Source organism: Dipteris shenzhenensis, chromosome 11, assembly GCF_047967505.1.
Source record: "Dipteris shenzhenensis isolate YYH24624 ecotype China chromosome 11, Dip_SZ_1.0, whole genome shotgun sequence".
Taxonomy (NCBI): Eukaryota; Viridiplantae; Streptophyta; class Polypodiopsida; order Gleicheniales; family Dipteridaceae; genus Dipteris; species Dipteris shenzhenensis.
The window spans coordinates 53,182,922-53,327,100 of record NC_141606.1 but is presented as its reverse complement, the minus strand read 5'-3'; the positions used below and the strand labels follow the sequence as shown (position 1 = coordinate 53,327,100).

The window sequence follows — 144,179 nt, the reverse complement described above, 5'->3', positions numbered from 1 at the left end:
CTCCCGCGTCCCCCTATCCATCTCCATCCCCCACTCCTACCTTCCAAACCCCATCCCCCCCTTCCCCTTCTTCTCCATCACCTCCTGCAGTTGCTCCTCCTGCTCCGACATTTAGCAGCCCAGCTCCTACCATCTACGGCAGCGGTGCGTCGCCTGCTTCTCCAGCCTCTACATCACCCGCAGCTCCTGCTTTTGCCCCTCCTACCACGTCCACCACTCCCACTACCGCTGCCCCAAGTGCCCCAGTCAGCAGCCCTGCTCCGGTGTTCCAGGCTCCATCCTATCCCTATTCTCCATAATTACATAAATCAGGTAAGAGCAGTTTTCTTGAAAGCTCCTCTGATTTTATCGGACTTATATTAAAACGGGATTTTCCATTGATATTTTCTCTCTAAAGCTCTGGATTTTGCTTATCTCTGCGCAGATAGCTCCCGAATAGTAAGCCGGACTTTTTTTTTCCCGGGAACATTTTTGCTCCAAAAACGCAGCTCACGACAGATCACGACTAACTGCATTCATATTCCTTTAGCTATATCATACATGCACCGTATATGTTAGCTATCTGTGAAATATATGCACTTTAAGACTAAATAACAGCGGAGCCTCTATTGATCGACTCTATGAGCTATGTAACAAGTGTACGGTGCATAAATTTTACGCTGGATTATTTCCTTAAAATTTTGGCCATAATATATTTTTCTCTTTATTGTCTTTTTAATGACTCATTATTGGCGGCAAAATGATTGCTCGGGGGGGTCACTCATCATATGTAACCCTATCACGTGAGTTCAACATAAGGATATTTTTTATTTCTAAAACTTACGAAAATAAATATACATAAGGGACTATTTAAAATAGTTTTGGAAAAAATTTATAGATTTGTATAGAAAAGGGGTACATTTTATTAATGAAAAAATTTACAGATAAAGGATTTTAAATACAGGCCTTGAACGCACGTGATATAGATGGTTTATACATAGTGACACCCTCGAGAATGATTGTTAAATAGAATAAGATAATTAAAGATATGCTTATGTGTAAGATATATTGATACGCACTCAACGTGTTTTAAAATAGCGCTATGAACTTGTAACTCGATACTCTTTTCAATAGGTTATGAAGTAAAAGTATTTTATACGTAAATGAGGTTATAAGTCTCAAACTCAATTACATGGAGCTTCAAAACAATACTTTTAGGGTCTCTAAAATGAGTCTAAGCTACTCCCATACTACTTTAAACTCCCTTTTAAAACAATACTTCTAGGGGCTCTTAAATGAAGCCATAAGTCTCAAGTCAATACAATATCATGCAACATGCTTTAAACTAGCTTTAAAACAATCTCAAAACAATACTTTAGGGGTCTATGAAATGAAGTCGTCCAACATAATATGCTTTAAAATAGGCCATGAAGTGTAAGGCTATGTCCTAATGCACACATCATGCTTTGGATGCAATGTTGCTCTTAACTTCCACTTCCCCAATCTGGGCACCCTCAAAAGCACAGTTTTGTTGGTATCACTGTTGAAATTGGATGCAATGTTGCTCTTAACCACTGCTTCCACCTTGCCATTGCTATTGAAATTAGATGCAATGTCACTACGTACTCCCTCTTAGTGGCGCCCTCGAAACAGCAGCTTTGTTGCCAAAGATACATGGATTTCTTTATCCTTGGTGGGGGATGCTCTCCATGTATGCAGCTAATTAAGTGGGTTAGGTTAACATCAATGATCTCATCACATATATAATCTTTGAGAGAGAATTAGAAGAAGCATGTCATGCGCCAGATGGTCATATGGAACATGCCAAACATGAACTGAGTATCCTGTTGACAATTGATCACTAGAATTAAAAGAAGCATGGCCATGTTGTGACAATGGATCAATTGATCACCAGAATTTATTGACAAACTTACATGCATACATTAAAGTAAAGAGTGTGTGTATATGAACCATGCCAAATAAGCACAAGGTAAGCACATGCATGAAAAGGGAAGAAGACTATATACTATTAAGAAAACCTCCATGTATAAGAGTGGCAAGCGATTTAAAGTAGTGGCCTTGAGTCACATTTCATTAACCCCCTTGTAGTTAGCCTCCACATGGCCCTATGCATGCAAGATATGCTGCATCTACACTCCTATGATTCATTGTATTTTGGAGGCTTAATCCTTGAAAGACCATGTCTTCTTCATGTCAAGTACATCTTCTTTTCTTCATTGAGGCTGCATCCCTTGAAGCTCTTTCTTAATTTCCATATATAAGAGTGGCAAGCGATTTAAGGTAGTGGCCTTGAGTCACATTTCATTAACCCCCTTGTAGTTAGCCTTCATATGGCCCTATGCACGCAAGATATGCTGCATCTACACTCCTATGATTCATGGTATTTTGGAGGCTTCATCCTTGGAAGACCATGTCTTCTTCATGTCAAGTACATCTTCTTTCCTTCATTGAGGCTGCATCCCTTGAAGCTCTGAGAAGCTCCTTACTTTCGCTCCTGAGGTTATGTATGAAATCAATAAGTTGCATGTCAAGGTGAATTCACCTTTTCTTCTTTGCAAAATAGCTGTTGACTTGAGTAGCTAGCAAATTTTAACTCATTTTTAGTGTTTAATATGCTTAAGCCTATTCAATGTTCATGTATTAATTATATGAGTTGCATTTGAGTAGCTAGCAAATTGTAATTGGTTTCTTTTCTATAGCGATGTTCTTGATTCATAAATACTTAAGCATCCTTCGTATATGGCAATTACAATAGTACCTATTGGTTTGGATCTTTAGCTTGAAGTAGCTGGTGGTAATAATCTAATAGTTGTGTTACCTAAGCCTTTAATATCAAAGGTGAGTTCCCTTTATCCCAATTTGACATCTTTGAGGTAATGAAAAAATGTTCCCTCACTTGATTAGCTTCTCATATTTTCTTATGAGTTTGTTATCCAATTATGGAGTCATTGTTGTCAATCCATCTTCATCTCTCAAATTTTCTCAGATATTTGGGGATGATGCAATGTTATTGTCCTTGCCATATATACCATGTCGATTCAAAATTATTCCCTTGGATACAACTCCTTGTAGGTTTGGTACAATGTGTATCTCTTATGTGTATCTCTTGTAATTATTTTGATAGATCTCATTTTCATGATTAAGGCATCACCACCTTTTTGTATAAAAGGTAGAATAAATCTTTTCCAATTATACATTCTTTTGACCATGGAGCATATTGTACCTTCCTTGCAGCCTCCAACTTGCCTCTCACATTTTCTTATCAAGTCATCCATCGACTCCATGTCCTTGTGTTTTAACTCTCTTGAGACTATCACAATAACAAAATGCATCCATAGATGCGTTTACTAAATTTTTTTAAAAAGTGACGAGTGCGTCTATTAGCATGTCTACAGACCTACATCTAAAGGAACATATATATAATAGAGAGACGCATGTAAAGATGCGCTATTAGATGCTCTATAGATTATTTTTTTAAAAAGAAAGACGTGCTTATAGACACTTTGCAAAAAATAATAATTTAAAAAAAGAATATTGCGTGGTTGAACAGAATGCTGTGTGGTTGCAGGAATTCCATTTCTACATTGTGCAATGCAATTCTTATAGTCAGCAGCATTTTAATTTGCATGATTCCATGCACGTCTATAGCTATTGGTAATTCGTTATATATTATTAAACGAGTTAAGGAATGAAGTACTAGAAGGAGTGCATATATTATTAAACGATCATATACAAGCCAACGATTATAATTCTGAATAAAAAATTACAACCCCTAAACATTTACATCACAAAGCATTCATTGATAAAACATTGCACAAGGAAATTGAATGCCAAAAAATAAGAGGAGTGTATATTAATTCATAGCCCAAAAAGTGCATGTATATACATATAGCACGAAGCCAAGCCACCTGTGGCTTCAAGTACAAAAAATAAGACGAGTGTATATTAATTCATAGCCCAAAGAGTACTTGTATATACATATAGCACAAAGCCAAGCCACCTGTGGATTCAAGTACAAAAAAGAATAGCTAGCACTACTTCTATGACTAATCAGAGGCATCCTCATCCTCACTTCCGTCTCATCAGAGGCTTCTTCATCGCCTTCTTCCTCCTCAATATCCCCAGGAGCCTATAAATGAGGGACAACATGTATCAATGTATGAAAAATCAAATCTTTATTTACAACATTGACATTTTTTAAGTACTTTTAGATACTTGCAAGGGTGCTCCAGTAGCCCGGATATACTGCTCCTCAGTAATCAATCCCTCATCATAGAAGTGCCACCAAATATGTCTCTTGTGATGTCCACAATGGTAGGCTATCTCAACAGGAGTAGGATATCTTCCCATGATATCAAGCTGCAAGATGACATAATTTACAGAGGGGTTAGTACAAAGGAACAACCTCCCAATAAACCACATAAACACAATATAATTTGAGATCAATACTTACAAATTGGGCCTCCCATGACACAATAGCCCTTGCTCCAAAATGCATGTTTCCAAATCGCTCCACCTAGATCCGTCGCGCCTCCACGTGCTGCAGATTGGGGTCTACTTTCGCTACCTTCATCGCTTTATTCCACTCATGCTTATGAGCGATGTGTGGCTAGTCCCTTGGTGGTTGTCCTCCCTCTCTCCCGGCAATCTTGGCTAGTGCTTGCCTCTTAACCAAAGATCTCTTATTGGCAAGGATAGTGGTAATCTTTGTCTTTTCCCATTTGTCAGTGAACTCAACACATTCTAGATTGGGATACCTCCTACGTATAGTCTTGATGATATCCTCAGCCAAAACTTTCTTTTTGCTCTTTGAATGGAATAAAGCAATCTCTGTTGGTTGTTATGAACTACAAAGCACATGAAGGAAATGACGTCCTTCCCCCGTTCATCCTGTAAGATGTCGCTCGTCTTAGTGATATCATAGTAGATTGTACCATCACCCTCTATCACGTCTGCATCTGAATCATCTCCGCCCCTAGTGCTACCCCTGCATCCTGTGCTAGAGCTCTCCCTGCTACTACACCTGCATCATGATGAGCTACTACGATGGGCACTCACCTCTGGAGGCTCTGTGATCTAAAAGGGACACCTGATTGCACGGGGGAAGGCTGGCGACTCTATGATCTAGAAGGGACTCTTGACCACAGAAGAGAAGGCTGGTGACTAGGCCACCTACTGGGCTATCGCAACTAAATATGATTAATCTTAGGTGGTGTGGGTGTGGGGTGGTTTGAAGTCTATACTCTCAAGTCATGAGGGGTGTTTTGAGTGCTTGTCATGTATGTATATAACTCCTGTGGAGTGGGAGGGTGCCCCAAAATGTTATATAATTACTGTACGAAGGCATCTCGAGGGTCAGGCGAAAGAGCGTCTTGGCCATATGCTGAACTGTAGAGAAGAAGACTAGAAGAGAAGAGAAGAAGGATTGAAGATAAGAAGAGTAGAGAAGAGAAGAGAAGAAAGAAAGAAAATAAGAACATAAGAAGAGCAAAGAAGAAAAGAGAAAAGAGAATAACGGAAAGAGAAGAGAATAAGAGTAATAAGAGAAAGAAGAGTAGAGAAGAAAAGAGAAGAAAGAAAGAAGATAGAAACATAAGGAGAGCAGAGAAGAAACAAGAAAAGAGAAATCCCTCATGCAATCCTTTATTTCCCTCTTTCCCTATCCCACCCTCATGCTTTATCCCAATTTCCCTCATGCAATCCCTTATTTCCATCATGCATGCCCTCTTTCCATATGCATATATAAAAGAGTTATGCATATGCATAAAAGGGTTATGCTGTATGAAACATATGCATCAAATTGATCCTATGCTTATCATCATGCAATCCCTTATTTCCATCATGCATGCCCTCTTTCCCTATAAATGCCCTCATGCTTTATCCCCATTTCTCTCATGCAATCCCGTGATTTCCCTCATGCAATCTCATGATTTCCATCATGCATGCCCTCTTTCCCTATCCCTCCCTCATGCTTTATCCCAATTTCCCTCATGCAATCCCTTATTTCCATCATGCATGCAATCCCTTATTTCCTTATGAATGCTTAAGGCATTGAAAATTCAACTCAAACATGCATGCAAGGGAAAGGAGAAGGAAAGGATCGAGAAAGAAGGAAAAGAAGAAGGAATGGGAAGGGAAATGAGAAATAGAAGGAAAAGAAGAAGGCATGAGAAGGGAAATGGGAAGTAGAAGGAGAAGGGAGATGGGAAGGGGAAGAATGAGAGGAAGAAGGAGAAAGAGAAAGAGATTGGAAGGAGAAGGGTTGAAGAGGGATAAAATTATCACAGCATGTCTATACACGCGTCTAACAGTGTGTCTATAGTGTCTATAGGCACGGATGCATAGTTCATAAGACAGTTAGATGCAATGTTAGATGTGACAAAATATGAAGAGGGGAGAGGACACAGCTAGAGAGCACACCACAAATGACTAACTGTACACTAGATTTAGTTGAAAAAATAGAATATATACAAACCCTTTTAGGGTTAGGGTTAACCCTTTCCTTTATAGCACTCTATAAGGTTAGTGCTATGATCACATGATGGTGCTATGCACACATGATCACATGATGTTGAGTGTGAACTCTCAACACCTTCCCTCAAGATCAACATCATGAAGTAGACCTTCCCTCAAGATGATGATTCTGGGGAATCGAAGAAGGACTGAGCATTACATTCCATCACACCCCTTTAATGGGAATGTCCTTCCTCTGCGTCAAACCAAGAGCTAGTCAGTGTTTCTCGAATAGCTTTTTACCGAGTGGTTTGGTAAAGATGTCTACAACATTTTCTTTGCTAGCATTGTGTGATGTCACCAAGTAACACTCTTTCTCTGATGAAATGCTCTCTGACATCAATGTGCTTCGTCTTGGAGTGATACAATGGATTTTTGACCAATGCTTGAGCTGATTGATTATCACAGTATATTGTTGTTAGCTTTGACTCATCAAAGTAATATGTTTTTGACAATAGTCTTCTGAGCCATATAGCCTCACATGCACTTGTAGTGAGTGCTCTATATTCTGCTTTAGTCGAAGACAAAGAAACAGTTGGTTGTTTGTTTGACAACCATGATATAGCACCTTGACCAAGGAAAAATGCATATCCCTATGTCGATCTCCGGCATAGTCACTATCATAGTATCCATGCAACCATGGATGACTTCCTCTGTATTCTATCCCAAACTGTCTTCTACCTCTGATGTATCTCAAGACTCTTTTAGCTGCATTCCAATGAGACTATTTTGGATTTGCCATAAACTGTGCTAGTGAGCTTACTTCATAACAAATATCGAGCCATGTGATTGTCAGATATATAAGAGATCCGATGAGCTGCCTATAGTATCTATTATTGACTGTAGGCTTTTTTGAATCTTTAGTAAGTTTCAAACTCTGTTCCATGGGAGTGGCTGCAATCTTGCAATCTGCCATATGGGACTTCTTCTGGAGACTGTCAACATACTTGAACTGACTCATGAATGTGCTATCTGAATCTCTCCAGAACTCAATTCCAAGACAATAGTGCATAAGTCCAAGATCTTTCATGTCAAACTCTGCAGATAAGTCTTGTTTTAGTTTTCTCACTTTGTAGTAGAGAGTATGATCTGCATTGGACTTCATGTATCCCAGATCAGCAAAATACTTGTCAATTCTATTGTACCAACTTCTGGGTGCTTGCTTTAAGCCATAGAGACTTTTCTTGAGATGGCAAATCTTTTTCTCCTTTCCTGGTTCAACATAACCTGCTGGTTGTTGCATGTAGACTTCCTCGTCTAGATAACCATTGAGAAATGCATTCTTGACATCGAGTTGATACACATTCCATTTACTGAGTGTCGCTAGTGATATCAAGAACCGTATGGAATCCATCTTTGCTACTGGAGCATAAGTCTCATCATAGTCTTTACCATATTGTTGTGCAAATCCCTTTGCAACTAATCTGGCTTTGTATCTCTGAATACTACCATCTGGATTGTACTTCACTTTGTATACCCATTTGTTGGCTATGGCCTTCTTTCCTGGTGGAAGGTCGCATAATTCCCAAGTATTATTCTTATACAAAGCATCCATTTCTTCATTCATAGTAGTTTACCATTTTGGCTTGTCTACTGCATCTTTGAAGTACACTGGCTCTTCTGTAGCTATGATGGTAGTCATAAGAGCATAGTTGGTGGTTTCCACCTGAATTGCTTTGCCTTTCTGAGCATATGTCAATCTGGCTGGTGATTTGCTTTCCCTAGTAGACTGTCTAGGCTGCTGTGGCTCTGCTTGGGGTGTTGCTGGCAATTCTTGCTCTTCTTCATCAACTTGTTCTATAGATGACTGTGAAGTCGATGCTTCTATCTCCTGTGTAGGTGAGGTTTTCCATTCTGATTCCTCATCAAAGATTGCATCTCTGGAGATAATGTGTTGCAGTTGATGGGATCATACAATTTGTATGCTTTGCTTTCTTCATTGTAGCCAACCATGATGCATTTACGTGACTTTGCATCCAATTTGCTGCAATGATCATCATGTATGTGGGCATATGCTATGCAACCAAATATGCGGAGATGCCCAATGTGTGGCTTGTGTCTAGTGAATGCTTCATAAGGAGTCATACCCTATATCGGTTCGGTAGTAAGCCGATTAAGCAAGTAGTTAGCTGTAGCTATTGCTTCTACCCAATACTGATTCTAAAGATGCTTTTCACTAAGCATTGCTCTAGCACTGTCTTCTAAAGTCCCATTCTTCCTTTCAGCTATTGCATTCTGCTGAGGAGTATCTACACATGTGAATTGTCTTCGTATGCTGTGATTTTTGCAAAAGTCCATGAATGCTGAAGACATGTATTCACCTCCTCTGTCTGATCTCATGACGTTGATCTTTCTGCTTGTCTGGTTTTCTATCATGGCTTTGAATTCTTGAAATCTGGAAAACACTTTAGATTTTTCTTTCAAAAAGTAGACCCAATAATATCTGTTGTAGTCGTCGATGAAGGTCAAGTAGTAAAGTGAACCATTGATGCTGCGGGTCTGGGCATAACCCCATACATCTATGTGAATCAAATCAAGAATACCTCGTGCACAAGAGGTACTTCTGACAAAGTTGGTTCGCTTTTGTTTGCCGAAACAGCATGCTTCGCAAACTTTTCCAAGAAACTATAGCTTCGGAATCCCAATTGCCATATTCTGATTCCTGAGATCTAACAAGTACTTGAAATTGACATGACCATATCTCTTGTGCCATTTTGCAGATATTGGCATCTATTGCATTTGAGTTTACATGGCATGCTTATTTGGTACTATAGCTAGCATTCTGTATAAACGTCCTTCCTTGACACCTTTTGCTACTAGCTGACATCTTTTGGATTTGTCTCTGATAGTGCATTCATCATCGTATGACTTTGTAGTTGTGTTCCATCATTTGACCTACTGACAAAAGGTTCTTGCTGAGCTTCGAAACATAGAGCACATCTTGACTAATCCTTTCGTACTAGTGAAATTGTTCATAGGGATAACACCTGTCCCTTGTACTGGATTCGGTGTATTGTCTGCTGTGTAGATGACATTTTTCTGACCTTCTAATGGTTTCATCTCTGTGAACCATTCCTGATGATTAGTCATATGAGATGATGCACCGCTATCGATGTACCAAGGATCCTATTCCACTTGGTCAACTTGATAGCTGAAATCCTCTTTGGGATTGAAATCAGTGTCTAGGTACACTTTGTCTAGGTACACTGTATCAGTTTTATGCAATTCCTTGCTTGCAAAAAACATATTTCCATGTTCATTTGCAAAATGACTGTGACTAGGATGTCCACAATAATGATTTCCTCTGCCTCGAGAATTCCCTCGATTACGGATTGACTGCCTTGGTTGTACTGCTTCTTGCGGCAATCTCTTTCATAGTGTCCAAACTTGTGACAGTAGTTGCACTGAATGTTTGACACATTGGTGGATGCATTCCCTCGTCCTTGAAATCTTCCTCGATTGGAATGATTTCCTCTTTGCTGACTCTGATGTTGCTGAGGATGATGTTGATGCTGATGTTGATTCTGACTTTGATTTTGTTGATGATGACCACTTTTCTGGTATGATCTACCTCTTCCTCTACCTCTGCCTCTGCTTCTATCTGAAGCTATGAATGCCTGATCATTAGAATAACCTTTACGTGCTTGAATGGCCTGAGTTCTGAGTTCTTCACTAAGTAGGACTGACTGAAGTTCTTCCAGTGTCAAAATTTGCCGTTGGATGGCAATACTCTGGACTAGATTCTCGTATCCCTCTCCTAGTCCATTCAGGATTACTTGAACCATTTCTGTGGGGTTCATAGTCTCTCTTGCTACTGCAAGTTGATTGTTGTAGTCTTCAATGTGGAGTACATGACCGGTTTCACTGCTGTTGCGAAAACTCTGGTTGATCTAATTTCTTAGGGTGAGAATCCTGGATGTGTTCTTGGACTTGTAGAGAGCTGCAAACATATCCCATGCTTATTTTGATGTTTTGATTGTGTTGAGTTGTCCTAGCATGACATCTTGCACATTCTGCTTGATCAGGTGATAGGCATACTTTTCTTTCTTATCCCATTCTGCTTGAGCTTGGGCAATGGCAGGATCTGCTACTCATGCGGAAACTGTTTGTATAGATGTAGATCCCGATGGAGATTCCGTTGTTGGTGCTGTGACAACAGATGGAGTAGAGCTAATGACCTCAATAAATGGCTGCAACGAGTCGTTTCTAATCTGCCACTACCAACAAGTGATGCAATCCCAAGCTCAGGAGCTCACTCCTATAACGAAGTCCTTACCGGCCATCTCCACAGGCACCCACAGTGCTCGACTCCAAAGATCTCCAAGTATCGCCCGTAGTCCATGAACTCAAGGATCTCCAAGTATCTCTGCAACTAGCCCACGCACTGGCAACAACCAACTCGATGCTAGACCTTGCAGCAATGCCCGTCGACAACAACAACGAACTCCCAACGATGGTCATCTACAAAGGCTCCATCAACGCATGCACTCCAAAACAAGCCGCGATTCTCGATGGACCTCCAACACGGGCAACGACCGACTCTCGACTCTGCATAGCCACCGGGACTGGAACACAATGGGTTACAAGACTCATTGCTATGCCTACCACAAGCACTCCTACAATGAAGTCAGGGCACTCTCCTATAGCGCTCCTACTCCAGCAAGCCTAAACGACGGACCAACGAGCAGCAGCATCAGCGATAGCTCCATCAACGACGAACCCGGAAGAAATTCGATGATAGAATCTTCATAGATTCCATCGATTCTCAATAGATTCTGTGAGATTGTCTAAGCGACATGTGGCAGATAGCCACTCGACACATGGCCACCCATAGACTCGGACCCTAGTCTACCATGTGGCAGACCTTATCTACCACATCATTGCCCTCGTTCAACGTGCCACATCATCACATTATCCTAACATGTGGCAGTCGACTGCCACATCATCATCTTATCCCCAACTGCCACGTCAGTATCCTAGCTCAGTTGACACATCATCAGTGCCACCAACGTAAGTAGGCGATGTCATCTTGCCACATTACCACTGTCACATCATCCTACCACGTCATCACTGCCACATCACCTCTGCCACCTCAACAGTGCCACCTCAGTAATCCAGTCAGCACTGACCTCTGCAGGCACACACAGTGCTTCATAGTCACTTCATGTGGCCACTCCTGCCACCTCAGCATAGGACTTCATAGGCACACCACTTGCTAGGCACAGTGCCACATCATTACTGCATGTGACTCACAGTGACACATCATCATTGAGCACATTTGCACTCCTTTTGCCCCTCCACCTAGATCAAGTCGTATCTCTTGATCCAAGAAGAATTTGAGGGCACTCCAAAAAGAAAAGTCGCTCGGTTTTTCGTGCTCTATGTGCTCGTCACATCACGCACACATTTTGGTGCAAGTTACACTCACATTTGAGCCTCGTCGACAAAACCACTTCCTTCATGCACATTTGCCTCTACATCGATGCATCTGACCCAGCACTTAAAAAGAACAAAAGAAAAGAAATTATTTGATGTTCTTTCATCGATCGACGGTTGGTTTGGATCTAGATTAGAGTAGACTAGATCGCCATAGAGGGGACGCTTTGAATTTCCCCAAGTTGCCAATCTAAGCCATGCTCGAAATTCTCAACTAGTACCTACTCGGAGTCCAGTCCATATGCTCACATACGGTTTCACATCATTACATTACTTGAAACCTTACATTCATCAGTTCAGTGAGTAGACTTCAGAGTTCAGAGGCATTGTAGATTGATTCAGTGGGCAGATAGCATTTGATTTCACACACACATGCCACCATTGTAAAGCCTATTCGGCTATCTCACGGCATCGTGCACATCATTTCAGCCTTGTAAAGCCTCTTGGCTATTCCCGACATCATTGCTACAAGCCTTGTAATACAAGTCAGATTTTATATACTGTAGTTCTATCTTCACCGATGATTCAAAGATTTCACTTGGCATATTCAGTGTATTTGCAGTTGATTCATACAGAGATTTTCACGACACTTTTGAGTATATTTCTTGCACCATGTCGACTAGCAACCTCAATCTGGAGGCATCTACTAAGTTAGACAACTCCAATTACGATACATGGAAATACCGAATGGAGACCATTCTTGTGCTTCAGGACAAATGGGAGTATGTCGATGGGTCTACACCTAAACCATTGGCCGATCCAGCCACCAGTAGCTATGATACCATGACAAAATATGAAGAGGGGAGAGGGCACAGCTAGAGAGCACACCACAAATGACTAACTATACACTAGATTTAGTTGAAAAAATAGAATATATACAAACCCTTTTAGGGTTAGGGTTAGGGGATCTAACCCTTTTATTTATAGCACTCTATAAGGTTAGTGCTATGCACATATGATCACATGATGGTGCTATGCACACATGATCACATGTTGTTGAGCGTGAACTCTCAACAAGATGTGTTGTTAGATGTGTATCCGATAAATAATCTTGATAAAAACTAACAAACAAATGTGCCCAAAAACATTCTTTCCTACGTGAGACCTGAAGAAAACAACTTTCCATAAGTACAAGAAGCATCATAGATTGAGAGAGAAGAGCAGCTGACAAGAGATTTACCTTGGATAGAGGTATCAAAAGCTTCTTCTCCTTCTTCTCTTATGGCTTCCTTCTTCACCCTCTTCTCTTGTATGCTTAGAGATGAATGTGTCATGCTTGGAAATGAGGTGTAAGCTATTTGGAGATGAGTTCCTCTTGGATATGGGTATACAACTTGAAAGGAATGCAAGTGCGGTGAAGTGAGGAAATGTAGGTTTAAAAACCAATTAGCATGTCTAAAAATGCATCTATTGGCACTTCTATACTATATATTAGACGTGCCTATAGACGCATTTCATAGTACAAATGTGCTAATAGATGCGCTACATAGTTTTGGGGTAAAAATTTCATGGGTTGGCTTCACTAACATTTTGGACTTTCATTTTGAGTTGTTATTAATTGTAGGATGTCTTCATCTTCAAGAAGTACCTCCAACGAGGATGAATCCCCTTGTATCCACCATCAAGAAATGTGGTTGGAGAAAAAAATCAAATGTGTGTGTGATCAATGTCGAGGGAACATGTATTGTGCACGTAGAATTACACTCAGTCACATCTCAAAGTATGGAGAATGGGATGCGATCATATCCATGATAAGTGTTAAAGCATTGAGGTTGATTGAGATACCTATAAGTGTTCAAGTGTTTGATATATGATCCTTTTCTAATTTGATACAGGATGCAGTGCCACACCCACATATATTGCCCTATACTCATCGTGAGGAGGAAAGCATCGATGATATGAGGTGGGATCTTCAAGAGGGACCGTTATGGATGCATGGAGTGATGGTGATAGTAGCCCTCCACCATTGCCTCATGAGGCTGTAGAGGAGGAGGTGTTCGATGATATGGTATAAGATTTATTTGCCCATCAATCCTCAGGTAGGGATGATGTTGAGAGTTCACGCTCAACATCATGTGATCATGTGTGCATAGCACCATCACGTGATCATATGTGCATAGCACTAACCTTATAGAGTGCTATAAAGGAAAGGGTTAGATCCCCTAACCCTAACCCTAAAAAGGTTTGTATATATTCTATTTTTTCAACTAAATCTAGTGTACAGTTAGTCATTTGTGGTGTGCTCTCTAGCTATGCCCTCTCTCCTCATCTCCACTCTTCTCCTCTCCCCTCTTCATAGTTTGTCATGGTATCAGAGCTCCCTTGCCTTCCACTGAGGCATTGCAATTCTTGAGAGAGTGAGAGAGATTGTGAGATTGAGAGTTCTCTTGAGTGATTGTGAGATTCTTCCATTCACTTCCGTAGAGTGAGAGAATTTCTATTCATTGGAATAGATTTCCGTCCATTTCCATTCATAGTTCTACTTCGAGTTCGAGAGAAAGAGAGTTCTACTTGTGGTCTTCTTTGTGAGATATTCTCCTTCTTCAGGTGAAAGATCTACTGAGAGGGAGAGAATATTGTTCTACTCCTATTTGCTTGCGAAAGAGATAGAGAGAAAGATTTCTCTCTTGAGGGATAGACAGAGAGCTCAAGCTCTCTTTACAAGAGCACACAGGCAACCAACGACCATCGACAGCTTTAGCATCAAGCGACTTCAACAAGGCAGCTTCTATCGATGCCCATGCTCCAGCCAACCTGCTCCAACAGCCCAACAACGATAGCCTCTATGCTAAGAAAAGCCTCCTACAACGACCGGTTGCTCTAACATTGCATGCATTATCGGCGACTCAGCACGCTCGAGAAGCTCGCAGCATCAGCCTCCCACCAGCCATCAGCACTGTAACATCAAGCACCATGGACGAGTAGCCAAGCCGCGCCAACCCACACGCCTCTAGCTACAAACTCTATAACCAACCGGACTGTGACTCCAAAAACAACCAACGGGCACTCGTGAGAGTGTTCAACCGGTGCATCTACAACCAGTAACGGCCAAGCCATAGTTCTCCGCACCGCTGCAAGCCTGAGAGGCCTTGCAAAGAACGAGCTCCTAGAGATGCACAATGACTAGCCTCCATCATCAATAGCTGCCCCAGACAGCACCTACGCAACAATGCATCCGCTTCAAGCGATAGGCTTCCATCAACACGGACGAAATCTTCAACCCTGCAACAAGGCTCCATAGAGCCTCTCAAAGCCGCCTCCAACAAGCTTCCACGACCTACAACAACGCTTCAACAATGACCCTCAGCCGACTCCGATGATCTCCAACCGCCCAAACAAATGGGCAAGGAGCTCTAAACTGGTTGTCGATTCTACAACAGAGCTGTCGGCCGTGCAACAGCTCTCATCTTCCAAGTGACTCTGCATCAAAACTCCTAGCTCTTGAAAGCTCCTCCGTGACGGCATCCGCATCTTCGACGGAATCTCCACTAGATTTCGGTGATCCAGAAATTGACACGTGGCAAGCAGCCACGCTAGCCTTATCCCTACTTAACACCTATGGTCACCTTTTCTACCACATGGCAGATAAGGCTATACCAAGGTTGGTTGGCCACAATTGGGTTAGGTAAGGTTAACCCTGGTCAACAACTGGACAGGGTTTGATAACCGTATCTATGGTTTAGTCATGGTCAACACTAATTTAACCATGGTCAAGTTCAACAAACCATGAGTTACAGTGGTTGGTTTCCCTTGTGACACATGGCACTCTTATCCACTAGACACGTCATCAGCTTATCCCATTGCCACATCGGTTGACACCTAACCACTGCCACATCATCAATGACTACCTCATCATCACTGATAGCCACGTCAACAGGCCACATCACCTGTGCCACATCATCAATCCACATCATCATTGCCACATCACCTCTGCCACCTCAGCTATCCAATCAGCATTGACCTCTGCAGGCACACACAATGCTTCACAGTCACTTCATGTGACCACTCCTGCCACCTCAACACAGAGCTTCACTGGCACACCTCTTGCTAAGCATAGTGCCACATCATCACTGCATGTGACTCACAGTGACACATCATCATTGAGCACCATTTGCACTCCTTTTGCCCCTCCACCTAGATCAAGTCATATCTCTTGATCCATGAAGAATTTGAGGGCGCTCCAAAAAGGAAAGTCGCTCTTTTTTCGTGCTCTACGTGCTTGTTACATCACGCGCACATTCCGATGCAAGTTACACTCACATTTGAGCCTCACTAACAAAACCACTTCCTTCACGCACATTTGCCTCTACATCGACGCATCTGACCCAGCACTTAAAAAGAACAAAAGAAAAGGAATTATTTGCTGTTCTTTCATCGATCGACGGTTAGTTTAGATCTAGATCAAAGTAGACTAGATCGCCATAGAGGGGATGCTTTGAATTCCCCAAGTTGCCAATCTAAGCCATGCCCGAAATTCTCGACTAGTACCTACTCGGAGTCAACCCATATGCTCACATACAGTTTCACGTCATTACATTACCTGAAACCTTACGTTCATCAGTTTAGTGAGCAGACTTTAGAGTTCAGAGGCATTGCAGATTGATTCAGTGGGCAGATAGCATTCAATTTCTCACACACATGCCACCATTGTAAAGCCTATTCGGCTATCTCACGGCATCGTGCACATCATTTTCAGCCTTGTAAATCCTCTTGGCTATTCCCGACATCATTTCCACAAGCCTTGTAATACAGATTAGATTTCATATACTGCAGTTCTATCTTCACCGACGGTTCAGAGATTTCACTTGGCATCTTCAGTGTATTTGTAGTTGATTCATACAGAGATTTTCACGACACTTTTGAGTACATTTCTTGCACCATGTCGACTAGCAACCTCAATCTGGAGGCATTTGCTAAGTTAGACAACTCCAATTACGGTACACGAAAATAGCGAATGGAGACCATTCTTGTGCTTCAGGACAAATGGAAGTATGTCGATGGGTCTACACCTAGACCATTGGCCAATCTAGCCACCAGTAGCTCTACTTCATCTGTTGTCACAACACTAGCAACGGAATCTACATCGGGATCTACATCTACACAAACAATTTCTGCACCAGTAGCAGATCCTGCCATTGCCCGAGCTCAAACAGAATGGGATAAGAAAGACAAGTATGCCTATCACTTGATGAAGCAGAATGTGCAAGATGTCATGCTAGGACAACTCAACACAGTCAAGACATCAAAAGAAGCATGGGATATGTTCGCCACTCTCTACGAGTCCAAGAACACATCTAGGATTCTCACCTTGAGAAACCAGATCAACTAGAGTTTTCGCAACAGCAGTGAAACCGGTCATGCTTATGTACTCCGCATTAAAGACTACAACAATCAACTTGCAGCAGCAGGAGAGACTATGAATCCCGCAGAAATGGTTCAAGTCATTCCGAATGGACTAGGAGAGGAATACGAGAATCTAGTCCAGAGTATTACCATCCAACAGTAAATTCCAACACTGGAAGAACTTCAGTCAGTTCTACTTGGTGAAGAACTGAGGACTCAGGCAATTCAAGCACGTAAAGTTCATTCTAATGATCAGGCATTCATAGCTTCAGATAGAAGCAGAGGCAAAGGCAGAAGCAGAGGTAGATCATACCAAAAAAGTGGTCATCATCATCAGCAACAAAATCAAAGTCAAAATCAACATCAGCATCAGCATCATCCTTAGCAACATCAGAATCAGCAAAGAGGAAATCATTCCAATTGAGGAAGATTCTAAGGACGAGGGAATGCATCCACCAATGTATCAAACATTTTGCAACTGCTGTCACAAGTTTGGACACTATGAAAGATATTGCTGCAAGAAGCAGTACGAGCAAGGCAGTCAATCCGAGGGAATTCTCGAGGAAGGGGAAATCATCGTGGTGGACATTCTAGTCACAGTCATTTTGCAAATGAACATGGAAATATGTTTCTTGCAAGCGAGGAATTGCATCAAATTGATACAATGCACCTAGACACTGATTTCAATCCCAAAGAGGATTATAGTTATCAAGTCGACCAAGTGGAACAGGATCCTTGGTACATCAACAGCGGTGCATCATCTCATATGACAAATCATCAGGAATGGTTCACAGAAATGAAACCATTAGAAGGTCAGAAGAATGTCATCTACACAGTAGACAATACATCGAATCCAATTCAAGGAACAGGTGTTCTCCCTATGAACAATTTCACTGGTACAAAAGGATTAGTCAAAGATGTGCTCTATGTTCCGAAGCTCAGTAAGAACCTTTTGTCAATAGGTCAAATGATGGAACACAACTACAAAGTCATCTTCGACGGTGATGAATGCACTATCACAGACAAATCCAAAAGATGTCAGCTAGTAGCAAAAGGTGTCAAGGAAGGACGCTTATACAAGATGCTAGCTATAGTACCAGATAAGCATGCCATGTCAGCTCAAATGCAACAGATGCCACTATCTGCAAAATGGCACAAGAGATATGGTCATGTCAACTTCAAGTACTTGTTAGATCTCAGGAATCAGAATATGGCAATTGGGATTCCGAAGCTACAGTTTCTTGGAAAAGTTCGTGAAGCATGCTGCTTCGGCAAACAAAAGCGAACCAACTTTGTCAGAATTACCTCTTGTGCATGAGGTATTCTTGATTTGATACATACAGATGTATGGCATTATGCCCAGACCCGCAGCATCAATGGTTCACTTTACTACTTGACCTTCATCGACGACTACAGCAGATATTGTTGGGTCTACTTTCTGAAAGAGAAATTTGAAGTGTTTTCCAGATTTCAAGAATTCAAAGCCATGGTAGAAGACCAGACAGGTAGAAAGATCAAGGTCATGAGATCAGACAAAGGAGGTGAATACATGTCTTCAGCATTCATGAACTTTTGCAAAAATCACGGCATATGAAGACAATTCACATGTGCAGATACTCCTCAGAAGAATGCAATAGCTGAAAGGAAGAATGGGACTTTAGCACACAGTGCTAGAGCAATGCTTAGTGAAAAGCATCTTCCAAATTAGTATTAGGTAGAAGCAATAGCTACAGCTAACTACTTGCTTAATCGGCTTCCTACCGAACCCATACAAGGTATGACTCATTATGAAGCATTCACTAGACACAAGCCACGCATTGGGCATCTCCGCATATTTGGTTGCATAGCATATGCCCACATACATGATGATCATTGCAGGAAATTGGATGCGAAGTCAGGTAAATGCATCATGCTTGGCTATAGTGAAGAAAGCAAAGCATACAAATTGTATGATCCCATCAACCACAAAGTCATTATCTCGAGAGATGTAATCTTTGATAAGGAATCAGCATGAAAACCTCACCTACACAGGAGATAGAAGCATCGACTTCATAGTCATTTACAGAACAGGATGAAAAAGAGCAAGAATTGCCAGCAACACCCCAAGCAACGCCACAGCAGCTCAGACGGTCTACTAGGGAAAGCAGACCACCAACCAAATTGACATATGCTCAGAAAGGCAAAGCAATTCAGGTGGAAACCACCAACTATGCTCTTATGACTACCATCATGGCTACAGAAGAGCCAGTGTACTTCGAAGATGCAGTAGATAAGCCAGAATGGCAAACTGCTATGAATGAAGAAATGGAAGCTTTGTATAAGAATAATACTTGGGAATTATGTGACCTTCTACCAGGAAAGAAGGCCATAGCAAACAAATGGGTATACAAAGTGAAGTACAATCCAGATGGCAGTATTCAGAGATACAAGGCCAAATTAGTTGCAAAAGGATTTGCACAATAGTATGGTCAAGACTATGATGAGACTTATGCTCTAGTAGCAAAGATGGATTCCATACGGTTCTTGATATCACTAGCGACACTCGGCAAATGGAATGTGTATCAACTCGATGTCAAGAATGCATTTCTCAATGGTTATCTAGACGAGGAAGTCTACATGCAACAACCTGCAGGTTATGTTGAACCAGGAAAGGAGAAAAAGGTTTGCCATCTCAAGAAAAGTCTCTACGGCTTAAAGCAAGCACCCAGAAGTTGGTACAATAGAATCGACAAGTATTTTGCTGATTTGGGATACATGAAATCCAATGCAGATCATACTCTCTACTACAAAGTTCAAGGGGAAGACATTACTATTGCACTTTTGTACGTAGATGATCTGATTGTGACAGGAAGCAAGGATAGCTTCATCAGAAAACTAAAACAAGACTTATCTACAAAGTTCGACATGAAAGATCTTGGACTTATGCACTATTGTCTTGGAATCGAGTTCTAGAGAGATTCAGATAGCACATTCATGAGTCAGCTCAAGTATGTTGACAGTCTCCTGAAGAAGTTTCATATGGCAGATTGCAAGATTGCATCCACTCCCATGGAACAGAGTTTGAAACTTACTAAAGATTCAAAAAAGCCTACAGTCAATGACAGATACTACAGGCAACTCATCGGATCTCTTATATATCTGACAATCACATAGCCAGATATTTGTTATGCAGTAAGCTCACTAGCATAGTTTATGGCAAATCCAAAATAGTCTCACTGGAATGCATCCAAAAGAGTATTGAGATACATTAGAGGAACAAGACAGTTTGGGATAGAATACAGAGGAAGTCATCCACGGTTGCATGGATACTGTGACAGTGACTATGCTGGAGATCATGAGACTAGGAGATCAACAGCGGGATATGCATTTTTCCTTGGTCAAGGTGCTATATCATGGTTGTCAACAAACAGCCAACTATTTCTTTGTCTTTGACTGAAGCAGAATATAGAGCACTCACTACAGGTGCATGTGAGGCTATATGGTTCAGAAGATTGAGAGAAGACTATTGTCAGAAACAGATTACTTTGATGAGTCAAAGCCAACAACAATATACTGTGATAATCAACTGGCTCAAGCATTGGCTAAAAATCTAGTATATCACTCCAGGACAAAGCACATTGATGTCAGAGAGCACTTCATCAGAGAAAGAGTGTTACTTGGTGACATCACACTGCAGCATTGTGATAGCAAAGAAAATGTTGCAAACATCTTTACCAAACCACTCGGTAAAGAGCTATTTGAGAAACACCGACTAGCTATTGGTTTGACATAGAGGAAGGACATTCCCATTAAAGGGGTGTGATGGAATGTAATGCTCAGTCCTTCTTCGATTCCCCAGAATCATCATCTTAAGGGAAGGCCTACTTCATGATGTTGATCTTGAGGGAAGGTGTTGAGAGTTCACGCTCAACATCATGTGATCATGTGTGCATAGCACCATCACGTGATCATATGTGCATAGCACTAACCTTATAGAGTTCTATAAAGGAAAGGGTTAGATCCCCTAACCCTAACCCTAACCCTAAAAGGGTTTGTATATATTCTATTTTTTCAACTAAATCTAGTGTACAATTAGTCATTTGTGGTGTGCTCTCTAGCTGTGCCCTCTCTCCTCATCTCCACTCTTCTCCTCTCCCCTCTTCATATTTTGTCAGATGATAGCATGAAGCCTGATGATCTTTTTATTGTAGCATCGACAACAGTGTTTGAGGGGTGCACATTCTCTGTTCTACATGCCTCCCTTGAGTTACTAAACTTGCATACCCTTTATGGATGGATAATGCAAGTTTGAATGCATTACTCAAGTGAGCTTTCTATTTTCCAAACATGGTGAATTATGCTAATGGATCAATTACTGGAATACTTTTTCTCATTTATAGTCTTCACATGCAAGCTATTGTCTAAAATGCTTCCAAGGGAGAATAAATTACCGACCTCAACAGATATGGCGAGGCAGCATGTGACATATCTTGGAGGGTTGGATTACAAGTGCATCCATGCATGCATCAATGATTGTGTTCTATTTTGTGGAGTGGCACAAGGAGGCTCGAGAGTATCATGCTTGTGGCAAGGTAAGATATAGATCAGATCTCAAAAATTTGGATGTGCCTCAAAAGGTTCTGTGACATTTTCCAATAATCCCTTGCATCCAACATATGTTCAAGTGAAAATCCATTGGAGAGCTCATGTCAAGGCATTCCTCCCATTGATCAACAAATGGCAAGTGGAGATCTCCCGCAGACAGTCCTGCATGGAAGCATATTGAAGACATATGGACAAACTTCAAGGAAGAACCTATCAACTTGAGACTTGAAGTGGGTATGGATGGTGTGTGAACCCATTTGGTCTCAAAAGCATGACCATGGACGTTATCAAAGAAAGAGATGGTCGTGGTGAAGCAGGCTATCACTACAATTTGTACTCCCACTGGATGCATGAGGTGTTTGAAGGGGACCCTCACAGAGAGCAAAAAAAGAGGTGTAGAGCAATTATATGGCTTGAAATCTCATGATTGGCACATGATGCTACAAGTAAGTATGACTTGGCATAATCTCTTTTTCCTTTCAAATTTGTGGGTGTAGAAGCAAATAATCAACCATGGATCTCGTGTGCCATACCCTGAGCATCTATGAGCACTTCCAAAGGATATTCATGTTCATTCGCTACTTGACGAAATGGAGAGAGTAGAGAGACACAAGAGGATGCATGTCACAATGGAAGAATGGGAGTATGCTAGAGGATGCATGCAAAAGGTCAGTACATAGAATGTTATGCATAAGTTAGGAGCTTTTAACAATTTAGATTGCTTATTCAATTGATTTTGTCTTGGTGTAGTGTAATATGTTCAATGATATACAGTGTGAGGGCAAGCATTTTTGGATACAACGGATTGATGAAAGAGAAACACACAAGTTTGCATCATCATTGCTAGCTTTGAGGGAGCCAATGGAGCCAAGGATGATTATTGTGGCATAATCCAAGATATTATTAAGCTTGACTTTTGGCACTTCTTTGTGTATGTTTTGGATGTCAAGTGGTTTAAGGATGTGGTAGAAAGCATCCCTAATGCAACAATCAAACGCCATGCAAGTGGCTTTGTAACTATTGACTCCACAAAGTTTTGGTAATGCAAGAAGGACACACTAGTACTACCGCAACAATGTGAACAGGTATTGTACACATATATAAAAATACTCACTTATTTATATTTGATACCTTCAATGCAAGGAAAATAACATGTTTGTATTTGTATTTGGATAGGTTGTCTATGAACCAATGGTGGGTAATAATAGATGGTGGCACATCATACCTATTATGCCATGTTCCAAAGTGATGTATAGTACATTTACTAATATGGACGTATGGAGGATTATCATGGCCATGGAGGTGATGATGATCATGATACAAAAGAGGAGGATGATCATGAGATAGGAGATACAAATATTCAAACCATTACCCATGAGGACGAGCCTGCCATTGGTGATGCTGATTTTGATGAGCAAGAGCACTAGTAGTGGGCTGAATGTATTTGTAGATCTCCATATTGGTTTGGATTGAAGTAGATCGTTTGGCAAGGGTTGATCTCATTGAGGATGAGATCAAACCGTATCCCATCATTGTATCATCCAAATTTCTTACATAGTGGCAAAACTATTTTATACATTATCTCATTCTCCTCACCTCACTTAATTTTTGTATATGTGCATTTGGCAAAAAATATATCATCGTGTGTGACATGTGCATAGCATTGATATTTTTATTAAATTATGTGCTTTGGTAATCATGGGAAATGTTTGGCAAGCAACGTTGCACATTCATTAGCCTGCATTGTAATTTCAAACTCTACTGTGTGTTTATAAATGCATTTAAATGCACGTCTATTTTACGGTATTACGTGCTATGATTCAATGCATGTATAACCACGCTGATAGACACATTAATAATCATGCTAATAGACACGCCTGTATTTTCATTAAGTTTATCAGTGCTTATAGATGCACCCTCTATTTTTCATGTCTATGGATGGATTGTGTTGTTGTGTGTGCTAAAAACCTTATCGATATCCTCATGTGTGTGCCCAACCAACAAAAACCCAACTTCAATCTCATTGAATATTTGATAAAGCGATTAGCATTGAGCAAAATGCAAAGAAGAGTACATTCTAGCAAGCGACCTTTTTGTCCATATACACCGTGAATTGCCTTCATAATAGATGTTACAACTTGATTGCTATCATGTAGATGCAAGGAATCAATCCATATATCTATAAAAAACTTAAATCCATGCACTAACACTCCACATAAATGTTCCTTTAAAAAGTAATTTTCTTGTAGCTTAGGTGGAGTGTTAACTAAGCAAGGTAATGTTGTATTCTGATCCATACCATCTACAATAATGCACATGTACTCGTGTGGATGAGAACCAGCTTGCTCCTTTCAAAATGCATATTTTAGTCTAGAATGTCGAGCAATTCCATGATGAGATTATCTCTCTTTTTTGTATGATTCTCTTTGTTCTAGATTTGCACTCTCACGTGCTTGCTTTAGATCATCACAGTCACTGCACTTTGACATTTTTTGCCTCTTTGGGATTTTAACATGTCCAAAGCTCTTCTTCCAAAGAGTATACCATAGTATGAAAAGATTTCAGAGCATGCCCTCTCTGTTTCTCCAATAGAATTAAATACTTATATTTTGTTAAACCTATTGGAAGATGCATTTCAGATAGATGGGGTTAAGGTAAAGCATTTTCATGAATGTAGTCTTTCAAAATTGATGTTACCACAACCTTGAGGATCTTGTTTTGGGCCTTCTTATGTTTACATGAATGCTAAATTTTGCTCCATTCTTTGCTTTGTTAGCCAAATCCCAATATGTGCCATGTGATAATCCTGTAATAATGTGATATGCATTATTGCAAACACTTTTTCCATTTATAAGAGGCTTTATCTTTTGTCCTAAACTTTACCTTTTCATGTCATTGTGTACTTATGCCTCTCAAATATCTTAGAATCCACTTTACAACCATCCAATGTTCTTTACTTGGATTGTTCATAAATATACTCACAACTCCCACTGTATGTGCAATATCTAACCTCAAGTACATACCATTGCATACATCAAGCTACCAATTGCTGATGCATATGGGACCCTTGACATATGGTTAATCTCCTCCTATGTCTTGGGACATATCTTTGCATAATCTGAAATAATTAGCCAAAGGTGTAGGAATAGGTTTTGCATTCTGCATTTCAAACCTTTCCAATACCTTTTCAATGTACTCACTTTGAGACAATGTCAATTTGCAAAAATTCATGTCTCTTGTTATTTTTTTGCCAAGGATTTTCTTTATGGCATCCAAGTCCTTCGTTGGAAATGTATTAGCCAACTTCCTCTTGAGCACATTTATATCTTGCATGTTAGAGCTAATAATAAGCATGTCGTTAACATATAATAACAATATCACATATCTACCATTGTCTAGTTTCTGAGAATAAACATAGTGGTCTGAATGACATCTCCTAAAACCTTGTTTTGCCATAAACCTGTCAAATTTCAAATACCACCATTTTGGAGCTTGCTTTATATCATACACAATTTTCTTCAACCTCCATACCAATTTCTCCTTTGCTTTGATGTTGTATCCCTGCGGTGGCTGCTGCATATGAATCACTTCATCCAAATACCCATGTAGAAAAGATGTCTTCACATCTAATTGTTCAAGACTCAAAATGAGCTCAAAATAGTTCTGATTAAAGTCATTTTAACAACAAGAGAGAATATTTGTCAAAGTCTATACCTTTTGTTTTGTGCAAACACCTTTACAACAAGCGTTGCCTTGTACCTCCTTTTTCCTCCATATTCTTCCTTGACCTTGTAAACCCATTTATTCTGCAATGTTGTTTTTCCCATAGGCAAGCAAACCAAATCCCAAGTCTATTTTTGTAGCAAAGATTTCATTTCCTCTTTCATGCCTTACTCCCACTCCTTTTTGGATTCTACCTACATTCTTCCTCATACATTTTTGGTTCACTAGAATCAGTCAACAACACATAATTGAAAGAAGGAAAAAATTGCTCTAGTGGTCTACTTACCCTCCTAGACCTCCGAAGTGCACCTGGAGGAATTTGAGGCTCTTGTTGATGCTGTTGTTGCTCATTCTCATTTCCTACAACCTTTGAAATTTAATCTACTGTGATTTTATCAATAGTTGTGTATTCTATGTTAGCATTTCATTTCTTCCTTTTCTGCAAGTGATCTTTATACATAGCAATTCATTGAATACAACATCTCTGCTCCTAATGATTTTGCTACTTTCATAATCCCAGAGAGGATAACTAAACTCACTACCTCCATATCCAATAAAGATGTAGTTCTTGGATTTTGCCTCAAGCTTTGTTCTCAATTCCTTATCAACACAGACAATATCTCCATAACCAAAAGCCTTTAGAAAAGAATAGTTAATCATTTTACCTCTCCATGGCTTTTCCAGAATGCTACCATCCAAGAAAGTTGAAGGAAATCTATTTATCAAGTAGACAATTGTATTCATTACATCAACCCAAAGCTATAAGGGCAACCCTGCATGTAGTTGCATGCTCCATGATTGTTCTATTCATCCTCTCTAACACGGGACTTTCTTATGGCATTCTTGGAGTTGTCTTGTCTCTATGAATTCCATTGTATGAGTAGTAACTATCAAACTCTTTGTTGTAGTATTCACCTTTTGATTATTTGATTTGAGACCCTTCAACTTCTTTCTTGCCTCATTCTCAGCCAAATATTTCCATCAAAGACATCTTATTTTCTTTGAATGCAATAAACCCAATTTTTTCTAGTTGCATCATCAATAAAACTAACGTAATGGTGAGAGCCACCAAGAGATGATACATCAACAGGACCCCATACATGTGTATGCACAAGCTCTAACTCTTCTTTTGCTTTCCAACTCTAAGAAATATGACTCTCTTTTGTTTTTCATAAATGAAATTCTCATAAAAGTCCAAATCAACCTACTTCAAACCTAGAAATTCTTGAGTGAAGAATTTGCATCCCGTTCTCACTAATGTGTCCAAGCCCATGATGCCATAGAGAGTATCTACTCCTATAGAATCTAAAGCAATAGAGGAGTAAGATTACTAGTACATAAATGCAACATACCTACCTCTGGTCCTTTTGCTATTACCATTGACCCTTAGTCACCTTCCACACAATTTCCAACAAATGTGGTTGTGTAGCCTTCTTCATCTAATTGTCCTACTAAAATTAATTTTCTTCTTAAACCAAGAACATGCCTTACGTCCAACCATTAGTTTCCATTCGACAATCTTATCAACAACCATTGGTTTCCATTTTAAAATTTTATCAACACCTTGCCATTTCCAACATCATTCAATGCTTCATCATCACCTAAATGACCTTGAATATAGTCTTGAAAATAATTCTTATGAGGTGTAGCATGAAATGAAGCCACTATCCATGCATCAGTGATAGACACTTGTGGGGAATAACATGGCTTGATGATTTCCAACCATGCAAATGGTACTTGATGTGCTTGATACTTTGGTTGTGCAAAGTATCATGCACATCGGTGTCATTTACATGGCTTGGAAAGAATATTTCCTTCTTCTTCAACATGCATCATGCATGAGCATTGAAAAACATGGATTGGTGTGCTTCTTGTTGTATGTGGAGCCTAATCTTTTTTTCGAGGTTGGTTTTTGGACACGCTTTGGACCCATGCATGTTTATACCCATTCTATGAAGGGGGGGTATAGGGGGGGAAATCCCCCTTAAGACTATCACTGTGGGTTCCAAGGGGGGGCAAAGATAGCTATTAGACCCCCTTGGTAGGGGTTCAAGTGTAGTGTCCCCAAAGGGTTCAAGTGCATGAAAATTGGTGCAAGATTTGTGTGGTCAAATTTGTAAGATAAGGGTGTGGCTCACATTACTCCAAATGCAATAAAACCTAGCATGAATCTTTGTACCATCATAATTTAAAGGCCTTCTAATTTTGGTCCCATTTCCACCATGGATGCCCAACACGCTCATGGGAAACCAACATCAAGGACCAAAGTATCTTAGTGCATGCCACATAGGGCTTTTCTAAAAAACATGGGCATGCAGAACTATTTTACACACAAGATTTGGTACAAATCTTTGACCCTTAATGACCTAGGTTCATAGCAAGTCTTGTTCCATTATGGGTCATGGAGCCATGGATTTAGCCTTACCCTATAAAAAATTCAATGATGCAAGGGTACAGACCATAAAAGAAGACCTCATGCTATTCCAAATGCAATAACACATAGCATGAATCTTTGTACCATCATGATTTAGAGGGCCACCATTTTTTGTCCCATTTCGACCATGGATTACCAACATGCCTGTGGAAACCAATGTCGTGGACCATCAAAGTCCCAATGCATGCCATGCAATATTTTTTAAAAAAAAGTGGATGCACCTAACTATTTTGTGGACAAGAATTTGTAGAAAGATTGGGGCCTCAATGATAGAGAGTCAGACCAAGTATTGTGCCATTATGGGTCATAGAGCCATGGATTTAGCCTTACCCTATCAAAAATATAGTGATGCAAGGTGCAATTAAAAAGGGATATGGACCCTTGTTATGTCAGCCATAACCACGAAAGTCTAAGGAGCGGTTATCGTGAGGCGGGAGACTGAGAGGGCTCAACAATGCTTGATTGATGGGAGCCTAGCGGGTTGGGGACTAGGAACTATCCTAGGCCTAGACAAGAGTGGGGAGTGCAAGGTTAAGTTACTTTATAGACATGGGGCTCCAAGAGGCAAGCACTTGGGGGGAGACTTCCAAAGAGAGGATCCAAAAAGGAGAGAAGTTGGAAACAAGGGAGCACTCTGGGAAATCGTGGTGGCTGGACGGACAACAAGAGAAGCTCTCGAAGGTGTTTCATTGGTATCAGAGCTAGACTAGGGAAGAAAAAAAGTGGAAGGCATTGGAGGAATGTGAACTGAAAGATTACAAGGAGGAATTCAAGAGGCAGCGATGACTTGAAAAGAAGTTTTGCTTCATTTCATAGTACTTAAGGAGGATCTGTTGTTGATTGCGTACTAATTTATTTCCATATTGCATGAGCCTAGCGTGATCTTCCTGAGAGTTTAGAGATGATGAAGCTGACGGGCGACAATGAATTTTCCGAAACAAATTGAGTGAAGGAGATTCCGGCGGTGGCGAGATGACCTTTGAAATGTTTGAATTGTTAAGAAGTATTACTTACAGCATAACTACTTGCTGTTACGAGGCCGTCAGGGAGGCTTTAGCTCTAAAAGCCAAATGATAACAGGAAATGGTACAATAACGGCCAAGGGACGAAGGGAGCCCGTTTCTGAAGGTTTGCGCTAAGAATGAGGGACAGCACAAAATCCACAAGTTCTGGAATCATATCCACAAGAATTGCCAGCCTAACTACGGGCCTTCTTGAGATAATTGCAGCGGAAAAGTGGTGGCCCAGATACATATGCCAGCAACGGAATTGCCAGCCTCTGCAAGAATCGTATACATGGCAACGTATGGATGTAACGTTTAGGCAAATTTCAATTTATAACTAGGAACACAGTAAAGAAATCCAAATTGCCTGTCATCTAATGGTCTTTGCAAACATTACAGCACATTTCAATAATTCAATTGATCTAATTTAGTATTCCACTAACCACATCTATTGAATTGTATTGAGCTTATAGCCTTCAATTGCTAACTCACTTATTCACGAGACAACTACAACAAACAAAATTTCCAATTCGCTTGCCTTTTTTTCTTTGTTTCTAAACCCAAATATAAGCTATAAGATGTGTACCAAATACTTGGAAAATAGTAATGAATAACAAGGAATATATAACTCACTTAGGATAAATAAAATAGCTATTTGGTCTGCATGTAGATCAAAACAAAACCTTTTTGTTGCAAGTCTTGTTGCAAAAGCAAAAAAGGGCTCCCGGCCAAAAACCACCATTACAATTGCGGGCAAGGCATAATACATCATTGCTGGAACCCTAGTACCAGGGCATGGCCATAAAGAGACCTAAGTTTTTCCTTAGGCACGTATAGCACAAGTTCCTTTTGTGCCCTGACAAAATTGGTTGCTCCCCATCCATAGGAGTCATCACTAACATCTATTGTTCTAACAACCCCAAGGCAACACACAGTAGCCATTACATTCAAGTGTTGCTTGCCTACACCGGTATCCCATTCAAATGCACCACATTGGAAGTTAAGAATTTCTTTGGCTCGATCGTATTTTAGATGATGAAAGCCTTCAACTAACTTCTCAGCGATAGTATGTGTTAAACTAGGAAAACGCCCACCGAGGCCTTCGTAAACCCCCTCAGAACTAGGCAAGAGCTTAGACCAATCAAACAGACGCCTCCCTTTAAATCACAGTGGCTTTCTAGCAACATGCCATTCAGTAGAATTTACTTGCCTATTACAACATTCAAACTTCCCAATAGAGCCTCATGTCCATCCATCTTTCTGTGCTTGCAACAACATTGTGAATGTAAGATTAAATGCTAATTGAATAGATCATTCTTGACTACAAATAATGCAAATATTACAAGTTATAATAACAAAGTATAGATTACAACATGTGTGTTTATTTGCATCCAAAAGACATTCTATAACAGTATATCTCATGCTTTTGAAAAGAGCATAGCAAAAAGAGATTCCTTCTTATTAAAACAGCATAGAGAAAAAGAGGTATCGTTCTATTACATAGAGGCTTCATTAGAGCCGAACTCTACTAACACCATTTAGCAATTTCAACTTTGAAAGGCTAGGATTGGCACGGACTTCACACCATCAAAAAATCTAAGCTTCTTTTTAGGCACATAGCCAACAAACAAATTTTGGCAATGTGCCAAGAAAGGCACATGCGAGCCATGTACGAGTAATGTACATTGACCAACTTCATGATACCCATAGAGAAAATAGCAGCCATATCATTTAAGTATGGGACCATCCCTTCACCCCAAGCGACTTCATTGTCGTGAAAAGACAATATGTCCTGGATGGGGCAGGTATTGAAGGTGGGGCAAATCCTTGATAAGGTAGAGCGTTGAAATAACTGCTACGCCCCAGCACGGCCTACCGAATGGATTTGGAGCTTCCACTCGAACCATGTCTACTTGCTAGCATAACAAACAAGAAGTCAATGCAAGGTATTAATGGATGGGCACTCTAATTCTTGTAGCACTTAACTAGACTTTCCCAAGAACAACTCAAAGGATGACTATGTACCTGAAGAAACACTTGTTATATAAATTCCATGTGTCGCATGCCATTCAATCACATAAACTTTAACCCACACCAAATTGATGTTTCCAATTATGTAGTCCACAAGAAAATCTATATGCAAGCCCTATGGACCATTACGACTCACTCGAACAATTCTTTCCAATACACCAAAGCATAAGAGAAGTACATGATGGCCACAATGCTTCACATCATAGATGCAACCCCATGGCTAATAAAATATCATTTCTCCCCTCTCCTCCTACCCTTTTCTCTCTCCAAATCAGATGAAATGCACACGTTAAAAATCTTGGAACTTCAATTGTGCACATGTATGTATAAGTAGGAAGTACTCCAAGTACCATTCAAGCAAGTACTTGTAAGAATACCCCATTGTACATAGAAAATACAACCAAGATATTTCTCTCTCAATGTCACATGTGAAAATTACATGGTTAATTAAAGTTAAAATGATCCTTACCGACATGTCAATCAAAATATAGCATACAAAACATATATAATGCCTCCAAATTTACCTACCTAAGGAAATGAAAACTGAGGAACCTACAGCAGACGATTCTCAAACAACATGTCACATGATTCCTCGCACTAGTAAATGAGAGCACCTGGCAAACGAACACTCGTGCACCATGCAAATTCCATGTGCCATTTGAGCAAACCCTTAAAGTAATACCCCAAAGCACAAGAAGAGTACATGATGGCACACAACAAAAGACTTTGTGCATTGGTAAATGAGATCGCCTAACGAACAAGCACACACACCCTTGTAAATTCCTAATGAGTGAGCACACATACACCATGTAAACTCCATGTGCCATTTGAGCAAACCCTTCAAGGAATACTCCAAAGCACATTAAGAATACATTATGACTATAAACAAAATGTCCTTTCTCCTTTCTCTTTCAAGCTCTCTCTCTCTCCCTCCGAAGCATGTAAAGCATGTGGGCATGTCCCCCAATTTACTTAACTAGACAAATTAACATGCAAACATAAAATCATTCTACAAATTGCAACTCTAGCAAAATAAGAAGCACAAAGCATTATATTAATTATCATGGAAACGATCTTCTCTTCTCACCCCTCTCTCTCCTTAAAGCATATACCAAATTTTAAGATTTTAATAGGAATGTTCAAATGAACACACGTGCACAATGTAATTTACATGTGCCATTTGAGCAAACCTTTCAAGGCATACTCCAAAGCATAGGAAGAGTACATGATGGCACATGACAAATGAACTTGTGCTCAATTACACTAGAAAAATAAAGCGCTATATTAATCAATATGCAAATGTAAAATCACTCTGCAAGCTACACCCACAACATATGATACCTAAACAACATGGCAGATGATTCCTCGCTCTAATAAACGAGAGTACCTAGCGAACGAAGACTCGTGCACCATGAAAATTCCATGTGTCATATGATCAAACCCTTAAAAGAATACCCCAAAGGATAGGAAAAGTACATGATGGCACACAACAAACAAATTTGTGCACCAATAAATGAGATCGCATAACGAATGCACACATACACTATGCAAATTCCATGTGCCATTTGAGCAAACCCTTGGAGGAATACTCCAAAGCACAGGAAGAATACATGATGGCTATGATGTCAATATTTAATTAGAGTTTTAGACACCCCCACCAACATGTCGAAAAAAATATCCTTTGTCCTTTGTCTTTGTAGCTCTCTCCCCCTCCAAAGCATATGGAACATCTGGGCATATCTCCCAATTTACTTAACTAGACAAATAAAGTGTTACATTAATTAACATGCAAACATAAAATCATTCAGCAAATTGAAACTCCATCAAGATAAGAAGCACAAAGCATTATATTAATTAGTATGGAGATGATCTTCTCTTCCCACCCCACTCCCTCCCTAAAGCATGTAACAAATTTCAAGATTTTAATAGGAACCTACAAACAAACACACATGCACCATGCAATTTCCATGTGCCATTTGAGTAAACCTTTCAAAGGCATACTCCAAACCATAGGAATAGTACATGATGGCACATGACAAACAAGCTAGAGTAAACTAGACAAATAAATTGTTATATTAATTTAAATGTAAAAACACTTTACAAGTTGCAACTCCACCAAAACAACAAGCATCCCATGCCATAAAAGAACCCATAAACTTTTTTTTAACACACATAGCCTCTTTTTCTTTAAACCCTTGGATACCGAATTTCAAGGATTTATCAAGAATGCAGGAGTAGACACACGTGCACTGTGCAAAACCCATGTGCCATTTGAGCAAACCTTTAAAGGAATACTCCAAGGCACATGAAGAATACATGATGGCAAACAACAAATGAAACTATGCATGAGCGCCATGCAAATTCCATGTACCATTTGAGCAAACCTTTCAAGGAATACTTCAAAGCACAAGAAAAGTACATGATGGCACATGACAAACAAACTTGTGCTAGGGTAAACTGGACAAATAAAGTGACAAAATATGAATAGGGGATAATAGAAGAGTGGAGATGAGAAGAGAAAGCACAGCTAGAGAGCACACCACGAATGACTAATTGTACACTAGATTTAGTTGAAAATGTAGAATATATACAAACCCTTTTAAGGTTAGGGTTAGGGCATTTAACCCTTTCCTTTATAGCACTCTATTGGGTCGTTAGTGTTGTGCACATATCAAATACATGATGTTGATCATGGTTTCTTAACACCTTCCCTCAAGATCAACATCATGAAGTAGGCCTTCCCTCAAGATGATGATTCTAGGGAATCAAAGAAGGACTGAGCGTTACATTCCATCACACCCCTTTAATGGGAATGTCCTTCCTCTTGGTCAAACCAAGAGCTTGTCGATGCTTCTCAAATGAAGTGCTCTCTAACATCAATGTGCTTTGTCCTGGAGTGGTATATTGTATTCTTGGCCAATGATTGAGCAAATTGATTATCACATTATATTGTTGTTGGCTTTGATTCATCAAAGTAATTTGTTTCTAACAATAGTCTTCTTAGCCATATAGCCTCACATGCACCTGTGGGGGTTAAAGGTCACTGTGCCTTTACCCCAGTTATGTACAATACTCAAACACATATATAAATGAATGAAAAAGAAGATTAGGGTGGTTCTGCACCCACCAAAACTTATGTGGCTCTCTGTTTCTCTCTCTCCCTCTTCCGTTCTTGCTTCCGTTGAGAGCACTCTCAACTGGTATCAAAGCCCAGGTGATCTAGCTGAGTGTGCGTGAATGCTTAGAAGCTCAGCAGCTCTGTGGGAGGAAGGAGAAGCTCTGTGGGAAGCTTTGTGGGTGACTTTACTTACATTCGAGTCTGTAGAGACCTTGGAGGAACCTTTGGAAAAGTCACTTTGGCTTTGCGAAGTGATTTTGAGAGCCTGTTAAGTGTTTTCAAAGAAAAAGTCGTTTTTTGAGCTTTTCCCTATTCCGTTCGATGACAGAGACTCCGTATTGACTTGTAGAGGCAACTATTGCTTGCTTTTGGTGTCCATTTCACTTCAGGAGCTTGGAAACACCTTCACTCTTGAATCTGGGATCATTTCATTGGATTTTTGACTCACTATGTCAGTTTCTGCGTTTTTCTGCCCGAGTGTTAGAACTCGAGTTTGAAGCAACCATTTGTGAATGCCCAAAAACCCCTACCTGTCAGTTCTTGCACGATTCAGTGGAGTATTTTTAGAGTTATAGATCTCTGTGTATTCGATTTCATCTCTCTGTTATGCATTTTTCATTCTAAGGTTTTGAAACCTTAGATTTATGCCACATGGCAGTGGATAAGTGTGGACTCCCATTTCTCACTCATCGGTTGGGATTTTGGAGTTCTGGCAGAAGAGAGATATTTGCAAATTTTCTTGTTGAGTCCGATTATGCAATGGCACCCATGTTTTGAGGCATCTCAGGTTCTATTTTCAGTAGCGGTCATTATCGTGGGACCATGATTTCTTGAGCATACCTTATGCAGATCACTCTGGTTGCAGTTTGAGTAGTGTGCACTCATTTGTGGTGTGCATTGGGTTGTAGCAGATGATTTATAGGCCATTTGGATGCATTGCGGTCCTTATTGGATGCGCTGATAGGCCCAAATTTCCTTGTGGGATGCTATTTTTATGGACGCTTTGCACATGGATGCTATTTTATGCTGAGGGACAGCTTTGACACATTGCAAGGATGCACTGATAGTGCTATGTGAGAGTGCTCTCAACGGAAGCAAGAACGAAAGAAGGAGAGAGAGAGAGAGACAGACAGACAGAGAGCCACATGTTTTGGTGGGTGCAGAACCACCCTTATCTTCTTTTTCATTCATTTATATATGTGTTTGAGTATTGTACATAACTGGGGTAAAGGCACAGTGACCTTTAACCCCCATAACCTCCCACTTAAAGGACAATGTGCCCTTAAGGAAGAACAACCATTGAGCATACTATCCAATGCCCATCAATACACGACAATACTCAAACCACTGACTAGGTAGACTCTTCGTCAGCATATCTGCAGGGTTATCATCTATATGAACCATCTATATGAACCTTGACAAGCTCTATGCGCTTTTCCTGATGAAATGGTACCTGACCTCAATATGTTTGGCCTTTGCATGAAAGACCGGATTCCGTGCTAGCTGAATAGCACTCATGGAATCACTATGCAATGTTGGTACACCTGTATGAATCCCCAAATCTCCCACTAGCCGATCAAGCCATATAGCCTCCTTGCAACCCTCTGTGGCTGCAACATACTCAGCCTCTGTGGTAGACAAAGCAACGCACTTCTGTGTGCGAGACATCCACGACACTGCACCACCTGCAAAGGTGAACACATAACCAAAAGTGGATCTCCTACTATCCACATGCCCTGCATAGTCTGAATCTGTGTACCCAAGTACACGCATGTCTCCTTTACCAAAGCAGATGCACATCTCCTTGGTACCCTTCATGTACCTCATGATGCACTTAACTGCCTCCCAATGCCTCTTTCCTGGATTAGCCATATACCGGCTAACAACTCCCATTGCAAATGCAATGTCTGGTCTAGTAGCTATCATAGCATACATAAGACTCCCAACCACTGATGCATAAGGAACCTTGGCCATCATGGCCCTTTCCTCATCTGATTTGGGACTATCTGTGTGACTCAGTTTCACATATGGAGGCAATGGAGTACTCACTGCCTTCCCCCCCTCCATATTGAAACGCTGCAATACTTTTGTAACATACTCTTTTTGTGAAAGCCAAAGGAGTTTCCTACTCTGATCACGCATGATACACATACCAAGAATATGACCTGCAAATCCCAAATCCTTCATATCAAAGGCCTCATGCAACTTGGCCTTTAATGCATCTAGCTCATAAGTATTCTTGCTAGCCAATAGCATATCATCCACATATAGTGCCAAGATTATCAGGCTATTATTCTTAGCCCTTTTAGTGTAGAGGTAGTGATCAATTTCACTCCTTCTAAAACCCTGGGACTAAATGAAAGCATCAAACTTTTGATACCATTCTCTAGGGGCTTGCTTAAGACCATAGAGACTCTTCTTTAGCTTGCAAACTAAATGCTCTTTGCCCTTTTCTTCAAAGCCTTCCGACTGCACCATGTAAATTTCCTCATGCAAATCCCCATGCAAGAAAGCTGTCTTGACATCCATCTGCATAAGCTCCATATCCTCTACTGCCACTAGTCCAAGCATGCATCTAAGTGTGGTCATCTTCACAACCGGAGAGAATATCTTATCAAAGTCCACACCCTTCTCTTGCTTGAACCCTTTAGCAACCAAACGGGCCTTGTACCTAGGCACATCATCACCTGTGACCTTCATTTTGTAGACCCACTTACATGGTAATGCTTTCTTTCCATGTGGCAAAGAAACCAAGTCCCAAGTCTTATTCTTCATAAGTGAACTCATCTCTGATTGCATAGCATACTCCCACTTGCGTTGATCCTCATGCATCATAGCCTCTCTGTAGCAAGAAGGCTCCCCGCAATCAGTAACCATCACATAGTCTACCCCTGGAACAAACTTATCAGTCGGTCTAGACACTCTAGATGATCTTCTCAAGGGCATTTCAGCTTGCTGTCCCACTTGCATATCAGCCACATTTGGCTCATCATTTCCACCAATAGATGATCCATCATCTACCCTTGATTGTATACCTGTGGGAGTACTTGGTGGTACCATTTCTTGCACATTTGGTGCATGGACAGCTTGCTGTCTATCAACATATGCAGGTGGATTCACATCCTGGAAAGTGATTCTCCTCATTTTCACATCCCTCATGGGTGCCTTATGCATCTTCTTCTCATTGAAGACTACATCATGGCTGCGTATGATCTTCTTTGCTTCTGGATCCCAGAGATGATTCCCCATCTCTCCACTTTCACCATAACCCAGAAAGATGCATTTCCTGGACTTAGGATCTAGCTTCTTTTGAAGCTCATTCGGCACATGTGCATATGCCTCACACCCAAATATACGCAAATGAGAGTAAGAGGGCTTCTTTCCACTCCATGCCTCTTCAGGAATACCACCATCCAAACTCTTACTAGGTGATCTATTGATCACATGCACTGCAGTTTTCATTGCCTCAACCCAAAAACCACCAGAAAGACTTGAATTGGAAAGCATGCATTGCAACCTTTCTTGAATGGTATGGTTCATCTTTTCTGTAACTGCATTTTGCTCTGGAGTACGAGGGGATGTGAGCTCCCTCTTAATCCCACGTGTATCACAGAAATGTTGAAAGTCATGAGAGAGATACTCTCCACCATTGTCAGTCCGTAGGCATTAAAGCGTTCTACCTGACTAATTCTCAACCAAGGCCAGCCATTTCTGAAATACCTAGAACACATCACTCTTCCGATCTATAGCATAAGCCCACACTTTCCTAGTTGCATCATCAATGAATGTCACATAGTATTCAGCCCCGCCTAATGACCGTGTAGGCATGGGACCACATACATCTGAATGCACCAAATCAAGCATTTCAAATTCTTTGTTTCCCCTTATTTTATGGGCTGATTTAATCTGCTTCCCATAGAGACAATGCTCACAAAATTCAAAATCAAAGAAACTCAAATGCGGTACATAACCCAAATGGCATAAGAGTTTCATTCCATTTTGGCTCATGTGCCCCAACCTGCAATGCCACAAAGAAGTGCTTGGCTGCTCGGTTATTGCAACAACATGATCAAATACCCCTGATACATGTAAGGGATACAAAGTCCCACACTTGGCACCCCTGGCCAAAAGCATAGAGCCCTTCTGAATTTTCCAACTCTGAAAGCCAAAAGTGGTGTGAAAACCAACATCATCTAGCTGACCCATTGAAATAAGACTCTTGGTCAACTTAGGCACATGTCTCACATGTTTCAAAACAAATGTAGACCCATTTGCAAAAGAAAACTTTATCACACCTGCTCCCACTATGTCACATGCATAGTCATTTCCAAGATGCACACAACCTGTCTTTCCACTGTCATAAGTGGAGAACCATTCCCTATGGGAAGTAACATGGAATGAAGCACCAGAATCCAAAATCCAATCCTGGGAATATGCATCATCTGAAGTGGTAAGCAACTCTGCAGATAAACTAGAGATGAAGAGAACGTCATTGTCACTATCATGTGTGACTGCATTGATCTCCTCGATCTTCACTTCTCCTTTGTCCTCCCTTGGACTCTCTTCCTTTTGATTTGCACCCCAATTTGCATTCTTTTTCTTATCCTTTTGCTCTCTTTTTAGCTTGTAGCAATCCTTTTTCATATGGCCCTTCTTGCCACAATGGTAACACTCAATGTTCCATGCCCTGGATTTGCTACAAGACTTCCCTCTTTCTTGGGACTTCCCCCTAAACTGTGATCTACCCCTTTGCACATTTAAGGCTGCATCCTGCTTGTTGCCGTCCATAGACTTCTGTCTAGTCTCCTCGGCCAACAAGCTACCCACAACATCATCAAATTTCAGTACTCCACCAGGTGCAGAGTTACTGACAGCTGTACGGAAGGTATCCCATGAGGATGGCAATGAACATAAGAGAAATATTGCCTTAGTCTCCGAATCAAAATTCATCTTCTGAACCTGAAGGTGGCTGAAAATAATATTGAATTCATTCAAGTGAGAAGCAATGGAGACCCCTTCCTTCATCTGCAGCTCAAACAACCTCTTCATGAGGTAAACTTTATTAGAGGCAGTTTCCTTCTCATAAGTGGCACACAGTTTCTTCCACAAATCTTCTGTAGTCTGCTCATTTACTACTGTGAAATAAACTGACTCTGCAAGATGAGTCTACTAGTAGACTTTGCTAGTGCATCCAACTCATTCCAATCATCCTCAGAGATATCTGCAGGCTTAGCTTCAATACTTGCCAAGGGTTTAATCTGCTTCTTTTGAATAAGCACATCCCTTATCTGTTCTTTCCACAAAGAAAAGTTTGTCCCATCAAACTTTTTAATGTTGAAAAACTCCTTTTTAGACATGGAAGAGGATGCCATGATGCAAATAAAGCAAAATCCCAAATGCTAGTGTCTATAAGAGAGAATCACACCAAATACCAGGTGCACCCAAATGTGTATGCCACAATAGAGTGAAATATCATCAAAACTCAAAGCTCAAAGCATCAAAAGATACATCTGACTCATGTGCATATACTATGCATCCATATGAGCAAATCTGGCCCAAAAGAATATGCCAATAAGTGCCAAATGACTCAAGCATAAACACCGTCCACTGGCATATGCATCAATAATATCTCATCCAAGAGAGCATAGCACTATCAGTGCATCACCTGCAATGTGTCAAAGCTGTCCCTCAGCATAAAATAGCATCCATGTGCAAAGCGTCCATAAAAATAGCATCCCACAAGGCAATTTGGGTCTATCAGCGCATCCAATAAGGACCGCAATGCATCCAAATGGCCTATAAATCATCCACTGCAACCCAATGCATATCATAGTCCCACGGTAATGACCGCTACTAAAAATAGAACCTGAGATGCCTCAAAACATGGGCGCCATTGCATAATCGGACTCAGCAAGAAAATTTGCAAATATCTCTCTTCTGTCAGAACTCCAAAATCCCAACCGATGAGTGAGAAATGGGAGTCAACAATTATCCACTGCCATGTGGCATAAATCTAAGGTTTCAAAACCTTAGAATGAAAAATGCATAACAGAAAGACGAAATCGAATACACAGAGATCTATAACTCTGAAAATCCTTCACCGAATCGCGCAAGAACTGACAGGTAGGGGTTTTTGGGCGCCCGGAACGCAATGAGATAGATGGTTTTGGAAATCGTGGTCTCAATCACTGGGTCCAACACACGGACTGAAAAACGTTTTTGGAAACAGAGCTGTTTGTAAACTCCACCGGAGTGCGAATGATGAGCAACATAGAAGTTTTAGGATCTCTTGAGTCCACCAGAACTGACAGATCTACAAATGGTTGCTCCAAACTTGAGTTCCAACACCCGGGCAAAAAACGCAGAAATTGACACAGTGAGTCAGAAATCCAATAAAATGATCCCAGATTCAAGAATGAAGGTGTTTCCAAGCTCTTGAAGTGAAGTGGACATCAAAAGCAAGCAATAGTTACCTCTACAAGTCAATACGGAGTCTCTGTCATCGAACGGAACAGGGAAAAGCTCAAAAAACGACTTTTTCTTTGAAAACTCTTAACAGGCTCTCAAAACCACTTCACAAAACCAAAGTGACTTTTCCAAAGGTTCCTCCAAGGTCTCTACACACTCGGATGCAAGTAAAGTCACCCACAAAGCTTCCCACAGAGCTTCTCCTTCCTTCCACAGAGCTGCTGAGCTTCAAGCATTCACGCACGCTCAGCTAGATCACCCGGGCTTTGATACCAATTGAGAGTGCTCTCAACGGAAGCAAGAACGGAAGAAAGAGACAGAGAGAGACAGAGAGACAGAGAGCCACACATTTTGGTGGGTGCAAAACCACCCTAATCTTCTTTTTCATTCATTTATATATGTGTTTGAGTATTGTACATAACTGGGGTAAAGGCACAGTGACCTTTAACCCCCACACTATGCTCTCTTGGATGAGATAATATTGATGCATATGCCAATGGACGGTGTTTATGCTTGAGTCATTTGGCACTTATTGGCATTTTGGATTGCCATTGCAGTTGGCATTTTCTTTTGGGCCATATTTGCTCATATGGATGCATAGTATATGCACATCAGTCAGATACATCTTTTGATGCTTTGAGCTTTGAGTTTTGGTGATATTTCACTCTATTGTGGCATACACATTTGGGTGCACCTGGTATTTGGTGTGATTCTCTCTTATAAACACTAGCATTTGGGATTTTGCTTTATTTGCATCATGGCATCCTCTTCCATGTCTAAAAAGGAGTTTTTCAACATTAAAAAGTTTGATGGGACAAGCTTTTCTTTGTGAAAAGAACAGATAAGGGATGTGCTTATTCAAAAGAAGCAGATTAAACCCTTGGCAAGTATTGAAGCTAAGCCTGCAGATATCTCTGAGGATGATTGGAATGAGTTGGATGCATTAGCAAAGTCTACTATTAGACTTCATCTTGCAGAGTCAGTTTATTTCACAGTAGTAAATGAGCAAACTACAGAAGATTTGTGGAAGAAACTGTGTGCCACTTATGAGAAGGAATTTGCCTCTAATAAAGTTTACCTCATGAAGAGATTGTTTGAGCTGCAGATGAAGGAAGGGGTCTCCATTGCTTCTCACTTGAATGAATTCAATATTATTTTCAGTTAGCTTCAGGCTCAAAAGATGAATTTTGATGCGGAGACTAAGGCAATATTTCTCTTATGTTCATTGCCATCCTCATGGGATACCTTCTGTACAGCTATCAGTAACTCTGCACCTGGTGGAGTACTGAAATTTCATGATGTTGTGGGTAGCTTGTTGGCCGAGGAGATTAGACAGAAGTCTATGGATGGCAAAAAGTAGAATGCAGCCTTAAATGTGCAAAGGGGCAGATCACATTTCAGGGGGAAGTCCCAAGAAAGAGGGAAGTCTCGTAGCAAATCCAGGGCATGAAACATTGAGTGTTACCACGGTGGCAAGAAGGGCCATATGAAAAAGGATTGCTACAAGCTGAAAAGAGAGCAAAAGGATAAGAAAAAGAATGCAAATTGGGGTGCAAATCAGAAGGAAGAGAGTCCAACGGAGGACAAAGGAAAAGTGAAGATCGAGGAGATCAATGCAGTCACACATGATAGTGACAATGACGTTCTCTTCTTGTCTACTTTATCTACAGAGTTGCTTACCACTTCAGATGATGCATATTCCCAGGATTGGATTTTGGATTCTACTGCTTCATCCCATGTTACTTTCCATAGGGAATGGTTCTCCACCTATGATAGTGGAAAGACAGGTTGTGTGCATCTTGGAAATGACTATGCATGTGACATAGTGGGAGTAGGTGACATAAAGTTTTCTTTTGCAAATGGGTTTGCATTTATTTTGAAACATGTGACACATGTGCCTAAGTTGACCAAGAGTCTTATTTCAGTGGGTCAGCTAGATGATGGTGGTTTTCACACCACTTTTGGCTTTCAGAGTTGGAAAATTCAGAAGGGCTCTATGCTTTTGGCCAGGGGTACCAAGTGTGGGACTTTGTATCCCTTACATGTATCAGGGGTATTTGATCATGTTGTTGCAATAACCGAGCAGCCAAGCACTTCTTTGTGGCATTGTAGGTTGGGGCACATGAGCCAGAATGCAATGAAACTCTTATGCCGTTTGGGTTATGTACCGCATTTGAGTTTCTCTGATTTTGAATTTTGTGAGCACTGTCTCTATGGGAAGTAGGCTAAATCAGCCCATAAAAGAAGGGGAAAGAAAGAGTTTGAAAAGCTTGATTTGATGCATTCAGACTTATGTGGTCCCATGCCTACACAGTCATTAGGCGGGGCTGAATACTATGTGACATTCATTGATGATGCAACTAGGAAAGTGTGGGCTTATGCTATAGCTTGGAAGAGTGATGTGTTCCAGGTATTTCAGAAATGGCTGGCATTGGTTGAGAATCAGTCAAGTAGAACGCTTAAATGCCTACGGACTGACAATGGTGGAGAGTATCTCTGTAATGACTTTCAACATTTCTGTGATACATGTGGGATTAAGAGGGAGCTCACATCCCCTCATACTCCAGAGCAAAATGCAGTTACAGAAAAGATGAACCGTACCATTCAAGAAAGGTTGCAATGCATGCTTTCCAATGCAAGTCTTTCTGGTGGTTTTTGGGCTGAGGCAATGAAGACTGCAGTGCATGTGATCAATAGATCACCTAGTAAGAGTTTGGATGGTGGTATTCCTAAAGAGGCATGGAGTGGCAAGAAGCCCTCTTACTCTCATTTGCGTATATTTGGGTGTGAGGCATATGCACATGTGCCAAAAGAGCTTCGAAAGAAGCTAGATCCTAAGTCTAGGAAATGCATCTTTCTGGGTTATGGTGAAAGTGGAGAGATAAACTATCGTCTCTGGGATCCAGAAGCAAAGAAGATCATATGCAGCCATGATGTAGTCTTCAATATGAAGAAGATGCATAAGGCACCCATGAGGGATGTGGAAATGAGGAGAATCACTTTCCAGGATGTGAATCCACCTGCATATGTTGATAGATAGCAAGCTGTTCATGAACCAAATGTGCAAGAAATAGTACCACCAAGTACTCCCACAGGTGTACAATCAAGGGTAGATGATGGATCATCTATTAGTGGAAATGATGAGCCAAATGTGGCTGATATACAGGTGGGACAGCAAGCTGAAATGCCCTTGAGAAGATCATCTAGAGTGTCTAGACCGCCTGATAGGTTTGTTCCAGGGGTAGACTATGTGATGCTTACTAATTGCGGGGAGCCTTCTTGCTACAGAGAGGCTATGATGCATGAGGATCAATGCAAGTGGGAGTATGCTATGCAATCAGAGATGAGTTCAGTTATGAAAAATAAGACTTGGGACTTGGTTTCTTTGCCACATGGAAAGAAAGCATTGCCATGTAAATGGGTCTACAAGATGAAGGTCACAGGTGATGATGTGCCTAGGTACAAGGCCCATTTGGTCGCTAAAGGGTTCAAGCAAGAGAAGGGTGTGGACTTTGATGAGATATTCTCTCCAGTTGTGAAGATGACCACACTTAGATGCATGCTTGGACTAGTGGCAGCAGAAGATATGAAGCTTATGCAGATGGATGTCAAGACAGCTTTCTTGCATGGGGATTTGCATGAGGAAATTTACATGGTGCAGCCGGAAGGCTTTGAAGAAAAGGGCAAAGAGCATTTAGTTTGCAAGCTGAAGAAGAGTCTCTATGGTCTTAAGCAAGTGCCTAGAGAATGGTATCAGAAGTTTGATGCTTTCATTCGGTCCCAGGGTTTTAGAAGGAGTGAAATTGATCACTACCTCTACACTAAAAGGGCTAAGGATAATAGCCTGATAATCCTGGCACTATATGTGGATGATATGCTATTGGCTAGCAAGAATACTTATGAGCTAGATGCATTAAAGTCCAAGTTGCATGAGGCCTTTGATATGAAGGATTTGGGACTTGCAAGTCATATTCTTGGTATGCGCATCACGCGTGATCAAAGTAGGAAACTCCTTTGGCTTTCACAGAAGGAGTATGTTACAAAAGTATTGCAGTGTTTCAATATGGAGGGGGGGAAGGCAGTGAGTACTCCATTGCCTCCATATGTGAAACTGAGTCATACAGATAGTCCCAAATCAGATGAGGAAAGGGCCATGATGGCCAAGGTTCCTTATGCATCAGCAGTTGGGAGTCTTATGTATGCTATGATAGCTACTAGACCAGACATTGCATTTACAGTGGGAGTTGTTAGCCGGTATATGGCTAATCCAAGAAAGAGGCATTGGGAGGTAGTTAAGTGCATCATGAGGTACATGAAGGGTACCAAGGAGATGTGCATCTGCTTTGGTAGAGGAGACATGCATGTACTTGGGTACACAGATTCAAACTATGCAGGGCATGTGGATAGTAGGAGATCCACTTCTAGTTATGTGTTCACCTTTGCAGGTGGTGCAGTGTCGTGGATGTCTCGCACACAGAAGTGCGTTGCTTTGTCTACCACAGAGGCTGAGTATGTTGTTGCAGCCACAGAGGGTTGAAGGAGGCTATATGGCTTGATCGGCTAGTGGGAAATTTGGGGATTCATACAAGTGTACCGACATTGCATAGTGATTCCATGAGTGCTATTCAGCTAGCATTCAGCTAGCACGAAATCCGGTCTTTCATGCAAAGACCAAACACATTGAGGTTAGGTACCATTTCATCAGGGAGGTACTTGAGGAAAAGCGCATAGAGCTTGTCAAGGTTCATACAGATGATAACCCTAGAGATATGCTGACGAAGAGTCTACCTAGTCAGCAGTTTGAGTATTGTTGTGTATTGATGGGCATTTGATAGTATGCTCATTGGTTGTTCTCCCTTAAAGGCACATTGTCCTTTAAGTGGGAGGTTGTGGGGGTTAAAGATCACATGCCTTTACCCCGGTTATGTACAATGCTCAAACACATATATAAATGAATGAAAAAGAAGATTAGGGTGGATCTGCACCCACCAAAACTTGTGTGGCTCTCTGTTTCTCTCTCTCCCTCTTCCGTTCTTGCTTCCGTTGAGAGCACTCTCAGCACCTGTAGCGAGTGCTTTATATTCTGCTTCTCTTTGAAGATAAAGAAACAGTTGGCTATTTATTTGACAACCATGATGTTGCACCTTGACCAAGGAAAAATGCATATCCATGTGTCGATCTCCTCTCATGATCTTCGGCATAGTCACTGTTACAGTATCCATGCAACCTTAGATGACTTCCTCTGTGTTCTATTCCAAACTATCTTGTACCTCTGATGTATCTCAAGACTCTTTTTGTTGCATTCTAGTGAGATTGTTTTGGATTTGCCATAAACTATGCTAGTGAGTTTCCTGCGTAATAGATATCTGGCAGTGTGATTGTATCGAATGCATGATGTTGATCATGGTTTCTCAACACCTTCCCTCAAGATCAACATCATGAAGTACGCCTTCCCTCAAGATGATGATTCTAGGGAATCGAAGGACTGAGCATTACATTCCATCACACCCCTTAGTGGGAATGTCCTTCCTCTGGGTCCAAGCTTGTCAGTGCTTCTCAAATGAAGTGCTCTCTAACATCAATGTGCTTTGTCCTGGAGTTGGACAATGATTGAGCAAATTGATTATCACATTATATTGTTGTTGGCTTTGATTGATCAAAGTAATCTATTTCTGACAATAGTCTTCTCAGCCATATAGCCTCACATGCACTTGTAGTGAGTGCTTCATATTCTGCTTCTATTGAAGACAAAGAAATAGTTGGCTATTTGTTTGACAACCATGATGTTGCACCTTGACTAAGGAAAAATTCATATCCCTGTGTCGATCTCCTACTCTCATGATCTCCGGCATAGTCACTGTCACAGTATCCATGCAACCTTAGATTACTTCCTCTGTATTCTATTCCAAAGTGTCTTGTACCTCTGATGTATCTCAAGACTCTTTTGGTTGCATTCCAGTGAGACTGTTTTGGATTTGCCATAAACTATGCTAGTGAGCTTACTGCATAGTAGATATCTAGCCGTGTGATATTATCAAATACATGATGTTGATCATAGCTTCTCAACACCTTCCCTCAAGATCGACATCATGAAGTAGGCCTTACCTCAAGATGATGATTCTGGGGAATCAAAGAAGGACTTAGCATTACATTCCTTCACACCCCTTAATGGGAATGTCCTTCCTCTAGGTCAAACCAAGAGCTTGTTGGTGCTTCTCAAATGAAGTGCTCTCTAACATCAATGTGCTTTGTCTTGGAGTGGTATATTGTATTCCAATAATTGAGCAAATTGATTATCACATTATATTGTTGTTGGCTTTGATTCATCAAAGTAACAGTTGGCTATTTGTTTGACAACCATGATGTTGCACCTTGACCAAGGAAAAATGCATATCCCTGTGTCAATCTCCTACTCTCATGATCTCCGACATAGTCATCACTGTCACAGTACCTTAGATGACTTCCTCTATATTATGTTCCAAACTGACTTGTACCTCTGATGTATCTCAAGACTCTTTTGGTTGCATTCCAGTGAGACTATTTTGGATTTGCCATAAACTAAGCTAGTGAGCTTACTGCAGATATCTGGCCATGTGATAGTATCAAATACATGATGTTGATCATGGTTTCTTAACACCTTCCCTCAAGATCAACATCATGAAGTAGGCCTTCCCTCAAGATGATGATTCTGGGGAATCGAAGAAGGACTGAGCATTACATTCCATCACACCCCTTAAAGGGAATGTCCTTCCTCTAGGTCAAACCAAGAGCTTGTCGATGCTTCTCAAATGAAGTGCTCTCTAACATCAATGTGCTTTGTCCTGGAGTGGTATATTGTATTCTTGGCCAATGGTTGAGCAAATTGATTATCACATTATATTATTGTTGGCTTTGATTCATCAAAGTAATGTGTTTTTAACAATAGTCTTCTCAGTCGTATAGCCTCGCATGCATCTGTAGTGAGTGCTTTATATTCTACTTCTGTTGGTTGTTTGTTTGACAACCATGGTGTTGCACCTTGACTAAGGAAAAATGCATATCCTTGTGTCGATCTCCTACTCTCATGATCTCTGACATAGTCATCACTGTCACAGTATCCATGCAACCTTAGATGACTTCCTCTGTATTCTATTCCAAACTATCTTGTACCTCTGATGTATCTCAACACTCTTTTGGTTGCATTTGAGAGACTGTTTTGTATTTTCCATAAACTATGCTAGTGAGCTTGCTGCATAACAGATATCTGGCTGTGTGATAGTCAAATATATAAGAGATCCGATGAGCTGCCGATAGTACCTGTTATTGACTGTAGGCTTTTCAGAATCTTTTGCAAGTTTAAAAATTTGTTCCATAGGAGTGGCTGTAATGTTCCAATCTGCCATATGAAACTTCTTCATCAGGAGATTGTAAACGTATTTCAGCTGACTCATGAAGATGTTGTCTAAATATCTCCAGAACTCAATTCCAAGACAATAGTGCATAAGTCCAAGATCTTTCATGTCGAACTCTGCAAATCAGTCTTGTTTTTACTTCTTGATGAAGCTATCCTTGCTTCTGGTCACAATCAAATCATCTACGTACATAAGTGCAATAGTAGTGTCTTCCCCTTGAACTTTGTATAGTAGAGAGTATGATCTACATTGGATTTCATGTATCCCACATTAGCAAAATACTTGTCGATTCTATTGTACCAACTTCTGGGTGCTTGCTTTAAGCCGTAGAGACTTTTCTTAAGATGGCAAACCTTATTCTCCTTTCCTAGTTCAACATAACCTGTTGGTTGTTGCATGTAGACTTCCTCGTCTAGATAACCATTGAGAAATGCATTCTTGACATCGAGCTTGTACACATTCCATTTGCTGAGTGTAGCTAATGATATCAAGAACCGTATCGAATCCATCTTTGCTTCTGGAGCATAAGTCTCATCATAGTCTTGACCATATTGTTGTGCAAATCCTTTTGCAACTAGTCTGGCTTTGTATCTTTGAATAATTTCATCTGGATTGTACTTCACTTTGTATACCCATTTGTTTGCTATGGCCTTCTTTCCTTGTGGAAGGTCGCATAATTCCCAAGTATTATTTTTATACAAAGCATCCATTTCTTCATTCATAACAGTTTGTCATTCTAGCTTGTCTACATTATCTTCGAAGTACACTGGCTCTTCTATAGCCATGATGGTAGTCATAAGACATTAGGAAAAAAGAAAGCTCATTTTGGGGCCTTTTAGGATTTAGAAAAATAGGCTCTTGACCAATCAGAAGAGGGCCAACGTAACGTTGGAAAAGTACCAAAAACCATGTAAAAATGTTTAATAAGTCATATTCAAAATCTTTTTCTTTTATTATGTCTAACATACGTGATCCTCAAAAGATGATTTTTTGTGAAGTATTTGATGATTTAGACATCGCCAGCGCGTCCGGAGTGGGCCAAAACCCCCAAATCGACCCTGGAGACACTGACAACCGACGCTCGTAGGCCTGAAAAAGGGCAAAAAAGCCTGGAATGGGACATTTCCAACTGGCCATGCTCAGAGGTGTCTCCAAGGTCGATTTAGGGGTTTTGGCTCGCTTCGAACGCGCTGGCAATGTTAGAACCATCAAATACTACATAGAAAATCAAGGATCTTATATACGCATTTAATGTGAAGCCTGAGTACTAGACTGACATGTTTTGCAGTCAGTATCCCTATTTTATGGCATTTCCCATATTTTGAGTGCAACAAAAATAGGTAAATAGTGAATTTCTTAGAGGGTCCCAAAATGAGTTCCCTTCTTTCCTAATGGCATAGTTGGTGGTTTCAACCTGAATTACTTTGCCTTTTTGAGCATATGTCAATTTGGCAGGTGGTCTGCTTTCCGTAGTAGATCGTATGAGTTGTTGTGGCTCTTCTCGGGGTGCTTCTGGCGATACTTGCTCTTCTTCACATCAAACTTTTTTGTAGGTGATTGGAGTAATCGGTGTGTCCATCTCTTGTGTATTTTGAGGTTTTCCATTCTGATTCCTCATCAAAGATTACATCTCTGGAGATAATGACCTTTCGGTTTATGGGATCATACAACTTGTATGCTTTGGGCATTTGCTATGCAACCAAATATGCAGAGATTCCCAACGCGTGGCTTGTGTCTAGTGAATGCTTCATAAGGTAAAATAACCAATTTTAGACTTGGAACGAACATGGTGGCAATCATGGAACATGTTTCCACATGCATTACTTCTTTCTTTACAATATTTGAAAATGTTGATTAGCCAACTTCTCTATAATCATCACCCTCTCTATTTGTGGAGTACCTGGTGATCCTCTCATAGCTTCTACTTCACGTCTATTTTGCAAGAAAGCCTTCCATGTTTCATAGTGGTGTCGTGTCCCATTGAGGAAGCAAATCCACACCCTACTACTCCTCTAAATGGATGAACCCCTTATTCGTATACCTGTAATTGAGGAGCCTTGTACTGGATATAGGCATTGGAAGACTGTGTGGCAAGATTTGCTTATGCTTGAAGTGAAAGGTGTTGAGATGTCCAACAATTGTTACACAAGTTTTTAGTTAGCCTTCTTTAAGTATGCATTCTCCTCAATTCTTTGAGCATGAACTTTGGTTGAGACAATAAATACAATCATCTCATAGCTTTTTTTTAAACATAAAAGCATTAGCTATGCATGAAGATGAAATGCAATTGATATGACAAATATATCTTAGTTATAGGTAGCATATTATTTACAATGCCATACCATTAAGTTATGAAAATTTGATGCGGTTGAGCTTAGTGTTGCATGCATTCTTGTATAGAATTTGCTAATGAGTTGTCCTTGAATCTTGTCTATAATACCCTTTGCACTATTTCTTCTAGGGATAACTGCATGTATGGGATCTCTCTTTCGATATTGATCACCCAAATGTTGCACCAACTCTTCTAGATGTAAATGCAAAATGTGTGGTTCTTTGAACATCGATCACCCAATGTTGATACATTTAAATTCAATATGATGAAACTTCCATGGATACTTGTATAGATTTGCTTGTGATGAGCATGCCGTAGTTGTTGTCAAATGTTTTGTAATGGCCCTTTGCACCAATTCTTCTAGAGGTACATCTGTTGAGGTTGTAAATTGCACTATTGTATACGAGTGGTAAAAATGGGCATTTCCCTCATGTAGAGAACAAGTGTACATTGGCTAATAGGTTTTCCCAAGTAGGATTATGTATTTAGCATTTTAAACTTTAGATAACTACCTACTCCTCTCCTCTCCCACACTTTCACCACTTTTTCAATGTTTTCAAGTATGGGAGAGCATCCTCTAGCAATTCCCACTAGTTTTCACCCGTTTTTGTCAGCACTCCACTGTTAGCTTGAGAGAGGGGTGATTTTGTGTCCTTTCCCCCCTTTTCCATCTTTGGTTAGAGCTTTGCTTATTAAAGAAGGAATAGGAGCCCTTTCCACATTTTCTATGTCGACACCTCCCTTGACTTTTCTCCGATTGGTTTATGAGTGCCACACAAAGTCCGCCCCCCCCCCCTCCTAAGTAGGGTTATGTATTTAACTGGCCTAAGTGTACATTTAGTATAGCATCTTAAACTTCAGATGGCTACCTACTCTCCTCTCCTCTCCCACACTTTCACCACTTTTTCAATGTTCCAAGTATGGGAGAGCATCCTCTAGCAATTCCCACTAGTTTTTGTCGCCACTCCACTGTCAACTTGAGAGCAGGGTGATTTTGTGCCCTTTCTGCCCTTCTCCATCTTTAGTTAGAGCTTTCCTTCTTTAGTTCATTTGTCAAAGAAGGAATAGGAGCCCTTTCCATCCCTTCACTTTTCTCCGATTTGGTATGTGAGCGCAGCCAAAGTCCCCACCTCCCCCCCCCGCCCCACCCCCTCCTAAGTAGGGTTGTCACTTTCCTCCGATTTGGTAAGTGCGTGCCGCCAAAGTCCCCCCCTCCTAAGTAGGGTTATGTATTTAACCTTGCCTAAGTGTACATTTGGTATAGCATCTTAAACTTAAAGGGCTACCTACTCCTCTCCTCACTCGCACTTTCACCACTTTTTCAATGTTTACAAGTGTGGGAGAGCATACTCTAGCAATTCCCACTAGTTTTCACCTTTTTTTTACGACACTCCATTGTCAGCTTGTGAAAGGGGTGATTTTGTGCTCATTCCCCCCTTCAACATCGTCAGTTAGAGCTTTACTTGTTTTGTTTAGTTGTCAAAGAAGGAATAGTAGTCCTTTCCACATTTTCTCTGTCGATACCTCCCTTCACTTTTCTCCGATTTGGCATGTGAACGCCACACAAAGTCCCCCAACCCCCCCCGCATTTGTACCTGACAGAAACACTCCATGGCATTTCAAGGTTGACTTCACAAGGTAGGGCCACACCTATTTTTGCATGGCGCAAACATCATACGGATGATAAAAACTCAAAAGTGAAGTTGACCAAGGCTTCACAAAGATCATTTTGAAGGCAGTGTGGCTGACTGTGCACCTTCTTAAAAAATTTAGATCACCCTAAGGCCAATCTAGTCTTCTCAAAATCGTGTGTGCACAGCTAAACATAATTTAGTTCCACAGACGGGGAGGATGAGCCGGAAGGGTTGAAAACAAAAAATGACATTAACCTTGTTGGAAAGTAGAAGTCAACCCCCACCTGTGAGCCCCCACAGAGGAGGATGAGAGAGTGAGGCCTATAGGATGGGGGAATTGCCCGTATAAGCCCCAGAACAAGCCCATATGCTATGCAGATGGGCTAGCATACAACCAGCACAATAAGCCTGCAATGCAGGGGCATTTATAGGCTGCAGAGACTGCCTGTGTCACCTGCCCGTAGAAAGCCAGTCACCAGCCTGTACAGGGAGCTGGTCGACCGGAGGACTGGTTGTGCCAGATCTAAGCCCCCAATTGGCTGACCTAGGAGGGATTTGCGCCATGTATAAAGGCCTCTTTGGAGGGGCAAATCAATTCAGTCTGCAGAGCAGATGGTTCTAGCAGTCAGCCCAGGACAATTCCAGGGCACCATACCAACAGTCGATTGGAGAGCACCTCACGGTGCATAGACAACATAACATATTGAGCAGGACAGTTTAGCTTGGAGAAGCTACTGAAGCCTGTGAAAGGCACGTGATCCAGGAAGGTGGCGCAGCAGAAAACAGTGCCCCATTCAGTGTCTACCTCAATGCACATTTGTTGCAGGTGGTGATACAGCTCTAGGCAAGGGTTTTATACTTGGATTTGACATTTATTATATATTGATTTTGGTTTAGGTCTGTATATACTTTCTTGAAGTGCTTCTATCTACTTGTGTGCACATACTGGAGTGAGATTAACTGGTTGTGATATCCTGGCTAATCTTCTGCATTAGGATGGCTTGTGTTCGTACAATGTGATGCAAGGTTGTTTGGTCCTCTACATGCTCAGAGCTGTGTTTTCCAACAAACCCAGCCTAGAATCTGGCTGGAAAAAGCCCAAAAATGGACAGCCAAAGCCCAAGACAAGGGCTAAAAAACAGCCAAACAAAGGTGGCTGGGGACAAACCAACCAGCCTCTAATGCGGCAAAGAAGGGAAATAAACTTGTTCAGATTGGAGAAATGTTTAAATACATGGCAATTGACAAATTTGCACATTATTGATCTATTAGTATGTTCATACAAAGTACGTGAGCATCGCTCTAGAGAAACGAGACCGAAACCCTGCAAAAGCTCGAGACTATGTTATGCTCGTAACTACCATAAAGTGGAGATGTAACATCTACCACGAAGAGCACAATGCAACAGTATATGGAGGACATAAAATTAGAAGGAAGAAAGCATTTGTTCTTAGCTTTACGATCAAAGGATTCAAAGATTGAGAGTAAGGGAGGAAAGAAAGCAGACGGTCTCTCGGAGTTGGACATGGCCGCTCACAGGGTTGTCTACAGGTCGGTCCCTTTTAGTTTTAATGATGGTGCTTTTCTATTTGTTTTGTGAAGCTTATAACAACATTAAACTTAACAATCTTTTTTTTTTGTCTCAAATTTTTTGTGAATCTTTCTTTATATAGGAGGTCCAAATAATTAGTGATTGTTGATTTGTAAGTATCTTGCTCATTTGGCAAGAGAGAGAAAGATCTTAGAGATTCCAAATTTGTGCAAGAGTTGGGTGGAAATTGGTCATGCTGCTTGTATGTATCCTCCTGGCATGCACAATCACTCTCAATGGGAACTTGCAAATTGTCCTTGGTGGATAGACTTCCCCAAGGGACAAGTCTTGGTGTGTGAGAGAGGGAGAAAAGAGAGGCGACAGGGCAACAGAAAGGCTGGACGAAGGCCCACAAATGCGCTAGATCGAGCCCAAAACAGGCCAGGCTAAGGTATGGGTAGAAGGATGGAGGGCAAAGGCAGAGCAGGAATGAATTGTTAACAGAAAAGGCCAAAGGATGGAAGGTAGGTGGTGGACTGAGCTCACAGAAGCAGCTCTGGGGAATCCTACACCACAACCCCCTTAAGCCTGTACTACAGTAACATGGAAACTATTAAGATCTTTTCATTTTTCAGCTTTGTATAACCAGTTAAATACATGATATCTCTAAGAATCACAGTTGCGCCATATGTGGTATCAATTTATTTAATCTGATATCTTGCATTACCTTAACAAATTTGAAATTTAATCTATAGCTTCACTTCCCATTTTAGAAAAGACAAGAAAGGACACTTAATGTGTAGGTAAGACCATGTCTGGAGACTAAGTACAGGACAGGACCTTCATCATCCAAAATTCCAAATCAATGTCTCCCTCTGAATTGCCGAATGTAGCTTGAACTCAAGGTCCTTTTCCAATAATGCTTGCATAGTTGATTATTTTGCAGGGGTAAATTACAACTGAGGGAAGTCGTGGATCTAAACTAGCAAGAATGCACAATATGATATAAGGGGTCGCAAACATCAGTAAGAATCACTCTTCGGCAAGGAACCATCCATGACAATTGCCTCAGCTAGACTGATTTGTTGCTAGGGCATGAGTTCACTTCATGGCTTCAATTTGTCTCTATAGTTCATACTTCCAGCGGATGGAGACAATCCCACATATGTCAGGTTGCCTTGTGTCGTAATACGCTACATATGTTGAATTAAATTACATGACTGAAATCTCCCTCGTCTGAAATGTTGCCTCAAAGATTGCCAGTGGTACATCATCCTTGAGAGAGATAACCTGCTCACAATCATTCAGGGTCTACAAAGGGGGGTCTGCCAAACAGCAAACGAGAATGTCAGCACTTCTACAAGCAACTAATGATTCCTGATTAGAGAGACAAGAGGCAAAAACTCAAAAGAATGTCGAAGACCGCAACACCTTTCCAATACAAGCACAGTACATAATCTTTGAAGAATTATGCCATATCAGCATAAAACCATTTCAGAAATCATAGCCGCCCCTACAAGAACTGTCAAGATTGCAATTGCTACCAAATCTTGCAGCTTGATTGAAAATTTTGTCAAAAAATATATTTTATGGCTTGCAGGGTTTCCTCTAAAGCCTCGTGCAATCATAGCCTGCAGAAATGGCAATACAAATAAGCATGCAGCTTATTTTGGTTTAAACAGCATCGCAAATTGAAGGCAAATAAAAGAATAATACAGTGTTATTTCACAAGGGGAAGCTCCACTAGATGCATTAAATTGAGCAACAGTTGGTCTACCTGTGCTATTTGCTCTGCATGGTTAAAGAGATTCTTGAAAACTCGCCCAAGAAACATGAAGAAAACTGCAGACATCCAATATTTAAATGGAAGCAAACAGTCAGTTTGTGTAAAAGACTCCTAATTATGGCCCACCATAATAAGTGTGCAAGAACAAAATACTGCAGCTTCAAATTTCTTTTGAGCCCCAAGGTCTTGAAAAGTTGAAAAACTTGCGACATTTATCCTGAATTGCACATCCAATGAAATTGCAGACAAAAGAATAGTTTTCCATATTCACAAGCTAAAGATGTCTGCACTACAGAAACTTCAAAAGATAGTTCTGCTCTAGAAGATCTTGGACTTCCTTTTATCATTAGAAATGGTTCCTCCGCCAAAAGTGTCTTGGCAGCACAAAAGCAGACCACAGCACATAAAGCACTCATGGAGTTGGCGCATATCTTTGCTACAAGAGGAGCTGTGCATGAAGGTGAACAACTGGAAATGGAAATAACAATGGAGAGAAAAAGGCTTTCAGTGCTAAAGACAAAGGGGAAAGCCAAGGTAATGGACCCAAAAGGCAAAGAGACAATGACTTTGACGCAGGTTCCTCAGGATCTTTTTTTCAGTGACGATATCAAGAAAAAGAAGAAGAAAGAAAACTATTTCCATAACAACAAGGCATGGCACAGACGGTTGGGGGGAGGGGGAGAGAAAGAGAGTTTATTAAAGTCTTCGGAAGATCTATGGGTCTATGAGACCGTGAGAATCCTGATACAAACAAACTATGAGGGTGGAGCTACTAAACGAGCATTCACACAAATGCATAATGCAAAAAGCTAGTACTACATAGTCATGTCAGAGTGATCGACTACACATCTATATCATCCTCATCATCATCATCATCATCATCAAGTCATCAAGGTGGATGAGACAACGGAAGTATGAAGTCGGCGATAGAGTGATGTCGCGGGTGTGGTCCTGTGTTGTCTCTTGGTCATAGCTCTGCACCTAACAAGGGCTACAGTGACCCCTATCGGTCTGAACAAAGAGGGGATATCCCCAAGTGTAATCTACGTGTCAACCCTATGTCTGAGCTGTCGTGTCCCTGGCTCTAGATCCCGATCATGTTGGGGCCTCGTAGTATGCGGGTCCACATGCTTTGGCTGAAAGAACTCCGTGATCCAGCTCTAAGAAGAGTCTACCAAGGAGGAAATCTGCTCCCGTCTCCGCGATCAAAGTAGACGCTCGCGGTGCCTAACTGCCTAATTGATAAAAGCCGCCAAGCATCTCTGGTCTAGATAGGAGAGAAATCGGGACAATACTCCAAACTATCTCTGAAGAGGCAATAGAAGCGTCCTCAGATCTCATAGTATACTGGGCACTTGAAAATGAAATGCTCCTCCGACTTGACCTCCTGTATGTCACATAATATGCATATGCACCTCTCCCAGGGTAGACCCTCTACCCTGCCACTCTCAATGCACAGTCTATGTGAAGAGACCCGAAACTGCCCGATAGAAATCCTCAGTGAGTGGGGTAAGTGGATCTGCGTATATCTTGATAGGTCAATGAAACCCTCCTCAGTGATATGTAAACAATGATCCCTGTAGAAGCTGAGCTTCACTGAAAGCTCGCTCCGTCCCAACCAGGGTCCGGAATGTGTGTAGCTGTAAAAGATCCTCGCGGATAACTGGTTGACCTCGTGTGACAGGAGAGGAGAAAATGACGCGTCAATGCTATACTGGAGGGGAGTCTATTCATGTGGAGCCCCAGTCGCTCAAATCATCTCTCTGTGCGTGCATACCAACATCTCTGGTCACCTGCTACTGCTAGTTCCCTAGAAGAGGACAATGCTAGCCATGGTAATCTGATGCGTCCAGAAGTGCAGTCCCCGTACCCCTTGATCCGGTATACGTACATGATAACTTGAAATATTGCATCCAGCTGTAGTGGGATGACCCAAACTCAGCCTGAATGAACTGGTGAGGGACGGACGGCTTACCGCAAATCATCTGCGATAGCATGAGAACCTGTAGCCGCTCCACACAAGCCAACTCTATATCTGACAGATCTGGACTCCAACAAGGACTGCCGTACATCCCCGCTGGATGGACCAAGGAGTCAAACAGCAATTCCTTGGTCCGTCCTGTTGCTGCTCCTCCAACTCGGGAACAAACAAGATGGGATGCAAGAGATACAAATGCACATTCCTGTATTGCTTTGTCATGCAAGAGAATCACTATTCCACACATCTAGTCATGCAGGACGGCAAAGGATGCTTGGGACAAATTGGCTTCTCTTTATCACATTCCCAATCAGGCACGCGTTGCATATTTAAGAAGGCAATTGCAGGAAGTCAGTATGAACGAAGGTGACTCTATGGATGCATACCTGACAAAGGTCAAGGACCTCATGGAACAACTTGCCAATATTGATGAGGTGGTGCCCAATTCTCAGCTTGTCAGTACCACATTGAATGGGTTGCCTGATACATATCAAGGGTTTGCTACAACCCTTCGATTAGTGGCCATGGGTAATCCAGACCACTACTCTTTTGATCAGCTAGTCACTTAGCTTTTGCAGGAAGAGCAAAGTCATGCTAATAGGCAAGCTACAATTCCTTATCATGCATTTGCTTCACAGCAGACAGGAAAAGGCAAGGCTTCCAAGCCTATGGGCAAGCCTAAATATGTGCCTAACAGTGGCAATTCCTCCAATGCATCTAAAAATACAGCAAATAAGTCAAAGAAGAAAAGATGCAACTATTGTCGCAAGCCAGGGCATGAAATTTCAGAATGCAAGAAGCGCATTGCTTCGGAGAGAAAGAAAGCAGGATTGACAGTTAATGCCTCACATGCAATTGAATCCCACAAGCCAACAGATGCCTCACATGCACATGCTCTCCAAGATGATTGGGCATGGGCTGTCCATTGCTCCTTTGATCCCTCCCAAGTTGATGCATTCTTTACTGCTAATGATGTTCAGTCTTGGTATTTTGATAGTGGTGCTTCCAAGCATGTCACATCTTACAGACAGTTGTTTCATTCCTTAGCTAATGCACCTCGAGGGGGGACTGTCACATGTGCTAACAATGCTTCCTATGCTGTAAAAGGAATTGGAGATGTGCAACTCACATCCATTTCAAGCCATCCTGTCACTTTGACAAATGTTCTTTTTGTGCCTGGAATTGAAGTCAACTTGGTTTCAATTTCAGCAATTGCCACTTCAGGTTTCAGAGTGATTTTTGATGGATACAGATGTTTGGTATATGACCTTCGTGATGACAATGCCATAGTTCTCACTGGCACTTTGAAAAAGGGACTTTATCACCTTGATGATCATTCAGCTGCACTCTCTATTGAAGCATTTGCTATTTCACATTCACATCTTGCTGAAAATCATCTTTGGCATGAGAGAATGGGTCATCTCAATTACAGAGCTCTTGCCAAGTTACATTCATAGGGCATGGCAAATGATGTACCTCAAACTCACACAGTTTCCAAACATGTGTGTGAGGGTTGTCTTTTGGGTAAGATGCATCGGTTTCCTTTTCAAAAGAATTGTCCAAATTTCTCACAAAGGAAATTGCAGCTAGTGCACAGAGATGTCTGTGGCCCAATGAGGACAAATGCCATTGGGGGGTACAAATATTTCATGACTCTCATTGATGACTTCACAAGATATTGCTCGGTATATGCTTTAAAAGCCAAATCTGAAGTGTTCTCTTGGCTGAATATGGTTGAGAATGAATCAGGATGCAAGCTTGTCACCCTCAACACAGATAGGGGGGGAGAGTATATGTCAAAGAGTTTGATGCATTTTTGTCTTCACGGGGCATTGTTCACTCATGTACTACTCCTTACACTCCTCAGCATAATCCTGTTCCTGAAAGAAAGAACAAGTCCACTATGGAGATGGCCAGATGCATGCTTAAGGCCAAGTCCTTGCCCAATAAATTTTGGCTTGATGCAGTGATGTGGCATTGAGGACTTTTACACCTTATGAAGCATGGAAAGGCAGGATGCCTTCACTTTCACACATGAGAGTTTTTGGGTCTCCTGCATATGTTCATGTACCATCTCAGCTGAGATATAAACTTAATGATAAGGCAATCAAATGCATATTTTTTGTTACAGCCAGAAGAGCAGAGGATATCGGTTGTATCAACCAAATAGTGGGAAAATTATTGTCAGTAGAGATGTGATCTTTGCTGAACATTCGGTTTCTCCCTTGTGGACTGCAAAGCTAAGCCAGAAGTGGGCATATTTGATGCCTTTGACACTTGGTCACCTCTGCTTCCCTCAAAGGGAGACTTTGACCAGCAACATGCCTCCTGCAGGCCCTCCAACAAGCAATGATCAGCCAGCACCCCATGCTGATTTGCAGGTTTCTCTTCCAGCACAAAATGATCCCACTATTCATGATGCAGTGATTGAAGAAAGAGCTGTCAATAGACAGCAAAGGAAAGTTCCCAGATGGCTTCTTGACACATTGAGGGACGGCAAACAAGATCAACCTCTTGCTACCCGGACAAGATCAGGGAATAGACAGATGCATGGTCACTTTCTTGAGTTTGCACTCCTTGCTACAGCTTGCAATGAAGAGCCTTTGTGCCATAAAGATGCTTTTGACAGCAAAGAGTGGATGGATGCAATGAGAGCTGAGCTCCAATCCATTGCCAAAAATGACACATGGGAATTAGTAGATCTCCCTTCTGGCAAGCATGCCATTGGTACCCGGTGGGTCTACAAATTAAAAAGGAGATCTGATGGCAGCATAGATCGACACAAAGCCCGTCTTGTTGCAAAAGGGTATGCCCAACAACAAGGCATTGACTTTCAGAAGACCTTTGCTCCCACTTCCAGAATTACTACTATTAGATGTGTCATTGCCATTGCAGCACATCACCATTGTCAAGTGCACCAGCTTGACATCAAGACTGCCTTTCTTCATGGGGATCTGCAAGAAGAAGTTTGTGTGACACAACCTCCTGGCTTTGAGGTTGTTGGTTCTGAAAACAAGGTATGCCAGCTTAGAAAAGCCCCTTATGGTTTGAAGCAGGCACCTCGGGCATGGTATGCAAAAATTCATGCACACTTACTATCCCTTGGTTTTCAGAATAGCCCCACAGAGCCCACTCTTTATGTCCGTGGGAATGGATCTGATTTTTTAGTGCTCATTTTCTATGTGGATGACATACTCATCACGGGCCCTGATACTCAACATATTGCAGCTTTCAAGGCTGATTTGCAGCAAGCTTTTGAAATGTCAGACATGGGACAGCTATTATTTGGGCATTCAATTTGCTCATGTTGAGGAGGGTATCATGATGTCACAATCCAAGTATATTGGACAGCTCCTTGATCGTTTTCAGTTTGAGGATTGCAAGCCAATTTCTACTCCAGTGGACCCTGGCTTCAAATTTTCAGCTCATGATGGGAGCCCACCATGTGATCACTCTTTACCAACAGGCTGTTGGATGTCTCATTTACTTATGCCACACCAAACCTGACTTACAGTATGCAGTATCCCAGCTCAGCAGGTTCATGCACATGCCCAGTTCACACCATTGGCAAGCAGTGAAGAGAGTCTTCAGATATCGCAGAGGCACTCAGGATTTAGCCCTCTTCTATGGTGATCAGGGTTCACTTACCATGCATGCTTACACGGATAGTGACTGGGCAGGTTGTTCCAACACTAGAGTGTCACATACCGGCAACTGTTTTTTGCTTGGCAATTCATGTATCTCTTGGTTCAACAAGAAGCAACCAATAGTTGCCACATCCAGCTGTGAGGCTGAGTATAGGACAGCCTTCACCGCTACAGTAGAGTGTGTCTGGCTTCGACAGCTACTTACAGATCTTGGTATTCGCCAGACATCCTCCACTATGGTCTACACTGACAGCTAAAGTGCTTTGGCCATTGCGTGTAATCCAGTGTTTCATGCACATACCAGGCACAGTGAAGTTCACTATCATTATGTTCGAGAGCAATTGTCAGCAGGAGACATAGAGTTGTCCTACCTTCCCACAGAGGACAACATAGCAGATACGTTTACAAAGGCACTTCCTCGTCCGAAGTTCAAAGTCTTTCGACAGGCTTTACACTTGGTTCCCTTTGTTACATGATCTGACATACCTTGTACATTCATAGGTGGCTATATCCTTTTGGATGAACATGTGCCACCATGACCAGAAAAATATCAAGTATTCTGAGACGCTTCTAGAATACTTCAGCCCATACCATGGAGGGGGGTTGGTAGGCCATCTTCTCCCGGTCGTAGTGATGCCCTATGGGCCCTGGTATGTGCCTTGTAGGCATAGTTATAGGCACTTTAGTGTTTTAGTGCCTTTTATGTCACATAGGACATTTAGTCCTATGTGACAGCTAGGACACTTAGTCCTAGGGTCTATCTTCATGTACTTTGTACTTTAATTTCTTTCATTCTCGTTGACGTGACAGCCTTCAACTTCTACTTGTGTACTTGCTCCCATGCTCACCGCGCGTACATTACTCTGGTTGGAGTCCTCGCAACCACCGCCTTCATGGGTCCTTTTGGTTGATGTTGTCGGACTGGAAAAACTCAGCGATTGTGCTCTAAGTGGAGTTTGGTTGTGTGTCATGCTCTCCCCTACGTGCCCTGAGCAACCGCTCCGTGTGTCGGCCAGCCTCATGGGTGAAGGCCGCCAATCATCTCTCGTCTGGATAGGACAAGAAACTAGGTAGGGATCCAAAACCATCTCGTAAAAAGCAATGATAGCGACCTATGATCTTGTAGTACACATGGCATCTGAAAGCGAAATACCCGTCTGACTTGATCTCACGAGACTCGCACAAGGTGCAGATGCGACCCTCTCTGGATATGCTCTCCGCCCAACCACTCTCAATACAGAGACGGCGTGATGAGACCCGGAACAGCCCGATCGATATCCTCAAGGAGTGGGGAGGCCTGGTGGGTTGATGAAGCCTTCTGCTGAAATCCATAGGCAGTGATCTCTTGTCATCCTGCTTCAACATGTATCCACTTGCTTGGTACTATTTCTTTTTGTTTTTCAATGGTATGCTTATTAAGAAATGAAATGTTTTCCTACTGTTCAGTTACGGACCAATGGGGACTACGTCTAGCATTTGAGGGTGGACCCCCTTGCTTGGGGTTATGGGCATTAGTGACCCACAAGAGTGATGGCCTCTCTTTGAGAGGAACATCTAGGAACCACACCCCACCTGAGTACCCAAACATGGGACCAATCAAATGCACAGATTGCATACCGACCTAGGAACCATTCAAGAGAATGTTCCCTGAGCTTTGGGTGTGGGCTTGGCAGCATGCCAAGAGTAATGGAGATACAAGATAAGACGACAAACAAATGAGCTCAGTATGGCTCAATTATGACCTTAGAGTACGTCAATAGATAGTCTAAGCTGTTAGGAACCCGTGGGTGTGATCAGAATTAAATTCTGACAACTTTGAAATTTTAGGGTTTTTGGGAGTGATGTGGCAGCTGACACATGGAATCTGAGCTGGCAGGTCAGTCCACCTGTCCCACACATGTGGCAGCATGCATGGCAAGTGGCAGGGCATGCAGGCCAAGTGTTTGGCCCCAAATCTGGTAGATTTGGGACAGGTTGTGGGCTGTCCTCTTTGGGACTGCAGCCCACCAAAAATCTGGGACAAGTGTCCACCTTCCACTCTAGGCCTAGGGGGGGGGCTGAGCCTATAAAAGAAGGCCTCTCCCCTTCATTCCACACATGAAAATTTCGTCACTTTTCTTCTCCCTCCTTTTGGATGATGCTACAGAACCTCTCCAGCTCCTTGGGTGCAGCCAGCTTCTCCCCAGGCCATTCTCTCACCTCAACAGCACTTTCTCTCTCTACAACAGCACATTCTCTCTCTACAGTTCCAACCCTCCTCTCTAGAAATCTGCCCCCTCTCAGCTCTTGTGGAGTTTGCTTATAACAACACAATTCATTCCTCCACTGGAAAAGCTCCTTTCGAAATTGTATATGGTAGATCTTTACCAACTCCACTCATGCAAACAAAAGAGAGAATCTTTGCCGCTGATCAATTCGTGGAGGATTATGACTCTGCTTATGCCACAGTTCAAGCAGCCATTCAAAAGGCACAGGAGAAACAAAGAGCAGCTGCAAATAAAAGACGGAGGGCGTTTGCAGTGAAAGAAGGCCAATGGGTCTTATTGAAATTTGAGAAAGCCCGATTAAAAACCAAAGTGGGCAAAAAGCGCATCTACTTCAAGCTATCCTTTCGATATTATGGTCCTTTTCAGGTGTTGCAGATAATAAATGATGTCTCAGTCTGATTGAGACTTCTAGAGCATTGCAAGATCCACAATGTCTTCCACGTAAGCTTGGTGAAACCCTTAATTGGGGAACCACCTCAAGAGCCCACACTGGACGATGCACCTGAAGTAGAGGACACTGAGATCTTGTTGATCCCAGAGCAAATTATTTTGCATAACTTCACTACGGGACGTCGAGGCACGACTCGCAAAATGTACCTTTTGAAGTTCAGAGGGCTCCCATCCACCGATGCCCAATGGGTGGACAGAGCCACATTTCAGGAGTGTCCTGAAATCCTGGATGCTTATGAGGAAGCATTTCAGTTGCGGACAACCGAATGAAAGACGAAGGGAATGTCATCCTGCTTCAACATGTATCCACTTGCTTGGTACTATTTCTTTTTGTTTTTCAATGGTATGCTTATTAAGAAATGAAATGTTTTCCTACTATTCAGTTACGGACCAATGGGGACTAGGTCTAGCATTTGAGGGTGGACCCCCTTGCTTGGGGTTATGGGCATTAGTGACCCACAAGAGTGATGGCCTCTCTTTGAGAGGAACATCTAGGAACCACACCCCACCTGAGTACCCAAACATGGGACCAATCAAATGCACAGATTGCATACCAACCTAGGAACCATTCAAGAGAATGTTCCCTGAGCTTTGGGTGTGGACTTGGCAGCATGCCAAGAGTAATGGAGATACAAGATAAGACGACAAACAAATGAGCTCAGTATGGCTCAATTATGACCTTAGAGTACATCAATAGATAGTCTAAGCTGTTAGGAACCCGTGGGTGTGATCAGAATTAAATTCTGACAACTTTGAATTTTAGGGTTTTTGGGAGTGATGTGGCAGCTGACACATGGAATCTGAGCTGGCAGGTCAGTCCACCTGTCCCACACATGTGGCAGCATGCATGGCAAGTGGCAGGGCATGCAGGCCAAGTGTTTGGCCCCAAATCTGGTAGATTTGGGGTAGGTTGTGGGCTGTCCTCTTTGGGACTGCAGCCCACCAAAAATCTGGGACAAGTGTCCACCTTCCACTCTAGGCCTGGGGGGGGGCTGAGCCTATAAAAGAAGGCCTCTCCCCTTCATTCCACACATGAAAATTTCGTCACTTTTCTTCTCCCTCCTTTTGGATGATGCTACAGAACCTCTCCAGCTCCTTGGGTGCAGCCAGCTTCTCCCCAGGCCATTCTCTCACCTCAGCAGCACTTTGTCTCTCTACAACAGCACATTCTCTCTCTACAGTTCCAGCCCCTCCTCTCTAGAAATCTGCCCCCTCTCAGCTCTTGTGGAACAGCAGCAGCATCCTCTCTCCTTCGCCTAGCCTGGAGCAGCCACAGCCCCTTTCTCTCTCCTGCTGCAGTCTTTCTCTCTCTACTGCAGAATTTCTCTCTCTACTGTTCCAGCCCATCTCCCTTGCAGAAATCTGCCTTTCTGTGCACCTCTGGAACAGCAGCAGCTCCTCTCTTACATCTACTCCCTTGGGATCAGCTTTGGCACTCTCTCTCTACAGCTATCACTCCATAAAAGCTTTCTCTCTCTAGCCTACAGGCTGTTTTTCTAAGCTGTTCTCATTCCAGCCCCATTTCCACACTCTCCTCACCCAAGGTAGCTTCAGAGGCATCAAGGACTTCATCTACAAAAGGGTCAAGTCATGAAGGGAGCCTGTATTGTCAAGTTTATCTCATTTACAGCACTATTTCATGTTGTTTCTACTATCTTTCTAGAAACTAGTGCTTGTCTCTAATGTTGGATGTAAGTGGTGATTGTTGCAAGCTTCTTCCTTGTGGATTTGGCAAGCCAAGAGTTGAAACCTGAGCTTGGAGTCCTCCTTTTTGTTGTCTACCTTGTACATATGCTCTTGAGTCTTGTATCTAGGTCCTAGGTTTTCACTGAGTTCATCAGTTTGGAAGGTGCATTGCACCTTGGTCTTGTATCTCCATTTTCAAGAATAAAGTGAGCCTGGATAAGGGGGGGGGGCCGTCTTGGCCCCTCAATCATATTGCATTTTCCAATGATGTCACTTTGTGTTTAAGCTGTATAAGTCTTAATTCCAGCTTAATTGCAAACTCTTAAGTTCAAGTATATGTGTTTGGCAACTCGCAATCATCTCATTCAAATGCCTCTGCAAAATCCGTTGTCTAAATTGATAGAAAGCACCGAGTAGTTTACATCTCTCTAGAAGCTGAGCTTCATAGGGAGCTCAGAAGGTGCCAACCAAGTTCTGAATGTGTGTAACTATAGGAGATCCTTGCAAATGACCTGGTTCGAGCAGGATAGAGGGGGCCTCAACATTATACGGGAAGGGAGGTAGCATGTCTGTATGGAGACTAAGGATCTCAAACCATATGCACGTGCATGCCAACACCTCTAATCACCCTCTGTTGCCAGTGCAACGAAGGAGCATAAAGCCAACCAAGGAAGCCTATGTAAGCTTAAGTGCAAGATCCATATTATCTAATGCGGTAGAGATATATGATGACCTAAAATGTTGCATCGGAGCTATAGTGGAGATGCCCCAAACTCATCCAAAACTATATGATGTGGGACTAAAGGCTTACTGCGAATCAAATAGCTAGATGAAAGCCTTGAACTGTTGGCTATGGTCTCGTATGGCATAAGTAAATCAAACCACCAATTGCCTGCTGATAGAGAGTGACATCACATGCACCACTGCCATCCTTAGAAGAGAAGTGAAAAACCAAGCTCTAATGGTGTGAATACTGGCTTGCAATCCTCAAACTGAAAACGTTGCAAAAGCTGTCCAATATACTTGGATTGTGACATCAAAATGCCCCCCTCACTGCTAGCAAATTGGATGCCCAGATAGTAATGCAAAAGGCCAAGATCAGACATAGCAAATGTCTTCTTCAAGTCAAGCTTATAAGCTGCAATTTGCTCAACATGTATCCCAGTCACAAGCATGTCATCCACATGGAGTACTAAAATCAGCAAATCTGTCCCATCCTTGCAGATGTAAAGGGTAGCCTCTGTAGGGTTGTTCTGAAAGCAAAGTGTGAGCAAATGAGTATGAATCGTGGAATACCAAGCCCGAGGTGCCTGCTTCAATCCATAGATGGCTTTTTTCAAGTGGCATACCTTGCTTTCAGAACCTTCAACTTCAAAGCCAGAAGGTTGGGAAACATAGATCTCTTCATGCAAATGCCCATGAAGGAAAGTTGTCTTGATATCAAGCTGATATACCTCCCAATGAAACTGGGTAGCAAAGGCAATAACAATGCGAATAGTAATGATTCTAGAAGTGGGGGGAAAAGTCTCCTCAAAGTCAATGCCTTGCTGCTGAGCATAGCCCTTAGCAATAAGACGGTTTGTAACAGTTCACTAAACCATCAACTTTCCGTTTAATCTTTTAAACCCACTTAGTTCCAATGGCATTCTTGCCAGGAGGCAAGTCACACAACTCCCTAGTGCTGATAGATAGAATCCAATTCAGCTTGCATAGCCTTCAACCAACAATCATTCTGAAAGGCATCCTTATAGCATAAGGGCTCTTCAATCCATGTCGTAGCAACGAATGCACAAGCAACCAAATTAGCATGCTCTTTCCGAACAGCTGCTCTGGTACGGGTTAGAAGAGGAGTATCTTGTTTGTTGTACCTTCTTGGGCTCCTGGATTTCAGCTCTTTCCTGGTCAAGAGCCATGTGCATAATGTCCTGATCAAGCTCAGGCATATCAAGCTGTAAATGAGGCTGAATATCATGCTGCACATGTGGTGTGTCTGCAAATGACCAACAGATGGAGGAGGTACAACTTGAGATGTGACATCATCAAGAGCATCTGACGGAAACAAAGGCATCAAGCTATCAACGATATATGGGGCATCAACAACGGGCTGTTTTTGACAGTCCAGCAAAGGCATAGTGGAGGATTCATCAAATACAACATCCCTACTCACAAAACACTTGCCCGTGCAGGGCTGGTAGAGCTTATAGCTCTTGCTCTATGAGCTATACCCAATAAAAATGCACTTGACAACTTTATCATCCAACTTGCTGCATGTCTGAGAAGGCACATGGGCATATGCCAAGCATCCAAAAGTCCTCATGTGAGAAATCCGGAGCTTATGACCTGTCCAAGCCTCATAAGGTGTGATGATTTGCAATGCCTTTGTAAGACATCTGTTCAAAATGTAATTAGCACACATAACGGCATCCAACCACAACTTGTTAGGCAAAAGCTTGCCTTTCAACATACACCTAGCCATCTCCATCATTGATCTATTCTTCCACTTAGCCACAGGATTTTGTTCAGGAGTACAAGGCACCGTGCACCGATGATGAATGCCATGTGAGGCCAAAAAAACAGCAAACTCCTTTGACATATATTCACCTCCCTGTTTATATTAAGGTGAGCTGTGCAGCCCACTCTCATTCTCAGCCAAGGCAATAAAATGCCGGAAACATGTAGAAACTTCAAATTTGGATTTCAAAGCAAAAATCCAAGTACACCTGGTGAAGTCATCAATGAATGTAACAAAATAATAGAATCCCCTACTGCAACCCTCACAAACATCACTATGAACCAAATAAAGCTTGCGTGAGGCACCAACTCTCCCATCCTTGGGAAATGCAGAACGGTGCATCTTACCAGCAGGGTTCACAAACATGCTTTGAAGCCATATGCATTTTGGAAAGATCAACAACCATATCATCCTTATATAACTTCACCAAAGCCCCAAAGTTGAGTGACCAAACCTCTCATGCCACAAATGGGTATCTGCCATGGTAGAGGAATCAAGAGCAAAGGAATCCGCATCTGCAAGTATATCATCATCCAAACATGCATCAAGTCTATACAGACCTCTAGTCAATTTGCCAGTCAAGACCATGGTAAAGGCATGTGTAGCACACCGAACACCATTAAAAGAACCTGATAGCCATATGTAGCTATGGCTGAAATAGAAATGAGGTTCTTGTGAATGCCTGGAACATAAAGCACATTCTCTAGAGTGACAAGACCACCAGAAACAGAAGTAAGTGCAACTTGCCCAACACCTTTCACTATATATGATGCATTATTGGCACACGTGACACTGCCCCCCTTAGATGTATGCTCAAGTGAGCTGAATAACTTCCTGCAAATGTAATGTGCACCTCACCAACAGCTCCAGATGAAGGCGCAATGCACACGTGTGAGAGGCGGCTGCAGAAGCAGATGAAAACAGCCCGAACCAGCTCAAGAATCCTAAATAAAGCTGAAAAACCAGCAGCAGATGTCGTCAGAGGAGTCACCAACGCTGGAAAAGACCCGAGGAATGGAATTCCGGCAATGGAATGGCTTGAAAACGTCTCGGGTAGCTGCAGCTAGGGCTGGAGCCTAGAAAATGTGCCAACCAGCAAGGGTAAACTCTGACCAGCAGAAGAACAAGGTCTCCAAACAGCACCAGGGTGCTGGAAATGGCTGAGGGGTAGGATCCCTAACCTGCTCTGATACCACTATTGGCTATGGCAAGCAATGGAAGCACAAAAATGAGTGGGGGAACAAGAAAAACGAGCTGCTGTATTGAAAATGCTGCAACAACGAATGGAGGCTCAAGAGGGAGCCAATATGACAAAACCCTAGGGCTAAGTGTCCTAACTGTCCATACCACCTGCTCAATCGAGCCAAAGTGCTCACCGCATTGTAAAGATCAAGTCGGAGAACACGACCCCTCGGTAAGTGTAGGATGCCACCACCTCCACTGGAAACCCTAGCAAGGTAAAGAGCTCTCTGTGCATGGCTTCCAGGGACGTGTTGAAGATCATGACCTTGGTTTTACCGATGTTGACCTTCAAGTCATGTGTCTCACAGGAGGTATGAAGTGCGTCTAAGTGTCGTTGGAAGTAAGACTACGTCATCTGCATATAAAAGGACTCAGGCATCACTTCTGAGCCCTAGGTTGAAATCGGTTGAGGCTACCTATATGTGCGAAGACGTACATATGCAAGTGAGTGCTCGTGATACAATCTAATCCTAACTAAGCAAGACTTGGGTTTCCCAAATCTTCATTTTTGTCGAGGATGGCTTGCGTGTTGAAGTAGTAGCGCTTAAGTCGACTCCCGTTGATGGTTGTGTTGAATTGGACTCCATCCAATGTTTCTAGCAGCACAGCTCCGATGGGATTCATCTTTACTACTCCGTATGGTCCTTGATGTCTTTGGCTTTAAGATTTCTGTCAAACCATGCCTTTCTTCTGCGTTTTTCTGTTGTCATCATACACAGAGCAAGCATATGTGTGCCACACTGTGGGATCTGTGATGGGAATGGGTGACTTCCCTTCTGATAGGAGTCCCCATCCCGTGGTAGGATCTCCTCCGCGAAAAGAACTGATCACCCTGTGCATAAGCAAAGCCCGCTTCTTATGCCGTGTCACTCGGCGTGAGATCGAGTGTGCCTCTGGCAGAGTCAAATGTCCCAACGCTACCTCGTGTGTAAGGTGGGCTCTCATCTCTCTGCACTCATCATTAAACCATGGATTTTGGGGCATCTTCCCATCTGGAACACGTGCAGATCGTGTCGTGGGAAAGGGTCTGGCAGCAACATCCTGTATCACCGATATGAGAGTGTCTGATGCATGTGCGAGGTCCATCCCATCACCAAGTAGTACTGGAAGCTCAGAAGCCAGGTGGCTCACGTATACCGGGTCAAGAGCACGGTCAAAATGGATCTGAACACAAGTGGGTGCTGGGGGGACCCTCCTCATGGCTGGCGTGGCAACCGATGTATAGAAAGTGAGGTATGAGTGATCGGCTCCAAGTAGGGGGGCGGCACAATAAAATCATGTACCTGTGGGACCAGTGCCGGTGGACCAAGCAGGTAGTCTACCGTACTACTACTCCCTCCATGTGGAAAACAAGTGAGTCCATCAAAGATGGCCATCTTCGGAGACTGCTATATATGATCAAGTTATGTATAGCCCCCGATGCATCTGCAACTGCTGACTGCCTCACGATCCCCAACTCTGTTGTATCCATCTCTGGTACTATGAGGGAATCCTCATCGAAATCTAACACGCCCACATGTCTGTTCCCAGTACGTGCATTGAAGTCACCAAGGAGGAGGGTGTTCCCGTGTCTAGAGAACTCCGTGATATCATCATGAATAGTCTCATATGGGCTGTACCCGTCAGTGGGACTTCTCATGCCATATCTCACTTGTGGATCTAATCACCTCAATGCCCAAGAAGTAATGCAGCTCTCCCAAATCCTTCATCTCAATAGCCACACCTCCGGATCCTCGTACCCCACTATCCCTCCTCAATTCCTTCCTGTGGGCAGACTCCCATGTGTATCCTGTCATTGTGGGTAGCCCTCTCTCTGGGCTCTCATGTGTCTCGGTGTAGAAGATCACATCTCTGTTATGGTATGTCTCCAAGAACCCCCCTGGGTCGGACCATAGGGTGCCATTACAATTCCACACTGCCACTTGGGCCTCTTAACTTCGTGTGGATGTTTGAAGAAATCTCGGCCATTGAAACTGTTTTGGGATTTGCAACTATTGTGCTGTTCTGCGGAAAAAATATCAGACGTTCTGAACGAAAAATATCCCCGTGATCTGAACTTATGATTCTCTGAATGCACATTGCAGATAGGAAACCCTCTGATTAACTATGGCCTGGACACCAATGCCACTTTCTCCTTCCTCTGGTCTCACGGCATTATCTCTGATCAAACGTATCAAGGCATCAAGAGCTCGTGTGACTTCAGCAATGGCTATCCTAGCAAGGCTGTGGACAACAACGCAACACAACTGGGATGTTCCCGCTTTCTTCATCAATCCAACAAGGAGATGGACAACATCAACACCTTCGACGTCACAATTTGTTTTGCATACTCGTCCCATCGTTCAGACACTGTCATGTGCTGTCCCCTTCTCCTGTTGCATCTCGTATTACTTTTTCTGCCCTCTCACGAATGATCACCCTACCACCTTTGTAAACTGCCCGTTTCCCCTCGTCTTGCAGCCATCACCCACACCATTCCTTCCCTTCTGTGTTCCTGATGTGTTCCTGATGTAGGAGTGTGAGGTCTTCATCTAGAAAGATCTTGGTCCCCTTCAGTGCTGCCTGTGTACTCATAAGGGTGGATCTATCTATGGCTGTTCGCAGGTTTACAACCAAAGGCCACGTTGGTGCCTCTGTTTTACCCACTCTCCAGACTGATTCACAAGTGAGGCTTACTCCCATCTTGTCAAAGAGGATTTTGGCATCTGACCTGGGGCTATCACCTACCGTTAGGCCTCTGACCAGCACATTCAAACTCTTGCTGTCCCGCCGTTTCTCTTCCTCAATTGTTTCATAAATGAATTCCCTTTTCTTTGGAGTTGTGCCTTTCTTGAGTACATCTTTCCATGCAAGCATATCAGCCTTCCCTTTCGTAATTTGTTGTGTGAAATTGGCGTGTTTCCCTTGTACCGTTGTTTGCAAAGTTGCCATTTCCTTCTTGAGTTGTTCATTTTCTGATCAATGATCTTGTACCCTTCCTCTGACGTTCCCTTCGCATTCTTGAGCTACTGCATTTGCTCTTTAATGATGTTCATCTCCTCATTAAAAGGTGGCTGAAACTCCCCTTCTTCCCAATGAGCACTTGCCTTCTCTTCTGGAGGGTATCAACATGGGCTCCCAAAGTCTCAATTTTTAAGGTCAAATTACTGTTTTTTTCACCCAAAGCACGAGTAATGTCTTGCATCATTTTACCTTTTTCAATGTCCATTTGTTTTGCATCTCCTCTTGCCATTTCTTCATTTCATCTTGCATTTGGGCTCGAAGGTTTGAGAGCTCATCTTCTCTATAGGCCATCTTCTCATGGTCGTATTGATGCCCTCTAGGCCCTCGTATGTGCCATGTAGCTTTAGTTATTGGCACTTAGGTCACCTAGTACTTTTAGTGTCTTATGACACCTAGTACTAGTGGTACCACTAGGACACTAGGTCCTAGGGTTCTCTTTTATAGTACTTTGTACTTTCATTTTCATTCTTCTAGTTGATGTGACGGCTTCCACTTCTTGCTCCACTCTTGTGCATCCTTTTGCTTCCGTGAGCCTACACTGATATAAGAGCACTTCCTTCCCGGACCTGCTCCCTACTCCTAGCTTCCAGCTTCCAACTCTAGCTCCCACACTTCAGCTCCATCGTCAAGCTCAGCTACCGGACGTCCCGCACAGCTCCAACGCGACCCCGCAACCTGCTATTCGTACGATTCCATACCGTCCATACAGTCGTAGGGATTTCCATACAATGTGTCAAAAAACCCCCAAAAAAATCAATGTCCGTATAGTTCCGTACAGCACGTTAGAATCTGTCCGTACAGCTATACGGATTTCTGTACTGCCCGTGGATTTCCGTACAGTTTCGATTTCCGACATCCATACTTTTTTGTGCCGCTCCGTCCATACTGTCCGTACAATCGTCCATACATTGTTACGGATTCCGTACGGTTCTGTACTGCATGATTTGTTTGCACGATTTGTTTGCACGCTGAAGGTGTTCAGTGTCCTTCATATGCAGGCTAAGTTGTGCACCAGCCATCATTTGGCTTCGATTTTGGGAGCAAACATTGTATTGCAGTAGATCTGCAAATTTCTGGCGACATTTGGGGCTTTTGCATTCGGGCTACGATTTTGCAGGTAGATTGCAGATTTGCAGACAATTTGGGGCTTTCCTAAATTTGCCCCATTTTTGGCTCAGCTTTGCTCTCCGCTCCTTGCTCCCCTCGCTCTCCCGCTCAGCTCCCGTCGCTCTCTCAGCCCCCCTCGCTCAGCCCCCCTCACTCTCCGCTCGCTCAGCTCAGCTCCCGCTCTCTCTCCGCTCGCTCAGCTCGGCTCCCGCTCTCTCAGCCCCTGTCGCTCTCTCAGCCCCCCTCGCTCAGCCCCCCTCACTCTCCGCTCACTCAGCTCTCCGCTCTCCGCAGCAGCAGCTCTCCGCTCCTTGCTCCCCTCGCTCTCCCACTCAGCTCCCTCGCGCTCTCAGCCCCTCGCTCCCCGTTTACCCCTCGCTCCCCGCTAGCTTGCTCCCTCGCTCAGCCACCCCTCGCTCCCCACTCCCTCGCTCTCCCGCTCCCCGCTCAGCTCCCTCACTCTCCCGCTCCCCGCTCCCTCGCTCCTTGCTCCCCCACTCAGCCACCCCTGCTCTCCGCTCAGCCCTGCCTCCCACTCAACCCCTCGCTCCCCTCAGCCACCCATCGCTCCCCGCTACCCCCTCACTCAGCCACCTCCCTCCCTCCTTTTCCGCTCATCCACCGCCCCCCCTTCTCTGCTCCCCTCGCCACCTTTGCGCTCTTTTTTTTTTTTTGGGCACTTCAAAAAAAAAAAAAAAAACCACCCCCCCAAAAAAAAAAAAAAAAATCCTCACCATCTTAGCCTCTCCTCCTTCTCCACCTCTTGGCTGCCTCTCCACCTTAGGCTTCCGCCTTGCCTCTCCACCACTTCGCACTGGACGTGCCTCCCATTATGGGGGGGGGGGGGGGGAACCGGTGCTCCTGCTCCTGGTCGAACACTAAGATCTACACATGCACCCCAAGAGAAATGGGGGACAAAGCCAAGAAAGACGACAATAACAACAACAACAAAAAAGCAAACGACACAACTGAAATTGGAGGATGTGAACACACGTTACAACCGAAGTGGACTCGGGGTAGACAGCAAGGCAAAGGTAGGACCCGCCTCAGCTTCTTCAGCCTCTATCTCTACCTCAACCTCAACTCCCGCTACAGTGTCAGTTTCGTTTTCAGCTCCAGCCTCAGCTCCCTCTATCTCTATCTCTACTTCGACTTCAGTCCCCGCTTCAGGCCCAGCTCTAGTTCCAGTCTCAGCTCCCTCTACATCTACGATCAGTGACATACTCATGCCCATGGCGCCGGTTGTTGTTCCCTTCCCCTCTTCTCCTGTTACAGCTCTCGCACAGCTTATGACCCCTACTTCGGAGGTGTCATACACTGTCCCGCATTACGCTTCACTCTCCCCTCTCCCTCTCAGTTAGCCCACCCTCCCACACCCCCTTGGGACTGCCTCATCCATTCCACTGTCATCTCCGTTCCTCACTCAGTCACCGTCCAATTTCCGGACTCAGTCCCACTCTTTCATGCCACAGTCACCGCAGTTTCAGCATGGACATGGTTGGGTTGATACACCAGAGGCCCGTGAGACCTTGCTCACGGAGATACATAATTTCCGTGAGCGTGAGATGGAGCTGACTCGCTTCGCACGAGAGCAGGTCCGCTTCAACCAGGAGCAAAGCCACATCATACAGGAGCAGGCTAGGGCCATTCGGGAGCACACGTGTCTTATTCAAGGACTCAGACAGGATATCATGCAGCTCCGACAGGAGGTCATAGCCATACACACTATCCCAGGGAGAACCCCGGTGGTCGAGGCACAGATTCCGAGCATGCAATCTGCTATTGAGGAGACTTCTAGATGGGTTGACATGGCCAAACGGGAACCCGCAAGGGTAACCGTTTCGGCTACCCTCATGGAGCAGCAGCAGAGAGCCAGTAAGGCTCTCAACATCAGAGTATGCGGAATCCCATGCACTGAGGCTACACCGATGGTAGATGCGACTGCGTTCGTGGCCGCTACCCTGGGTGTGGCTAAGCACAGGATAGAGAGGGCATGGCGGGTGGGGAGAGATCCCAACCGAGAACAACCCCTGATCATACGATTCCATGACACTCAGGCACGACTTTCAACTCTACGGCGCAGGTCAGTCCTTCAGGATCAGCCAGCAATCTCTATGGATGAGGACCTCACACCTCTACAGGTTGAGGAGAGGCGCTCTTTGCTGCAGCAACGGGATCAGGCCCAGAAGGAGGGGATGTGGGCAGTGGTACGAGAGGGACGACTTCTTACAAGCCCCTGTAGGGCACCTGCCCCCTCCGCTACATAGGGAAGTGAGGTCTATGAGACTCAGATATCCGAGACCTTGTCCTGCACCATTTGGAACTGTAATGGTACCTTATGGTCAGAACCAGGGAGCTTCTCGGAATCCTATACAGGCCATGACATAGTCTTCTATACAGAGATACATCAGAGTCCAGAGCGCCCTCTTCCAATAGTCAACGGATATACATAAGAGTCTGCCTACAGAGATGAGACGAGGGGTACAGGAGGAGTTCGAGGTTCAGGTGGAGTTGCAGTCCTTTTCAGATCCACACTTCGGGGGATCATTTTAGTAGAGCAGAGAGATACACATTCCAGATTTCTTTGGATCCGAATACGACACATGGACAGCCGGGATCTGTTTGTCACAGTTTGCTACTTCCCCCCAGAGACCTCCCACTTTGCCAGAGATATTCCAGGTGATGATGACACATCCCCATTTGCTGCCCTTTATCAGTCCCTCGTTGACTTTTCTAGCCGTGGAGAAGTCCTAGTGGGAGACTTCAACACGAGGATAAGGGCCCGCCAGGTACCACTTCTTGACTTCAAAGATGATTCCACTCTACTGGCAGATGTTGACCTTGAGGAAGCAGGTATGCTAGGGGTTTCGGCTGACAGGCGAGGTCCATTCTCATCTTATGGGCAGGCCCTATTAGACCTAGGCAAGATACATGATCTCATTATCTATAATGTTCTTGACAGATGGCCTGCTTCAGGTGGTTTCACATGCTTTCCACATGGGGGGGGCTCCAGTGGTGTTGATTACATCATGGGATCCCCTGTCTTCACATCTCGCATTACTGACTTCACTGTAGCACCTCTCCCCCCAGGGGCTGATCATACATACCTTTTCTTTCGCATCTCCACCTCCCTTCGCACAGCATCTTCCACCCCACTCAGTGCTTACTCCACCTACCACGATATACGCTTTGATCGGGATCACTCACCTTCTTACTCTGGCCGTCTGTACATACTTCTCGCTTATATTGACTTCATACCCCTTCTAGAGGATCATGCTGCCCTTATCACCCACTCACTACACGAGGCTGCCATTCACGCTTTTTCCCACACCACCCGCCCACCACCCCCTGGAACTATACCCTATAATAGTTGGTACGATGATGAGTGTAAGGCCTTACGCCATCAACTCAGATTCGGAACCAAAAACAGTCTTCCAAGCACACCAAATACGCTACGCGAATACCATAGACTGGTACGGAGGAAGAAACTAGACTTTGTTCATCGAAACGAGAAGGAGCTACTGAACATTTTGTTTAGTAACAACTCTAAGGAATTCTGGCAGAGATTTCTAGAAGGACGGTCCCCTCCGCCACTCACTGACACCCAGATCTGGTTTGATTATGCACGCACACTTTATGACATCCCAAATCAGCCAGTCCCTAACCTCTCACACATGCCTCGTCCCACATCTTGCACCCTCCTCACTAGAAGAGGGGTAAATGATGCCGTAATGAAACTTCATAATGGCCGAGTGAAGGATCATGAGGAGCTATGCACTGAGTTCATTGCATATGGGATTAACCTCCTAGCCCCGATCTTAGCAAAGCTTTTTGATGAAGCGGTTTGTTTGGGATTTCCACACACTTGGACCATTAACACTATCTCACCCATCCACAAGGCAGGGGATCCCATGAGCCCAGAGAACTACAGGACCATTATGATTGGACATGTCATGCATCAGTACTTGACTCCGAGGTTAGCAGACTTGCAGAGTGTCGAGGACGTAGAGCAGCAGGACAAGCCGGATTCCGGCGTGATCATGGAACCATGGACCACATTCTCACGCTCAGATGTATCATCGAGGAGGCGAGGTCACGAAAGCAGAGGGTTTATTGTTGCTTTGTGGATTTCCGCAAGGCATTTGACACGGTCCTGAGAGCCCACCTCATACGGCACCTACACAACTTGGGTTATGACCAGGAGATCATTTGGGCTATCATGGCACTTTACGAGAGAGTTTCTGGCAGAGTTTGGGCAGGATCCGGGTGGACATACGAGATCATGAGTACCATCGGGGTCAAACAAGGGTGTCCTTTGTCGCCACCTTGTTTGGCCTCTACATTGACGAGCTTGAGATAGTAATGCAGACACAGGGGGGTTGATGACGTGGCTCTCTTGTCTTCCTCAGCAGAGGGGCTTCAGAGACACCTAGACGCACTACAGTCCTTTTGTGGGTCCCATGATTTGAAGGTCAACCTGGGTAAAACCAAGGTCATGATCTTCAATACATCTTGAGCCATCATGCGTCAGGAGCAGTTTACATTTGCGGGGTCATTTGTTGAGATAGTTTCATCATACACTTATCTTGGGGTTATCTTCTCCGGACCGAGCTTCACTATGAGACCCGCGATGCAGGCACGCTTGAGTAGAGGGTATGCCTCACTGGCCAGGCTAGAGAGGCAGTGCTTCCGCTCACACTTTCAGGATCCACGCACCAAGGGGTTGCTTTTTGACTCCTTAGCTCGCCCAACGGGGATGTACGGCAGCCCTTGTTGGGGGCCAGACTTGTCGGTGGGCCCATGTGGAGCGGCTACAGGTTCTCATGTTATCACGAATGATTCGTGGTAAGTCATCCGTTCCTCACCAGATCATTCAGGCTGAGTTTGGGTCACCCCCTTTACAGCTAGATGCTGCATTTCAGGTCATCACATATATGTACCGAGTTAGGGAATATGGGGATTATACCTCAGGGCGTAGCAGGCTACCATGGATAGCTCTATCCTCTTCTATGGCACTTGCAGCAGGAGGAGATCAGAGGTGTTGGTATGCATGTATAGAGAGATGGTTTGAGCGACTGGGGCTCCACATGAATAGACTACCTCCCTGTTGGGGTAAAGGCACATTGCCAACCCTTCATTATAAGATAGGACACCTATGACTGTCTTAAGACAGTCATAGGGTAAACCTAATCCTAATAAAACACAAGTAAGTTTGTGGTGTGGCTCATCATTCTTCACACCCGCACTAGAGTGTCACTCTCTCTCACTCTCACTCTCTTGCTCCTCTTCCCCTTCACTCCCCCCTTCAACTGGTATCAGAGCCTATCTAGCTTCTTCTTGCCTACCTAGCCTCCTCTCCCTAGCCTACCCTTTCCGTACGGACGTATGGACAGAGCCGTACGGCCGTACGTCGTCCGTACAACCGTACGGACGGACCTGGCGCGGCCAGACCTGCGCAGGACGACGGACTGTGGCGGCGCGGCAGATCAGTGCGCACGGCGCAGCAGATCAGGGCGACGGTGAAGGCGCGGGCTGCAGGGTGAAGGCGCGGGCTGCAGGGCGACAGCGCGGGCGCGGGCGTCGTCGGGTTGCGACTGTACAGCAGCTGCTGTACGCAACATTGCGAAGCTACATCAGGCAGCTGCATAGCTGCGCAGCGGCGCAGCTGCTTCGAGGCAGCCGTACTGACTGCTGTACAGTCGTACGGACTGCCGTACAACTGTACGGCGACTCACCTGCAGTCCTTCACCCACCTGCAGGTACAGTAAAGTACAACAGTACTCGTTTTTTTTTGCTGCAAAGACTCGACATTTTTTTTTGGGGGGAAGCGTGCCTCTGCGGGGACAGAAAGTACAGTAGGTACTCTGCAGGTACAAAAAAGTACAGCAGGCACACTTTTTTTTGGGAAGAGGAATAGTGCTGAAGCACTCTGTTTTGTGCATGTACGCGCAGTACATGAAGCATTCCTGATGCATTCCTGAAGCACTTCAACTGGTATCAGTACATGAAGCATTTCAGCTGTATACTGTGCATTTGTTGAGGTACATCAGGTACTCTCGTGTCACTCACGCTTGAGGTGACTTGTGCCACAGTGGTGGTGTTTGCGCAATTACTTGTCTTTCAGGAAGGTCAGATGCTTGTTTTGCAGAAGCTTCTATGCATTTACTGAGTGAATTCTCAGTTTTGGGTGACCATTTCAAAGGGCTTTTGCCTGGATGTGTTTGCAGTATATGCCTTGAGGCAGTGTGTGTAACCAGGGAGCACACATTTGCTTTGTTTCCGCAGTGCATTTGGTGACATTTGTTGTAGGTCACATTCTTTGTACGCACTTTGAAAATCTCAGTTGAGCCACGCTTGGTCAGGGCGCATCGAGTTTACTCGGTCCCTAACTGCCCATCGTTGACAGTGCTCAAAAGATTTTCTTCTTGGTGTTTGTACTTTGTGATTTGTGTTGTTACTGAGTACACAGGGGCAGTCTATGCATTGCACATTGTCAGGTAACAGTGTCAGAGAGATTCTCATATTGCTTGCTACCTCAGTGTTAAGGTGTTCTCCACTTGATTCAGGTGTCAGATCAAGGGGCTTTTGCCCAGACTTTGTTTGATAGCACTTGGGTTACCGACAGAGATCTTCAGATGCATTTTCTCCCCTTGGTATAAGGGTGATTGCTTGGGATTTATCCCATTTACTGTTGCAGGTTTTGTGACAGGCTGAAGGGTCATTTACTGTTTTTTGGGTGTTTGTCAAGTGGTTTCTGCAATTTAACTTAGTGCAATACCTCATCTGAGGTGGGAGAAGTGATCAGTACAGTCAGTACAGCAGTGTTTACAGCAGTGTTGGTGGTTTTGTCAGATGATTGTACACTGTTAAGCACTTGTTGAGCAGCTGCAGCAGTCTGAAATTACTGTTTTTATGCCTCTTTGAGCACAGTACAGTGTGTCAGAAGGTACAGTATTTGCAAGGTCATTTACTGTTTTGCTGCAGATTTTACTGACAGTAAAAACAGCACCATTGAGAGTGCTTCTGGCTCTTGAATAGAGCAGGTTTTTCTGAGAAATCAGAATTTTTATTCAGTCTTTTTTACTTCCAGGGAGTCGGGTACTTTCCTCATCTGATATGGCATCAGGGGGAAGTGATTCTTCAATTCTGAACATAAAGAAACTGGAAGGAGCACACAACTATGCATTATGGGCAGAACAGTGCTTGAATGTACTTCTGTTAAAGAAGATTGCTAAGCCCATAAGGGTGAAGGGTGTCAAGCCATCTGACATGGCAGCTGATGATTGGGAAGAGCTTGATTTGTCTGCGAGGGCAGCTATCATGCTCACTATTTCAGACACTCTTGTGTTCAATGTACAGGCTGAAAAGACCTCTTATGGTCTATGGCAAAGACTAGAAGAATTGTATGCCCAAAAGAGCTCAGCTAGTAAGGTTTATTGGCTGAAGAAGCTGGTCGATCTTCGCATGAAGGAAGGTACAGCTATGACCTCACACTTGAGTGAGTTCAATGCCATCTTTACACAGCTGATTGCACAGGGGTTGAACCTTGATGAGGAGTTCAAGGCTACTTTCTTGTTGTGTACCCTCCCTGAGAGTTGGGACACTTTCAAGGCCACCCTGTCTAATTCAAATGTCACTCTTATTTATGCTGATGTAAAGAGCTCTCTCCTTATGGAGGAGATGAGCAGGAAGAATAATGCGGGCAGCAAGTCTTCAAATGCTTTGCAGGTACAGGACAGAGGCAGGACTCAGCAGAAGGGGAGATCTGCTAGTAAGTCCAAATCCCGCAGTCAGTCCCGTGGCAAAAAGGACATTGAATGCTTTTATTGTGGCAAGAAGGGACATGTGAAGTCTAAGTGCTTCAAGTTCATACGGGATCAGAAAGCCAAGAAGGCTGAAACAAAGGATGCAAGAAATGCAAGCAAAGGCAAAGGCAAGGCCAAGGCAGATGACTTGGATGCAGTGAATGTTGCAGCAGAGGACAGTGACAGTGACATACATGATGTTTTATGCTCTTCTGCTGTAATAGCACATGCTTTGGTTATTGATGGCCATGACATGCACACCTGGCTCTTGGATTCAGGTGCCTCTTTTCATGTTACTCCTCATAGGGAGTGGTTTACTTCCTACACAGGTACTCATGGAGTTGTTCATCTTGGGAACAACTATGCATATCAGATTGCAGGGATTGGCAGTATACAGATAGTATTTTCTGATGGACAGTCATTTATGCTTGATGGTGTTCGCCATGTGCCGCAAATCAAGAAAAATCTGATTAGCACTGGCTTATTGGATGACAGTGGTTACCACACCACATTTGGGGATTCCAAATGGGTGATTACTGATGGCCAGAGTGTAGTGGCTGAGGGTTTTAAGAGTGATACCTTGTACCCTCTTTATGTTTCCAGTGTGGGTAATCATGTTGTTGCCATAACCGAGCTGCCAAAGGTTTCATTGTGGCATAGCCGGTTGGGACACATGTTTGTTAAAGGAATGCAAGAACTATCACGTTTGGGTTATCTGCCGCCTCTTTCTTTTTCATATTTGCCTACTTGTGATCATTGTATATTTGGCAAGCACTCTGTCACTCCTCATAAGAGGAGAACTCCCCAGAATAGAGCACCACTTGATCTAGTGCACACGGATTTGTGTGAGATGCCACAGTTATCACTAGGGGGTGCAAAATATTTTATTACTTTCATTGATGATGCCACACGTAAGGTGTGGGTCTATTTCTTGAAGCATAAGGGAGATGCCTTAGATGCTTTCAAGAAGTTTGTCGCTCAGGTTGAGAATCGGACAGGTCGTAGGCTGAAATGCCTCAGATCCGATAATGGGGGTGAGTATGTGTCACATGCTTTTGTGCAGTTTTGCCAAGCTAAGGGCATCAAACAGGAACTCACAGCCCCTCATAATGCATCTCAAAATGGTGCAAGTGAGCGGATGAATCGAACTATTCAGGAGAAGGTTCGATGTATGTTGTCTTATGCTGCATTACCCCATGGCTTTTGGGCAGAAGCCGTGCAAACAGCAGTTCACATTATTAACAGGTCGCCAAACAAGGCTTTGGAGTTGAAAGTGCCAGAGGAGGTGTGGTCTGGCAAGCCACCCTCATATAAGCACTTACGTGTATTTGGCTGCGAGTGCTTTGCTCATGTACGCAAAGAACTACGCACCAAACTGGATCCAAAGTCTATCAGATGCATCTTTATGGGTTATGGTGACGAAGGTGAAATGGGGTACAGGTTATGGGATCCCGTTAAACGGAAGATTATACGCAGCAATGATGTCATCTTTAAAGAAGATAGTGTACACAAGGAACCCGTGCAACCTGTGGAATACAGGAGGGTTATTTATGATGATGTTGGACAGCAAAGAATGCCCATTTATATGCAGCAGCAGGCTGCTGCAGATCACCTTGTTCAAGAGGGTATACAGGCTGAAAATCAGCCAGATAATTTTGCCAATGATGCACCACTGGATGTGCCAACAGATGGGGCTGTAGAACAGCCAGATATGGTGGTACAGCCACCCGTCATGCATGAAGAACAGGCTGGACAGCAGCCTAATCCGGAACATTTTGTTAGGAGGAGCACCCGTGCACAACGGCCTCCTGCCAGGTTTGTTCCAGGAGCCAATAATGTGGCTGATTTTATCATGCTGACAGATTGTGGTGAGCCTTCCAGCTTCAAGGAAGCTATGGGAAGAACAGAGAAAAAGAAGTGGGAGAAAGCCATGCAGTCAGAAATGGACTCCCTACTTCAGAATGATACATGGGACTTGGTGCAGTTACCTGCAGGCAGAAAGGTTTTGCCATGCAAGTGGGTTTACAAAGTCAAAATGGATTCAAATGCTTTACCTCGGTATAAGGCCAGATTGGTTGCCAAGGGATTTAAGCAGGAAAAGGGCATTGACTTTGATGAGATATTTTACCATGTAGTCAAGATGACTACTTTGAGAGCAGTGTTAGCTCTTGTTGCTCATGACGACCTGGATTTATGTCAGATGGATGTGAAGACAGCTTTTCTTCACGGAGATCTTCATGATGAGATCTATATGAGTCAGCCAGAGGGATATGCTGTTAAAGGAAAAGAACAGCTTGTGTGTAAGCTCAAGAGGAGCTTGTATGGACTCAAGTAGGCGCCAAGGGAATGGTACAAGAAGTTTGATGCCTTCATGCAGTCCCAAGGGTATCATCGGTGTGAGACCGATCATTGCTTGTACACCAAACGGGCAAAGGATGGCAGTTTGATGCTACTCATTCTATATGTGGATGACATGCTTATTGCCAGTAAGTCTCAACATGAGATTAGTGCTTTGAAGAAACAACTTCATAAGTCTTTTGACATGAAAGACTTGGGTGATGCAAATCATATTCTTGGCATGCGTATTACTCGTGACAGGTCCAAGGGACTTTTGTTTCTGTCACAGAAAGAGTACATTGACAAAGTACTGCAGCGGTTTAAAATGGAGGGGGGGAAGTCCATTAGTACCCCGTTGCCTCCACATTTAAAACTCAGCAGTAAGGACAGCCCCAGATCAGATGATGATAAGGCTGAAATGGCCAAGGTTCCGTATGCGTCTGCAGTTGGATCTTTGATGTATGCCATGGTTGCCACTCGTTCGGATATTGCTTTTGCGGTGGGAGTCATCGGCAGGTATATGGCAAATCCAGGCAAGCGGCATTGGGAAGCAGTGAAAGGTGTCTTGAGGTATCTCAAGGGTACCAAAGACTTGTGCATATGCTATGGTAGGCAAGATGCATTGGTGCATGGTTTTACAGATTCAGACTATGCAGGGAATGCAGATAACCGGAAGTCTACTACCGGTTATATTTTCACATTTGCAGGAGGTGCTATATCATGGGTGTCTCGGTTGCAGAAATGCGTTGCACTGTCAACCACAGAAGCTGAATATGTTGCAGCCACTGAGGCCTGCAAGGAAGCAATATGGCTTACTCGGCTGGTGGGAGATTTGGGCATTACAGGAGATATGCCAGTTTTACATTGTGATAGTCAGAGTGCTATCATGTTGGCAAAGAATCCGGTCTTTCATCAGAAGACCAAGCACATAGAGGTCAAATATCATTTCATCAGGGAGGTACTGGAAGACAAGCGACTTGAGCTTATGAAAGTGCACACTGATGATAATCTTGCAGATTTGCTCACTAAGAGCCTGCCTACAGAGCGGTTTGCACATTGCCGCCACATCATGGGATTAGGATGAGACCATTCTTATTTTATGGTCTTGTATACAGTGACTGTATATTGCTGTAATTTTTATTCTTTTCTCCCCTTTAGGCACATTGGCCTTTAGGTGGGAGGTTGTTGGGGTAAAGGCACATTGCCAACCCTTCATTATAAGATAGGACACCTATGACAGTCTTAAGACAGTCATAGGGTAAACCTAATCCTAATAAAACACAAGTGAGTTTGTGGTGTGGCTCATCATTCTTCACACCCGCACTAGAGTGTCACTCTCTCTCACTCTCACTCTCTTGCTCCTCTTCCCCTTCACTCCCCCCTTCACTCCCTTCCCGTATAGCATGGATGCTCCGTTCTCTCCCCTCTTATCACACAAGGTCAACCAGGTTATCCGTGAGGATCTACTACAGCTACACACTTTTCGAACCTGGTTGGAACCAAGTGAACTCCCAGTGAAGCTTAGCTTCTACAGAGACCACTTCTTACATATCATAGCGGAGGGTTTCATTGACCCACCAGGATACACACAGATTGACCTGAGGATCTCTCTTGGGCAGTTCCGGGTCTCTTTACACAAACTTCGCATCAAGAGCGGCAGAGCAAAGCGACTACCCAAGGAGTGGCGCATATGCACATTGTGTGACATACAAGAGGTTAAGATAGAGGAGCATTTCATCTTCAGGTGTCCTGTGTACTATGAGATCCGAGGACGTTTCCACTGCCTCTTCAAGCATAATTATGGGATTTTAGCCCGTTTCCTCTCCTACCCAGACCAGCGGTGTTTGGCAGGTTTCATTCCTTAGACACCGCGAGAGGATACTCCGAGCACGGAGACTTGAGGAGACTTCTTCCTCAGTTGATCCCTCTCAGAGCTCTATCACGGAGTTCTTTCAGCTAGATCACATGGATCCCAACGAGACGAGGCCTCGACATGACTGTGACCCGGAGCCCGTGACCCGACAGCTCAGACAGAGGGTCGACACACAGATCACACTTGGAGACATCCCCTCCTTGTTTAGAGTCGGAGCCCAACCGACGGGGGTCACAATAGCCCTGGTGGCAGGTGCCATCCCACTTATCATCTTCATGAAGAATGCCAAATAAATCATGATTGTTGCTAGCCATTGCAAATGGGACAAGTCAAAAAGCACTGACAAAGTGACCCAAAAGATAGCCTCATGGCTTGCAACTGAAAAAATTAGGACTTGCTGTCCAAATCTGGAAAAGCCCCAAAATAAGCTGTAATTTGCAAATGTGATCAAATGTCTTGCAATTTCTTGCCAAATTCACTGCAAATCTGAAAGTATTGTGCAATCTACTTGCAATAGACCCAAAAGCCCCAATTTGTAGAAAGAAAGAAAGAAAGTTTATTACAGTCTTCGGAAGACCGATGGGTCTATGAGACTATGAGAATCCTGATACAACGAGCTGTGGTAGTGGAGCTACTAAACGAGCATCCATACCAATGCAAAATGCAAAATGCAAAAATTGCAAAAATGCAGAATGGCAGTACTAAGTCCTAAGTACAACATAGTCATGTTGATGGTCGACTATATATCAATCTCAGCATCATCATCAATATCATCATCATCCCCAGCAACAGCAAGATATCAAGATGGATGAGGCAGTGGAGGCAGGAAGTCGGCAATACAGTGCTGTCGGCCACTCAACGGTGCGGTCCTGGCACGTCTCCTGGTCATAGCTCAACTATCCGATGTGGTCTTATCTCATGAAACATATTCTTATTGCAAGGCATTTTTGGAACATTGTTTCTGGGGTTAATCTTAGGCCAGCCAATGCTACAGTGGCTGCCCCTACTGCTGGTCCCTCTGCAGAGGGTACTCCTCCTCATGCTTTATCCTCTAGCACCCCTATTGCTGCTCCTCCAACTCAGAAACAAACAAGATGGGATGCAAGAGATGCAAATGCACATTCCTGTATTGCTTTATCATGCAAGATAATCATTATTCCTCACATCCAATCATGCAGGACAGCAAAGGATGCTTGGGACAAATTGGCTTCTCTTTATCAGATTCGCAATGAGGCACGTGTTGCATATTCAAGAAGGAAATTGCAGGAAGTCAGCATGAATGAAGGTGACTCTATGGATGCATACTTGACAAAGGTCAAGGACCTCATAAAACAACTTGCCAATATTGATGAGGTGGAGCCAAATTCTCAGCTTGTCAGTACCACATTGAATGGGCTGCCAGATACATATCAAAGGTTTGCTACAACCCTTCGACTAGTGGCCATGGGTAATCTAGACCACTACTCCTTTGATCAGTTAGTCACTTTAAAGGCAAGGCTTCCAAGCCTATGGGCAAGCCTAAATATGCGCCTATTAGTGGCAATTCCTCCAATGCATCTCAAAATACAGCAGATAAGTCAAAGAAGAAAAGATGCAACTATTGTCGCAAGCCAGGGCATGAAATTTCAGAATGTAGGAAGCGCGTTGCTTTGGAAAAAAAGAAAGCAAGGTTGACAGTCAATGCCTCACATGCAATTGAATCCCATGAGCCAGCAAATGCCTCACATGCACATGCTCTCCAGGATGATTGCGCATGGGCTGTCCATTGCTCTTTTGATCCCTCCAAAGTTGATGCATTCTTTACTGCTAATGATGCTCAGTCTTGGTATTTTGATAGTGGTGCTTCCAAGCACGTCACTTCTTGCAGATAATTGTTTCATTCCTTAGCTAATGCACCTCGAGGGGGGACTGTCACATGTGCTAATACTGCTTCCTATGCTGTAAAAGGAATTGGAGATGTGCAGCTCACATCCATTTCAAGCCATCCTGTCACTTTGACAAATGTTTTTTTTGTGCCTGGAATTGAAGTCAACTTGATTTCAATTTCAGCAATTGCCACTTCAGGTTTCAAAGTGATATTTGATGCATACAGCTACTTAGTATATGATCTTCGTGATGACAATGCCATAGTTCTCACTGGCACTTTGCAAAAGGGGCTTTATGACCTTGATCATCACTTAGCTGCACTTTCTATTGAAGCATTTACTATTTCAGATTCACTGCTTGCTGAAACTCATCTTTAGACTCAGAGAATGGGTCATCTCAATTATAGAGCTCTTGCCAAGTTACATTCACAGGGCATGGCAAATGTTGTACCTCAAACTCACACAGTTTCCAAACATGTGTGTGAGGATTGTCTTTTGGGTAAGATGCATCGGTTTCCTTTTCAAAAGAATTGTCTAAAATTCTCACAAAGGAAATTGCAGCTAGTACATAGTGATGTATGTGGCCCAATGAGGACAAATGCAATTGGGGGGTACAAATATTTCATGACTCTCATTGATGACTTCACAAGATATTGCTGGGTATATGCTTCGAAAGACAAATCTAAAGTGTTCTCATGCTTTCAGACGTGGCTGAATATGGTTGAGAATGAATCAGGATGCAAGCTTGTCACCCTCTAACACAGATAGGGGGGGAGAGTATATGTCAAAGGAGTTTCATGCATTTTTGTCTTCACCACTCCTTACACTCGTCAGCATAATCATGTTCCTAAAAGGAAGAACAGATCCACTATAGAGATGGCCAGATGCATGCTTAAGGCCAAGTCCTTGCCCAATAAATTTTGGCTTGATGCAGTGATGTGTGCCAACTATGTGCTGAATAAATCACCTACAAGGGCATTGAGGACAGTTACACCTCATGAAGCATGGAAATTTAGGAAGCCTTCACTTTCACACATGAGAGTTTTTGGGTCTCTTGCAAGCTGAGACATAAGCTTGATGACAAGGCAATCAAATGCGTATTTATTGGTTACAGCCAGGAGAGCAGACGGTATCGGTTGTAGCAACCAAATACTGGGACGATTATTGTCAGTAGAGATGTGATCTTTGCTGAACATTCGGCTTCTCCTCTTGTGGACTGCAAAGCTAAGCCAGAAGTGGACATGTTTAATGCCTTTGACTCTTGGTTACCTCTGCTTCCCTCAAAGGGAGACTTTGACCAGCAACATAAGCCTCCTCCAGGCCCTCCAACAAGCAATGATCAGCCAGCACCCCATGCTAATTTGCAAGTTCAAAATGATCCCACTATTCATGATGCAGTGATTGAAGAAAGAGTTGTAAATAGAGAGCAAAGGCAAGTTCCCAGATGGCTTCTTTACACATTGAGGGACAGCAAACAAAATCAACCTCTTGCTGCCCCGACAAGATCAAGGAATAGACAGATGCATGGTCACTTTCTTGAGTTTGCACTCCTTGCTAGCACTCCTTGCTACAGCTTGCAATGAAGAGCCTTTGTGCCATAAAGATGCTTTTGACAGGAAAGAGTGGATGGATGCAATGAGAGCTGAGTTACAATCTATTGCCAAAAATGACACATGGGAATTAGTAGATCTCCCTCCCGGCAAGCATGCCATTGGTACCCGGTGGGTCTACAAAATCTAATGGCAGCATAGATCGACACAAAGCCCATCTTGTTGCAAAAGGGTATGCCCAACAACAAGGCTTTGACTTTGAGGAGACCTTTGCTCCCACTTGCAGGATTACTACTCTTGGATGTGTCATTGCCATTGCAGCCCATCACCATTGGCAAGTGCATCAGCTTGACATCAAGACTGCCTTTCTTCATGGGAATCTGCATGAAGAAGTTTATGTGACACAACCTCCTGGCTTTAAGGTTGTTGGCTCCGAAAACAAGGTATGCCGGCTGAGAAAATCCCTTTATGGTTTGAAGCAGGCACAGATCTGGAGCATTCATGGTTGGTGGGGTATCCCAAGGATGAAAGGCTGCATCAGGAGCAGCTCATGTGCAGAAAGATGGCGGGAACACATTGTCTTGGATCAGGCCTGGCATGAGGCACTCAGAGGACAGCTTCAGGATGACACAAGGCGTGAAGTCATGGCTGGACTGTGGGGAGGATTGCGACCTGCAACAGACACCTGCAGATGGCGTCAGCATGGCGAGCCATATGGTGAGGGTAGTGGGCAGGCGAAGGGCCTGCAACAGACCCTGATGATGGTGCATAGGTTGGCGCAGCAGAAACAGGATGAACAGGCGCTAACATGGCAGGGGATGGAGCAGCACATGGCAGCCCATATGGAGGGCTGGTTGGGCTGGGCAAAGCCAGCCAACCAGGCCCTATCTAGGGCTGGCCAAGGGCTCAGCCCCTGCATGGAATCGTGGGCCAGCAAGCCCTGGAAAAGACAGCCCAAGAGGGCGATTTTGTGGGGCCAGTAAAGGGCCCTATTGGGGCTGGTTGGGTTGAGCCAACCAGGTCGGTTGGGCCAGCCAACCTGGTCTGTCCAGTCGGCCCAGATTGAGACAGACTGGTCGGTTTTTATGACAGGCCCTTGGGCCTATAAAAGGAGGGCCTCCAGCCCTCATTCAATATCCAGCAGCCAGCATTCTAGGAGGCAGAAAGGAGCAGCAGGAAGCCACCCTTTGGGCCTATATCCAAGAGGTGAGAGGGTGCTTCAAGGGCTGCAGACTTAGCCAGGAAGGGGCTGGACCTTGGCTGTCTTCTAGGGCAGCAAGGTGCTGAGATCATCATACCTTCTGGAGCAGCCATTCACAAGCAGGTTGGAGCAGTGGAACAGGGACCTGTGTGCTGCAGACAAAGCTTGGCAGGGGCTGCCCACCTAGGCTGATTCACAGGCAGTAAGGTGGAGAAGAACACACTAGACGGAAAGTCTATAGAAGCTCGAGGTGGAGCACGCGGACTCGAGTCTAGAGATAGCCAGCAGATAGGAGAAGGACCTTGTGGTAAGATCAGAGGACCACACCATTGGTGGGACTCTGGATCTATCTATTTTGTATTGTGTCCATAGTTTTGGACGGAAATATATTTTGGTGGTTTCTTTATCTGGCTGGTTCATTGTCTATTGATGAGTCTGCACATCTATGTGATGCACATCAAGTAAAGAAGTTTGTGATTCCACATCCCACACGCACACTGTGTGAGCTCCTGGGCATTACTATCAGTCTTTCGTTGTGCGTACCCTCTGTTGGGTAACTTCTAACACCTTTTGGATGAACATGTGCCACCATGACCAGAAAATACCAGATATTCTAAGACGTTTCCAGAATACTTCAGCCCATACCATGGAGGGGGGTTTGTAGGCCATCTTCTCCCAGTCGTGTTGATGCCCTCTGGGTCCTGGTCAGCTCAAAGAATCCCATTCTTGAAAATGCATTGCAATCTACATGAAATAAAAAAAAATAGTTTCACAAGAAAGAAGAGAACACAACTAAACAAAAAAATTACTTGATTGTAGAGTGATAAAATCACAGCTATCCAATTTGTTTCAAGTTTTAGTGATGATATCTTGTTGCCCACCCATTTCACTTGGGACATCACCTTGTCCAAGAAAAACCACATATAATTTGATATCCCCAAGGGCCAAGGTACATAGAAGCCATTCTCTCCCTAAATTTTTTATATATTGAAGATAAAAGCATTCAAAGAATTGATGAAGTACAATATCTATTTATTTGCTTTATCATTGAGACCATTAACTCAATGATGTCATTATTTATGAAAATGAATTAGACAAAACCGATCCGACTCTATGTAAAACTACTGAAATAAAGTTCATCTAACATTCTAAGCGATAGAGTAACGTATGTATTAATATGAGTATATTGGAGTCCTGAAGAAAAGTATGATGGCAGTTTTATTTCAACCACCAGGCTGGTCACAATAAAGAGTACCTTGAGAATCAGCCTTGTTTTTGGAGTAAACCATCCCGATAGTGGCAACCAACACAATGGCAACATACAAAATGGTGGTTTCTGTTTTTGATTGGGTTCAAGTTTCAAGGTCTTGGGAATGGGAAACAATCCATCTTGGGAAGAAAACCTACCATTTTGGTCCAAACTTGCGTTTTTTGTGCTATTTAATTTTTTATTCCTTTTTGTTATTTGATGTTGTTTAGTAGGTACATCGTAAAACCACGTACTAGCGTACTGATCCGTACACCCACGTACTTGCATCATACACATACCAAATACTACACAGAGGCCTAAGAAACTCAGAGAATCTCAAAAATTATATAGGCCAGATGGTTTCAGAGAGAAGCGTTGCATTAATTTTTATGCAACGAATGCGCCAAGTTGCTAACCCAGCACATGGCAGGTTAATAATATGCCGGAATATCGTTGACTATGTCGGGCTCTCTGAGACGTTTAATCATCTGTTTCTCCATGCCTCTACTGACGTGTCAATCATTTGGATGTGAGGAAGCACAGAGTCCGCCGTAGTCCCTATGATCAATGCTAGGGCATGGGCTTCTCTATCTTCCCATGCTTTGGTTCCTTTCCATCTACTGGTAAAAGTATCCTCCCCTTGTTGTCCACCACATCCTCAAGCTTCGCCTCCGCTCCCATTGTCAGTTCCACTAAATGACTCCAGACCTTCACCTTCCATAAAGGATAGTTAGTCCCATCCAGTTTCCCGGACTCTCCAAAGTTAGGGATGGTCCCATGAAAGAACTCGACTAGAGGAGGAAGAAGGGAGAGAAGGGGCTGAAGAGGCTTCTACTTCAGAAATCGACATCTCTGCTGATAAACCACACAACAAAATCAAAAAGCAAATATACCTTTGTAAGACTAGAATAAGTCCAACATTCATTGTTTGTAGACTAGAACATTGTACACACCGGACTGAACCTGAGTCACCCTCCTTCTCGCGAGGGCACAGCCCTACAGTACTGGAAGTCGATTCCCTAGAGCTTCTGAATCAAGGTCGTCCTTCAGCAAGGTTCCTGCCGAGCCTCCTACTTGGGCTCTGATACCATGTTAGAAATCAACCAACAGAGGGTACGCACAACAAAAGACAGATAGAATAGCCCATGAGCTCACACAGTCTGGTGTGTGGGTGGAATCACAAACTCCTTAACTTATGTGCTTCAAATAGATATGCACACTCATAAATAGACAATGATTAGAAGCTACCAAAAGAATACATTTCCGTCCAAAGCTATGGACACAATACAAAAGAGATAGATCCAGAGTCCCACCAGAGCGTGGTCCTTTGATCTTACCACCACGTACTTCTACTATCTGCCGGATATCGCTAGAACTTGAGCCCGTGTGCTCCACCTCAAGCATATGTAAACTCTCCGTCCAAATACCTTCCACCTTGCTGTCCGGAAGCCAGCCTACAGCACCTTGAGCTCAGTCTGCAGCCCTATGTCAGCCTCTTTCTCCTCCTGTGTGCAGGTGCAAGGGAGGGCTTCCTGCTGCTCCTGTCAGCTCCTCAACTACTGCTGCAAGTGATGAATGAATGCCCCCCCCAAGGGGGCCCTTTTATAGGGCTCTAGGCCTTTAAAATACCCGACCAGTCTGCCCCTTAATGGCCGACTGGATCAGGCCCCATCCGACCCCTGCTGCTGTCTATAAGTGGGGGCCCAGCCCCCCCTTTGTTGTGTGTGCCAGCCGACTGGCTGGCCCCCTCCATGCCCCCCAATTTTGGGGCTGTGTGCTGGGCCATATGGCCAAACAGCCTGGCTGACAGCCCCTCCCTTTGCTGTAGTTCCTGTCCTTTGGATGCTACTGCCAGGCCCTCCTACAGGCCCTTGACCTGCCCAAAATTGCACCACTGATCAAGGCCTTGTTGCAAGCCCACAGCCTGCCCACGTGCCTTTTCAGGACGGCACCTTTTCTCTCTCTGACCCTGCCCACATGGCAGTCATTATCCTGCCCATGTGTCTCTTTTCTGGACACATGTTGCCCTAGGTCTCCCTCCTCCACGCTCTCCTCATTTGGGGGCTTACAAATGGGGAGGTGACCTTTCCAACAGTAGCCATTGTCGACGACCACACTTTCAATGCAGCTGTCTGTAGCACAAGGACCTTCCCTATGCATACCTTTCTTTCTTTGCTTGCTTTACAACGTTTGCGGGCACTAAGTATCAACTTCTCAATCATTATACAATGAAGGTGCTTGATATTTGAGAAGCTGATGCTAACTTCTCAATCATTATACAATATGAAGCAACATCACAAAAAATTAACTTCATTACATCAATTCTCCTAAACTCCAGCTCCTTGTCCTTTCCAACCATAAATCTAGTATAGCAGACCCCATAAATAGTAAAAATAATATGCTATTTAAGGCATTTGCACTTTGCTCATTAATTTATCAAAACAGCCTCACTCATTACTGCACCTTATTTGTGAAAACAACCAATAAAGGATGAAGTCTCGTTAACACTGTCATCTTTCCAAACTAAACAAATATTTAAATTAGTAGGGTATACTGACCATCTGCTGTTTCTAACAATGTAAAGTTTTTCCACTGCACTCCACGGGCAACTATTGCTAATGCTATATTTCGAACCTGGAGATGTCAATAAGCACAGTATTATCCTTCCAAAAGTCTTCTGTATTTCCTAGCTCAGGAATAATCAGCATTGATTATGAATGATTAGTCAAATTCACCTCATCAAAGACAAGACCAATGAAGCGAAGTGAAAGCAGCAGTGTGAGGACCAATTCATCCACCGGAGCTTTGCAGAGAGCTAATGGTGTCAAATACCAACGCAAACCTGCTGCTAAGTGTTCAGGCATTGTTGTTGTCAGGCACAAACTTGCACTTTGCAATACCTGTGGAGCTTCATGTTCAGAAATACTGAAGTCCCTAAGCAGCAAACACATGAACAGTATCCTTAGCATATTTAAAAACATGATCCACAACTTACAATGAAGGACAAGCATGAAGCCGTGACACCCAATCCTAGGCCTTTCCTTGTAAGTTGGAAGGGTCCAAGCTTCCAAATGATGTAAGAATAACCTCCCAAATTTGGAGGTAGGCTGGAAAGACCATCCATTGCAGGTGGAGGAGTACGTGTCTGAGTGAGTGGAGGAACCCCATCGGTACCAAGAGAGACAGTAATCAAAAGGAGGCTTGAAAAGAATAGCATTCGCCCCAGCTGGTCCTGTGGCAGAAGAAAATATTCCCAATATATAATTTTTTAGAACACGATATGCTTCATAATGATTGAATGAGCAGCAATACCATACAGAAGCGGAAGTAAAATAATTCATGAAAAGGTACTCGCAAATCCAAAGAAAAAAGTTGACTCTACAACTGGGTGATATTTATTCACTACCCTTTCTAAAAAAGGTGCTCAAGCATACTTGCCACGTCCTGCGTGGAAGAAACCAGACCGATATCAAGGCCAGAAAAACAACTAGCCCCAAGCGAACAGCCATATGGGATCGAGCAGGTAGAAACACCAGGGCCAAAAGCCATGCCTGCAACCAGGAAAACTGTACAGTTAGACAGACTCAAGTAAGAATTTATGACAAGACGTCCTGCCCTTCAAATAGACATTACCTGGAAAGTCTCTATCCCTCCCATTTCAGAGCCTTCAAGTTATCCTATGTGATACATGAAGCACGTATTCAAACCCTTCTGCATTATTAAAAGATTGGTAGGTCCTCTAGCAGCATATTTGAAATGAAGGATCAACATAGCTAAAAGAGCATTTCCACTTGGTTTGCATGTAAAAAGACATTTAAGACAGGCAAGGTATTAACTGCCCTGCTTGTCAGCCGCCTTTACATCAGAGTGAATCATCAAAGATGATTTTTCCTTGAGATGGTTTCACCAGAGCCTGAAGATAATCTCAGGGATACTGTAATCATATCACCCAATTCCTCTATAAATCACTGCACTTGCCACAAACAATACACTAGCAAAAAATTAAATATTCATACTGGTGGTTTGTTCCAGCAGGAAAAATAAAATTATTACATCGCATAATCCATTCATGATTTGTGCACTTTGCATTTTCCCATTGGAAGATGTCCCACTTACATGCAGATATGTAATCTCCCCAACATACAACTAATCTACCAGACTACGCTAGTCGATGCTTGCTGACCGGTGATCACTCCAAAGACACCATGCAAGGAACAAAACTATTTGGCAGGCATTAAATCCAGGTAAACAAGACTGCACTTTTGGGTCACCTCTCATCTAATCTAGAAATGCACGTGAGAAAGAAAAAAAGAACGAAACAAGAAAGTTTATTAACGTCTATAAAGACCAAAGGGTCTATGAGACTGAAAAAAAACAAGATTCAATGAAAGCCAAGGGTGGGGCCACTATACAGGCACACCCATAGCCAAGGCTGATGTCTGTGACAAGGAAAAATAGATACACACCGGAAGAGAGGGAAAACCCAACAAAAAGGAAAAACAAGGGGAAGCTCTTGGTCATCTACAAATTGGTCAGCTATCCATCCGAGTGACTAGACCTATGTATGTTGTTTGTGGGACTGACTCCACTAGCTGATAGGGCAACATACCATATAAGATAGAAAGAATTATCGCAATACCAGCAGGCTGCAACATGGACGAAAACTTCACAAGGTAAAATTTGCATGTCCATTAATACAGCAGAAGCATATACCTAGATGAATCCAGGAACATTCCCAAACTCATCCTCTAAAAACACATCATAGTGCAATTTCAATCTCATGATAGTCACTCATAAGGTTGAAAACCATAAACTCCATCACACATAGCAGGGACTAGCTACTATGGCATCCCCACTGCCGTCATCAGCGTCCAAGAGTGGGTGTAGACCATAGTATAAAAAAATGCTCTCACACATACAAATCCACACACCCACACATACTTGAGCATTCATTTATACAAAGTCTTTGTACTGAGTCAGCACTCCAGAGGTGAAGGGAAGACTCAGCCTATGGCACGGCCTATCCACGTCCCTCCTGTAAATACCTACACTTTCTCTCCACTGCATTATTGGATATCCTATTTTCATTTACTTTTCTTATGATCATATGTTTACTAACCACATTTGTGACTTGTTTTTGTGTGAGTTCTTGTGACAAGACTTCACACCCCAGCCAGTTATCTTCTACAAATCCTGTGCACATGGTTATCTACAGTTCGGAGCATGCTCTCTTCACGGCTGATCACCACGTATGCTATCTTCAGCATAGCTCTTGTCACCTTCAATATGACCATGTGACCATGCAACCTTCAGCGTGACCATATCAATTGTAGTGCTAGCATATGACACCTTCAGTGTGTCCATGTCAGCTTTAGTGTGACCAATGTCACCTTCAATTTGATCTGTCATTTTAGTATGACTTTACCATCTTCAAAATGGTTTACATTTACAATCTTCCGTATGGTTTTGTTTACACCATCTACAATATGGTGATGGATCTTTAGTATCCATGATAGTCACATTCAGTGACAAGATGTTGGAAGCTAGTGCATGAGGAGGAGTTCCCATTATTGAAGTTACAAGTGTTTGGCCATTTCCAACCAAATCACCCTCCACCTGATATTAATTATCAACATGTTGTACGAGACTGATAATGCTTCGCACATCCACAAGGGTTTCCTACAATCTTCCGTATGGTTTTGTTTACACCATCTACAATATGGTGATGGATCTTTAGTATCCATGATAGTCACATTCAGTGTCAAGATGTTGGAAGCTAGTGCATGAGGAGGAGTTTCCATTACTGAAGTTACAAGTGTTTGGCCATTTCCAACCAAATCACTCTCCACCTGATATTAATTATCAACATGTTGTACAAGACTGATAATGCTTCGCACATCCACAAGGGTTTCCTAGCAGCCGTTGGGTCTTCAATATCCATGGTTTATTTTTGAAACATTTAGTCTAGCTTTAGGGGTGAGCCTGGTGTGTTGAGCAATGATGCTTGGCTTAATGAGAAGATCACGTAATGTTTAAGCATGAGGCAGATGTAATCTTAAGTACCCGTAATCTTTGAGTGTTAGAGTTAGCAACTATATGAATCCGTACAACTGGTCCGTACAATCCCAAGTCTCCACACAGCAGTGCATTTCCAGTTCCTATTATCCCTTCAGCTAGCTTGAACCCATCCATACAGCTGACGAGGCCTTGCGATGCCAATTATCCGTACATTGCAGCTTGCAATTTAACTTACAATTTTGGGTTTGAAGGTCGCATTGGCACATTTGGGGCCTCTAGCACTGCTAAATCTCACACAGAATTTGGGGCTTGAGTCTATCAAATGTAGGATCAATAGGCAAAGAGAGAGTGCAAGTTACAAAGAGTCGATAGAGTCTGTCACGTCAAATCTTAGATAATGAAAAAATCTAAGTACAAGGTACTTGTATCTAGACCTAGGACTAAGTGTCCTAGGTGTCACATAGGACTAAGTGTCCTATGTGGCCTAAAAGGCACTAACACTACAAGTGCCTACACTTATGCCTACAAGGCACATACCATGGCCTATACGGCATCACTAGAACCACCAGAAGATGGCCTACAAACCCCCTTCCATGGGATGGGCTGAAGTACTCTGGAAACGTCTCAGAATACCTAGTAGTTTCTGGTCATGGTGGCACATGTTCATCCAAAAGGATATAGCCACCTATGAATGCACAAGGGATGTCAGATCATGTAACAAAGGAAACCAAGTGTAAAGCCTGTCGGAAGACTTCGAACTTGGGACGAGGAAGTGCCTTTGTAAACATATATGCTATGTTGTCCTCTGTGGGAAGATAGGACAACTCTATGTCGCTCCCAAACATAATGATAGTGAACTTCAATATGCTTGGTACGTGCATGAAACACTCGGTTACGCGCAATGGCCAAAGCACTCTGGCTGTCAGTGTAGACAATAGTGGAGGATGTCTGGCAAATACCAAGATCTGTAAGTAACTGTCGAAGCCAAACACACTCTACTATAGCGGTGAAAGCTGCCCTGTACTCAGCCTCACAGCTAGACGTGGCAACTATTGGTTGCTTCTTGTTGAGCCAAGAGATACATGAATTGCCAAGCAAAAAACAATTGCCAGTATGTGACACTCTGGTGTCGGAACATCCTGCCCAGTCACTATCCGTGTAAGCATGCATGGTAAGTGAACCCTAATCACCATAGAAGAGGGCTAAATCCTGAGTGCCTCTGAGATATCTGAAGACAGAGCTTCACTGCCTGCCAATGCTATGAACTGGGCATGTGCATGAATCTGCTGAGCTGAGATACTGCATACTGCAAGTCAGGTCTGGTGTGACATAAATAAATAAGGCATCCAACAGCCTGCTGATAAAGAGTTATATCACATGGTGGGCTCCCATCATGAGCTGAAAATTTGAAGCCAGGGTCCACTGGAGTAGAGATTGGCTTGCAATCCTCAAACTGAAAACGATCAAGGAGCTGTCCAATATACTTGGACTGAGACATCATGATACCCTCCTCAACATGAGCAAACTGAATGCCCAAATAATAATGGAGCCGTCCCATTTCTGACATGTCAAAAATCTGCTGCAAAGCTGCAATTTGCTGAGTATCTGGGCCCGTGATGAGCATATCATCCACATATAAAATCAGCACTAAAAAATCAGATCCACTCCCATGGACATAAAGAGTGGGTTCTGTGGGACTATTCTGAAAACCAAGGGATAGTAAGTGTGCATGAATTTTGGCATACCATGCCCTGGGTGCCTGCTTCAAACCATAAAGGGCTTTTCTAAGCCGGCATACCTTATTTTCAGAATTAACAACCTCAAAGCCACGAGGTTGTGACATAGACTTCTTCCTGCAGATCCCCATGAAGAAAAGCGGTCTTGATGTCAAGTTGGTGCACTTGCCAATGATGATGGGCTGCAATGGCAATGACACATCTAATGGTAGTAATCCTCGATGTGGGAGCAAATGTCTCCTCAAAGTCAATGCCTTGTTGTTGGGCATACCCTTTTGCAACAAGACGGGCTTTGTATCGATCTATGCTGCCATCAGATTTCCTTTTTAATTTGTAGACCCACCGCGTTCCAATGGCATGCTTGCCAGGAGGGAGATCTACTAATTCCCATGTGTCATTTTTGGCAATAGATTGTAACTCAGCTTTCATTGCATCCATCCACTCTTTGCTGTCAAAAGCATCTTTATGGCACAGAGGCTCTTCATTGCAAGCTGTAGCAAGGAGTTCCCTGATTTTGTCCGGGCAGCAAAAGGCTGATCTTGTTTGCTGTCCCTCAATGTATCAAGAAGCCATCTGAGAACTTGCCTTTGCTGTCTATTGACAGCTCTTTCTTCAATGACTGCATCATGAGTAGTGGGATCATTTTGTGCCGGAAGAGAAACCTGCAAATCAGCATGAGGTTGTGGCTGATTATTGCTTAGTGGAGGGCCTACAAGAGGCTCATGTTGCTGGTCAAAATCCTCTTCTGATGATGGCAGAGGTAACCAAGATTCAAAGGCATCAAACATGTCAACATCTCGCTTTCCTTTGCAGTCCACAAGAGGAGAAGCTGAATGTTCAGCAAAGATCACATCTCTACTGACAATAATACTCCCAGTATTTGGTTGTGGCTTGCCCATAGGCTTGGAAGCCTTGCCTCTTCCTGTCTGTTGTGAAGCAAATGCATGATCAGAAATAGCGGCTTGTCTATTAGCTCTACTTTGCTCTTCCTGCAAAAGCAAAGTAACTAGCTGATCAAAAGAATAGTGGTCTGGATTACCCATGGCCACTAATCGAAGGGTTGTAGCAAACCCTTGATATATATCTGGCAGTCCATTCAATGTGGTACTAACAAGCTGTGAATTTGGCACCACCTCATCAATGCTGGCAAGTTGTTCCATGAGGTCCTTGACCTTTGTCAAGTATGCATCCATTGACTCACCTTCATTCATACTGACTTCTTGTAATTGCCTTCTCAAATATGCAACACGAGCTTCATTGCGAATCTGATAGAGAGAAGCCAATTTATCCCAAGCATCCTTTGCTGGCCTGCAAGACCGGATGTGTGGAATAATGATTCTCTTGCATGATAAGGCAATGCATGAATGTGCATTTGCATCTCTTGCATCCCATCTTGACTGTTCTTGAGGTGGAAGAGCAGCAGCAAGAGTGCTAGAGGAAGAGGCATTAGGAGGAATACCCCCTGCAAAAGGACCAGCACTAGAGGCAACCACTGTAGCATTGGCTGGCCTCAGATCAGCCCCAGAAACAATATTCCACAAATGCTTTGCAACAAGAATATGTTTCATGAGATAAGACCACATCGAGTAGTTGGTGCCATCCAACTTATCATCTTCACAAAAAACTCCAAATAAATATTGATTGTTCCCAGCCATAGCAAATGTGATACCCTGAAAAAGACCTAAAAACCCAAAAGCCTCAAGGCTATCACTGCAAAAAGCTGGTTGTCCAAAAAAATAACAGCAAATATCTGCAAATTTCAGACCCAAATCAAAGGGCAAATGCAGATTTGACCCAAATGTGACTGTGACAAGCAATGTTCACTGCAAAAACAGCAAATTTGGCAAAAGCCCCAAATTTAATGAGGGCAAATAGGCCAAAAAGAGGGCAAATGTAGAAAAGCCCCAAATTTTACTGAATTTTTTGCAAATGTGACCCAATGTATAATAATCTGACTCAATGTCCTGCAAAAGTGACTCAATGTCCTGCAAAATGACTCAATGTCCTGCAAAATGTGACTCAATGTCCTACAACTTGACCCCAAAAATGTACTGCAATCAAAAAGAGATTGCACACCAAATCCCAAAAAATAGCCTCAAGGCTTGCAACTGCAGAAATAGGACTTGCTGTCCACAAATTGACTACGAAAGTCCTCAAAAAGCCCAAATTTTTTGATAGTGTCCTGCAAATTACACACGTGCCAAACCTGTACAGAAATCCTGAAACAAGTACAACTGTACGGATGTACGAAACAATACAGTGTACAAATTGTACGGCGTACAGCTGTACCACAGTACGGTACCCAATGCACGATGTGCAGCCATGCACGTACGGCCTATACGGTTGGACGGTGTAGGAAGTATGGAACAAGTACAAACAATGTACGGACTCAGGTACCTGGGTGTACGGGTGCAGATACACTGTACGTTGTACGACTGTACGAAATGCGAGTACAGAGACCAGTACGGTGTGCGTACGGACTTGTACGACACAGGTACGGATGGTAGCGCAAAAGATACGTAGATTGGCGCAAGTACAGTGACAGTTGTATGGTGACGCAAATACGTACAATTGTACGGCGACGCAGGTACGGTGACTCTAGTATGGCACAGATACGGTGACTCTGATACGCTGTTGTACGGCGGCTCAGATTCAAAATTTGTACTGCACAAGTACGATGGAGGTACGGATCTCTACGACGCAGGAAACCAGTACGGATAGGTACAACAGGGAGTTTTGGGGCAGAAAGACGAGTCAAACCTTGCTCTAATACCACTGTAGGATCGATAGGCAAAGAGAGAGTGCAGGTTACAAAGAGTCGATAGAGTCTGTAACGTCAAATCTTCGATAATGAAAAAATCTAAGTACAAGGTACTTGTACCTAGACCTAGGACTAAGTGTCCTAGGTGTCACATAGGACTAAGTGTCCTATGTGGCCTAAAAGGCACTAACACTACAAGTGCCTACACTTATGCCTACAAGGCACATACCATGGCCTATAGGGCATCACTAGAACAACCAGAAGATGGCCTACATCAAAGACATTTGGCATTTTCTAAGCTTGTGCCCTCGTTTTGAAATTGGGGCTTTTGCCTAGTTTCCTGAACATTTAGTTCAAATTGTTGCCTGGAAAGATTTTTCCCTCAATTCCTACAAATTTCTTGCCTAATTTCATGTACATTTAGTTCAAATTGTTGCCTAGACAGATTTTTCCCTCCTTTCCCCTAATTTTTGGATACTTGGGGCTTTTGGCACTTTTGTTATGCAGTGACACTCGTGTATTGGGCATTTCATTTCAGCAAATTTGAGCACAAATTCACCTTGAATTAGTGGCTGGACAGAGTTTCGCGGGGTTTCGTTGCACAGAATTTTGCGCACAGATTGGGTGGACAATTTGGCTCTGAGCAGCTAGTTAGGCATTCACATTTGCAAACACTTTGCTGTTGTTTTTGTCTAACATTTGCAAATTTGCAGTCACAGTTCGGTAGCAAGCTCATTGCAATGATAATCTTGAGGCTTTGACAGGACAATGGCAAACAATGATTTGCTTGCAATGCTTTCCACTAAGGACAAGCTTGATGGCACCAACTATCTGATGTGGTCATACGTGGTGCATCACTTGTTGATTCCCAAGAACCATTGGGGTATTATTGCAGGATCAGAGGTCAGACCTGCCTCCCATGCACAGGTCCCTGCTGCCAACACCACCACTATGTGTTGTGCTACCATTGCTACATCAGTTCATCTGTTAGAAATGACCCAACAGAGGGTACGCACAGCGGAAGATTGATAGAATAGCCTAGGAGCTCACACAGTGTGGTGTGGGGTGTGAAATCACGAACTTCTTAACTTATATGCATAAAAATAGATGTGCAGACTCATCAATAGACAATGAACCAGCCAGATAGAGAAACCACCAAAATAATATATTTCCGTCCAAAGGTATGGACACAATACAAAAGAGATAGATCTAGAGTCCCACCAATGGTGTGGTCCTCTGATCTTACCACAAGGTACTTCTCCTATCTGCTAGCTATCTCTAGAGCCCGCGTGCACCACCTCGAGCGTCTGTAGACTTTCTGTCCAGAATGGTTCTCTCTACCTTACTGCCTGTAGATCAGCCTAGGTAGGCAGCACTTACTGCCTGTAGATCAGCCTAGGTAGGCAGCACTTACTAGCTCAGTCTGCAGCCCTCTTTAGGTCTCCTTCACCTCCTGGGAAAAGGCCCAAGGAAGCCCTGTCTGCTGCTCCTGTCTGCTGTAAATCTGCTGCTCCAGAGAATGAGATATGAGGGCACAAAGGCCCTCCTTATACAGGGCACAAGGCCCTCCAGAACCAACCGACCAGCCAGCCCTAATTGGGCCGACTGGCTGGTCTGTAGCAGCCCTAACCAACCAACCAGTTGGTTGGCTGGTTGGCTGCCTATCCAGCCCTATTTAGGGACCTTTGCTCGCCCTTTGGACTGCTTACCCCGCCACCTGCCAGCCCTGCTTGCAGGCCATAGACCTGCCCAATACCTGCTGCAACAGTGTGACTCCATGCTGCTACTGTTCCGCTTCTGTTCAGCCGTTGTCCGGACCCTATCGCACCCTGCACACCTTCCGTACACTGCCCTGCAGCAGCCCGTACTGATCCGTACAGTGGCTGTCCCCTTTCTCTGGGCATACCTTGCCCTAGGTCTCCCTCCCCCATGCTCTCCTCATTTGGGGGCTTACAGATGGGGAGGTGACCTTTCCAACATCATCTACCACTACTGCCGCAGAGCCTCCCACACCGGATCAGATTTGATGGGATCAGAGAGATGCACGCGGACATGCCTTGATTGCTTTATCTTGCAAGAAGTTCATTATTTCCCACATTCGGTCTTGCAGACAGCAAAGGCAACACGGGATACATTGGCTGTTGGAATATTAGAGGTCTCCCTCCCCCATGCTCTCCTCATTTGGGGGCTTACAAATGGGGAGGTGACCTTTCCAACATCATCTACCACTACTGCCGCAGAGCCTCCCACACCGGATCAGATTTGATGGGATCAGAGAGATGCACGTGGGCATGCCTTGATTGCTTTATCTTGCAAGAAGTTCATTATTCCCCACATTTGGTCTTGCAGACAGCAAAGGCAACACGGGATACATTGGCTGTTGGAATATTAGAGGCCACCTCCTTATTTGTGAGCCCCCAACTGAGGAGTGCATCGGGGGGATGGACCATAGAGCAAAAGAAAGAGATTTGGGGCTGCCATATGGACAGCAAACAGGCTGCCTGTGGGCAGCACAAAAGAGGGAATACCTGGCAGTGGAAGCCACCATGGAGGGCAAATCTGGCAAAGACCAGAGGCTTTCCATGATTGGAAAGGGCAGACCTGTGCAGGGTTTGCAGGCACCAAAGGCTGTGATGAGTCGGCGCTGATGTCAGCAGGGTGTACAGATGATCTTGGAGCAGATCCAGGGCCTGCTGGAAGAGGGCTGAACGGGTGCAGATTTGCTGCAGAAGGAGGTGCCCAGGTCGCGGCTGTTTTGGGAGCCAAAAGAGCCTGCAGGTGGTCAGGTTTGGGCTGGACAGGCCTAGGCCAGTGGCAGCCTGTCACATGGTCAGGCTGGGCCAGCCAGCCCTCAAACTATGTGCCCCCACAAGGGGGTTATGCAGATCTGGAAAGTCGGGTGGGGAGGGCTGTTTGCCGACCTGGTCTTGGAGTCCTATATAAGGCCCTTTGGGGCCTCCAGCAGTTGAGCAGAAAGGAGCAGCAGAGCAGCACCAATTGGACCTACATCTAGGAGGTGAATTGGGGGCTGAGGAGCTGCAGACTTAGCTTAGGAAGGGGCTGACCCTAGGCTGTCTTCCAGGGCAGTAAGGTGCAGGTATCACGGACGGAGATTCTACATGAGCTTAAAGAGGAGCACGCGGCCTCAGGGATCTAGGAGTGCCAAGCAAATAGTAGGAGAGCTTTTGGTAAGATCAAAGGACCTTGATTCATTGCACGGGGGAATCTACTTCGACATCTGAAGGATTGTACCTAGGCGGGAGGCTCAAGTTCAAATAGGTGTTTGAAGGAGCAAGAGGCTTAGGTTTAGGCACGTGTACAACATTCTAACTTTATCCTTTTCAGTTCATTGTCATGGCCAAGAGATATCAGATCCCTACTTTTGATGACATGGGAAAGCTTGATGGGACCAATTACCCATTGTGGGAGATGAAGGTCAAGAGCCATTTAGTGTTGAGGGAGTCGTGAGAGATTGCAAAGAGGAGATGTTAGTGAGAGCATAGCAGATATGTGATATGGAGGCCTTGGCTATCATTGTGGGCACCACAATGTTGCGGTGCTTCCTCACCTACAAATGGCAAATTCTTCCTTCGAGATGTGGACCATTCTAATGGACATGTATGAGCTCAACAACGAAGCGAGGATCTTGGACCTCGAGATAGACCTATATGGCATGAGCATGGATGAGGGGTATTCTATTCAAGATCACATCACCAAGATGAAGGTGGTGCAGGATCAACTGGCAGTAGTTGATAAGGCTATTGCTTCAAATGCACCCCTGGAGCTATGGTAGTTTTGTTACTATGACGATTGCAAGGCATAGGGCGGCGCCAGTGATGTTCGAGGAGCTCGTTCCATTGCTACTACAACAAGAAGATTGGGAAAAAGAAGTATGATGGAACAAATAATAAAGCCCTTGTAGCTCAAGACAGGAGCAAAGGCAAGGGTAAGGGTAAGCCTAGCAAGCCCAAGAAGGACAAATCTAATGACGAAGAGGACTCTTCAGACAAAGAAAACATTTGTGATTCCACACCCCACACCACACTGTGTGAGCTCGTAGGCATTACTATCAATCTTCCGCTGTGCATACCCTCTGTTGGGTAATTTCTAACATGGTATTAGAGCCCAAGTAGAAGGCTCATAGGTGTGGGAGCCTGGAGGCAGGGACCTTACTGAAGGACGACCCTGATTCCAATCAGGGCTTCGATAAGACATTGAGGCTAGTGGCTATGGGTAACCCCTACCACTACACCTTCAATTAGCTTGACACCTTGCTCTTGCAGGAGGAGCAAAGTCGTTCAAATAGGACTGCCTCCATCAATGCAGACCTAGCCTTTGCCACGGATTACAAGGGCAAAGAACAGGGGGGCAAAAGTTTCAACAAGCCCAATCCTACTTCTAGTACCTCATCTTCTTCTAGCCAGGGTGATAGCAAGAAGACATCTGTCGAAAAACAAGTGATAAGCATAGGAGCTGCTGCAGAGAATATCCTACACGCATGCAAACCCACATAAAGCCACAAGATCTTACGCTACAAGCCGAGCAATGTCAAACGGAGGGAGGCTTGTAGGCGTTGAAAACCACATGCAGATCTTCGGTGCAAGCCAAGCAACAGCAAACGGAGGGAGGCTCATAGACATTGAAAACCACATGTAGATCTTCGCTGCAAGCCAAGCAAGAAGAAGCCACATGCACCGCAAAACTCGGCACGTGGGTGCACCGGATGGAGACTCTGGCTCTGAGGACTGCTTCCTAGGGCAGGCCAAAGAGAGATGCAACTATTGCAGGAAGCCCGGACATGACATCTATGAGTATCGGAAGCGCATTCTTTCAGCAAGCAGCAGCAAGGACTTACATACAGCTGCCCATGAGCACAACCATAAGGCAGCAAATATGGCTCATGATGAGTGGCCATTTGTTGTCACAATCCGTCGAAGCATGATGCAAATTTATCAATTTCAAATTCTATGTCCAATTAGTATTTCGATAGTGGTGCTTCCAAGCACATTACTTTCTGCAAACAGTTATTTCAGTCCTTGGATGATGCACCTCAGGGAGGCATTGTCACCTGTGCCAATAATGCTTCTGATCCCTTGAGAGGGATTGGTCAAATGGAATTCAAGAGATGCTATTACTCTTTAGGAAGTGTTGTGTGTTCCAGGTATTAAAAAGAATCTGATTTCTATTACAGCCATTTCAAAAAATAGCTTCACTGTGATTTTGATGTTTAGCGTTGTGCCGTGTATGACAACCGGAATACTGCATAGTACTTACTGGAACACTTTCCCAACGGCTGTATCATCTTGATGCCTAAGAAAACGAGGCTGTTACAGAAGTAAATGCAGCAGCTGAATTTGTCATTTCATATACACACTAATGGCATGAGAGATTGGGACATCTGAACTATCAAAGTCTGGTCAAAATGCATTCTAAGGACAAGGTGGTGGATCTGTAAGAAATGTCACTGCCCACACCTGTGAGCCCCCCATTTGAGGGGACCAAAAGACAGGAGACTATTGGGGGATGGGGGCTGAGTGTACCTTAGTGCGCCAGCACCACGGGCCCATGCGGGGGCATTCGTGGCACGTGTACCAGCCAGCAGCAGCCAAAAAGGCCCAGCATATGGGACCTTATATAGGCCAAAGGGCTGGCCTAGAAACCAACCAGAAGTCTGCCATTTAGGACCTTCTGCAAGTCCATGCAGCTGACTTGAACCGATTGGAAAGTCGGCCAGTTTAGGGGGCTTGCTGTCACATTGGGTTCAAAATGACACACTAACTACATCGACAAATGCGTAATATTTCCTCAATAGGAGATTTTGTTTTATGCTGTGACCCCTTTGTGAGCCCTTGTCCAGGGACAGTCAGGCACAAGCTACGTAAGTCAATCTCTCAGCCTTAGGTCAAGTCGGAAGATCAGTCCTTGTTCACTAGTACCCACTAGAGAACCGTAGGGTAGTGTTTCCTTCTTAGGTTTAGGGATAGGTTTAGGTCCAGCCTAGGATAGGAGCCCTGTTGGGCCCCCTCGGGGCTGGAACAAGTGAAGAGAATGGCAGGGGAAGGTCTTCCTTTATAGGCTACCCAGCACCTCCCTAGGAGGCCATTTATGGGGCCTAGGGCTGCCTTTATGGGGCCTAGGGCTGCCATTTATGGGGCCAGCCAACCAGCCCCAAAAGCCCTATAAATAGGGGACCTCCAGGCCCTCTTTCCTCATTCAGTTCTCCCAGCACTTCAGCCTCCTACAGCTCCTCCTCAGCCCCCTCTGAACAGCCTAACACTCACCCCCAGTGGCCCTCTGACCAGCCTCAGCCTTTGGCATCAATTCAGCCCTCTGGGAAGGTGTTCACACAGCGCATCAAACGGGGAGTCGGGACAGCAAACGGAGTAAGGTTTGGGGTTTGTTTCAGCAGCTCTTTTCAGTTATCTCTAACAGTTTTACACAGCTGATTCTCAGCTCTTTCTTTCAGTCATCTCTCAGCTCTCTTATAGGATCTATTATTCCTAGCTTTCACTCTCTCACTCACGCAGTAACCCTGCATTCCGGTGGACAGCACAAGCCTCTCCCTTGCCTTGCAGAAGCATCCTACATCGTCAGTGTGGACAGCATCAAGGTCTCAGTATTGGTCGGCGTTGCCTCTCAAGTCTTTGGGTCTGCTCTACGTGTGCATAGTGAGCTCTTCAGAAGTGCATTCCGTGCTCTCTCGAAGAGTGTTCTTTGTATTTCTCAGTTCTCCAAGTATAAAGCAAATTCTCCCCTGATTGGGGGAGGGAGCCCTCAGTGGGTACAGGGACCCAATCGGTTGTCGACTCTCCTCTCTCTCTACCCTCATCTCCTTTCTCTCTTTATGGTAAACAACGCTAATTCCTTGCTAAAGGTTTAAAGGTCTTGCTGTGAATTACACGATCAGATTACCGTTGCATGTTACAAGGGGGCCCTCAGTGCGTAGAGAGACCCAATCGGTTGTCGACTCTACTCTCTCTCTACCCTCATTTCTCTCTCTATGGTGTACAACGCTAATTCCTCGCTAAAGGTTTAAAGAAGGTCTTGCTATGCATTACACAATCAGATTACCGTTGCATGATACATTGGTATCACAGCTTCGGTCTGTATCCAGCTTAACTACCGCAATTGTATGGTTGTGTTGAGATCTGGAAAGGACACACAATTAAGCGCCATGAAAGGGTCAAGAAAAGGATTCACCCTTGAATACTTTGAAGAGGAGAAAGACTACCAACAAGATCTGCTTCCGCCAAGTGCTCAAGAAGTGATGGCGAACCTTCTAGAGTAAAATCGGGTCCTCCTACAGCAACTCGAAGAACATTCATCCTAGCTAGAACAAAGCAAAAGACAGCCGGACCAGACAAAACAACATCTGGAGGAAAAAGAAGATGAAAAGCTGCTGGAAGAAAGAGGAATCACAAATTTTGAAAAACTACTCTTGTTGATGCGTGCACTGCGATGCGCAAAGCTCGCCCAGGCAGAGAGGCAACAAAAGCTAGACCAAGAGGTGATGCTTCTCCAACACAAACACATGTTAGCCACTATGCAGGCAAGTTTGAGCACAACAACCGTCACCGCCACAGCTTCGTCATCGACAAAGGTAACACCACTCACTCGGTCCACTCCAAATTTTGTTAAGTATGATGATAAGTGTGACCATTCGGCAATTTTGCAATTTATTCATCAGTTTGTAGCTCATTTTCTTTAGCGCAGATTCACGATGAGCAAGACAAAATCCACCTCGCAGCCCCTCATCTTACGGGTGAGGCGGTGACCTAGTGGCAACATTGGGCTAGTAAGCATACTGACTCAACAACGTTTAAGACAAAGTTCGTTTGGGCAAAGTTTGTGGCCAACCTCAAAGCCCGTTTTTTCCCACCCCAATATATGCTTAACCTGGAGGATGAGCTTTTTCGCCCCTCCCAAAATTTATTGCCTATGTTGACATACAGTAACAAGGTCATTACGCTGGCGTAGCAGTTGGGCATGATGGAGAGCACCAAGATAAAGCAATTCATTCGAGGATTGGACACGAACATCCATTATACCATTCAAAACTTTGACACGCCGGATTACGAGCGAGCGCTGACTCTCGCACTGAATCAGGAGATGATGCTGAAAGGGGGAAAGCCCAAGCAAGTCTAGAAAGATTCCAAAGCCCCGCAGCAGTCAAACAACATAGCAGGTAAGGATCAGAAGAAGGACAATCAGTTCCAAAAGAAAGAAGGCCAGGCTCCTGGTCAAAAGAAGGAGTCCAAGCCCAAGATGACTCCGAATGAGAAGGCTAAAGCAGGTATTACGGGAGGCTAACACCGCCACAGCTTCGTCATCAACAAAGGTAACACCACTCACTCGGTCCACTCCAAATTTTGTTAAGTATGATGATAAGTGTGACCATTCGGCAATTTTGCAATTTATTCATCAGTTTGTAGCTCATTTTCTTTAGCGCAGATTCACGATGAGCAAGACAAAATCCACCTCGCAGCCCCTCATCTTACGGGTGAGGCGGTGACCTAGTGGCAACATTGGGCTAGTAAGCATACTGACTCAACAACGTTTAAGACAAAGTTCGTTTGGGCAAAGTTTGTGGCCAACCTCAAAGCCCGTTTTTTCCCACCCCAATATATGCTTAACCTGGAGGATGAGCTTTTTCGCCTCTCCCAAAATTTATTGCCTATGTTGACATACAATAACAAGGTCATTACGCTGGCGTAGCAGTTGGGCATGACGGAGAGCACCAAGATAAAGCAATTCATTCGAGGATTGGACACGAACATCCATTATACCATTCAAAACTTTGACACGCCGGATTACGAGCGAGCGCTGACTCTCGCACTGAATCAGGAGATGATGCTGAAAGGGGGAAAGCCCAAGCAAGTCTAGAAAGATTCCAAAGCCCCGCAGCAGTCAAACAACATAGCAGGTAAGGATCAGAAGAAGGACAATCAGTTCCAAAAGAAAGAAGGCCAGGCTCCTGGTCAAAAGAAGGAGTCCAAGCCCAAGATGACTCCGAATGAGAAGGCTAAAGCAGGTATTACGGGAGGCTATCTGCAACCACACGAGCAGAAGCGGTACCACCAAGAACATCGCTGCTTTCATTGCCACCACATCGATGGGCATGGCAAGAAGGATTGTCCGAAGCGACTTGCCGAGAAGGTTGCGAAAGCGCCTACTTCGTCTGTCGCTAATGTATTGGCGCTTCCAGCCCTGCCTTCATTCTTAGCTACGAATGCCGTCTTCCATGCTTTGAACGCCGTTCCCATGGTGTTCTTTCAAGGTAAGAAGGACGGCAATTTCTCAAATCAAAAGAAGACACTCATTTGACCATACGGCATAGCTAACAAGCATCAGTTTATTGTCATGTTCAATATGGGAAGTTCAAAAAATGCCATCTCCCCTCAGCTTGCCAAGACAATTGGGTGCACCTTGTGTTGGGGTAAAGGCACATTGCCACCCCTTTATTAAAGATATGACACCTATGACTGTCTTAAGACAGTCATAGGGTAAAACCTAATCCTAATAAAACATAAGAGTTTGTGGTGTGGCTTATCACTTCACACCCGCATGTTTGGAGTCCTCTCTCTCTCTCACTCTCTCCCGTGGTTCTTCTTCCCCCTTCCTTCCCTTCAACTGGTATCAGAGCCTTGCCTACCCACCCCCTCGACCTCTACCTAGCCTCTGCAAGGGCAGCAGCGCAGCAAGGACAGCAAGGGCCAGCGGGACAGCAGCGGCAGCGCAGCGCGGGCCAACGGGATAGCACGGGTAGGAGCGTAGGACGCGGGCAGGAGCGCAGGGCGAGCTGCAGCAGGGCGGCACCGAGCCGCGCCAGCAGCTGCTAGCTGCTACAGCCTTCAGGCTTTCATACAGTGCGGCGCGTAGGCGCGCACGTGTACGGCCGTACGGACTCCGTACAGGCGTCCGTACTGTACGGACGTCGCCGTACTGTTCCTTGGAAACTGCGACAGGGAGGTGTTCCTTTTTTTTTCGGGGAGCAGCGTCAGGCATCTAGGCACGCAAGCCTAGGTAGCATTCGAGGAGAAAGAAGAAGAAAATCTCGATTTTCGAGAAAAGTACAGTAGGTACAGCGAGGAGATTTGGACTTTACCCGAGGTGCATTGTATTGCATGAAGTACAGCAAGTACTTTCTCAGTTATTTCCCTCCTGCTTGGAGGACTTGTGCACAGATATCGGGATTTATACATCTGACAGAGGATATATGCTTTTACTTGGTTTGAATCTCAGTTTACGGGTGAGCAGATCATAGGGCTTTTGCCCGGCAGTTGATGCTTTGTATGCCTTGAGGTAGTGTGGTGCCAAAGTGCACACATTTGTCTCGATTTCCGCAGTGTGGAGGTAACATTTTCTTGCAGGTCACATTTCTTGTGCAACACTCAGAGACCCTCAGTTGAGCCACGCTTGGCCAGGGCGCATCGAGTTTACTCGGTCCCTAACTGTCCATCGTTGACAGTGCTCAAAAGGTTCCTCATTGAGTGTTTGTACGTTGGGATCTGTGTATGTCATTTCTACACAGGGCAGTATATGCATTACACTGTTAGTTGATTTTGTCAGAGAGATTTGCACATTGTATGCCTTATCCCTCATTGTTGAGGTTGTTTTCACTTGGTACAAGTGTCAGATCAAGGGGCTTTTGCCCAGATTTTGCTTGAGAGCACTTGGGTTACTGTCAAAGATCTTCAGATGCCTTTTATCCCCTTGGCAGAAGGGTGATTGCTTGGGATTTATCCCATTTTCTGTTGCAGGTTTTGTGACAGGCTGAAGTGTCTGGAGCTCCTTTTTTTTTCAGTAAAGTGTATGCCAAGTGGTTTACGCATATTAAATCAGTGCAATACCTCATCTGAGGTGGGAGAAGTGATCAGGACAGCAGTGTTTTGTGCTTTGTCAGCTGATGATGCACTGTTAAAGCACTTGTGAAGCAACTGCAGCATTCTGAAATTACTGTTTTTTCTGAGGAATCAGAATTTTATGCCTATTTGAGCACGGTACAGTGTGTCAGAAGGTACAGTAACTGGATGAAATTTACTGTTTTGCTGCAGATTCTTTTGACAGTAAAAACAGCACTATTGTGAGTGCTTCTGGCTCTTGATAGAGCAGGTTTTTTCTGAGAAATCAGAATTTTATTCAGTCTTTTTTGACTTACAGGGAGTCAGATACTTTCCTTATCTGATATGGCATCAGGGGGAAGTGAATCATCAATTTTGAACATAAAGAAACTGGAAGGAGCACACAATTATGCATTATGGGCAGAACAGTGTTTGAATGTACTTCTGTTAAAGAAGATTTCTAAGCCCATAAGGGTGAAGGGTGTCAAGCCATCTGACATGGCAGATGATGAATGGGAAGAGCTTGATTTGTCTGCAAGGGCAGCTATCATGCTCACTATTTCTGATACTCTTGTGTTCAATGTTCAGGCTGAAAAGACCTCTTATGGCCTATGGCAGAGGCTAGCAGAGTTGTATGCCCAAAAGAGTTCAGCCAGTAAGGTTTATTGGTTGAAGAAGCTGGTTGATCTTCGCATGAAGGAAGGTACAACTATGACCTCACACTTGAGTGAGTTCAATGCCATCTTTACACAGCTGATTGCACAGGGTTTGAATCTTGATGAGGAGTTCAAGGCTACCTTCTTGTTGTGTACCCTCCCTGAGAGTTGGGACACTTTCAAGACCACCCTGTCAAATTCAAATGTCATTCTTATGTATGCTGATGTGGAGAGCTCTCTCCTTATGGAGGAGATGAGCAGGAAAAATAATATGGGCAGCAAGTCTTCAAATGCTTTGCAGGTACAGGATAGAGGCAGGACTCAGCAGAAGGGGAGATCTGCTAGTAAGTCCAAATCCCGCAGTCAGTCCCGTGGCAAAAAGGATATTGAATGCTTTTATTGTGGCAAGAAGGGACATGTGAAGTCTAAGTGCTTCAAGTTCATACGGGATCAGAAAGCCAAGAAGGCTGAAACAAAGGATGCAGGCAGTGGAAGCAAAGGCAAAGGCAAGGCCAAGGTGGATGACTTGGATGCAGTGAATGTTGCAGCAGAGGATAGTGACAGTGACATACATGATGTTTTATGCTCTTCTGCTGTAATTGCACATACTTTGGTTATTGATGGCCATGACATGCACACCTGGCTCTTGGACTCAGGTGCTTCTTTTCATGTTACTCCTCATAGGGAGTGGTTTACTTCCTACACAGGTACTCATGGAGTTGTTCATCTTGGGAACAACTATGCATGTCAGATTGCAGGGATTGGCAGTATACAGATAGTATTCCCTGATGGACGCATATTTATGCTTGATGGTGTCCGCCATGTGCCGCAAATCAAGAAAAATCTGATTAGCACTGGCTTGTTGGATGACAGTGGTTACCACACCACATTTGGGGATTCCAAATGGGTGATTACTGATGGCCAAGTTGTAGTGGCTGAGGGTTATAAGAGTGATACCTTGTACCCTCTTTATGTTTCCAGTGTGGGTAATCATGTTGTTGCCATAACCGAGCTGCCAAAGGTTTCATTGTGGCATAGCCGGTTGGGACACATGTCTGTTAAAGGAATGCAAGAACTGTCACGTTTGGGTTATCTGCCGTCTCTTTCTTTTTCAGATTTGCCTACTTGTGATCATTGCATATTTGGCAAGCATTCTGTGACTCCTCATAAGAGGAGAACTCCCCAGAATAGAGCACCGCTTGATCTAGTGCACACTGATTTGTGTGAGATGCCACAGTTATCACTAGGGGGTGCAAAATATTTTATTACTTTAATTGATGATGCCACACGCAAAGTGTGGGTCTATTTCTTGAAGCATAAGAGCGATGCCTTAGATGCTTTCAAGAAGTTTGTCGCTCAGGTTGAGAATCGGACAGGTCGTAGGCTGAAATGCCTCAGATCCGATAATGGGGGTGAGTATGTGTCACATGCTTTTGTACAGTTTTGTGAAGCTAAGGGCATTAAACAGGAACTCACAGCCCCTCATAATGCATCTCAAAATGGTGTAAGTGAGCGGATGAATCGAACTATTCAGGAAAAGGTTCGATGTATGTTGTCTTATGCTGCATTGCCCCATGGCTTTTGGGCAGAAGCCGTGCAAACAGCAGTTCACATTATTAACAGGTTGCCAAACAAGACTTTGGAGTTGAAAGTGCCAGAGGAGGTGTGGTCTGGCAAGCCACCTTCATATAAGCACTTACGTGTGTTTGGCTGCGAGTCCTTTGCTCATGTACGCAAAGAACTGCGCACCAAACTGGAGCCAAAGTCTCTCAGATGCATCTTTATGGGTTATGGTGACGAAGGTGAAATGGGGTACAGGTTATGGGATCCCGTTAAACGGAAGATTATACGCAGCAATGATGTCATCTTTAAAGAGGATAGTGTACACAAGGAACCCGTGCAACCTGTGGAATACAGGAGGGTTATTTATGATGATGTTGGACAGCAAAGAATGCCCATTTATATGCAGCAGCAGGCTGCTGCAGATAACCCTGTTCAAGAGGGTATACAGGCTGAAAATCAGCCAGATAATTTTGCCAATGATGCACCACTGGATATGCCAGCAGATGGGGCTGTAGAACAGCCAGATATGGTGGTACAGCCACCCGTCATGCATGACGAACAGGCTGGACAGCAGCCTAATCCAGAACATTTTGTTAGGAGGAGCACCCGTGTACAACGGCCTCCTGCCAGGTTTGTTCCAGGAGCCAATAATGTGGCTGATTTTATCATGCTGACAGATTGTGGTGAGCCTTCCAGCTTCAAGGAAGCTATGGAAAGAACAGAGAAAAGGAAGTGGGAGAAAGCCATGCAGTCAAAAATGGACTCCCTACTTCAAAATGATACATGGGACTTGGTGCAGCTACCTGCAGGCAGAAAGGTTTTGCCATGCAAGTGGGTTTACAAAGTCAAAGTGGATTCAAATGCTTTACCGAGGTATAAGGCCAGATTGGTTGCCAAGGGATTTAAGCAGGAGAAGGGCATTGACTTTGATGAGATCTTTTCCCCTGTAGTCAAGATGACTACTTTGAGAGCAGTGTTAGCTCTTGTTGCTCATGAGGACATGGATTTATGTCAGATGGATGTGAAGACTGCTTTTCTTCACGGAGATCTCCATGATGAGATCTATATGAGTCAGCCAGAGGGATATGCTGTTAAAGGGAAAGAGCAGCTTGTGTGTAAGCTCAAGAGGAGCTTGTATGGACTCAAGCAGGCGCCAAGAGAATGGTACAAGAAGTTTGATGCCTTCATGCAGTCCCAAGGGTATCATAGGTGTGAGACCGATCATTGCTTGTACACCAAACGAACAAAGGATGGCAGTTTGATGCTACTCATTCTATATGTGGATGACATGCTTATTGCCAGTAAATCTCAGCATGAGATTAGTGCTTTAAAGAAACAACTGCATAAGTCTTTTGACATGAAAAACTTGGGTGATGCAAACCATATTCTTGGCATGCGGATTACTCGTGACAGGTCCAAGGGACTTTTGTTTCTGTCAAAGAAGGAGTACATTGACAAAGTACTGCAGAGGTTTAAAATGGAGGGGGGGAAGTCTATTAGTACCCCGTTGCCTCCACATTTAAAACTCAGCAGTAAGGACAGCCCCAGATCAGATGATGATAAGGCTGAAATGGCCAAAGTTCCGTATGCATCTGCAGTTGGTTCTTTGATGTATGCCATGGTTGCCACTCGTCCGGATATTGCTTTTGCGGTGGGAGTCATCAGCAGGTATATGGCAAATCCAGGCAAGCGGCACTGGGAAGCAGTGAAAGGTGTCTTGAGGTATCTCAAGGGTACCAAAGACTTGTGCATATGCTATGGTAGGCAGGATGCATTGGTGCATGGTTTTACAGATTCAGACTATGCAGGGAATGCAGATAACCGGAAGTCTACTACCGGTTATATTTTCACATTTGCAGGAGGTGCTATATCATGGGTGTCTCGGTTGCAGAAATGCGTTGCACTGTCAACTACTGAAGCTGAATATGTTGCAGCCACTGAGGCTTGCAAGGAAGCAATATGGCTTACTCGGCTGGTGGGAGATTTGGGCATTACAGGAGATATGCCAGTTTTGCATTGTGATAGTCAGAGTGCTATCATGTTGGCAAAGAATCCGGTCTTTCATCAAAAGACCAAGCACATAGATGTGAAATATCATTTCATCAGGGAGGTACTGGAAGACAAGCGACTTGAGCTTGTGAAAGTGCACACTGATGATAATCCTGCAGATTTGCTCACTAAGAGCTTGCCTACAAAGCGGTTTGCACATTGCCGCCACATCATGGGATTAGGATGAGACCATTCTTATTTTATGGTCTTGTATACAGTAACTGTATATTGCTGTAATTTTAATTCTTTTCTCCCCTTTAGGCACATTGGCCTTTAGGTGGGAGGTTGTTGGGGTAAAGGCACATTGCCACCCCTTTATTAAAGATATGACACCTATGACTGTCTTAAGACAGTCATAGGGTAAAACCTAATCCTAATAAAACATAAGAGTTTGTGGTGTGGCCTTCACACCCGCATGTTTGGAGTCCTCTCTCTCTCTCACTCTCTCCCGTGGTTCTTCTTCCCTGCCTTCCCTTCACCTTGGTGCCTCACGAGCTTGCAATGAATGGGTTCACGCCCAGCTTGTGCACACACATCATGCATAAGGCCATCCATTTCACTTTTTCAGTTCAAAAGACCATCTTTACGTGGGATTCTATTTTCACTCCTTTGATGGGATGCGACATGATCCTCAGGATTCAATGGTTCCGTGAGCATGTACCGGCGCCTGATTGGCGGTAGGACACCTTCACTATTGTGGAAGGTTTACTTGAGCCCGCCGTGATACGTGGCGATCGGAGCATACTAGGGATTCCATCGTTAATCTCTCATATTCAAGCAGGTTGCGCCGCCTGCAAGGTTGCCATGTGTGGACTTGTCTATGTCCAATGCCAAATCACTCCAGTTCAAGCCACTCCTTCGATGGGACAAGCAATGATGAATCTACTCCAAGAGTTACAAGACATCATGCTCCAAGATGATCTGCCACCCCAACTTCCTCCCAACCGACTGGAAGACCATCGCATTGATCTACTTCCGGACTCGACACCTCCAAGTAAGTTCCTGTATTGACTTTCCAAGTGTATGTAGGGGGAGTTAGCAGCAATTGTCTCAATTACTACACGCAAAGTTTATTAGACCTTCTTCTTCACCTTTTCCTGCACCCATTCTATTTATGGCAAAGAAGGATAAGTCCGCACGACTATGTGTTGACTACGGAGCACTACAGTAAGCAACAAGTTTCCTATGCCCCGCATCGAGTATATCTTGGAACGACTCAATGGTGCAAAATTTTTCTCAACAGCTTGTTGAAAATGAAACAGGGAGAAAAGTGAAGAAAATCAGATCGGATGGTGGTGGTGAGTTTGTTTCTATAGAGTTTGGAGATTTTTGTAAGAGCAAAGGGATCAAGCGACAAACGACGACATCGCATACGCCTCAACAAAATTCTGTTGTTGAACGCCGAATGCGGACTACCGTAGAGATGGGGAGGTATATGTTGAAAGGTGCTGGATTGCCAAACCACTTTTGGACTGAGGCTGTCAATACTGTGGTTTACATCCTTAATCGCAGCTATACAAAGGCACTCAAAGGTAAAACACCACATGAGGCTTACAACGGTAAGAAGCCATCTGTCTCGCACTTCGGAACATTTCGGTGTGAATGCTATGCGCATGTACCAGACAAAGAGAGAAACAAGCTACAACCAAAAAGCACCAAATGTATCTTCTTAGGCTATTGTGATGATGAGAAGAAAGCCTATAAGTTGTATGACCGAGAGGCAAAGAAGATCATAGCGAGCCGTGATGTGGTGTTCAAGGAGCAATCACATGCAATGGAGACAGAGAAGAGCTCTTTCACTTTATCATCAAGCGAAGAGGTAATTCACTATGGACCTGTCCCAAGAGCTATAAAGGAGGAGGAAATATCAGATGATGAAGGTATAAGTCACCAACCTGTTGTTACACCACCAGAAAAGCCATTGCTGCGATGGGTAAGGCAGCTCTACGACCATGATAACCAGATGCCTATGTCTGTTAAGCAGCATGCAGATGGACCAAGGCGGTCTCAGAGAATCGAGGAGCAAAGGAGGGCTTTTGCTCACATAGTCAATATGGCCTTGATGGCTGAGAGTAAAGAAGCCTGCGAGTTTGGAGGAAGCACTTGTAGACCGAGATTGGAAAAACGCTATGCAAGTAGAATATGACAACATCATGAAGAATGAAACTTGGGAGCTGGTAGATCGACCATCTAACAGAAGGGTTATTGGCACCAAGTGGATTTGGAAGGTGAAGTACAAGGCCGATGGGACTTTGGAAAAGTACAAAGCCAGATTGGTTGCACAAGGATTTTCGCAAGTTGAAGGGTTTGATTTTCAAGAATCTTTCACTCCGACTGCCAAAATGACCACTATTCGCACAGTACTATCGGTGGCTGCTCATAAAAAGTAGCCAGTTTATCAAATGGATGTTAAATCAGCATTCTTGAATGGTGACCTCAAGGAGGAGGCGTACGTGGCTCAGCCACCAGGGTTTGAGGCCCCCCATTCTGAGAACAAGGTATGTAAGCTGAAGAAAGCGCTGTACGGGCTGAAACAGGCCCCAAGAGCATGGTACCAACGGATAGACAAATTCTTTCATAAATTAAACTTCAAAAGATGTGCCTCAAATGCTAACTTGTATGTGTACAGGAAAGGTGGAAAATCTGCTATTATTGTTCTATATGTGGATGAAGGTGACTATGAAGACATGATCCAGCAGACTAGAAAGGCATTGAGCACTGAGTTTGAGATGACAGACTTAGGCTTGATGCACTACTGTTTGGGGATTGAATTCTGGCATCTCTCTGGAGAAATATGCAAGGGAGATCTTGAAGGCATTTGGTATGTGTCACCACAATGTAAATATCCTAAGTCAAAGTACAGTTGACCATTTATTTGATCTTAATTAAAGAATGTTATATGTGTTAATTACGGTCAAAGAGTTATTTTAATGGCCAAAGGATTGACTACGGTCAAAGATACTTGACTCCAGTCAAGTAAACCTGACTACGGTCAGAGAATGTTGACTTCGGTCAACAAGACTTGGCATGCGCCAAGAGGGGTTAACCCCGGTTAACCAAGATGTGCCAACCTCGGTTGGAGAGACTTGGCTATAATTAAAGCGCCTTGACCTTTGGTCGAAGCTCTTTAATTATAATCAAGAGTGTTGACCTCGGTCAACCAGAGAAAATATATATATATATTTATTTATATATATATTTGTTTAGATGTGCACATGTGTTCAGTGGGGACGCCCACCGTGACTAGGATTAGTCCACAGTGTGTTATTTTGCATGCAAAGTGCTAACAATTAATGGGTACCATGGTGGTGCATTTTAATTAATTGTTGCAGGTACTAGGAAGGATTATTTTCCTAAGCGAGATGGGAGCCTGACAAGCACCTAGGAAGCGGTTCGTGTGACCGAGAGCCTGGAAGACTCCAGAATGGCCCTAAGTGGCTTGTAATAAGAGTTAGTCTAGATTGTAGACAAGTGGCATGTTGCCAATTTGAATGGGGTTTGAAGCCCTTGTAAAGAAGGATTTCTTTTCACGTATGAGAGGAGAGACTTACGAGACAGCTTCCTGCTGAATTTTTGTAACAGTTTTTCTGAAAGTAATAAAGACCTTCGGGGGGGTCCAGCCCGACAATTTGTCCTGGGCCCTAGTGTTTGTCCAGAGAGAGGGAGAGCTTTGGAGAAGGGAGAGCTGTGGACAGTTTTTAATTCAGTTTCCGGTTGTATTGGTATCAGAGCAGGGCTTCACAGTTTTCTTAAACTGTGACGAGCCAAGAGACAAGGAGTGAAAGAAAGCATACACTCATCGCCCCCCTTGTAAAGTGTCGGGGTAAGCGTGACGTGCAGGCGCTGCAGGCGCAAATTGTAGAGCAAGGGACCTTCCAGTCGACCACCGAAGAAATGATGGTTCTGACGCAGAGCTAACGAGAAGCGAATAACTATGCGTGAAGTGATGCATAAAGAGGCTTAAGGTATCTACTGGAAAGCCACGCAGGGTGCCGTGAATTGCAGAGAAATCAGAAATCGCCCATAGCTAATACGTCGCTCGTCTCATACGTTTGAGATTTTGGGGCATTGGTATGTTTGAAGGAATCGCCGCCTGAGATACGATAATTGTATGAGGTAAAAATTTGGGGCTTGAAAGCCACGCAGGACCTGCCAACAGATGCCCATGGAGCTTTTGAAGAGGCCAACCAAGGCGCGACAGATATAAGTCAGGTTTTTCCCTTCACGCGACGAGATGTCTCCATGTTAGCAGACGCAAAAGCCCTCGACGCGCGATGGATTTTGAGGCGCGATGCTCTAAACGATTCGCCTGTGCATAATTTCTCAGCCAAGGTTCAATCTTAGGCTCCTGTTGACGTGGCATAGGACACGTGGCAGAGGTCTTGCAAGGTGCTGACGTGGCAGTACACGTGGCCTCCAGCTCAGAGCTGACGTGGCGCTGACGTGGCGCAAGACATGTGGTGCAGGACACGTGGCAGAGGTCTTGCAAGATGCTGACGTGGCAGCCAGCCTGGCAGACCCGTGGTTAAGTTAACCCGGGTACAGTTAAATGCTGGTTAAGTTAATCGCAGTCAGTTAACTCTGGTTAGCTGAACCAGTATCTAGCTAGTTCAACTCTGGTCCAGTTAATCTGGCCTAACCAGATCAGTTTGGTTGGTGTAACCAGAACCAGTTAGTCTGGTTAGACTAACTAGCAGTCACTCCATCTGGTTACTGTTTTCACCAAAAAAAAAAAAAAAAAAAAAAAAAGAGACAGTTGCAGAGACAGTTTTGGCTATCAATTTTCTCCTGCCTGTCAGGCTTTTACTGTCAGAAAAGTAGCAGAAAACCAGAGAAAAGCAGAGAAAACAGAGATTTGCAGAAAAAGGAGAATGCATGCCTTTGAGCAGTAAAAAGAGGGAAAAACAGATGCCTTTTGAAGCCATCTGCAGCAGCCAGAACAGGGCAACATAGTTGATGATGCTTTGGCAACTGTGTGGGTACATGCCTTGAACTGACAGCCAGTACTGGCATAGATTGTGAATGCAAAACACCTCTTGTTGAGGTACCTTTTCTGTTGGAAAAGCAAAGGTAGTGTGCATCAGTTACCCGCACTGTGTGAGAAATCTGCAGATCCCAGAATATGGATCAATCACCTATCCAGTGGGATTCTCAAGATAGGGATGTGCATCCAAGACAGAGGAATGTGCCACAAACTCAACAAGAATTTGAACAAATGGTACGCACTCGTATACAAGAGCTGGAAAATCTTAAAAGGGATCCCAGGGCTCAGCATTTGTTTCCAGCAGAGGCTATGCCTAATCCAGTATATGACGTGCCAATGCCAGAGGCACACTCCCGTGTACAGTCTGAGAGAGAGAGATCTCATAGATCTCATAGGAGACGGTCCCATAGTAAAAAGAGATCGAGGCATCGTCACCAATCTCCTAGTCCATCACCGTCTACCTCGAGTTCGACTTCTGTGTCTTCTTCTTCCTTATCAGATAAACCATCCAAGAAAAGAAGGAAACACGAGAAGTCTGGGAAGAGAAAGTCTTCCAAAGCGACCAGGGAATTTAAAGAGGGAGGAAAATCTGTCAAGTTTATGACCTACAATGGACAGTATGGTCATACAGACAAAGCATTGCAGTTTATCAGACAGTTTGATGCTGCATTTGGTACAAAGAAATTTTCAGAATCCTCCAAATTAAGAATGGTCAGCTTACACTTAACAGCAACGGCTAGTGCATGGTGGAGTGCACTGACTACAGATGGGTCAGCCCCAAGAAAGTGGAAGGGCTTCAAGAAAGCCTTCTACCAGCAGTTCATGCCTAAACAGTTCAGAGACCATGTTCTTCAAGACTGGGACAGCTTGCACATGGATGCAGGAGATACAGTGGATGGGTACAACCAAAAGTTCTGGGATGCTTATTTGCAGGTTGCACCGTTCAAAAAGATCTCCAAAGGTACCCAGATGAGGAAATACAGAGCAGGTCTCACTCCAAGAATTCAGGCAGTAGTGAATGCTTTGGGGGCAAAGAATATTCAAGATCTTATGCATTCAGCCTCAGTAGCGAGTCTTGTACCGCTACAAGATCCATCTACAGTGCCATCCTTGCATGCAGGACGTGCTGATAAAAAGAAATCTGATTTCATAAAATCAGAAAAGAAAGAGTCCCCTAAGGCTGAAAAGAAAGGGTTTCAGCCTCAGAAGCCGAGGGGTACTCAGTTCTCAAAGACCTATAAAGGCAAATCTACTTTTACCCCTGAACAGATAGCGGAATTCCGTAGAGATGGGAAATGCTTCAGGTGCGGTAAAGAGGGGCATGTGGCTGCCCAGTGCCCAGAAAAGCCTTCATCTTCGAAGGGAAAAGAGGCAGAGAAGCCACGAGGACCGCAAAAGCCAATGGCAGGGGGTATTCCTGATATACTGGGTCATGCTTTGAACCCAGAAGAACGAGAATTGCTGCTATCATGGGGCAAAGTTAGAGACCAGCAAGCGCTGATTTTATTTGATCCAGGGGCTACTGATAATTTCATATCAGAGGATCTAGCCCTGAGGCTGGGAATAAAGACGGAAGAGCTAGGCAGGGCTTTGGATGCCGATCAAATGTTTTGTGGGAATCCTGTGCCAGTTACTCCCTTGATAGGGAAGCTCCGTCTTCATATTCAGAGTTATGTGGATCAGGAAGACTTCTTCATTTCTCCACTGAAACATTATGATGTAGTTTTGGGGATGCCTTGGTTTCACCGCAAGGCAGTGAAGTTGACTCTTCCTGAAAGAGTGCTGGAATTTGTACATAGGGGGAAAAATCAGCGTGTAATTGCCAGGAATAAAGGGGACACTATCCCCATTGTATCTGATGTTTCATGCAGTAAAGCAATAAAGTCTGCAATTTCTGCGTACATGGTTTTTGTAAAAGAAAAAGAGACTGATATGCATGCTGAAATGAATGATGCAGACAAAGATAAGTTTCAGTTTTTGGTAAACTTTAAAGATTGCTTTTCTGATGTTTTGCCAGGGGAGTTACCCCCAGAGAGACCAGAAGATCATCAAATAGAGTTAATGCCTGGTAGTGAGCCACCAAACAGACCCCCTTACAGAGTCAGTGCGACTCAGAGAGAGGAGATTATGGCTCAAGTACAGGACTTGCTGTCCAAAGGCTTGATTCAGCCCAGCTCGTCTCCTTTTTGTTCCCCTGTACTGTTAGTACAGAAGAAAGATGGTTCATTCCGTATGTGCGTTGATTATCGCGCACTGAACAAAATGACCATCAAGAATAGATTCCCTATTCCGCGTATTGATGATGTCTTGGATCAGTTAAATGGAGCTTCAGTTTTCAGCAGGATAGACTTGAAGAGTGGCTACCACCAAGTGAGGATACAGCCTCAGGATGTGCATAAGACAGCATTCCGCACAACATTCGGGTTGTATGAATACTTAGTGATGCCTTTTGGATTGACAAATGCTCCAGCCACATTTAACAGAATGATGGATCGCATCTTCCGGAAGTACAGGCATTTTACCGGTACTTTCTTTGATGATATCTTAGTTTTTTCTAAGACAGATGAAGACCACAGAGAACATCTTGCTATAGTGTTTCAAGAGCTGAGAAATCATCAGCTCTATGCAAACAGCAAGAAAAGTGAGTTCTTCTTGGAAGAAATCCATTATCTGGGGCATATAATATCCAAGAATGGGATACAAATGGATCCAACGAAGATCCGTGCCATTCAAGAATGGCCAGAGCTGAAAACTGTGCATGAAGTTCGAAGCTTTTTAGGCTTGTGTTCTTACTACAGAAGATTTATCAGACATTTTGCTGATATCGCAGCTCCATTACATGACCTCACTAAGAAAAATGCAGCTTTCACCTGGGGATTATCACAGAAGAAAGCATTCAATACACTCAAGGAAAAGTTGACTACAGAGCCTATTCTGGTAGTTCCGGATCTGTATCAGTCTTTTGATGTGGATTGTGATGCTTGTGGAGAATGTGTTGGGGCTGCATTGCATCAGAATGGTCATGTAGTAGCCTATGAAAGCAGACGACTTCGGGATGCGGAAAGATATTTAGGAATCTATGAGAAAGAGTTATTGGCTGTAATTCATGCTATCCATACATGGAAACACTATCTTTTGGGTGCAGATTTTACTGTCAAAACAGATCACCAAAGTCTGAAATACTTTTTAACTCAGACCAAGCTTTCAGAGAAGCATATGAAATGGGCAAACATGCTGTCAATGTACCATTTTCAGATTGTCCATACTCCAGGAATTCGGAACAGAGTGGCAGATGCCTTGTCCCGAAGACCCCAGGTCAATAATGTAACTATTGCTTATCATCAGGACCTGGAAGACATGAGGGAACAATATGCTCATGATTCTGATTTTGGTGAAATTTTACAGCAGATGCAAGAAGGGCAATCCACCAGTCACTATTCCCTGAAAGATGGGTATTTAATGAAAGATGATTACCTATGCATCACCCAGGAGATGAGGAAAAAGATTTTGGAGGAATGCCATGCACCTCCCTATGCTGGACACAGAGGAATTACAGCAACAACTCTAGCACTAGAGAGGTATTTCTTTTGGCCAGAAATGCGGAAAGATATACATCAGTTTGTTACTGAATGCCTTACGTGTCAGAAAATGAAGTATGATAGACAGAAGGCACCTGGCCTACTTATGCCTCTTCCCGTGCCTCAGGCACCATGGGAAAATATTACAATGGACTTTATTTTTGATTTGCCAAGATCAAAGTCAGGAAATGACGGGATTTGGACTATCATAGACAGATTCAGCAAGCAAGCTCATTTCCTTCCGGTTCGCAAAACCATAAAGGCAGATCATATGGCTAAGTTGTTTATGGCACAGATCTTTAAACATCATGGTATGCCTAAGTCCATTGTTAGTGATCGAGATCCCAGAATGACCAGTCTATTCTGGAGAGCTTTATTTGATAACATGGGGACGAATTTGAATTTTTCTTCTTCTTTCCATCCCCAGACAGATGGTCAAAGTGAAGTAGCAAATTCTACCATTTTGGATATGCTAAAATGCTACGTGGGTGACCAAAGTTCAGACTGGGAAAAGTACCTACCCTTAGTAGAGTTTGCTTACAATAATACAGTACATAGCTCTACAGGGAAAGCCCCTTTTGAAGTCATATATGGGAAGGTGATTTTGCCACCTATATTAAGGACTAAAGATGAAATATTTGCAGCTGATCAGTTTGTAAGAGACCTCCAGACAGCTTACAGCCAAGTCCGGACAGCAATTGAAAGGTCTCAAGAGAAACATAAAAGGGCTGCAGATAAACATAGGAGACAGCTAGATCTCAAGGAAGGGGACTGGGTACTTTTAAAGTTTGAAAAAGCTAGGCTCCGCAAGTTTAAAGGCAAACAGAAAGTGTATGCAAAGTTATCACCCAGATACTATGGCCCTTTCAGGGTTACAGAAAGAATAAATGAGGTTGCATACAGATTAGCATTGCCAGAGCATTGGAGGATTCACAATGCATTTCATGTGAGTCTTCTCAAGAAATTTCAAGGACCAGAGCCTACAGAACCAGTATCAGAGGATCCACCAGAAGTGGATGAGCTGGAGGAAGTCCTTCAGCCAGAGCAAATTGTGTACCATACTGTACGTAAAGGCCCTCAGGGTAAGGAATTTTACAGGTATCTTGTAAAATTCAAGAATTATACGGCATTAGATGCCAAGTGGATGGACGAAGACATGTTATCCGATCATCCACAGCTTTTGGATGTTTACAAGGAAGCTTTTCAGTTGAGGTCAACTGAATAGAAGCCGAGGGGATGTCACCACAATGTAAATATCCTAAGTCAAAGTACAGTTGACCATTTATTTGATCTTAATTAAAGAATGTTATATGTGTTAATTACGGTCAAAGAGTTATTTTAATGGCCAAAGGATTGACTACGGTCAAAGATACTTGACTCCAGTCAAGTAAACCTGACTACGGTCAGAGAATGTTGACTTCGGTCAACAAGACTTGGCATGCGCCAAGAGGGGTTAACCCCGGTTAACCAAGATGTGCCAACCTCGGTTGGAGAGACTTGGCTATAATTAAAGCGCCTTGACCTTTGGTCGAAGCTCTTTAATTATAATCAAGAGTGTTGACCTCGGTCAACCAGAGAAAATATATATATATATTTATTTATATATATATTTGTTTAGATGTGCACATGTGTTCAGTGGGGACGCCCACCGTGACTAGGATTAGTCCACAGTGTGTTACTTTGCATGCAAAGTGCTAACAATTAATGGGTACCATGGTGGTGCATTTTAATTAATTGTTGCAGGTACTAGGAAGGATTATTTTCCTAAGCGAGATGGGAGCCTGACAAGCACCTAGGAAGCGGTTCGTGTGACCGAGAGCCTGGAAGACTCCAGAATGGCCCTAAGTGGCTTGTAATAAGAGTTAGTCTAGATTGTAGACAAGTGGCATGTTGCCAATTTGAATGGGGTTTGAAGCCCTTGTAAAGAAGGATTTCTTTTCACGTATGAGAGGAGAGACTTACGAGACAGCTTCCTGCTGAATTTTTGTAACAGTTTTTCTGAAAGTAATAAAGACCTTCGGGGAGGTCCAGCCCGACAATTTGTCCTGGGCCCTAGTGTTTGTCCAGAGAGAGGGAGAGCTTTGGAGAAGGGAGAGCTGTGGACAGTTTTTAATTCAGTTTCCGGTTGTAGTATGTCCGAGTGCAAGAAGATAGCTACACCTATGGAGGTAAATGCGAGGTTGTCTATGGAGGATGCCTCACCACCAACAGACATCAGGAGGTAAAGGAAGTTGGTCAGCAGTCTCATCTATCTGTGCAACACCAGACTGGACATCAGTTTTACTGTTGGCGTTTTCAACAAGTTCTCCAATAAGCCCCGAGAGAATCATTGGAATACAGGGATGCGGGTGCTCAAGTATGTGAAGAGCACTCTTGATTATGGCATCACCTATGGTACGTGCACTTCCTTGGCTGGTCATTGTGACTTAGATTGGGCTGGAGATGTTGATTCCAAGAAATCGATTGTTTCTCTTTAGGTTCAAGTATCTTCTCTTGGATCAGTAAGAAACAACCAACAGTGGCATTGTCTTCTACGGAGGGTGAGTACAAGGCAGCATGTTTTGCGGCTTGTGAAGCAATGTGGCTGAGGAGGATCTTATGGCACATGGGAGTGCAAGAGGATGAGGCAACTGTGCTGAGATGCGACAATCAAAGTTGCATGGCCATTGCTAAAAATCCAGTGTTTCATACACGCACAAAACATATAGAGATTCAGTATCACTATGTGCATGATTTAATCGAGGACGGGATAGTAGAATTAGTCTACTGTCCAACAAAGCAAAATGGAGCAGATATCTTCACCAAGGCACTTGGGAAGGATCACCTTCAAGATCATCTTCAGAGACTCAACATTAGGCCGAGAAGGTAGTTCACCTACGGGTGGACATTGAAGGGGGGTGTCAGATATGCTCAATGCCCCACCCTCCTGGTAACCACCAGTGGTCCAAGGTGCTCAAGTTGTAAGGCCCCCATATGAGGAGAAGCCATGTGTGAGCCCGGGACATTAAATGGATCCTGACTTGCATGTCAGATGAGGTCTATCAATGAGACCGTTGATGGTAGAAAGGTGATCTAAGTGAGTCTAGCCTATGGGCTAGGCAGGGTAGGTAAGCTGGTAGCACGAGGCACATTGTCTTGATTGTGTGGGAGCCCCTTGCTCTCGCTGGGGTATGGGGATAGAAAATATTCCCTGAATATTCCATGGACAACTGATCGGTTCCACCGACTAGGTTGACTGGTCGACTCCACCGACTATGTTGATCCGACTACCGCCCTCATAGCTATAAAGAGGCGACCTTCCCCGTCCATTGTATCAGATCAAATCAGATCTTCCAGCTAGTAGCTCTTCACCTAGTATCTGTCTAGATCGCCATCTATGCTCCACTGTGGGAGCGCATGGGTGGACGGAGCCATCATCTAGGAAAATTTTGTTCATCTTCAGTTTGTTGTGTACTCTCTATTCTTTGTTCAGTTTCTATTTCGCTGCGCCGTGTAATTTAATAGTTTTTTGAATGTAATTATTTTTGCAATTTATCTTCCTTGTTTTTTTAATGAAATTCTTTTTTGCAATTTATCTTCTCGTTAGTTGATATGAAATTCTTTTTGCAATTCATCAACTCAAGTATGATGAATTTGTATATGTGTTATTGTTGCTTCTAGGTGACTCCGGAGATGTTTTGCCTCGAAAAAAGTTGTTAATCTTTGATTTGAATGGAATATTGTTAAAGAGGAGGACTAATCCTGAAATGGCCCAAGGTGGTGATGTTCATAAATTAGGCAACCATGTCATCTCTTTGCGGCCACAGTTGATCAATTTCATGAAATCTTTGTGGGAGCATTTTGAGATCACTTACATGGAGTAGTTTGATATGACAGTAGTACGATGGTTCTGTCTCTCTCTCTCTCTCTCTCAATTGACAACAGATGTGCTACTTAAGATAGTACTACACAGAATCACATAGTACTAACCAAATAGTACTTAGTATGATATGACAGTAGTACAATGGTTCTCTCTCTCTCTCTCTCTCTCTCTCAATTAACAACAGATGAGTTACTTAAGATAGTAGTACATAGTACTAAATAGTACTAACCAAATAGTAATAAGTAGTATGATATGACAATAGAACAAACTTAATATGAACTACAAAAATTACTACAATAGTACACAATCACTAAAAAATAGGGCTAATAGTATTACCAAGTGTAAGGTACCAGCGTCTCAAACTTAGTCTCCAAGTCATGGCACCTCATTTCACTTTTCAAGGTTCAACCCAATCCCAACCTCCCTGAATGTCTCGGTTCTGATACCACAATCCCCTTATGCGCAGCGTTAGCCAAACATGACCCCTGGCACAGGTCGGCCGCCGAGTATCCCACTGCACCACGCCCCACTGGGCAAGCCCTTAGGCTTCACGGTCTTCGGTCTTCCGAGTCACACGGGTTACCAAGACCCCAGGAGCGTCCACCGCGCAACGTCCTGATCAGCCCACGTTTCCTTCTTGGTTAGCGGCCTTTACATGGGTCGGCACGCTTGACCCCTTCGGACTCACCACGAGTCCCGGAGGAGTCCAAATCCAAGGAGGAGGCAAAGACCGAATCAGCAAACGTCACGACCGGCGCTCTCTTTATCATTACTGAGTACTACTCAGCCTAAGCAGTCACTGAAGAAAAGGAAGGTTGGTACGTAGATAGTGGAGCTTCGAAACACATCCAACAAGGAGGGGTTCAAATCCATGGAAGGTACGCATCCCAATTCCAAGGTCACTATGAGGGATAACCAGACATGCCCTCTGAAGGATGTTGGTAGGAAACGAGGAGCTGATTTCCGGTATACTGTATGTACCGAATTTGTGCAAGAACCTTTTGTCTATCAATCAGATGGACAAGCACAACATGTCATAGAGTTGATGCACTGCCCGACCGACGACAACATCTCGGATGTCTTCACAAAGGCGCTTCCCAGGGAGCAGATGGAACACCTCATTCGACGCATGGGGATCGGCCCACAGTTGTGTCATTGAGAGGGGGTGTTAGAAATGTCACTGCCCCACCTGTGAGCCCCCGATTTGAGGGGACAAGGGGGCAGGAGACTATAGGGCGATGGGGGCTGAGTGTACCTTGCTGCCTCAGGGCAGCACCCTGTGTGGAACAGTGTGCCAGCACCACGGGCCCATGCGGTAGCATCTGCAGCACAGCCAGCAGCAGCCAAAAAGACCCAGCATATGGGGCCTTATATAGGCCAAAGGGCTGGCCTAGAAACTGACCAGAAGTCGGCCATTTGGACCCTTCTGGAAGTCGGTGTAGCAGACTGGAACTGACTGGAAAGTCGGCCAGTTTAGAGGGCTTGCTGCCCGCCTATATAAACCCCCTTCCCCCCCACACTTTTCTTCATCACCAGCACTGACAGCCTGTACCTGGGCAAGCGTGCAGGGAGAGGACAATACTCAGCCTTTTGTATCAGCATCTCTTTGCTGTTTAAGTGCTCACTTTTTGAGCTTTTGTCAGCCCACTGTTAGTGGAAGAATACATCTGAGTTTTGTCTCTATCTCTCTATCTCTCTTTGAGTGTTGTATGAGCTGCGATCGGGAGAGAGAGGAGTGAGTGATTCTATCATCCACTTTCCAACAGGATCTTCCACAAATGCTTGCACGTTCTGAACATGTCTGTGATGGCTACTTGTTGGGAAAAATGCACAGGCTTTCCTTTCCCAACTTCCAAGTATGGGACTGTTGGTGAACCCAAGAAGTTGCACTTAGTACATAGTGATGTTATGCGGACCCAAAGGAAATGCCATGACCTCATCAAGCGCTTCGAAAAATATTTAAGCTGAACAACAGATAGAGCCTTGAGAACATGAAACTGTACAATGGCAGAGTTGTCTCTTCACATAAAAAGTCAGATTCATCGCGATTTTGACATATATCAACACAGGAGAAACCAGACCCTTGAACTCTAGCACCTCAGGTTTGGAATCATGCTCGCATCACTATAGGTAGAAGCGACACATTCCATCAGTGAACTTGTCCATGTTCGTCATGGGCCTTGCTCAAGACAGGGACATAGGGTTTGAATCCAACTTTCAACGTAGGTTTTCCCACTGGAACGTAGGTCAAATTAAATTTTATTTACCATTTCTTTTTTCCTTAGCTTGCCTTGTTGTGACCCAAAGACAGTTTCATGCACAAGATATGAATCCTTTTGGCAGGGTTATGCCAAACCAAGCTACCTTTTGATTCAAAATCCAACTTTTGACGTACACTTGTTGAAAATTTTGTACCCTTCAACCCTCTTGGCCTTGAGACATAAAAATCATCAAGCAATGGGGGAATCATTATTCTCTCCATTTGTTGGGAGGTCACGCCAACAAGATTACTCCCTCTTGGATCTGGCATCAACGCAGTTAAGCATGGCTGCTGTTCTCAGTGAGGGTGTGTAATGCATGTTGATAGTTAGACACCGACAAGGCATATGGTGGCCACGTCAGCAGCTACACCCAATGCCACAGCAGCATGGGTGACACTGCCGATGTGGTCAGAATTGTATGTCAGCATCGCACAGAGTTGACATGCTATGGCCGGCATCTGACGGTCTACCACCAACTAGGCTAACTGTGTTGGTCTAAATGACTTCTTGCCAAGATAAATAACACAAAGCGACATTCCCTGATTCTAACCACCTATAAAGTTCAACGCAATTTTAATGAAAACTCTGTCCGTTGTTTTCTGCAAAAATGGTGACTTGTTGCTTCCCCTTGTGCATGCAATTCGATTCCAGTTATTGGCATTGGCGGACTATTTTTTTAGGGTTGATTCGTAAGCAAAGTCGAAGCATATCCTCCGCCAGATTGTCCCCTTGTATCTTGGAATGAGCATATCTTTCTTGTTACGTGTCATACTAGGTTGTCAAAATGCGGTTATTGCTCATTGTTCTATTCAAGGTTTAGATTGTAGTTCCAACAATTGGAGGTTATCGAACACCTAGTATCGACCATTACATAAACATATGGTAAGCAATTTCAATTAACGGTTTGCACAAACTTTAGTGACTTGCCTGCTTCACCCGAGGATCCAAGGAGTGCAAGGGGGTGGTAGGGGACGCAATGTACTGCGCTATTGGTGCGGAAGTCGCACCAGCAATCAATCTCATGATTTCCTCGCCAACGTCATCCCGAGGTTTCACTTTCTCGATCAAGTTCTTCAAGTCCGGCCTCACGGCGTTTGTGCTCCAGCCTCCAGCACCCCGAACATCAGCAAAGCAAGCGAGAGATCGTTGACCCATCAACAATTGCTGAATTCTAAGGATGGATGGACGGACTGAAAGAGGGGGGAAAGGAGCATGTAGGGAATTATTTCTGAAGAAGCGAAGAGCAGGCCAGGCAAAGTGGGCAGCTTTGAGACTTTGGCAAAGCGAGAGAGGGGATGCGAGACGCTCCGCCATGGCAACAGGCAGGCTAATAAGAATGTGCAACCCTCATCACGACTCCCTTGCACTGTGTGTGTGAGAGAGAGAGAGAAAGAGAGAGATGCAAAATATATATATATATATACAATCTATATCTATACTATCTATTAAGGAAGGGTTGACCCGAGAGGTGCTCGCCGTCTAGAAGCAGATATGCCGTTAGTTTCGTCCAAAGGTAGGAGCCATTCTGGAGGTTCCGGAAAAGCAAGCGGGAGGGTCGGGGGGTTTGACAACGCTTTCGAGGAGTGCCACATGCCCGGGCAAAAGGGGATCACGCACCGTTTCGCCACGTGTCTGATACAGAGTGAAGCTGGTGCGGGTGGAGACCCACACGGGCCACGACACATGGTGCAAAGAGCTGCAGTCTGCGAGGCACGGTTGGGCAGAGCTACACTTTGCGAGGCGCGGTTGGGCAGTGCAGTTGAACACATGGTGTGGTTGGATAGAGCTGCAGTCTGCGAGGCGCATTGACAGGGAGCTGTGAGCAAGTGTGATGACACTATGATCACGACACGTGGCGACCAAGACTGGCACAACACACGGCCCACACATTCAACAGCTTGCGTAATTTGTCAAGTCAAAAGAACTTGTGCGCAATTTCCAGAAATTATCCCTGAGGCATCGCAATGCTATCCAGATCTGTGCTCAATCCCTTTGAGCATCCCAGAGAAGGGAGCAGATATGACCCCTAATTAAACGCACGCACGCACACACACATACACAGACACACACAAAGGCGGCATGTGTCATTTCATGGTAGTACCGTCAACTTGTTCTTATGCCTATGCACACATACATGGTTGTCAAGCTTATGTCATAGCCTCTCATGTTACATGCAGAGTCCTTTGAACCTATCTTTTAGAGCCCTCACAATGAAAACACATAGTTCACATTGAAAATTCATTTTTTTTAAAACTCACCCTATCGCCTTGTTGCCCACCTCAGATCTCTCTCTCTCTCTCTCTCTCTCTCTCTCTCTCTCTCTCACACACACACACACACGTGCACGCGCACGTGCACACATACACACACACACACACAAAGGCCGCATGGTAGTACCTCGTCAACTTGTTCTCATGCCCATGCACACACACATGTTTGTCAAGCTTGTGTCCTAGCCTCTCTTGTTACATGCGGAGTCATTTGAGCCTATCTTTTAGAGCTCTCACAATGAAAACACACTCGATTGATAGTTCACATTGCAAATTCATTAATAATAAAAAACTCACCCTATTGCCTTGTTGCCCACCTCAGATCTCTCTCTCTCTCATGTTGGAGATTGTCCATTAGCCTTCTTCTCCCTCAAGCCATTTTTTGTTTTGCAAAAAGGAAAGAAAGAAAGTTGTGAATTCTTTGTGCGTGTCCTCATTTGATGCCATGTGTTATAATGTGTCGCTTAGCCTTCTTCTTCCTCAAGAAATTTGCCATTTTGGACAAAAGGGAGAACTCTTTGTTGCTTTAATTTGATTAGGTTAACCAACAAGCTTTAGTTTCCTGATATATTGCAAGATTGAAGGCACACGAAATCCACAAGCGTGACCTTTTCATGGAACCAAAACCCTAGAGGAACTCTGTCAATGAATTGGGCTTCATTAGACGCTTTAAAATTTGAGGCCACCTCGGCCCATGGAGCAGGAAACAAATAAGACTCTTTAATTTATATTTAATTAATTAGATTAATTAATGGAGTTATCAATTTGATTAATTGATCTAGTTTGAGTAAATATAATTAATTGATTACTTAGATTGATAAGATTAATTGATCTTATTAATTAGATTAGTTGACTATTTAATTAATTATATTTAATCTAATTAGATTAATTAGATATAAACTAATTATACTGACATAATCAATTAACTATAGGGAGAAACGTCGACCATTGTAAAGCCTCCCCATTGTTAGCTACTTTTTCCTTTTCCTTTTGTGAGCACTAGCCCATCTCATGCCTGTAGCAACTTTAACAATGTGGTTTAGTTGCTTAAGGATTCTTAAATGTGGCTTTTTTTAAAGTGAACCTGGCTTTGTCTCTCCCCCCAAAAAAGGTCGGGTTATTTCTCTTAGGCATGTTGTTTACTCTCTCTCTCTCTCTCTCTCTCTCTCTCTCTCTCTCTCTCTCATTCTCTCATACTTAGATTCTATTAGTCAAACACATTGTTCCCTATTGTGATTCCTTGGATCTTTTATGGCATAGAATGCTTCTTATTTTGGTGGAATAGCAATTTGTGGAATTCATAAATTGCTAGAATGCTTCTTATTTTGGTGGAGTAGCAATTTCCATGCTAATTAATATGGTGCTTTGTTTTCTTAGTCAATCAAATTTTTGGGCATGCCTACATGTTTCTTATGCTTTGGAGAGAGAGAGGGGTGAAATGAGAAAGAAGAAAGGACATTTGGTTCCACGTTTGATTGGAGTGAGTGCGTGTGTTCTTCCCGTTTGACAACATGACCATCGTGTAATCTTCCTATGCTTTGGAGTATTCCTTCAAGCACTTGCTCAAATGGTGCATGCAATTTATAAAAGTGCTCTCAATAGAAGCAGAATGGAAGAGGTGAGAGAGAGAGAGAGAGAGAGAGAGAGAGAGAGAGAGAACCATAAGAGAGACAACATTTGATCTTATCATCCATTAGTTGTGTGCAGCCATGCCACAGTTGAGCCATAGCCCATATGAAAAGAAGCTTTTGTTATTGCTTGGAGACCTCTCACAACTAATGGTGCTATGCCAACACTAGTTGGACTTCTGCCACACATGCCACATCAACAACCCTTCATATTGGCAACATGGCACAATATACAACATGAAACACTCTGTCGACTTGACAACAACTTTCTCTAATTTCTAAACATCATACAGATATAGAAGCTGATGATTGATGATATACATCACTATCTTGGTGCCATTATCATCAAGGAAGAGCAAGCAAAACAATACATGGATGGAAACACAACCATCATTTGCTTGCAATGTATTGATGCTAAGGAGTACAACCAAAAGATGCTACATATGATTTTTCCTCGAACCAAAATGCAACCAGTCACGTTAATCACAAGTGTAAGAGACAAAATAAAATTGTAAGAATGGCTAGAAGACAATTATTTCACCAGCTTAGTAAGATTACAAAAGTAGCTAGTATAATGATCATAGAGAACATCGACCTGACTATAGGAGAAGCCAACTGCTTGATTGCCACAATCACTAGCATCTAGCATTCATCAAAAAGTGGGAACAGTATCACAACTATCCATGAAGTCATCGCCAAAATGTCATACTAGCTAATCATCCTACAAGAAGCAAACACCAAAGAAAACCATCAATAGACAATGGTACCACACAACAAAGTTTCCAATTACACTCGCCTATGCTATCATAGGCCATAAGGCACAAGGTGCACGGTATTAACCAAAGTGATGGTGGTAATTCAAGAAGATTTCACACCTGGCCTAGCATATGCTATGGTGTCTAGAGTCCAACACGATGTAACTGCCCTATTTTGGGACAGTTAACACTAGATGACTTTGAGCCCATCCAATTCTAGAATGCATTGCATCTCAGATTATAATAACTAAAAGTATTTTCACTTATTTCTACCTTTGATTACATCCATGCAGATCAAGCGTCTAGATATAAGCTGTGAACTACATCATTAGCCATGGACCCGAACTCAGTAATAATCATTGAAAACCACCCTTTTTTTGAGGTCCAATTCAAGGAATAAATTTCAGGACTTTTTTATTGCAATATTAACAAATAGATATTTGACTTATAGAAGTCACAAGTGAGCACAAAGCTAGCAATGCCCAATAAACAAAATAGGCGCTACTTGTTGACAGAACAGATGAAGCTAGCAAATAATGCAAGTGAAGAGCCAAGTGTGTATATTCGAGGATTTTCTTAATATGGAAAGTTGAATGATTTCGTGTAATAATGGAAGAAACGACTAGCAAAAAAGGACTCGGACCAATTTGTGCATGGAAACTATCATGATAAATCAACTACAACCGAGCTACAACCATAGCAATTACGGATTTCTACTAGTGAATGACTAATGAGTTGACTTGCAGAGCTTGTGAAGGATATAAGCTATACATACATATCGGCAAGCCCAATATTTACATGCTATGAGGTGAAGCACAAGAGTTACTTGATAGTAAAGAAAATGAAATATCTTGCTGCTAACATTTTGAATAAGTTTATGAGTGAGTTTGGATATGTAGACTCAAACGACAAAAGTTTGTTGACAATAAAAAAGGTAACCAAATTAACAGGGCCTGATCAAGAGGACGAGCTATATGGACCAAGAGTGGACCCTTTTGCTACAAAAATAAAAGGTATACAAACCAACGCTACCTTGATGCCTAGGGGGGTCAATAAGCAATATGTAAGATATCACATACGATCAATGGAAGGGGTTTAATATATTTATGGAGCTACATAAAATATACATACATAGGGGGTTTTTTCAAAAAGTAAAAATTTCCATACCCCTTGATCGCACATGCTATATGGGTTTTTTACATAGCGACTCCTTTGGCCCTGATGCATAACTGTACCAAGAAAAAAACTATTCACTTTAATTTTAAAATAAATAAGCATGACATAAATATTTCTTGCTTATTGCCTAGTTAATCCAAACAACAAAGCCACCCATGATCGAGAACATCTACGCATACCCAATGAAGTGGCTTGCAAAAGAAAAATCAACCATGTGATCTATTGCATAACCTGCAAGCATAAATGAAAAAAAATACATCGGCCACACTAGTGACCTAACTACACACTTTTGAATCCACAAACATCAACTATCAGTTAGGATGAGATTGGACATAAAATAATGCATATCTTTGGACAAAAAATTCATTGTAGATATTTTAGCAAATATAGATTACATAGACAAGGCAATCATCTTCGAGCAAAAATACATACATTAGGGGGGGTCTCAAAAGGGCATCCAATTAATGTTTCCTAATTTCAAGGGATTAGAGAGGGATTTGAGGTGTACCAATGAGAGCGCTCTTTTGTGTGGGGCAATGGTATGTTGAAGTGTGTAGATGCATAGATGTATGCATATGGAGATATCATAGATGTATGCATGTGGATATATAGTTGATGATGTGGTTTCTTTATAGTAGGTGTGTGAAGACACTATAGGACTCTCTTGTAAATAAAGAGAGATTAGTGTACTGAAGGTGTGTTGGATTTTGGAGCCCGCCATAATAGATGATATGTGTTCATGCTCTCTCCCTATTGTGTGCTAGTTGATTTCTCTTCCAATGGTTTGGTATCAAAGCCAGGATAGAAAGAGTTTGGGAAACAACAACTTCACAAGGACAAGTCTCAGAGCTCCAAATGACATAAAAGGCCATTCTGATAAGGCTGAAGCAAATGTATTTCTTCTATTAACAAAGAGAAGCGTAAAGTGTTTGGTATGCTATGAAAGAGGACCCTAGAAAATAGGATCAAGTCAGTTAGCAATTTGAATGATATCAAGTGGCGAAGGAAACATTGAAACCAAGAGATGGTAGACAGTCGCGTTTAGCACAGAGGGTGAATGTTATGGTAGGCAAGATGCAATGCTTCCCACAGTTTCTTCACCCAATCAAGTGATTGCAATCTCAAGATTCTTAGCGCATTTTCTCATATCTCAATCCCTTTGAGCAATTGACATGCAAAGATTATATGGTTTAATTTTGAGTCACTCTGAGAACCTTGCACAACCCAATGGTGAGCGCTCTTTTTAAGAGTTTCTTGGCTTGAGGTTCAAAGATATTCCTTTGCAGAGGAGTCAGGTCTGAAAGTTTATGAGGAGCTTCTACAAATCTTGCTGCAAAAGACCAAGATGTTGAGGTTAGAGAAAACAAAATGAAACTAGTCATCAAGCTTTATCAAAAGTTCTCAGATTGGTAGTTCAATGTATTCAAGGGAAGTCTCTGGCGCAAAGAGGATTCGATTTGGCTAGCAATGTCTCTTAGCCAATATGTAAATGCCCAGATCCAAAATTCAAGACACGATGACTAGCGAGAGCTTGTGATTGAGCACGGTGGTGATAGGAGCCAAAGGAGTGGAACAGAGAAGATGAAGACTCATCTGTAGGTACTACGATGATTGGTTGCATGCATAGGATGGTCTCAATCAAGGCTGCTAAGGTGTTATGCAAATTTTTTGTGAGCATACCACAATGAATTGCTGAGTCGAAAGGTTGCCAACAAATTGCTGAGTCGGAAGGTTACTAGCAAATTGCTGAGTTGGAAGGTAATTTCTAAATGTTAGAGCCTTGAAAAATAGGAGGAGAGCAAATATCTAGCTGTCCAGGAATAATTGTCCTTTGAGATCAGCAATGACACTATGCAAATCCTTTGAAGATGGCCATTGTGGGTGGAACTCCTTGTGGGAGAGTCGTCAAGTGCGGCCTTCAAGGCTTCAACATATTGTGATGATTTGAGAAGAAATTTGATTTACTAGAAAGGCAACAAAGGAGGGAGGTCCTAGTGATAGAGAGCAGACTCTACATAAGACAATTGGGAGAAACTTACACAGTTAAAGCTTTGCTTTAAAAGACCTTAGACATGGGATGTTCTTCCAATCAAAGTTGTTGTTGCATTTTTTTTTAGAGTACAATGACAATTGCCTCATTTTTTATAGAAGTCAAGAAAGGGTGTTGGATACTTGAAAGAGGATTTGTGGCTACTAGAAAAGATTAATTCCCATTCTAGTTGAAGTCATGTAAGCATTCATTGCTCTCTTTCGATCAATTACTGCTATTTCATTTTGCAAAAATTGGCATAGTACCTGTGAGTATCACGGTGGAAACAATTGCCATTTGGGGTAGCACTTGTTTGTAGAAAATTGTATATTTGGGCAAAAAAGTGTTGACACCAGAGATTATATGCCCGGTTGGTGAAACGTAAATGCCTTTGTGCACATGAAGTAAATTTTGCCAGTAAATTTGAGTTGGAGGATGCATATAAGGGTGTGTATGCCCAAAATTGGATGTGTATAATGCCAAAGCGTGGGTTAAATTTTCAGTTTGATAAGCTCTTGCAAGAGCACATTTGGAAGGCAATTTGTGGTCATTTGATGCCAAAATATGCTCATTTATGAAAAGTGGGAAAAGCCATAAGTGCATTGGTCCATGCTTGAATTTGTGCTCAAAAGTGGATTGTTAGCACTCAATTTTGATGTTCTAGATGCCTCAAATTTGAGCAAGTGTGAACACTTGAAGAAAGGGTGAATTCTCAATTTTTGATGCCATTTACCTCACTTGAAATGAGTGTGCTCAGAAAAATTAGAAAAGTGCCATTGCCTTGTAGTTTGCTAAGCTCCATTTGGAAGCAAATATTGCCTAAATATTGTTAATCACGCATGGGTGAGACCACTCAAGTAATGGGTAAAAAGTTGACAAAGGATAATTATAGCACTTGGTCTTATAGAATGGAAAACTTCCTCATGGGAAAAGACATTTGGGGCTTGATCACAGGTGAATATGAGTGCCCAGAGTTGCCTTGGGATGAACCCTCGAATGAGCTAAAATTGGAATACAAAACATGGTTTGAGAAATCAAGAAAGGTGTTGCATTGGATTTCCTTATGCATTTCTGATACACTCATTCCTCACATCAAGAAGGCTAGCATACCTAAAGAAGCTTGGGATATCACAAGCATAGAAGCAAGGAAAATTCAGCTCAAGTAGCACCTCCATGGAATGTGGAGAGGAAATAGAAGCATCACGGACTATGTGGCTGAGATAAGGCAAATTACAAAAGACTTAACCTCCATAAAGTGCAATGTGGAAGATGACGATTTGGTGTCTATCACCTTGAATGGTTTACGCCCTCAATAGAAATTGTTGGATACTTCTATTTTTGTGTGAGGCAATATGCCCGATTTTGAGTTGGTTGCATGAAACATGACATAAGAGGTGAAGATTGGACTCAAATTCTCTATAAGTAGTGTAAGAGACAATTTGTTCTATCACTAGGGTGTATGAGGTGATTTTAAAGGGCTAAGTGGACCCCCAAGAGGCCATGGAAGAGCCTCATATGCCCCTCAAAACACTATGGATAGAAATGAGTTTGCTCAACGTTCATGCTAAGAGAAAAGGGGAAAGCCACACCCCATGGTAGAGGAAGAGCTACCCATACTCCACAAGCTAAAAATTATCACTTTTTTGGAAAATATGGGCACTTTGAAAGAGATTGTTATGTCAAGCATAATGCCACATATAGAGGGCATGGTGGAAGACCACAATACAATACAATCATTATGTCTATGGAAGAGAGCATGCATATGAGCATGGATATGACACTTGTTAAATTACACTGTGCAGCAGAACATAAATTGAACAAAGAATAGAGAGTACACAGCAAATTGGAGAGGAACAAACTTTTCCTTCAATATTGATGTAGTACATATGATGGCTTCGTCCACCCGTGCGCTCCCGCAGTGGAGCTTAGATGGCAATTGAGACAGATACTAGGTGAAGAGCTACTAGCTGGAAGATCTCTACTGGAAGATACGATCTGATACAATGGGCTGGAGAGGTTGCCTCTTTATAGCTATGAGGGTGGTAGTTAGATCAACGTAGTCGATGGAACCGACCAGTCAACCTAGTCGGTGAAGCTGACCAGTCAACCTGGTCAGTGGAATCGACTAGTCATCCATGGAATATTCAGGGGATATTCCCTATACTGTCTATCATCACAATCACCTTTCTACCATCAACGGTCTCATTGATAGACCTCATCTGACATGCAAGTTAGGATCCATCCGGTGTCCCGGGCTCACACATGGCTTCTTCTCATATGGGGGCCTTACAACTTGAGCACCTTGGACCACTGATGGTTACTAGGAGGGTGGGGCATTGAGCATCAACATGCACCAACTCTAGAGGAGCGTTTGCTCTATTCTTGCTTTCTTGTGGGAATGCCTTTCTCTATTGCTTGCCCATCATGCAAGCTTCACACGGTTCTTTGATTTCTGCTACTGCAGGTAAGTGAGCAACCATACCTTGCTTCTGCATCTCCTTCAGCATTGCAAATCCGATGTGGCCGAATCTTTCATGCCAAAGTCTGCTTGTGCCCACTCCAACAGTGGCTATAAGAGCACTTAGCTCATACTGGTGGTTCCTCCTTACTCCTGTGCCAACAAGATTGCCTGCACTATCCAGAATTTTTGCTCTTGTCTTGTTGAACCTCACCTCATGGTCAAGGTCAGTTATGGAAGCAACTGATAGGAGATTTCTCTTGATTTGTGGAACATACAGCACATTAGATAGTTTCTTAACATCTCCATTTACAAAAACAAATGAAACTGTTCTTGTACCCTCAACAGGGCATTTTGCATTATTTCCAACTGTCACGGTGATGGGTTCCTATAGAGGCTGCAGGGAACAATATAGACCCTTCTTGCAGGTCATGTGACAGGAGGCACCACTATCCAACACCCATGAATAAGTGGTTGATGCTTCTTGAACTGAGGAACACTCTTCCTCAATGGCCAGAAATAGATCCAACTCTGCTTCTACTGTGTTAGCTGTCTGTTTCCCCTTATCTGTCTTCTTCAGGGTACCATTCTTTTCATATGCTTTCTTGACCCGGCAATCTGCAATCACATGGCCCTTCTTCTTGCAATAGAAGCATTCTCCTTGAAACTTCTTCTTGCCGCCCTTCTTCTTTTTGTCACCACTAGCAGAGGACTCACCTTTGGTGGAGGAACCACCTTTTCCTTTCGTAGTGGCAAAGAACGCAGCATCCCCATTGCTACCTCCATCTTGAGCTTTAAGCCTCAATTCCTCCTCCATAAGTAAAGCACAAAACTCCTCAAATGATAATGGTTGGGGTCTCACTTGAGTGTTAAGCGCTGTTACCGGTCCATCAAACCTTGGTGGACATATTCGGATACACCACCGAGCTAGCTCTTCGCTAGTCTTTTGTATCCTAGCACTAGCCATCTGGTCATACAAAATTTTTGTTTTGGGTTATGAACGCCTCCGTTGTCTCTCCTTCATTAAACTTCTCAGCTGCTGCAAGCTGATTCTTCAGGTTCTAGATCCTTGTCTAATTTCGCATCGCATATTGACTCTTGAATATGTTCTAGGTCATAGTTGCCTTAGATGTATGCTGAATCAAGGTCAAAACACTATCAATAATACTTGCAACCAGGGCACACAAAGCATCTGCATTCCTACGTTTCCAAGCTCATAGAAGGTCAGCATTAGAATGTATCATACTCCCCAGATTTGTTAGGTCGGGGGCTCCTTGTGGTTCTAGGTCAGTCCCCAGTACTCTCTAGAAGCTCATATGAATCCATAATATTAGTAATTTTAAACTTCCACATAGTGTAGTTTGTACCATCTAGCTTGTGAAGGCTGGTGGGTGAATCCTCAACGCCTAGATTGTTGGTGCAGCTGGTGCAGCTTGCAGCTACTGAACTCGAGCCGCTTCCTATTGCCATCACTCGGTATGCTGTTGAAGCCCTAAGCTCTCTTCTATTCTTCGATCCTTAGAGCCATTCTAGCTCTGATACCATGTTGAATTGCACGGTGTAGCAGAACATAAACTGAACAAAGAATAGAGAGTACACAGCAAACTCAAGAGGAACAAACTTTTTCTTTAATACTGATGTAGTATAGATGATGGCTCCGTCCACCCATGTGCTCCCACAGTGGAGCTTAGATGGTGATCTAGACAAATACTAGGTGAAGAGTTACTAGCTGGAAGATCTCTATTGCTAGAAGATCTGATCTAATATAATGGACTGGGGAGGTCGCCTCTTTATAGCTATGAGGGCAGTAGTCGGATCAATGTAGTTGGTGGAACCGACCAGTCAACCTAGTCGGTGAAGCCGACCAGTCAACCTAGTCGATGGAACTGACTAGTCATCCATGGAATATTCAGAGAATATTCCCTATACCATCACCTCGGGGGCTCTCGCCCCTAAACCCCCACCAGGTGGACCCCCTAGTTGGGGGCCAGCTGACCTCCAGACCCCAGCAAGAGCAAGGGGCTCCCACACAATCACCTTTCTACCATCAACGGTCTCATTGATGGACCTCATCTGACATGCAAGTCAGGATCCATCCAGTGTCTCGGGCTCACACATGGCTTCTCCTCATATGGGGGCCTTACAACTTGAGCACCTTGGACCACTGGTGGTTACTAGGAGGGTGGGGCATTGAGCATATCTAGCACACTCACCTCTTTCGTATGGAGTGTGTTATGAGCAGCAAGCAAGAGCCCGCTTTTAGTGATGATTGGTTCATAGATTTGGGAGCCATGAATCATATGACGCATCATGGTGAGTGGTTTATTTGCAAAGATGAGATGCTTGGTGAGGCATTTCTATGGGAGATGATACTATGCACAAGATTACTCATATTGGTGATATTCCCTTGAGGGATGGAAGATGTCTTATATGTGCCCATAATCACCAAAAATC

General features: G+C 43.6%; 1 protein-coding gene across 1 annotated transcript; it reads right to left on the bottom strand.

The window, feature by feature from the left end:
• Nucleotides 1–54,348: 54,348 nt before the first annotated feature.
• ABCI12 (cobalt ion transmembrane transporter) lies at nt 54,349–132,867 on the bottom strand. Its single transcript, XM_087382017.1, has 8 exons — nt 132,337–132,867; nt 94,535–94,651; nt 94,096–94,332; nt 93,836–94,000; nt 93,659–93,734; nt 55,320–55,384; nt 54,974–55,173; nt 54,349–54,867 (listed from the first exon to the last, which is right to left on the bottom strand). The coding sequence occupies exons 1-7, from the start codon at nt 132,721–132,723 to the stop codon at nt 55,021–55,023; spliced, it is 1,200 nt and encodes a 399-aa protein (XP_087238143.1). The 5' UTR covers nt 132,724–132,867; the 3' UTR covers nt 54,349–54,867; nt 54,974–55,020.
• Nucleotides 132,868–144,179: the final 11,312 nt, after the last annotated feature.

Coding starts and splice junctions, on each gene's coding strand:
- ABCI12 (XM_087382017.1), bottom strand. CDS start 132,723: ATGGCGGAGCGTCTCGCATCCCCTCTCTCGCTTTGCCAAAGTCTCAAA. Junction 94,652..132,336: donor TGGATCCTCGGGTGAAGCAG/GCAAGTCACTAA, acceptor TCCTGGTTGCAG/GCATGGCTTTTGGCCCTGGT. Junction 55,174..55,319: donor ATGCAGAGCAAATAGCACAG/GTAGACCAACTG, acceptor CCATTTCTGCAG/GCTATGATTGCACGAGGCTT.